The 143,495-nt window shown below is 48.5% G+C and overlaps 1 protein-coding gene across 2 annotated transcripts; it reads left to right on the top strand.

Annotated features, from left to right (window-relative positions):
- The first annotated feature begins 75,196 nt into the window (after nt 1–75,196).
- On the top strand, nt 75,197–141,356 carry NRTN (neurturin). Of its 2 annotated transcripts, none has more exons than XM_053372755.1 (3): nt 75,197–75,300; nt 134,141–134,280; nt 140,090–141,356. In XM_053372755.1, exons 1-3 carry the CDS (start codon nt 75,272–75,274, stop codon nt 140,536–140,538), a joined length of 618 nt encoding a protein of 205 aa, XP_053228730.1. In that variant the 5' UTR covers nt 75,197–75,271; the 3' UTR covers nt 140,539–141,356. The 2 variants fall into 2 exon arrangements, with proteins under 2 accessions (XP_053228730.1, XP_053228729.1); XM_053372754.1 differs by having other exon boundaries at nt 75,211–75,300; nt 134,043–134,280.
- Nucleotides 141,357–143,495: the final 2,139 nt, after the last annotated feature.

The following is a 143,495-nucleotide window of genomic DNA, read 5'->3' as shown; positions in this document are numbered from 1 at the left end:
CGTCTAAGCTCCCGCCGCTGTTTTTTCCCTTGCGAAGGGAGGGAAGGTTGGGAAGGAGGGAGAGGCGGGGCTTAGGGGAAAAGGCGGGTTGGGATTGGGGGAAAGCGGGAGGGCGGGGCCTCGGAGGGCGGGGCTTAATTGGAAGCCCAGCCAAATGGGCGGGGTATAAATAAATTATTATTATTATTATTATTATTATTATTATTATTATTATTATTATTAACGGGCGAGAGAATAAAAATGGCATTGATTTTGTGTTTGGGAAACAGCAATCCTCGAAGTGGTTTATGGGAAAAGATAAAAAACAACAAAATTCAATAAAAGTTTATTTTATTTTATTTTATTATTATATTCATACATTCATTCATACATTTAAAAAACCTCAATAAGACTACCACTAGCAAAATGTTGCAGCAGCAATTAAAAAAGGTACAAAATGTCAAAGCCGCAATGGGTTAGGCTAAAAGCTCAAATTAAAACTCGTGCAAAGCTCTATGGAGAAAGAGAAGAGTTGAATATAAATGAAAATTATGTCCTTAAAAAATTGCTTGCGTGCAATTTGGTATCACTACCTGAAGAGGGTAGCACATGCCTTTTCTGTTCCTATGCTTAGTTTGGGGAAAGAGATGAATGGGATTTTTGCAGCCGTTTGGTTCATCGTCTAACTAACCAGATCCTTACATAAGTCTGTGGGATGTCTCCCACGTCCAAAGTACCAGCTGCAATCTGTGCAAACGTCCTCGCTCCCCGCAAATCCTGCCTCAATGAAATTCAGGTTTCTGCATTTGGAATAAAATTGCACTCTTAAAAACAAACAAAAAACAATCAATTTTGTTCCAGGGGTTCATGAAGAACCCAGCTATACAGCTGAAGCAACCCTCCAACATTTCTCAGATGAAAATTTGTTGTTGTTTAGTTGTTTAGTCGTGTCCGCCTCTTCGTGACCCCCTGGACCAGAGCACGCCAGGCACTCCTGTCTTCCACTGCCTCCTGCAGTTTGGTCAAACTCATGCTGGTAGCTTCACGAACACTGACCCACCATCTTGTCCTCTGTCGTCCCCTTCTCCTTGCGCCCTCCATCTTTCCCAACATCAGGGTCTTTTCCAGGGAGTCTTCTCATCTCATGAGGTGGCCAAAGTCTTGGAGCCTCAGCTTCAGGATCTGTCCTTCCAGTGAGCACTCAGGGCTGATTTCCTTCAGAATGGATCGGTTTGATCTTCTTGCAGTCCATGGGACTCTCAAGAGTCTCCTCCAGCACCAGAATTCAAAAGCATCCATTCTTCGGCGATCAGCCTTCTTGATGGTCCAGCTCTCACTTCCATACATCACTACTGGGAAAACCATAGCTTTAACTATATGGACCTTTGTCGGCAAGGTGATGTCTCTGCTTTTTAAGATGCTGTCTAGGTTTGTCATTACTTTTCTCCCAAGAAGCAGGCGTCTTTTAATTTTATGACTGATGAAAATAGGGACGTCCTCTTCCATCCCCTCCAACATTTCCCTGATGCAAAAAGGGAGGTCCCATACATTAACAACAACAATAAAAAGAAAAAAAAAACCCTGGCTACACCCATGGCTCGAGGGATGTGTGGGATATCGAAGCACCTGACTTTTGCAACAACTGGAATGTAGAGGTTTGCAGAAACCACATCCATTGCTCCTCGCACTTTTGACTCTCTTCCTCCCCGCCTTTCCCCCCGGTCCGTCCCACCCACCACTGGGCAAACAGCCCCCCGGGAATGTTGCTTCAGAGGAAATGTGGTCCTCTGGACTGAAAACTTCCCTCACTCCTGAAGGATGGGAATGTTTAGAAAACCAGCTCAAACAGCAAACCTCTCCCGTGCTAAAAGGTTTTTGCGTTTTGTGTCGTTGAGAGCTCTCCATACAGTCAAGGAAGGGGGATTATTATCTGGACGTGGCTTCAAGTATGGGATATATGTTAAGAATATCAGTTACTCCCTTTGCTTGTGTGTGTTCAGGGGCCCAGATCTTTTGAAGCAAATTGGGGCTTGGACCCGCAGCCTTTAGCACATTGCGGGAGGGATATAATTTCAAGGAGCAGGAAAGCATCATTAGCGATGGCCTCTTAATCCCCTTTCGGCTTTGCCCTTGAACAAGAGCCCTGTGTAGTTTACGCAACTATTAGGCTCGGTTTGCCCAATTTGTTTTAACAAATGGCTCTCTTTTGCCTCTGCCTGTCAGAAAATCACACGCGCAAACCGCCTTAAGGCCAAGGCTATCGAAGCAATAACTGTGTTTAACTTAGGAAACAAAATAAAAAAGTGCAGTGAACAAGCCGTTTCAGCTGCCACCTTAGCTCAAGAACAGGATGCTAGACTAGATGGGTCTTTGGCCTGATCCTGCAAGTCTTCCTTCTATCCTTATGGATACTGTGGTTGTCAATTGGAGCGATCGCAGGCCAGTGTTTCCCAGTTGTCAGTGTTTACACTACATTTTAAAAGATTTGCCTTGCGACAGTCTTTCAACCTCTTTTGTTGGCCACCAGCATTATGCTTTCCATTTTTAAGTTCGGAATAGAGTAGTAGGGACGCGGGTGGCGCTGTGGGTAAAAGCCTCAGCGCCTAGGGCTTGCCGATCGAAAGGTCGGCGGTTCGAATCCCCGCGGCGGGGTGCGCTCCTGCTGCTCGGTCCCAGCGCCTGCCAACCTAGCAGTTCGAAAGCACCCCCGGGTGCAAGTAGATAAATAGGGACCGCTTACTGGCGGGAAGGTAAACGGCGTTTCCGTGTGCGGCTCTGGCTCGCCAGAGCAGCGATGTCACGCTGGCCACGTGACCCGGAAGTGTCTGCGGACAGCGCTGGCCCCCGGCCTCTTGAGTGAGATGGGCGCACAACCCTAGAGTCTGTCAAGACTGGCCCGTACGGGCAGGGGTACCTTTACCTTTACCTTTTTAGAGTAGTTGCTTTGGAAGACGATCATCAGACATCTGCACAACATGACCAGTCCAACAAAGTTGATGTTGAAGAATCATTGCTTCAACATCTTTGCTTCTCCCAGTACACTGACTTCTTCCAGTATACCTGTCTTCCCAGGTGACGTGTAGAATTTTTCGGAGACACCATTGATGGAAACTTTGAGGAGTTGGAGATGGCGTTTATAAGAAATTCGCCAAGAGGAAGGCAACCTTGGCAAACCCTCACCATGATCAACTCCCACCCAGAAACCTATGTCCCCACTGTGGAAGGACGTGTGGATCCAGAATTGGCCTCCACAGTCACTTACGGACTCACGGTATTGTATTGTATTGATCTTTATTACGGCCATAGGCCCATCACACGACAGTTTCCCATACCAACATAATGTACTTAAACCTCCAAATTTAAAACCGCCAAGACTTACAAAAAACAGACAAGAACCAAAGCAAAACAAAAACAAAAGACCAACATCATACATTACAATAAATTTGTAACATAAACATCGCCCTCTACTCATAAATTAGTAGAAGACATCAATGGTGATATCACCTAATTACATCCTAGAACATAGATCATAGTTTAAAGAGATTATCCGAGCCGCACAGGAGTCCGTTTCTCTTCTTTAGGGATAGAACGCTGATCAAGAATCTGGCAACCATGAGTGGTCTTAGGGGGTCATCATCATTTAATAGATATCTCAGTTTGGCTTCATTCGTATCATCGGCAATTCCCTTTAGATATTGAGCAAGACGGACTCACGGTTAAGACCATGTTTATGGAAGACAATCTTACTCAGCTATGAGGGATCACCAAAGAAGAAGAGGAAGAAGAGGAAGAAGAAGGCTGTCATTTTCCTGTGATAATCAGGGTCTAGGCTAGACAACATATAAGTCCCTTTCCAGCTCAATGAACCCAATATGGTTCTATGAATCTTTGGGGGTCATCAGAAAGTTACCAGGCATTTCCCGGTGAATTGTCTTGTCGTCCAACCCAGTGTGATGGCCTGGGACTCAGGTTCGGACTTGGAACCAGAGGAGTCTCAGTCTGCACTGGATCCTTTGCCTCAGGCATCATCTGAACCAAGCCTGGGGCCTGATCCTGAAGAGTCCCAGTCTGCACAGGTTCCCCTGCAACAAACACCAGCCGGGCTGAGTCAGGGGCCTGAGCCTGCCCTGGCTCCAGATGCGGGGATTCCCTCGTTGCCTTCAGCAGGGCCATCACTCACAGCTGCTCCACTACCGGTTGGGTCAGGGGAGGCTGAAGTGGCCTCTGGGTCTGGTAACCCACCGACGTCTCCCGAGCTGCAGAGACTGAGGTCTGAGAGAAGGAGAGACCTGAGTACTCGCAGGAGGAGTGCTCGCCTTTGGGTGAGACAGGGAGGTGAGTCGCCGGGAGATCAGGACCGGCTGTTACCCCAACAAAGATAAACGGCTGTCGGACCCCGCCTCAGGTTGCGGGAGCAACATTGCTGTATGCCAGACGCTGCCTGAGATCCTGTACATGTCCTTGCCTGGTTTCCTGCCTCATGACCTGTTCGACTGACTCCAAGCTGAACCTACAGATTCTGGACTGGACCTGGACTGTGGTTCTTGGGTTACCCCCGGGCCCAGCACAACCACCTTCTACCAAGCATTTGCACACCCCGGCTCCCTGCTTCCTCCTCCTGCATCCAAGCCCGAAAATGCCGTGGGGCTTGGAGCCGAAAGGGCAGGGGGATCAGATGCCGGGGTGCATGCAAAACCCAGGGTTTGCAGAAGTACAAAAATTATTTTGAAAGGGAAGCCTAAAAGAGCCTGTGCCCACAGACAGCAACCCAGTGAGAAATCTGCATGTTCAGTAGTCCAATACAGCGGTACCTTGGTTCTCAAACTTAATCCGTTCCAGAAGTCCGTTCCAAAACCAAAGCGTTCCAAAACCAAGGCGTGCTTTCCCATAGAAAGTAATGCAAAATGGATTAATCCGTTCCAGACTTTTTAAAAACAATCCCTAAAACAGCAATTTAACATGAATTTTACTATCTAAACTAGACCGTTGATCCATGAAATGAAAGCAATAAACAATGTACTGTGGTACCTCGGGTTACAGATGCTTCAGGTTACATACGCTTCAGGTTACAGACTCCGCTAACCCAGAAATAGTGCTTCAGGTTAAGAACTTTGCTTCAGGATGAGAACAGAAATCGCGGTGCAGCAGCAGCGGGAGGCCCCATTAGCTAAAGTGGTGCTTCAGGTTAAGAACAGTTTCAGGTTAAGAACAGACCTCCAGAATGAATGAAGTACGTAACCAGAGGTACCACTGTACTGCAGTCACACAATCAATCAACCAGTAGCTGAACTGAGTTCCACGCAGTCACAAAAAGGAAACGGAAAAGAGCCGCAGAAACAAAAACGCAAAATAAATAGCGAAAACAGACAGACCTCAGCGTAAGACTCAAAATGCAGCACGTTCGGCTTCCAAAAAAGGTTCGCAAACTGGAACACTTACTTCCAGGTTTGCAGTGTTTGTGTTATGTATTAAGATTAGTGGCAGTCCTCACTCAGGGCCATCAGTATGTAAATGAAGGATTGACAACTGTCGCCCCTGGTTGGTTAGCTAGTTGTGAGTTGTTACTGTTTCACGTTACTTAGTATTATATAAAGCAGCCAGCTAGGTTGCAATCAGTCTGATTCTAGGAGCAGTTCTGCAATAAAGAGCTGTGAATCCAACAGATATATGTCCTTTGTCCATCTTTTCCACTATTCAACAGTTTGGGTTCCATGTTGCTTGAGTACCAAGGCGTTTGAGAACCAAGGTAATAGGAGGGGGAATGTTATGTTGTGGGTGAACATATCAGACGACACAGCGATTCTTCAAAAAGCTCTTGTTTATTCACAGGCCAGAACAGAACTGAACTGAAGGGTTCAGTCAGCCTGCTTATATAGAGCTCCGGTACAACGTAACTGTAACAATTTTCTAAAACTGTCCAATCACTGAACGTCACTTTCGATCCCTTATTTGCATAACTATCTACAGTATCCTCCTGCTGGCCCAGGGTGAGAACTTCAGTACTGTTACGGAAGGGGGGGGGGCATGTCTTCTTCACCTTCTTCTTCGCTACAATATATCCATTTATTCCCAATTGTCAATGTCAAAAGGGACTAAAATCTATAAAATCCATAGAAAATCAACGTGCCAATTTGCTCAATTTCTCTAGGACTCCATCACACCTCCCCTGTCCTCCATAATCCCTCAAGCAAGGTGTCAAGACCCTAATCCTGTCAAATCACTCTGCCAAGCCTTTCCTCCAGGAAATGCCAGTACATGGACCATTGTCTTCTCATCAGGATGTGCTTATCTGCGCATATCTCCAGCTCTGCATATTCCCCCCCTCCCTCCTCCATATGTTAATCCGGTGTAACCCAACCTCTCCTTAATGTATTCATGATGTAACTGGGATGTATTTTGCACTGTATTCTGGGACATGGAGGGAGTTTCAAAAGTTCATGTCACCCCTTTCTCGCGGTTCAATCTTGCCTTGAACCTGTTGCGCAATAAACTTGGATCTTCTGCAGTTTGCTCCTGTCCGGCTGAGCTCATTTTCTTCCGCATGGACCCGCGGACTTACTTAGTTCGACGAGCTGGGTGGCAGAGCAGCCTCGCACCCAGATTTTACCATAACAGTACATAACAGAGAATGGGAAACCAGGGGACAGAAGGAATGGAGTACGTGGCTGGCTGACACTCTGAACAGAAACATGCCTTTTGGACCTCCCTTCTTGCCTCTGAAGAGAGGGGCTCCTGTCCACATTGCTTGTGCTACAGTCCATCAACTCTGCCTTCCCAGGGGCCAGGGGTTTTTGCTGCACAACATCCCAGCTGGTCCTCTGGGAGCTGTTACTCCCTTGTCGTGTCAACTCTTTGCCAGATTCATCCTTCTTCCTTAGCCAGGCCTGGCTTTGCAATTCCTGCTTTCCTAGAATGCACTTAAGGGCTTTCCCCTGTTTGGAACAGCCTACTTAATCTCCTCTTCCGCGGTCCTTTCTGCTGAAATGGCCTTCGCTTCTTTTCCCACACTTAGAGCTCATCGATGCCTCAAATTGTTTACAGTCTTAAAAGCCTGCTTCTGCTCGCTTGCGTACTCTATCCTTGGCCTCCCCGCCTGAGCCATCGTGGCCCCCATTGATCCATAGCTGTCAACGCCTCCTTTTTTTAAGGGAAATTCCCTTACTCCGAATAGGATTCCTCGCAAGAAAAGGGAAAAGTTGACAGCTACGCATTGATCATTGAATTCTGGTGCTGGAGGAGACTCTTGAGAGTCCCATGGACTGCAAGAAGATCCAACCTCTCCATTCTGAAGGAAATCAGCCCCGAGTGCTCACTGGAAGGACAGAATCAGAAGCTGAGGCTCCAAGACTTTGGCCACCTCATGAGAAGAGAAGACTCCCTGGAGAAGACCCTGATGTTGGGAAAGATGGAGGGCACAAGGAGAAGGGGACGACAGAGGACGAGATGGTGGGACAGTGTTCTCGAAGCTACCAGCATGAGTTTGACCAAACTGCGGGAGGCAGTGGAAGACAGGAGTGTCTGACGTGCTCTGGTCCAGGGGGTCATGAAGAGGCGGACCGACTAAACGACTAAACAACAACAACATGCATTGATCTCCCCTCTCTTCTGGCTCATCAGGTGCAAACCACGCCCCTCCTCACGAAGTTCCCAGCTGGTTTGGTCAGTGCTCCTCGCACTTTTTGTTGCGTGGCAAGTCCCCTCCCCCATGTGAAATGAAGACACTGGACACATTATTTAAGGTTAATGGGCATAAAAGGCCACAACTTTATTGATTACAGAAATGAAAGGTATTGGCTTTAGGCATTGGCTCCTATCGACTACCCGGCATGGGAACCGGGAAGGGTTGTCCACAAGCCGTGGGAGTCCTGTTGAAGTACGCCAACTAGGATCCCACGGGTGTCACCGCTTGGGGGCGTGCCAGAGGCCCTTACCTCCCTAGGTTTCGGACAAGGCCACGCCCCCCGGAGTCCTCTACCGGACTACCCCTTTCATTGGGGGGAAGGTGATGGCGCTTCCTTCCCCCCCATTCATTTGCATAACAATTAACCCCTGCCAATGCCTAACCGCCAATACCGCGGAAGTTGTGACATTTGCAACGAGGTAGGCGAAAAAACCAAAAGGCTCGAAATGCGCCAAGTTGGAAAAATTCCTACCAGGCCCCTTGCGGCGACCAACCGAAGTCCATAGCAAGGTCATTGCTAGCCTAGCCTCAGGGAGCCTAACCTCAGGGTGGGCGGGATGGGAAAACCTCATAGCTGGCAAGGGGAAAAGAGGGCAGTCCCCGGGCGTGCCTGGGCTTAAATAGGCTATGCCCCACTTCCCCGACCCGCTGATTGGCGGGCCGGGTCGGAGACACGCCCGGGGATTCCCTGTTCATGCGGGGGCAAAGGCCGGCCCCTGCGCGCGTGTGGGAGGGATTAGCCCGCAACCCCCTCTCCTCCCAGGTCGGAAATGGCTTTCCAGGACTTTGAAGCCACTGGTTCGAGTCCTACCCTCTGGCGGCAATTTTTCAGTGCGGACTCAGCAGCAGGGGCAGGAAGCTGCGAGCGAAATAAAGGAGCTGAAATACGGAGCCAGCTGTGTTCATCCTCCGAGTCTGGAGCTGATATTAATTAGCTGTTTTAATTTTAATGTTTTTACGCTGCTGCCTTCTGTGTTTGATTTTTGGGATATTATCGGAATTTATTGTTTTGGATTTTAGACTGGGTGTCTCATATGTTCGGGTTTTATCTGATGCCTCCAGCTGACATTTTTTGTGCTTAGAAGATCAGTAACTTGCCTTCTAGGACAATGTCCAATTTAGAAAGGAAAGCGGGGTGCGGATTATTATTAAAGTTCTTATCTCGGTTGAATCAGGATTCAGGCAGGGCTGAGATGCAGAGGCAAAAAACTAATTCTGTTTAACAAATTTCACTCGGTAAGTTCAAAAACCTCTGGAAAAACCCAGAAGCAGTTCCCACAAAGCCTTGACACAGTCGTTCATGTGTTGCTTGCTTTATGGATAGACTACTGCAATGCCCTTCATGTGGGGCTTCCTTTGCCGTTGATCCAGAACTGGCAGAATGCTGCAGCACAATTGCTGACAGAAGTGAGGCCTTGTTAGAATGCAGTGCCTGTGCTCAGAGATCTGCACTGCTTGCAGATTTGCTGCTGGACCAGGTTCGTGGTTTCGCTAGTAGTATATAAAGCCCTTAACAACTTGGGACCAGTTCACTTACGAGATCATAGAATCATAGAATTGTAGAGGGACCCCAAGAGCCATCTAGTCTAACCCTTGCAGACTGCTTTAAATATTAGGGATGCTACTGGAATACACCCCTAGAGGGCAGCATTTTTCAATCAGATTCAAAACAGGTGAGATCACTCCATCCCCTAAATGCACCTTTTAACAACAACAACAACGATTTTATTATTTATACCCCACCTTTTGCGTCTTTGTCTTTATCCCCTGGGGGAGAAAGAATAAGAATAAGAAGAGTTTGGATTTGATATCCCGCTTTATCACTACCCTAAGGAGTCTCAAAGCGGCTAACATTCTCCTTTCCCTTCCTCCCCCACAACAAACCCTCTGTGAGGTGAGTGGGGCTGAGAGACTTCAGAGAAGTGTGACTGGCCCAAGGTCACCCAGCAGCTGCAGGTGGAGGAGCGGAGACACGAACCCGGTTCACCAGATTACGAGTCCACCGCTCTTAACCACTACACCACACTGGCTCTCAGGAGGAGTCAGGGATAGTGGCGTTGGGGAATTGGTTAAATCTGCATTTAAATGACACGGGTGGCGCTGTGGGTTAAACCACAGAGCCTAGGACTTGCCGATCAGAAGGTCGGCGGTTCGAATCCCCACGACAGGGTGAGCTCCCGTTGCTCGGTCCCTGCTCCTGCCAATCCAGCAGTGCGAAAGCACGTCAAAGTGCAAGTAGATAAATAGGTACCGCTCCGGCGGCAAGGTAAACGGCGTTTCTATGCGCTGCTCTGGTTCACCAGAAGCGGCTTAGTCTTGCTGGCCACATGACCCGGAAGCTGTACGCCGGCTCCCTCGGCCAATAAAGCGAGATGAGCGCCGCAACCCCAGAGTCGGCCACGATTGGACCTAATGGTCAGGGGTCCCTTTACCTTTAACCTGTGCTTTCTGAAACAGCGTACATACTGAAACACAGAAACTTGCTCTTCTCTTGCAGCGCAGTTATCCAGCCAAACAACGAGTGCACAAATGCAGAAAAAAAATGCAAATAAATTTTGCATGCATCAAAAAATGTGCGCATTCGTGAAAATAGCATACAAAATGCATTGCGTTATTCATGTATGCGACTATAGCGGCAAAAATGTTACTTGCCCCAGAATGGAAAGAAGAAGTAGACCCAGCAAAGGAAGAATGGATACAAAAACTTGCGGAATATGCAGAAATGGCGAGACTTACCAGAAGAATAAGAAATAAAGATAACAATTTTTTTTATTTAAAAAATGTATCCTTTCAACTTGTCAGCTCCGGAAAGTTACCTAGCTTTAAAAATAGTATAAAATCATCTCCTTTCCCAGTTTCCTCCATTCCAAAGCTATTTTCCCCGTGAAAAAGGACTCCAGGAAGTTCCCAGAGGTGACAATTGCTGGGCTCATTGTTAGCCACGGGAAGCCAAATCTCATCACCTGACTCGCCTCAGGCTCCAGACACGCAAAGGAACTTCTATTGTACTTTTGGGTGGTGGGTACTTAAGACATATTTGTCTATGCTAATCTTATACCTGGGTCTTGCCCTGCCATGTCTGCTTATCCTTGTACCAAGGACTTGTCTGGACATAACAAAAAAATTTTTTTCTTTCCAGTAGCACCTTAAAGACCAACTAAGTTAGTTCTTGGGTATGAGCTTTTGTGTGCATGCACACTTCTTCAGATACTTCAGATTAAGTGTGCATGCACACAAAAGCTCATACCAAGAACTAACTTAGTTGGTCTTTAAGGTGCTACTGGAAATAATTTTTTTTTGTTTGTTTTGACTATGGCAGACCAACACGGCTACCTTCTTGTCTGGACATGTTTGCCAAGGTTAAACTAGTGTAACCCCTGTCTACCCCTCCCCTGCATAATATTTGTAACATTTAACAACTTTAAAAATGTGCCCCCCCCCATAATTTTCGTAACAGTTTATATAAGAAGACCTTAGAATTCCTATAACAGTTACCAACAGAGGCGTGACGGAAAGCACTTTTGTCCAAGAAACGGACGCTGGCCCATTCCTCACATTCTTGAGTCAAACCCTCCACAGCTGCCCTTTCCTTTCCGGCCGGCGTTGGGAGATAAGCGCTCGGCTTTGCTGAAGTGGAAGCTGGGTGGAACAAGCATCTGGCCTGGCTGTCTCTCGCCCGTCACCCGCCTGCTCCAGCTACCAGGCCTATCGCTTCATCACCTTGTAAATGTCAGCAACTCGCTCACGTGTGCTTTCATTATTTCTCTCTCTCTCTGTGTGGGGTTAACTTTCCAAAATAGGCCTTGCTGCTCTGAAAGCAGAGATAGATGTGCGAAAGCCCAGCCTGTGCCGGAATGTGGCAAAGAAATTCCGGCCGCATCGTGGGTCAAGGTTTGGATCCGAGCTTTGTTGCTCTTTGGTAGCTCCCGGGTGACCCAGGTGGAATCTACATGCCTACTGAAACAAACACTGTGAAAATGTTTTTTTTAAAAAAACGTTTTGAAAAATACATCAAATTTTGCGTAGCTCACTGCCGCCATCTAGTGCCAAATTTGTATATTGCACATCACATTTAGAACATTTTACTGGCTGCTGTATAGCTGAGTCCCCGTTTACTGAGCATGTGTCTCCACCTGTTTCATACCACCCAACGTTTCTCCAATGAAAATAGGGACATCCTATTCTATTAAAATATTAATAAATTAATATATCAATATATCAATATTAATATATTGATAGGTAAAGGTAAAGGGACCCCTGACCATTAGGTCCAGTCGTGACCGACTCTGGGGTTGTGGCGCTCATCTTGCTTTATTGGCCAAGGGAGCTGGCGTACAGCTTCCGGGTCATGTGGCCAGCATGACTAAGCCGCTTCTGGCGAACCAGAGCAGCGCACGGAAACACCATTTAACTTCCCGCTGGAGCGGTACCTATTTATCTACTTGCACTTTGACGTGCTTTCGAACTGCTAGGTTGGCAGGAGCAGGGACCGAGCAACGGGAGCTCACCCCGTCGCGGGGATTCGAACCGCCGACCTTCTGATCGGCAAGTCCTAGGCTCTGTGGTTTAACCCACAGCGCCACCTGCGTCCCGTGGAATATATTGATATATTGATATTAATATTATACCCCACCCATTTGACTGGGTTGGCCCAGCCACTCTGGGCAGCTTCCAACATAGATAAAAACATAATGAAACATAAAGCATTAAAAATACTTCTCTGTACCTGGCTGTCTCCAGGTTTCTTTTACAGGTTGTATAGTTACTTATCTCCTTGGCTTGGGGGGGTTGCAGAATTCAAGGGCTCTTTTTCAGCTGGAAGTCACCAGAACTCAGTTCCGGCACCTCTCTATGCCCTCCAACATTTATGTGATGAAAATCGGGGCGTCCTAAGGGAAAGCAGGACATTCCGGGATCAAATTGGAAACTGGGACGGCTTCTCTAAATCAGAGACGTCCCTGGGAAATAGGGATATTTGTGCTGGTCCCGGGGGGGGGGGGGTTACTGTGCGGCATGGTCTGAGTCCGGTCCTAGGTCAAGGGTAAGGAGGCTGTCCGTCCAGAGTGAAGCGCGGTCCAAAGCGAGGAGTCGGGTGTGGTCAGGAACTCAGAAGAGCAGGTCAGGGTGCCGGCAGGAACAGGTCACCGACGATGTTGCTCCCGCAACCTGGGACTGGGTGGGCTGGCCTTTATCTCCTCTGAGGCACAAGGCGGCCCCGGTCCACAGGTGACTCGCCTCTCCTGGCCTGGAGGCGAGCACTCCTCCTGCAGGAACTTAGTTCCCTCCGCCTCTCTGCCCTGAGCCTCTGCAGCTCAGGAGAGGCTGGAGGGTTGCTGGACCCAGAGGCAACCTCAGCTTCCCCTGACGGGGCTGAGAGTGGAGCACCTGCAGGCAATGGGTCCTCCATCACCTCCGGAGCCAGAGCAGACTCAGCTGATACCTGCACCTGCGGATCCAGAACAGGTGAGGACCCTTCAGGCTCAGGCCCCAGCCCAGGCTCAGCTGGTTCTGGAGGCGGGGACTCCTGTGCAGGCTGGGATTCCTCAGGTTCAGCCTCTGAATCAGATTCCCAGGCCATCACAGGAATCCATGGACAGGGCTCAGTTCTGAAGCTGAGCTAGATGGATACAACACACATATAATAATAATAATAATAATAATAATAATAATAATAATAATAATAAATTTTATTTATATCCCGCCCTCCCCAGCCGAAGCCGGGCTCAGGGCGGCTAACAACAATAAAACAATACAAAAGTACAACACAAACAACACTCTAAAATCATTCATTATAAAATTAATTAAATTCAAGCCACTGGCCACCATTGGGTGTCTGTTTGGCACTCCTTCCAGACAGATGTTGCGAAAAAGTGAAGTAAGAGAGTTTTCGGCCGCTGCCCTGCCATCAACACCCTGAATTATTAAATCGGCCCTTTTGAAATACGGAGTTTGAATTGCGATGGTTATTGCCTTAGAACCGGGCCACAACGGAAACATTTGCTCATTTGTACCGTTGACTCACACACTTCTGATGTCATAATTTTCTCTCTCTTTCTCTCTCCCCGCCGAACGACAAGATGGCAGCCAGAGCAGTTCTAAAAATAGACACATCTAATTTTAATGGAGGGTGTTACAAATGTCCTTCGTAGTGAGTGACGGGCCGACGACACCACACACATCTACCAAGTGTTTGGGGGCAGTGTTATTCCTTAAACATTAAAAAGAATCATACAATCTTAACTGGAAGGGATTGATGCTTTTGAATTCTGGTGCTGGAGGAGACTCTTGAGAGTCCCATGGACTGCAAGAAGATCAAACCTCTCCATTCGGAAGGAAATCAGCCCTGAGTGCTCACTGGAAGGACAGATCCTGAAGCTGAGGCTCCAAGACTTTGGCCACCTCATGAGAAGAGAAGACTCCCTGGAGAAGACCCTGATGTTGGGAAAGATGGAGGGCACAAGGAGAAGGGGACGACAGAGGACGAGATGGTGGGACAGTGTTCTCGAAGCTACCAGCATGAGTTTGACCAAACTGCGGGAGGCAGTGGAAGACAGGAGTGTCTGACGTGCTCTGGTCCAGGGGGTCATGAAGAGGCGGACCGACTAAACGACTAAACAACAACAACATGCATTGATCTCCCCTCTCTTCTGGCTCATCAGGTGCAAACCACGCCCCTCCTCACGAAGTTCCCAGCTGGTTTGGTCAGTGCTCCTCGCACTTTTTGTTGCGTGGCAAGTCCCCTCCCCCATGTGAAATGAAGACACTGGACACATTATTTAAGGTTAATGGGCATAAAAGGCCACAACTTTATTGATTACAGAAATGAAAGGTATTGGCTTTAGGCATTGGCTCCTATCGACTACCCGGCATGGGAACCGGGAAGGGTTGTCCACAAGCCGTGGGAGTCCTGTTGAAGTACGCCAACTAGGATCCCACGGGTGTCACCGCTTGGGGGCGTGCCAGAGGCCCTTACCTCCCTAGGTTTCGGACAAGGCCACGCCCCCCGGAGTCCTCTACCGGACTACCCCTTTCATTGGGGGGAAGGTGATGGCGCTTCCTTCCCCCCCATTCATTTGCATAACAATTAACCCCTGCCAATGCCTAACCGCCAATACCGCGGAAGTTGTGACATTTGCAACGAGGTAGGCGAAAAAACCAAAAGGCTCGAAATGCGCCAAGTTGGAAAAATTCCTACCAGGCCCCTTGCGGCGACCAACCGAAGTCCATAGCAAGGTCATTGCTAGCCTAGCCTCAGGGAGCCTAACCTCAGGGTGGGCGGGATGGGAAAACCTCACAGCTGGCAAGGGGAAAAGAGGGCAGTCCCCGGGCGTGCCTGGGCTTAAATAGGCTATGCCCCACTTCCCCGACCCGCTGATTGGCGGGCCGGGTCGGAGACACGCCCGGGGATTCCCTGTTCATGCGGGGGCAAAGGCCGGCCCCTGCGCGCGTGTGGGAGGGATTAGCCCGCAACCCCCTCTCCTCCCAGGTCGGAAATGGCTTTCCAGGACTTTGAAGCCACTGGTTCGAGTCCTACCCTCTGGCGGCAATTTTTCAGTGCGGACTCAGCAGCAGGGGCAGGAAGCTGCGAGCGAAATAAAGGAGCTGAAATACGGAGCCAGCTGTGTTCATCCTCCGAGTCTGGAGCTGATATTAATTAGCTGTTTTAATTTTAATGTTTTTACGCTGCTGCCTTCTGTGTTTGATTTTTGGGATATTATCGGAATTTATTGTTTTGGATTTTAGACTGGGTGTCTCATATGTTCGGGTTTTATCTGATGCCTCCAGCTGACATTTTTTGTGCTTAGAAGATCAGTAACTTGCCTTCTAGGACAATGTCCAATTTAGAAAGGAAAGCGGGGTGCGGATTATTATTAAAGTTCTTATCTCGGTTGAATCAGGATTCAGGCAGGGCTGAGATGCAGAGGCAAAAAACTAATTCTGTTTAACAAATTTCACTCGGTAAGTTCAAAAACCTCTGGAAAAACCCAGAAGCAGTTCCCACAAAGCCTTGACACAGTCGTTCATGTGTTGCTTGCTTTATGGATAGACTACTGCAATGCCCTTCATGTGGGGCTTCCTTTGCCGTTGATCCAGAACTGGCAGAATGCTGCAGCACAATTGCTGACAGAAGTGAGGCCTTGTTAGAATGCAGTGCCTGTGCTCAGAGATCTGCACTGCTTGCAGATTTGCTGCTGGACCAGGTTCGTGGTTTCGCTAGTAGTATATAAAGCCCTTAACAACTTGGGACCAGTTCACTTACGAGATCATAGAATCATAGAATTGTAGAGGGACCCCAAGAGCCATCTAGTCTAACCCTTGCAGACTGCTTTAAATATTAGGGATGCTACTGGAATACACCCCTAGAGGGCAGCATTTTTCAATCAGATTCAAAACAGGTGAGATCACTCCATCCCCTAAATGCACCTTTTAACAACAACAACAACGATTTTATTATTTATACCCCACCTTTTGCGTCTTTGTCTTTATCCCCTGGGGGAGAAAGAATAAGAATAAGAAGAGTTTGGATTTGATATCCCGCTTTATCACTACCCTAAGGAGTCTCAAAGCGGCTAACATTCTCCTTTCCCTTCCTCCCCCACAACAAACCCTCTGTGAGGTGAGTGGGGCTGAGAGACTTCAGAGAAGTGTGACTGGCCCAAGGTCACCCAGCAGCTGCAGGTGGAGGAGCGGAGACACGAACCCGGTTCACCAGATTACGAGTCCACCGCTCTTAACCACTACACCACACTGGCTCTCAGGAGGAGTCAGGGATAGTGGCGTTGGGGAATTGGTTAAATCTGCATTTAAATGACACGGGTGGCGCTGTGGGTTAAACCACAGAGCCTAGGACTTGCCGATCAGAAGGTCGGCGGTTCGAATCCCCACGACAGGGTGAGCTCCCGTTGCTCGGTCCCTGCTCCTGCCAATCCAGCAGTGCGAAAGCACGTCAAAGTGCAAGTAGATAAATAGGTACCGCTCCGGCGGCAAGGTAAACGGCGTTTCTATGCGCTGCTCTGGTTCACCAGAAGCGGCTTAGTCTTGCTGGCCACATGACCCGGAAGCTGTACGCCGGCTCCCTCGGCCAATAAAGCGAGATGAGCGCCGCAACCCCAGAGTCGGCCACGATTGGACCTAATGGTCAGGGGTCCCTTTACCTTTAACCTGTGCTTTCTGAAACAGCGTACATACTGAAACACAGAAACTTGCTCTTCTCTTGCAGCGCAGTTATCCAGCCAAACAACGAGTGCACAAATGCAGAAAAAAAATGCAAATAAATTTTGCATGCATCAAAAAATGTGCGCATTCGTGAAAATAGCATACAAAATGCATTGCGTTATTCATGTATGCGACTATAGCGGCAAAAATGTTACTTGCCCCAGAATGGAAAGAAGAAGTAGACCCAGCAAAGGAAGAATGGATACAAAAACTTGCGGAATATGCAGAAATGGCGAGACTTACCAGAAGAATAAGAAATAAAGATAACAATTTTTTTTATTTAAAAAATGTATCCTTTCAACTTGTCAGCTCCGGAAAGTTACCTAGCTTTAAAAATAGTATAAAATCATCTCCTTTCCCAGTTTCCTCCATTCCAAAGCTATTTTCCCCGTGAAAAAGGACTCCAGGAAGTTCCCAGAGGTGACAATTGCTGGGCTCATTGTTAGCCACGGGAAGCCAAATCTCATCACCTGACTCGCCTCAGGCTCCAGACACGCAAAGGAACTTCTATTGTACTTTTGGGTGGTGGGTACTTAAGACATATTTGTCTATGCTAATCTTATACCTGGGTCTTGCCCTGCCATGTCTGCTTATCCTTGTACCAAGGACTTGTCTGGACATAACAAAAAAATTTTTTTCTTTCCAGTAGCACCTTAAAGACCAACTAAGTTAGTTCTTGGGTATGAGCTTTTGTGTGCATGCACACTTCTTCAGATACTTCAGATTAAGTGTGCATGCACACAAAAGCTCATACCAAGAACTAACTTAGTTGGTCTTTAAGGTGCTACTGGAAATAATTTTTTTTTGTTTGTTTTGACTATGGCAGACCAACACGGCTACCTTCTTGTCTGGACATGTTTGCCAAGGTTAAACTAGTGTAACCCCTGTCTACCCCTCCCCTGCATAATATTTGTAACATTTAACAACTTTAAAAATGTGCCCCCCCCCATAATTTTCGTAACAGTTTATATAAGAAGACCTTAGAATTCCTATAACAGTTACCAACAGAGGCGTGACGGAAAGCACTTTTGTCCAAGAAACGGACGCTGGCCCATTCCTCACATTCTTGAGTCAAACCCTCCACAGCTGCCCTTTCCTTTCCGGCCGGCGTTGGGAGATAAGCGCTCGGCTTTGCTGAAGTGGAAGCTGGGTGGAACAAGCATCTGGCCTGGCTGTCTCTCGCCCGTCACCCGCCTGCTCCAGCTACCAGGCCTATCGCTTCATCACCTTGTAAATGTCAGCAACTCGCTCACGTGTGCTTTCATTATTTCTCTCTCTCTCTGTGTGGGGTTAACTTTCCAAAATAGGCCTTGCTGCTCTGAAAGCAGAGATAGATGTGCGAAAGCCCAGCCTGTGCCGGAATGTGGCAAAGAAATTCCGGCCGCATCGTGGGTCAAGGTTTGGATCCGAGCTTTGTTGCTCTTTGGTAGCTCCCGGGTGACCCAGGTGGAATCTACATGCCTACTGAAACAAACACTGTGAAAATGTTTTTTTTAAAAAAACGTTTTGAAAAATACATCAAATTTTGCGTAGCTCACTGCCGCCATCTAGTGCCAAATTTGTATATTGCACATCACATTTAGAACATTTTACTGGCTGCTGTATAGCTGAGTCCCCGTTTACTGAGCATGTGTCTCCACCTGTTTCATACCACCCAACGTTTCTCCAATGAAAATAGGGACATCCTATTCTATTAAAATATTAATAAATTAATATATCAATATATCAATATTAATATATTGATAGGTAAAGGTAAAGGGACCCCTGACCATTAGGTCCAGTCGTGACCGACTCTGGGGTTGTGGCGCTCATCTTGCTTTATTGGCCAAGGGAGCTGGCGTACAGCTTCCGGGTCATGTGGCCAGCATGACTAAGCCGCTTCTGGCGAACCAGAGCAGCGCACGGAAACACCATTTAACTTCCCGCTGGAGCGGTACCTATTTATCTACTTGCACTTTGACGTGCTTTCGAACTGCTAGGTTGGCAGGAGCAGGGACCGAGCAACGGGAGCTCACCCCGTCGCGGGGATTCGAACCGCCGACCTTCTGATCGGCAAGTCCTAGGCTCTGTGGTTTAACCCACAGCGCCACCTGCGTCCCGTGGAATATATTGATATATTGATATTAATATTATACCCCACCCATTTGACTGGGTTGGCCCAGCCACTCTGGGCAGCTTCCAACATAGATAAAAACATAATGAAACATAAAGCATTAAAAATACTTCTCTGTACCTGGCTGTCTCCAGGTTTCTTTTACAGGTTGTATAGTTACTTATCTCCTTGGCTTGGGGGGGTTGCAGAATTCAAGGGCTCTTTTTCAGCTGGAAGTCACCAGAACTCAGTTCCGGCACCTCTCTATGCCCTCCAACATTTATGTGATGAAAATCGGGGCGTCCTAAGGGAAAGCAGGACATTCCGGGATCAAATTGGAAACTGGGACGGCTTCTCTAAATCAGAGACGTCCCTGGGAAATAGGGATATTTGTGCTGGTCCCGGGGGGGGGGGGGTTACTGTGCGGCATGGTCTGAGTCCGGTCCTAGGTCAAGGGTAAGGAGGCTGTCCGTCCAGAGTGAAGCGCGGTCCAAAGCGAGGAGTCGGGTGTGGTCAGGAACTCAGAAGAGCAGGTCAGGGTGCCGGCAGGAACAGGTCACCGACGATGTTGCTCCCGCAACCTGGGACTGGGTGGGCTGGCCTTTATCTCCTCTGAGGCACAAGGCGGCCCCGGTCCACAGGTGACTCGCCTCTCCTGGCCTGGAGGCGAGCACTCCTCCTGCAGGAACTTAGTTCCCTCCGCCTCTCTGCCCTGAGCCTCTGCAGCTCAGGAGAGGCTGGAGGGTTGCTGGACCCAGAGGCAACCTCAGCTTCCCCTGACGGGGCTGAGAGTGGAGCACCTGCAGGCAATGGGTCCTCCATCACCTCCGGAGCCAGAGCAGACTCAGCTGATACCTGCACCTGCGGATCCAGAACAGGTGAGGACCCTTCAGGCTCAGGCCCCAGCCCAGGCTCAGCTGGTTCTGGAGGCGGGGACTCCTGTGCAGGCTGGGATTCCTCAGGTTCAGCCTCTGAATCAGATTCCCAGGCCATCACAGGAATCCATGGACAGGGCTCAGTTCTGAAGCTGAGCTAGATGGATACAACACACATATAATAATAATAATAATAATAATAATAATAATAATAATAATAATAAATTTTATTTATATCCCGCCCTCCCCAGCCGAAGCCGGGCTCAGGGCGGCTAACAACAATAAAACAATACAAAAGTACAACACAAACAACACTCTAAAATCATTCATTATAAAATTAATTAAATTCAAGCCACTGGCCACCATTGGGTGTCTGTTTGGCACTCCTTCCAGACAGATGTTGCGAAAAAGTGAAGTAAGAGAGTTTTCGGCCGCTGCCCTGCCATCAACACCCTGAATTATTAAATCGGCCCTTTTGAAATACGGAGTTTGAATTGCGATGGTTATTGCCTTAGAACCGGGCCACAACGGAAACATTTGCTCATTTGTACCGTTGACTCACACACTTCTGATGTCATAATTTTCTCTCTCTTTCTCTCTCCCCGCCGAACGACAAGATGGCAGCCAGAGCAGTTCTAAAAATAGACACATCTAATTTTAATGGAGGGTGTTACAAATGTCCTTCGTAGTGAGTGACGGGCCGACGACACCACACACATCTACCAAGTGTTTGGGGGCAGTGTTATTCCTTAAACATTAAAAAGAATCATACAATCTTAACTGGAAGGGATTGATGCTTTTGAATTCTGGTGCTGGAGGAGACTCTTGAGAGTCCCATGGACTGCAAGAAGATCAAACCTCTCCATTCGGAAGGAAATCAGCCCTGAGTGCTCACTGGAAGGACAGATCCTGAAGCTGAGGCTCCAATACTTTGGCCACCTCATGAGAAGAGAAGACTCCCTGGAAAAGACCCTGATGTTGGGAAAGATGGAGGGCACAAGGAGAAGGGGACGACAGAGGACGAGATGGTGGGACAGTGTTCTCGAAGCTACCAGCATGAGTTTGACCAAACTGCGGGAGGCAGTGGAAGACAGGAGTGCCTGGCGTGCTCTGGTCCAGGGGTTCATGAAGAGTCGGACACGACTAAGCGACTAAACAACAACAACAATTGGAAGGGACCCAACTGGAATCTAGTCCAACCCCTTGCAATGCAGGAATCTCAGCTAAAGCATGCAAGACAGATGGCCATCCAACCTCTGCTTAAAAACCTCCAAGGAAGGCGTCTTCTTCTATTTGTCCCCGTGTCAGTTTCAGATTATTGGTTAATTTTTCTAGTAGGGCTGTTTCCTATACTATTTGGTATCATTGGTCCATGCTTACTCCTGACAGGTCTCTCCAGTGTCTGGCTATGATGCTTCTGGCTCCGCTAACCCAGAAATAGTGCTTCAGGTTAAGAACTTTGCTTCAGGGTGAGAACAGAAATTGTGCTCTGGTGGCGCGGCGGCAGCAGGAGGCCCCATTAACTAAAGTGGTGCTTCAGGTTAAGAACAGTTTCAGGTTAAGTACGGACCTCTGGAACGAATTAAGTACTTAACCCAAGGTACCACTGTCGATTTATTAGTCCCTTGATTTATTATCAAGAGAGATACTCCAAAGGTTATCTAAGGATCAACGAGGACATAAGGTCATGTATTAGATCCTTCCAACTCTACGATTCTAATAGTAATAGTAATAACTGCTTTCAACATTTTCAGCCACCACCGCCCTTGTTCCTGCCCTGTCTCCACGCTGGTCAAAGCAAGCATGGCTTTGCTCCGATGTTGACGTTATCTAATCAGGCCTTGTGTTGAACATGGGCGCTGGTGCTTGGGGGGCCACACACGGTGTGGTTTCGATGTACCGGGGAAGCCTCCCTCCATCCCCAGCCAGACTTCAGTCATCACCTTGTCAAGATAAGCCTTGGAGGTCAGTCAAGGAGAAAAGCTCATTGCAGCAGCCGTTGGGACGGAAGTTCTCAGAGACGCTTCTAATGGAAATCTTTGACCGCCACCCCATTAAGGGTCACATGACTTCTTCCCCATTCGCCCCTCTACGTGCTGATGGAGATAAGCATTGATGAATGAAGCTTCTTTGATTCTCAAGTGCCCTGCCTGCTTTCTGTCTTCTCCTGTCACTGAGACCCAGGACACAATAACGCGGCCTTTCCCAGCTGTCTTCAACCAGCGCTGACCCCTAGCTGAAACCGACGTGGGTGGAGAGTTTTGCTTTGTGGTCTTCTAATCTGGAAAGCGAAACCTTAGTTCTGAGCCTTGAAACGGGGAAATCCATTAACCAGAGCGAGATGATGAAGGGGCCAGCACGTCTGCCAAGGGGCAGCAGTTGTTTAGGGCGCTGTGGGAGGCCTGGACACCAGAGTCCGCTCCCAGGGGAAAGTGGCTGGACTTGCCATCTCCTAATAGGAAACCATAACATAATAGGAACATTTGGGAACACGGGCAGCTGTGCTCTTCTTGTTGGAAATCCTGGAAGCCAAGGCCCAAGTTTGGGGCAAGTTTGAATCCCTAGCCGGAATTAAGATTGCCGGAAGAAATATCAACAACCTCAGATATGCAGATGACACAACCTTGATGGCAGAAAGTGAGGAGGAATTAAAGAACCTTTTAATGAGGGTGAAAGAGGAGAGCGCAAAATATGGTCTGAAGCTCAACATCAAAAAAACGAAGATCATGGCTACTGGGCCCATCACCTCCTGGCAAATAGAAGGGGAAGAAATGGAGGCAGTGAGAGATTTTACTTTCTTGGGCTCCATGATCACTGCAGATGGTGACAGCAGTCATGAAATTAAAAGACGCCTGCTTCTTGGGAGAAATGCAATGACAAACCTAGACAGCATCTTAAAAAGCAGAGACATCACCTTGCCAACAAAGGTCCATATAGTTCAAGCTATGGTTTTCCCAGTAGTGATGTATGGAAGTGAGAGCTGGACCATAAAGAAGGCTGATCGCTGAAGAATGGATGCTTTTGAATTCTGGTGCTGGAGGAGACTCTTGAGAGTCCCATGGACTGCAAGAAGATCAAACCTCTCCATTCTGAAGGAAATCAGCCCTGAGTGCTCACTGGAAGGACAGATCCTGAAGCTGAGGCTCCAAGACTTTGGCCACCTCATGAGAAGAGAAGACTCCCTGGAAAAGACCCTGATGCTGGGAAAGATGGAGGGCACAAGGAGAAGGGGACAACAGAGGACGAGATGGTGGGACAGTGTTCTCGAAGCTACCAGCATGAGTTTGACCATGCGCCTTCTTTATGGTCCAGCTCTCACTTCCATACATCACTACTGGGAAGACCATAGCTTTTACTATACGGACCTTTGTTGGCAAGGTGATGTCTCTGCTTTTTAAGATGCTGTAGACATTAAGTAGACTCAAACATGCTGGTTATATGAGGCTGGTTACCCTATACTTCTAAGTCTGACCATTAATCTGCCTAGCTCAGTACTGTCTACTTTTACTGTCAGTGACTCTTTCTGACAGGGAGTCTTTCCCCAGTCCTCTTATGTGATTGTAATTGTGGGGCACCGGAATCGTTGCATCACATAATTTTTGATTGTGCTTTTCACTCATCGGCCAGGAGCAAGTTTCTTGCTCAATATCTAAAGGGAATTGCCGATGATACGAATGAAGCCAAACTGAGATATCTATTAAATGATGATGACCCCCTAAGATCACTCATGGTTGCCAGATTCTTGATCAGCGTCCTATCCCTAAAGAAGAGAAACGGACTCCTGTGCGGCTCGGATAATCTCTTTAAACTATGATCTATGTTTTAGGATGTAATTAGGTGATTTCACCATTGATGTCTTCTACTAATTTATGAGTAGAGGGCGATGTTTATGTTACAAAATTACTGTAATGTATGATGTTGGTCTTCTGTTTTTGTTTTGCTTTGGTTCTTGTCTGTTTTTTGTAAGTCTTGGCGGTTTTAAATTTGGAGGTTTAAGTACATTATGTTGGTATGGGAAACTGTCGTGTGATGGGCCAATGGCCGTAATAAAGATCAATACAATACAATTTCCCCAGTCCTACCTGGAGATGCCTCGACTTGAACCAGAGATATTCTTCAGGCAAGACTGATTCTCTGCGATTGAGCGATAGCCCTCCCTCAATAGTAAGGCGAACCAGAAGCTGCCTCGCACTATGGGGCTACACTGTTCAGTACTGCTCCCAGTGAGGATTCCATTGAAAACGGAATTGCCTGGCAGAGAAACTGCGTGCCTTACGCCCCTCCTGGACAACGGCTGCCCGTCCATGATTCCCCGAATCACTCAAAACAAAGGGGTAACGTGGCAGGAGATCAGAGAATTCTTGGGAGTCATGGACGGCTGGCACGCCATTGCCCAGTTTTTTTAAAAACTGCACATTTATGTTTCACAGGGTGCGAAAGAAGGGCATTGCATCTTTATACAATATACATGTGCGCTTGGGCCCAGGGCCTTTTGCCTCACCACCCCCACTACTGACTCCCTGTTGCTAGATAAAGGTAAAGGGGCCCCTGACCATTAGGTCCAGTTGTGGCCGACTCTGGGGTTGCGGCACTCATCTCGCTTTACTGGCCGAGGGAGCCGGCGTACAGCTTCCAGGTCATGTGGCCAGCAGGACTAAGCCGCTTCTGGCGAACCAGAGCAGCGTACAGAAACGCCGTTTACCTTCCCGCCTGAGCGGTACCTATTTATCTACTTGCACTTTGACGTGCTTTCTAACTGCTAGGTTGGCAGGAGCAGGGACTGAGCAATGGGAGCTCACCCCGTCACGGGGATTCGAACCGCCGACCTTCTGATCAGCAAGTCCTAGGCTCTGTGTTTTAACCCACAGCATCCCTGTTGCTACTCAGCTTCCCTGGATTCATTGAAGAAAATCTGGTAACCATAGGCTACACAGCTTTGAGCCACCAGATATCTTCAACACCCTCCAAGTGTCCCTATTTCCCTGGGACGTCTCTGATTTAGAGAAGCCGTCCCGGTTTCTGATTTGATCCCGGAAGATTTGATCCTTAGGACGTCCCTATTTTCATCGGAGAAACGTTGGAAGGGAGTTATCTGACCCCCAAGCCGTCTCAAGGCAATCTTGTGTAGGGAAACTGCTTAATGTTTTGTTACGTTGTACTGTGGAGAGTGTATTAACTTATGGTCTGTGCGTGTGGTTTGGGAGCTGCATGGCCAGGGAAAAAACAATGCTGTCCAGGGTTGTAAAGACTGCAGAGAGAATAATTGGGTGCACTCTTCCCACCTTGGATCAAATCTACCCTTCCAGGTGCCGTAAGAAATCTGCAGAGATAGCGCAGGATAGTGCGCACCCCGGAAATGATCTCTTTCAGCTTCTGGAAGAAGGTAAAGGTAAAGGTACCACTGCCTGTACGGGCCAGTCGTGACCGACTCTAGGGTTGCGCGCTCATCTCACTCAAGAGGCCGGGAGCCGGAGCCGTCCGAAGACACTTCCGGGTCACGTGGCCAGCGTGACGAAGCTGCACTGGTGAGCCAGCACCAGAGCAGCACACGGAAACGCCGTTTAACTTCCCGCTATAAAGCGGTACCTATTTATCTACTTGCACTTTGACGTGCTTTCAAACTGCTAGGTGGGCAGGAGCAGGGACCGAGCAACGGGAGCTCACCCCGTCGCGGGGATTCGAACCGCCGACCTTCTGATCAGCAAGTCCTAGGCACTGAGGTTTTACCCACAGCGCCACCCGCGTCCCAGTACAGGGTACTGGAAGAAGGTACAGGGTTATAAAGATCAAGACTAACCGCCTGAGAAACAGTTTCTACCCAAATGCAATTCTGGTTCTAAAAGCAGCATAAGGAGTCTCTATAGTATATTGCATTTTAAAATGGGGTTTCAGAGTTTTTAGGGGTTTTTGAATGTCTTATGTAGATTTTTTAATTTCATTGTTCTGTATGGGACAATGACAATAAAGATATCATATTGTATTGTATATATGTTGGAAGCTGCTCAGAGTGGCTGGGACAACCCAGTCAGATGGGCATAAATAGTAAAATAATCCTTATGGAATGGGGCATCCCTGTTTTCATAGGAGAAATGTCGGAGGGTACAATCTCCTGGTGTTATTTACGGGCCTTGCAGGGTTGGGGGTGGGGGAAGCAGCAGGAGTAATGACGTGGCGGTGGGGTGGGGATGTTACACTCCCAGTTGCGAGTCTTGACATCTGCCGTCCAGATGGGCGAGGGACCAGCTGAGCCGAGAGGCATTTTGCAAAAAGCGAAGGCCACTCAGCCTTCTGGGTGAAGGCAGTGATGCCCTGGTCATCTGTTCAGCTCAGTGCATGCCAGTGGCATTGAGCAGTAGCACAGAGGTGGGGGTTGGGGGGTGGGCTGTCTCAACCGGCAGGCCAGTTTTGGCCCAACAGGGCTATTGGCAAAACCTATTTGGAGTTTCGCAACCTTCTGACTAGTTGCAGGACCTTAGCCGGACCTAGCAGAGTAAACGCAGAATCCACGGAAGCAATTGTCGACTTGGCTGCAGACAGGATAGACGAAGCAGGAACCAGGAACTTGTAGATAGGTGTTTATATTATATATAGTGGACTATCTACAGGAACAGAACACAGATCTTTTGCTAGCTCTCTCTGACACGACTCACAACTCCTACACTGACACACAGAACTCTGAACATCTGAACACTGAACTAACACATTCCACTTAGTAGACCATTAATTATCACTCCCTTGAGAGAGCTTGACCAATCAGGGAGTTGTCTCCATGTCCCTGTTATCACCAGGCAGACTTACTCCTTCATATGACCTTCTGGCTGGCTGCCAAACCTTAATTGACTCTGTGTGAGTAGGGTGAGCCTGAAGGGACACGGGTGGCGCTGTGGGTTAAACCACAGAGCGTAGGACTTGCCAATCAGAAGGTCGGCAGTTTGAATCCCTGCGACAGGGTGAGCACCCGTTGCTCGGTCCCTGCTCCTGCCAACCTAGCAGTTCGAAAGCACGTCAAAGTGCAAGTAGTTAAATAGGTACCACTCCAGCAGGAAGGTAAACGGCATTTCCGTGCACTGCTCTGGTTCGTCAGAAGCGGCTTAGTCATGCTGACCACATGACCCGGAAGCTGTCGGCCAATAAAGCGAGATGAGCACTGCAACTCCAGAGTCGGGCATGACTGGACCTAATGGTCAGGGGTCCCTTTACCTTTACTAGGGTGAGCCTGTGACTTGGACTCAGGAACTAAAGGATTAACCATCACAGAAGACTGGCCAGACTTCTTTTGGCTTCACGCTGGATAGGATGACTGGGCGCCGTGGCAACGGTAGCACCTGAAAGGCCCTCGGTCAACATCCCTGATGGTGAGTTACGACTTCTTAAGACACGTTTCTCAATTGTTATGGGAATTTTAAGGTCTCAAATATAGAACAGATATTCATAAATGCACACGTATCTAAGTATATGAACCATGTGTCTGAAATAGTTTGGGAGAGCAATCCTGAACCCATCTTATCAATGACCTCAAATATTTCTCTGCAAGGAGGAAGGAAATGGGAAAAGCCTTTCCATTGTCTGTTGCTTACCTGTCTTAGGTGCATATTTGTGTATGAACAGGGTGAGCCTGGACTCAGGAACTAAAGTATTAACCATCACAGAAGAATGGCCAGGATGCCCAGGCAATGCAATCAGTGACCATTATCAGGTATCCTGGCCGGCAGGATTTCTGCTGTAGACCACCTCCTCTGTTGTAGACCGCCTCCTTCTGTGATGTATGTATGATGTTTTGGGGGGTGGTTTTGGGCGACAGGGTGGGCAATTTCAAAAGTCTATATAAGGGCTTGCTCGCCATTGTTCAGGGTTCTCCTCCCTCCTGCATGGGGTGAGTGGAGACCCTGTTGCAACAGTTAATAAAGATCAGGTTTACTAGCTGCTTTGCTTCTCAATATTCTCTAGTTGGCCTCTGTTATTTTCTCCTGCTGATAAGGAACCAACTTAAGGACTCTGTACAGGCTCCGGAATACCCCATAAGGGAAAAGGAGCAATTTTTTTCTTATAATAGTTGAATCCTGCTTGCTGTTTTCCCGCAGGCAACAAGAGGATGCTGGACTAAGTGGACCTGATCCGACAGGCTTTTTCTCATGTTTTTAAGGGATCTCCATTGTCATTCCAGACTGCGGATCTCTGCTGCCTTACCGCGAGATCAGTTTTGCATGGAAGATCCCTATTGCAGAGACGCCAGGGCAGATGGTTGCTTGAAAGAGAAGACCTGTCGTTCAGTTGCTGGGGACTTTTCTTCCACCCCTGCCCTCCCCTCCTGACTCTTTTCCTCTTCAGCCGCAGATTCATCCAATTACCAAAAAATAAACACCCCATTATAGCTGCTTCGTGCTCGCTCGCAGCTGGCTTTCATCTACGTAATCTAAACAGTTGCTGGAGCGTAAGCACACAGATAGAGCAGGGCTTATTTTGAGAACCCACATTGAGAGCCAACCCTCTGGCCTCCGCAGCCTTCGGGTCCCATCTTAAGCCTCCAATGTCTAAATTGCTAAACAGTCTGAGCAGGGAAGCTCACCATCTAAGTTTCTCCCTGGATTTCGGTTGATTTCTCCTCTCCGCTGCTCATTCTGAGTGAAGGTGTGTTTAGTTGCTAGCTAGCAGCCACCAGCCATCAAGGGCCGTCGATGCCCATTGGTTGCACTGTTGGGCATTGCCCTAAAGTGGAGCCGAGGAACTGCGATCCCTCTGTTGTTCTGCGAAAAGCAGAAAAGGAGGTCACGCGGAAGGCTCTCCTCTGTTTTCGCAACAACTGGCTGCTTGCGAGCAGCTGTTGCGAAGCGGAAAAACAACGGCCCTTCCAGAATGTTCCAGCAGGGCCTCCCCAAGAAAATGCCATCGTGTTGCTTGCGGGGAAAACAACTGTTTGGAGCTGTTCTTTTGCTGTTCCAAAACCAGGAGAAATCAGACATGTGCTGGGCGGAGGAAAGGATCAGCGTAGGAAAAGGGCTACTGAGGCTGGTCAGAGCCAGTGTGGGGTAGTGGTTAAGAGCAGTAGACTCGTAATCTGGTGAACCAGGTTCGCTTCCCTGCTCCTCCACATGCAGCTGCTGGGTGACCTTGGGCCAGTCACACTTCTTTGAAGTCTCTCAGCCCCACTCACCTCACAGAGTGTTTGTTGTGGGGCAGGAAGGAAAAGGAGAACGTTAGCCGCTTTGAGACTCCCTCGGGTAGTGATAAAGCGGGATATCAAATCCAAACTCTTCTTCTTCTTCTTGGCAGAGATGTGCCCCACATCCGGTGGCAATCCCGGTTCTGGGGTCCTCTTGATCGACGTGGGTCCTTTGGCTCAAGGATAAGAAGCCTTTTCACCTTCTCTTCCTTTGCAGCGTGTCACACCCTTCGATTTGCGGCCTGCCTCAGAGCCAGTGTGGTGTAGTGGTTAAGAGCGGTGGACTTGTAATCTGGTGAACCGGGTTCGCTCCTCCGCTCCTCCGCATGCAGCTGCTGGGTGACCTTGGGCCAGTCACACTTCTCTGAAGTCTCTCAGCCCCACTCACCTCACAGAGTGTTTGTTGTGGGGGAGGAAGGGAAAGGAGAATGTTAGCCGCTTTGGGACTCCTTAGGGTAGTGATAAAACGGGATATCAAATCCAAACTCCTCCTCCTCCTCCTCCTCCTCCTCCTCTTCTTCTTCTTCTTCTTCTTCTTCTTCTTCTTCTTCTTCTTCTTCTTCTTCTTCTTAACTCCTTGGCGTTGATTTGGTAAGCAAATCAAAGGTTCTTTTATGACAAGTGTTAGTGACAACACAACCATCTTTGCATTGCCCCACAGCAGGGCAAGAACCTATTGCCTCTATTCAGACCCTAATGAACAGTACGGAATAAATAGTAAAGGTAAAGGGACCCCTGATCTTAGGTCCAGTCACAGACGACTCTGGGGTTGCGGCGCTCATCTCGCTTTATTGGCCGAGGGAGCCGGCGTACAGCTTCCGGGTCATGTGGCCAGCAGGACTAAGCCACTTCTGGCAAACCAGAGCAGCGCACGGAAATGCTGTTTACCTTCCCGCCGGAGTGGTACCTATTTATCTACTTGCACTTGGACGTGCTTTTGAACTGCTAGGTTGGCAGGAGCAGGGACCAAACAATGGGAGCTCACCCTGTCACAGGGATTCGAACCGCTGACCTTCTGATCGGGAAGTCCTAGGCTCTGTGGTTTAGACCACAGCGCCACCCACGTCCCTACCGCATAAATAGTGTCCAATAAATGTATAAAAAGCTCTGAACAACTTGGAACCTGGTTACATGGATGACCACCTGGCCCTGCACAGTCTTGTACGATCACTTAGGTCATTTGGGGAAAACCTAACCTACAGCACTGAACACTACAGAATTTCATAGGGCCCGGCCCCCAAAACAGACATTTTCTGCTGCTGCTCCTATATGTACCACAGAATGCCCTCACCTCTGTCACATAATATACGGTAATCACTGTTTTGTGTGTTTACATCCCGTTTTGTGTGCTTGAAGTTTTGTTTTACAGTGGTACCTCGGGTTACATACGCTTCAGGTTACATACACTTCAGGTTACAGACTCCGCTAACCCAGAAATATTACCTCGGGTTAAGAACTTTGCTTCAGGATGAGAACAGATATCGTGCAGCGGCAGCAGGAGGCCCCATTAGCTAAAGTGGTGCTTCAGGTTAAGAACAGTTTCAGGTTAAGAATGGACCTCCGGAACGAATTAAGTACTGTATTTTTTGCTCTATAAGACTCACTTTTTCCCTCCTAAAAAGTAAGGGGAAATGTGTGTGCGTCCTATGGAGCGAATGCAGGCTGCACAGCTATCCCAGAAGCCAGAACAGCAAGAGGACCTCCGGAACAAACTAAGTACTTAACCTGAGGTACCACTGTATATGTTTTCACACGTTATTATGCTTTTGTTTTATTTTTCTTGGGTTGTATTTTTGTTTTAATTAAACTGTGTGATTGTGTGTCTGTGTGTGATATACTACTTGGAAGGTATATTTATTTTTAAATGGTTTAATATTTTAGTATTCTAAGAAAAGACCTGCAACTCATTGATTTCTTAGTACCTGTTGCCCACAAATAAATTCTCATCTGAGTCTAAAAAGAAAAAAGAAAGAGAGAGTTTTGCTTACCATCATGGGTCCTTTACCTTTTTTAAAGCATGGAAATCCAGCATCGCCTGAGCTCTGCAAGTGCAGCTTTCTTCCGATTGAAGCACAGAGTGTTTGAGGACTGGGACATTCACTACAATTTTAGGATTCTATGATTCACCCTCATTTTAACCTCACAGCAACCCTGTGAGGTAGGCCAGGCTGAGAGTCAGCGACTGAGTGAGGATTTGAACCTTAGTCTTCAACGTTCTTCTTCTTCCTTGGTGATCCATTGTAGCCGAGTAAGATTGTCTTCCACAAACATGGTTTCAACAATGAGTCTGTAAGTGACTGTGGAGGCCAAGTCTGGATCCACACGTCCTTCCACAGTGGGGACATGGGTTTCCGGGCAGGAGTTGATAATGGTGAAGGTTTGCCAAGCGTGCCTTCCTCCTAGCACGTTTCTCCCTTTCGTCCTGAGTTCGAGTGTCTTCAAAGCCTTTGGTAAAGGCTGTTCTCCAACTGGAGCGCTCGCAGGCCAGTGTTTCCCAGTTGTCGGTGTTTATACTACATTTTTTAAGATTTGCCTTGAGAGAGTCTTTGAACCTCTTTTGTTGACCACCAGCATTACGCTTTCCATTTTTAAGTTCGGAATAGAGGAGTTGCTTTGAAAGACGACAATCAGGCATCCGCACAACATGGCCAGTCCAACGAAGTTGATGTTGAAGAATCATTGCTTCAACACTGGTGATCTTTGCTTCTTCCAGTACACTGGCATTAGTTCACCTGTCTTCCCAAGTGATGTGTAAAGATTTTCGGAGACACCGCTGATGGAATCTTTCAAGAAGTTGGAGATGGCGTTTATAAGTGGTCCATGTTTCAGAAGCATACAGTAAGGTTGGTAGTACCATAGCTTTGTAAACAAGCATTTTGGTTTCCCTGTGGATGCCCTGGTCCTCAAACACTCTGCACTTCAATCGGGAGAAAGCTGCACTCTCAGGTAAAGGAAAAGGTAAAGGGACCCCTGACCATTAGGTCCAGTTGTGACCGACTCTGGGGTTGCGGCGCTCATCTCGCTTTACTGGCCGAGGGAGCCGGCGTACAGCTTCCGGGTCATGTGGCCAGCAGGACTAAGCCGCTTCTGGCGAACCAGAGCAGCGCACGGAAATGCCGTTTACCTTCCCGCCGGAGCGGTACCTATTTATCTACTTGCACTCTGACGTGCTTTCGAACTGCTAGGTTGGCAGGAGCTGGGACCGAACAACGGGAGCTCACCCCGTCGCGGGGATTCGAACCTCCGACCTTCTGATCGGCAAGTCCTAGGCTCTGTGGTTTAACCCACAGTGCCACCCACGTCCCTTTGCACTCGCAGAGCTCAGGCAATACTGGATTTCGGCGTCAGTGTCGGCCCTTGTGGAAAGTAACTGCCCAGGTAAAAGAAGTGATCGACATTTTCCAACGTTGCACCATTGAGTTGGATTTGTGGCGCTGCAGAGGGGTTGTTTTGTGCTTGTTGGTGCAGCACTTTGCATGCTCTAACCATTGCACCACCCCACTTCTAGGCACCTGCCCTCCCAGCCCCTCCTCCCTTTATTGGAGAGCAACTCCTCCAGCCCAAACGCTTCGACTTCATTCCTCCGTTTGTGCACTTCTCTCCGAAAATAAATACAAGGGACTGTTATCCGAGACCCTTCGAGTTGCTTTTGGCAGCAGATCTGCGCGTGAGAGAGAGCATGTGAGCCAAAGCAAGCGTTTCTCTGCGTAATTATATCTTATTACCGCTGTGCAAATAAACAATCAAAGTTTGCGGCGGGTTGAATGACACGTGGGGTTTTTCTGGAGCGCTTGTGTGTGTTTTGCCGTCTCTGGAGATCTGTCAGCCTGAGTCTCAGAGTGGGGCAGACTGGCTGGTGTCCGGGAAAATACCCTACTGGCCGAGGGAGCCGGTGTACAGCTTCTGGGTCATGTGGCCAGCATGACTAAGCCGCTTCTGGCGAACCAGAGCAGCGCACGGAAATGCCGTTTACCTTCCTGCCGGAGCGTTACCTATTTATCTACTTGCACTTTCACGTGCTTTCGAACTGCTAGCTTGGCAGAAGCAAGGACCGAGCAACAGGAGCTCACCCCGTCGCGGGGATTTGAACCACCAACCTTCTGATCGGCAAGTCCTAGGCTCTGTGGTTTAACCCACAGCGCCACCCGCGTCCCTGTTTGGGTGGCTACCAACGTACAGTGGTACCTCAGGTTAAGTACTTAATTCGTTCCGGAGGTCCGTGCTTAACCTGAAACTGTTCTTAACCTGAAGCACCACTTTAGCTAATGGGGCCTCCTGCTGCCGCCGTGCCGCCGGAGCACAATTTCTGTTCTCATCCTGAAGCAAAGTTCTTAACCTGAAGCACTATTTCTGGGTTAGCGGAGTCTGTAACCTGAAGCGTATGTAACCTGAGGTACCACTGTACATAAAAACATAATAAAACATTAAACATTTAAAACTTCCCTATACAGGGCTGTCTTCTGAAGGTTGTATAATTCTTTATCTCCTTGACCCGGGGAGGGTTGTTTTTTTTGCATAAATCTTTGCTTTATGATTTTCAACTTTATACATTTCAATAGTTTTGACATTTCAAAACTCCACTTCCTCCCCCCCTTTCTGCAGTTCCTTAAATTTATTTTTAACATTTTCTGCCTAGACAAATTAACTTAATTTGCTCATATATTCATCTGCTTTAAATAAATGCTCTTATAAAACTGCAGGTTGTTACAATAACCCTGCCAATGTTCTTATCTGTTTACAGTTTGTTTGCAAATATTCCATAAACCCTTTCCGTTCTTTTATTTTAAAAGTTTGCTATCTTGATTTCTTATCTTTCCGGTGAGTTTTTCGCCATTTCTGCGTATTCCATGAGTTTCTTTTAATCTATTCTTCTTTCGCTGGGACTTCTTCTTCTTTCCATTTTTGGGCAAGTAACATTCGGGGGGGGGGTCGTCGTCACATAACTCCGTACCCTCCAACATTTCTCCAATGAAAATATGGACATCCTAAGCTCCATATTGTTAAAGCTATGGTTTTCCCAGTGATGTATGGAAGTGAGAGCTGGACCATAAAGAAGGCTGATCGCCGAAGAATGGATGCTTTTGAATTCTGGTGCTGGAGGAGACTCTTGAGAGTCCCATGGACTGCAAGAAGATCAAACCTCTCCATTCTGAAGGAAATCAGCCCTGAGTGCTCACTGGATGGACAGATGGTGAAGCTGAGGCTCCAAGACTTTGGCCACCTCATGAGAAGAGAAGACTCTGGAAAAGACCCTGATGTTGGGAAAGATGGAGGGCACAAGGAGAAGGGGACGACAGAGGACGAGATGGTGGGACAGTGTTCTCGAAGCTACCAGCATGAGTTTGACCATGAGCCTTCTTTATGGTCCAGCTCTCACTTCCATACATCACTACTGGGAAGACCATAGCTTTTACTATACAGACCTTTGTTGGCAAGGTGATGTCTCTGCTTTTTAAGATGCTGTAGACATTAAGTAGACTCAAACATGCTGGTTATATGAGGCTGGTTACCCTATACTTCTAAGTCTGACCATTAATCTGCCTGGCTCAGTACTGTTTACTTTTACTTTCAGTGACTCTTTCTGAGGCGCAAGATGGAGGGCGCAAGGAGAAGGGGATGAGAGAGGATGAGATGGTGGGACAGTGTTCTCGAAGCTACCAGCATGAGTTTGACCAAACTGCGGGAGGCAGTGGAAGACAGGAGGGCCTGGCGTGCTCTGGTCCAGGGGGTCACAAAGAGTCGGACACGACTAAATGACTAAACAACAACAAAGGACATTTTAAAGAAAAGCGGGACATTCCATGATCAAATCAGAAACTGGGATGGCTTCTGTAAATCCAGGACTGTCCCTGTGATGGCTTGGGATTCCGACTCGGAGGCTGAACCTGAGGGATTCCAGCCTGCACAGGAGTCCCCGCCTCCAGAACCAGCTGAGCCGGGGCTGGGGCCTGAGCCTGAAGGGTCCTCACCCGTGCTGGATCCTCAGGAGCAGACACCAGATGAATCCACTCTGGCTCCTGAGGTGATGGAGGACCCATTGCCTGCAGGTGCTCCACTCTCAGCCCCGTCAGAGGAAGCTGAGGTTGCCTCTGGGTCCAGGAACCCTCCAGCCTCTCCTGAGCTGCAGAGGCTGAGGGCAGAGAGGCGGAGGGAACTAAGTTCCTGCAGGAGGAGGGCTCACCTCCAGGCCAGGAGAGGCGAGTCACCTGTGGACCGGGGCCGCCCTATGCCTTGGGGCAGATAAAAGCCAGCCAGCCCCAGTCCCAGGTTGCGGGAGCAACATCGTTGGTAACCTGTTCCTGCCTGCACCCTGTCCTGCTCTTCTGACCCCACCAGACTCCCTGCCTTGGACCCAGCTATAGCTTTGACAGACAGCCTTCATACCGCACCATTGACCTCGGACTGGACTTGGACCTTGCTTCTCGGTTAGCCCCCGGGACCAGCACAGTCCCTGGAAAATAGAGAAGTTTGGAGGGTCTGGGCTCCTAACCACAGCAGCTATGCTCTGCTTCCACACTGATGCTTCTGAATACGAGTTGTTGGAAACCACAAGAAAGGACAGGGCTTTTATGTTCTGCTTCTGGGTTTCCTACAGGTTGACATCTGGAGGTAAAGGTAAGAAGGTAAAAGACCCCGGTGAAGTCCAGTCAAGGGCGACTCTGGGGTTGCGGCACTCATCTCGCTTTCAGGCCAAGGGACCCGGTGTTTGTCCGCAGAGAGCTTTCCAGGTCATGTGGCCAGCAGGACTAAATCCAGGCATGTCCAAAGTCCATTTTGGGGGGCCTAATCCGGCCCGCTGGTCGGTTTAATCCGGCCCCTGTGGCAGTTTAGTTCCTGAGGTAAAATCATAAAAAAACCTCAACAACTTCAGTCCTGAAAAAACGCTCAATAACTTTGGGTTGGGGTAAAATCATAAAAGCTCAACAACTTCAATCCTAAAAAAAGGTTAACAACTTCTTTGGTCGGCCCTCACGGCCCTTTACTTCATCCGATCTGGCCATCTTTGAAAAAAGTTTGGACGCCACTGACTAAATCACTTCTGGTGCAATGGGACACCGTGATGGAAACCAGAGTGCACTGAAACGCTGTTTACCTTCCTGCCATAGGGGTACCTATTTATCTGCTTGCACTGGTGTGCTTTCGAACTGCTAAGTTGGCAGGAGCTGGGACAGAGCAACGGGAGCTCGCTCCGTCATGGGGATTCGAACCGTGACCTTCCAATCGGCAAGCCCAAGAGGCTCAGTTGTTTAGACGACAGCGCCACTCGCGTACCTAACATCTGGAGGACGGGATGCTGATCTCAGTGGTCCACTGGCCTGATCCTTCGTGGCTGTTTTGATGTTTCGAAGCCACGTCCTCCTGGAGGTTCCCAACCAAAGTTACGACAGCGTTGCATAAAATCATCCTGGTTCCTAAGTCCCCTTCGTAGGAGAATGCCTGTACTTGTTGCGACACTCGGGACCTGCCGTCGGCTCTGAGCAGTCTTAGCTGGCTTGCTTGCAACGCTTTGCAGAAACACCTAGGAGCATTCATCGCAAGCCAAAAAGTTTCCAGGAAACGTTTTTTTTTAATTGCTTGGCGATTAAGGGATGCTTAATTTCTTCCTGTCAAATTTAATCCTATTTGTGATGGGTGATGTGTTCTCTCGCCCCCTCCAGACATTCTCCTGCTCTTGCCCATCTCTGCCTCCCAATATTTAATTACTCACCTTTTCCTACAGTTATCCATGGGGAATACAGGCTCCCAGTTAACATATTACCTTCTTTTGGCTTCACACTGGATAGGATGAATGGGCGCCGTGGCAACGGTAGCATCCGAAAGGCCCTCAGTCAACATCCCTGATGGTGGGTTATGCCTTCTTAAGACACGTTACTCAATTGCTATGGGAATTTTAAGGTCTCAAATATAGAATAAATATTCACAAATGCACACATATCTAAGTATATGAACCATGTGTCTGAAATAGTTTGGGAGAGCAATCCTGAAGCCATTTTGACTCTCCCAATGACCTAAAATATTCCTCTGCAGTCAGGGAAGCAAATGGGAAAAGCCTTTCCATTGTCTTTTTGCTTTTTGCAAGGGTGTATTTGTGAATGGATAGGGTGAGCCTGTGACCTGGACTCAGGAACTAAAAGTATTTACCATGACAAAAGAATGGCCAGGCTGCCCAGGCAATGCAATCAGTGACCATCATCAGGTATCCTGGCAGGCAGGATTTCTGCTATAGACCGCCTCCTTCTGTGATGTATGTATGATGCTTTGGGGGGGGTGGTGGTCTTGGGTTAAACCACAGAGCCTAGGACTTGCCGATCAGAAGGTCGGCGGTTCAAATCCCCGTGACGGGGTGAGCTCCCGTTGCTCGGTCCCTGCTCCTGCCAACCTAGCAGTTCAAAAGCACGTCAAAGTGCAAGTAGATAATTAGGTACTGCTCCCGCAGGAAGGTAAACGGCGTTTCCGTGCGCTGCTCTGGTTCGCCTGAAGCGGTTTAGTCCTGCTGCCCACATGACCCGGAAGCTGTACGCCGGCTTCCTCGGCCAGTAAAGCGAGATGAGCGCCGCAACCCCAGAGTCGGCCACAACTGGACCTAATGGTCAGGGGTCCCTTTACCTTTACTTGGGCTACAGGGTGGGCAATTTCAAAAGTCTATTATAAGGGCTTGCGCACCATTGTTCAGGGTTCTCCTTCCTCCTGCGTGTGGGGACCCTGTTGCAACAGTTAATAAAGATCAGGCTTACTAGCTGCTTTGCTTCTCAATATTCTCTGGTTGGCCTCTGTTATTTTCTCCTACCGATAGGGAACCCACTTAAGGACTCCGGAATACCCCACAAGGGAAAGGAAGCAGTTTCTCTTATAGCACAATTATCTTTCCTGGCGCAGAAGGCAGACAAGTCGGAATAGCCCGGGGCGCTGAATCCTGCCACCGTGGCTTGGAAGTTGGCACAGCTTCTGTGACCTCTCTGCTCAGCTGCTTTCGCTTCCAGGGGTGGCATTTCTTGACACTGCTATCTTCATAGATCATTCTCCCATATCCCCAGTATTCAGACTGTGAGTGTTGTTGATTATTATTATTATTATTATTAGGTACTGTCTTTTCCCCTGACAGGAAGTCAAGGTGGCTTACAGGTAAAAACAAAAACAACTAAAAACATGGGGGCGGAGGAAACCATCATTAAAAACAATTAAATATTGCTAGAATTAAAACTATATTCACATACATACAGTGGTGCCTTTCAAGACGAAATTAATTCGTTCCGCAAGTTTTTTTCTTCTTGCGAGTTTTTCGTCTTGCGAAGCACGGTTTCCCATAGGAATGCATTGAAAATCAATCAATGCGTTCCTATGGAAACCGCCTTCAGACCAGGTCCGGGGACAGTCTGTCCCCCGACCTCTTCTGAAGGCTGGGGGGGGGGGACAAGGGCTTTTCTTCCCACCGCCAGCCTTCAGAAGGCTGTTCTGAAGGCTGGCGGTGGGAAGAAAAGCCCTTCTCCCCACCTCCCACCCCGCAAGCTCCGGGGACAGGAGGGCTTTCCTCCCTACTGCCAGCATTTTAAAAGCCCCCAGGACAGCGGAGACTTCTCCGCTGTCCCAGGGAGATTTTAAAATGCTGGCGGGCGGCAGCAAAGGCTTCGCTGCCGCCCGCCAGCATTTTCAGATCGCCCCGGGACAGTGGAGAAGTCTCCGCTGTCCCGGGAAGGCAGGCGGGGGGAGCAAAGACTTTTGCCCCCCTCCGGCCTTCAGAAGAGGTCCAGGACCTCTTCTGAAGGCCGGCGGAGATTTCCCTATGGGCTTTCTTCTTGCGAAGCAAGCCCATAGGGAAATTCGTCTTGCGGAACGACTCAAAAATGGAAACTCTTTCGTCTTGCGAGTTTTTCGTTTTGCGAGGTGTTCGTCTTGCGAGGCACCACTGTATATGTGTATGGGCCCAGCCCTACTGGGGGACATTGCTATCCCTGACAACAAATCCTAATTATTGGATTATTTTGCCTCATCTTTTTATGCCTGCCAAACAGCCGTGTCACGCTTATGATAATATTTTATTCTCTTGTTAATTATGCTGTTTTAAATGTGCATTTTATATTTGACTTCACTTAGCAATGGTGCTGCTGTTTTTTGAAATGTTTAAGTTTTTTAAAACTTTCTTTGTATTCAGCAGTTGACCTTTGCAATATTTTATTTTGAAATCTTTAAGATAATATTTTAGTTTTCTGTCAATTATGTTGCTTTGACTGTATACAGTGGTACCTCGGGTTAAGTACTTAATTCATTCCGGAGGTCTGTTCTTAACCTGAAACTGTTCTTAACCTGAAGCACCACTTTAGCTAATGGGGCCTCCTGCTGCTGCACGATTTCTGGACTCATCCTGAAGCAAAGTTCTTAATCTGAAGCACTATTTCTGGGTTAGCGGAGTCTGTAACCTGAAGCGTATGTAACCTGAGGTACCACTGTACTCTATACAGAAATGTTTGGTTCTGAATTGTTTTATTGATGTTTTAATATGCTGTGAAGCGCTCTGAGATGTTTCCTAAAAATATTAAGTGGTATAAAAATGAAATATAATAATAATAATACATATATACAGAGCTTTTTTCAGCCAGAAGTCACCAGAAATCAGTTCCGGCGCCTCTCAGGTGGACGCCGTTGCCATTCTAAGACAACGAGGGACACGTTCATGGTGATTTCTGGCGCCTCTTTTTCCAGAAAAACAGCTCTGCATCTATATACAGATACACACGCATAAAATCTATTAAAGCCATGCAGAGAATTGCAATGAAAAGAACATGTCGCCAGGCCTTTAATTGGAAGCAGTAAGTTCCCAGAAGCCCACCGGAACGAAAAAGCCGTAGAATCGTAGAATTGGGGGGCTGGGACCCCTAGATTCATCTAGTCCAGCCCCCTGCAATGAAGGAGTCTCAGCTCAAGCATCCATGACAGATGGCAAATATATATATATGGCCCGAAACTGCCTCAGCCCCTAGGAGACGGTGCCTATGGTTCCTATCCTCTCGGCGTTGGTTGAGAGAGCTGCGGAATCTCTGTTTCATGTGACTCTCATCCAAGAATTTTTATTACTCCTCGCTGTGTTGTCCCGGAATGGGCAGGGATTAATCATGACATCCTGTTAGTTCTCCGGGATTTTCTTAATGCCTTTGCTTTGATTCATCTGTTTGTGTCGCGATGTGGAGCCCGTGCACTTCTGGACATTTCAGATGACTCAATTGCTTCATCTCTCACTCCCCTTTTCAATGCTTGTGGACATTTGTTCCCTCCCCGTTTTGGGCGTGATAAAATGCCCTGAGCTTTTCTGACCCCCCCTTCCACCTGTTTACACACACACACACACACACACACACACACACCCCTTTACTTGTATGCGGCCTTAGGTAAAAAGGTAAAGGTAAAGGATCCCTGGACGGTTAAGTCCAGTCAAAGGTGACTATGGAGTTGCAACGTTCATCTCACTTTCAGACTGAGGGAGCCGGCGTTCAGAATGTCAGAAGGTCGGTGGTTCGAATCCTCGCAACGGAGTGAGCTCCTGTTGCTCTGTCCCTGCTCCTGCCAACCTAGCAGTTCGAAAGCATGCCAGCGCAAGTAGATAAATAGGTACCACTGCGGGAGGAAGGTAAACGGCGTTTCCGTGTGTTTTGGTTTCTGTCACAGTGTCCTGTTGCGCCAGAAGTGGTTTAGTCCTGCTGGCCACATGACCTGGGAAGCTGTCTGCAGACAAACTCTGGCTCCCTTGGCCTGAAAGCGAGATGAGCGCCGCAACCCCATAGTCACCTTTGGCTGGACTTAAACGTCCAGGGGTCTTTTCAAAGGTAAAGGGACCCCTGACCCTTAGGTCCAGTCGTTGCCGACTCTGGGGTTGCGGCGCTCATCTCGCTTTATTGGCCGAGGGAGCCGGTGGCCAGCATGGCTATGCTGCTTCTGGCGAACCGGAGCAGTGTACGGAAACACCGTTTACCTTCCCGCCGGAGCGGTACCTATTTATCTACTTGCACTTTGACGTGCTTTCGAACTGCTAGGTGGGCAGGAGCAGGGACTGAGGAACAGGAGCTCACCCTGTTGCAGGGATTCGAACCGCTGACCTTCTGATCGGCAAGTCCTAGGCTCTGTGGTTTAACCCACAGCGCCACCCGCGTCCCTCCCAGGGGTCCTTTGCCATATTGGGGCAGATGGGAAACAGAAGGGGACACAGCTCGATTCTGGCCCATGCTGTTGACACGCCAGTAAATGGGAAAGTTGGCCTCAGTTTGGTATTTTCCATATTCCACACGATTCTCCCTCTCCCGTCTGCATCTGAGCGACATCCTCCAGGGGGTAGAAAAACGTGATGTTTGGGCATCTCCTCCTTGGCCCATGCCAAAGTCTCAAAGATGCTGGCAGAGAGATGCCCCCAATTGGCAGGGGTGTGCGCATGGAGGGCGGAGCGCATGTTCCACTCGAGGCCTGTCACTTGCGCTTGCGAAAATCCGCCCTGACAATGTGTGGGAAAAGGGGCCTCCGGTTTCTTCCAGGCTCTGTGAGGAGATCAGAAATACGTCAAGGTCAGCCGTGCGCTTCTCAGGCTCCCAGTTGGTTCTGGAAGATGCGAAGGAGACGAAATTAGACGAGGAGGCAGCGTGATTTGGGGATCTGTCACGACCAGAGTGGGAGGAAGGGAAGGTCACGGCTGCTGCCACCGGGAGATCAGACTGATAAGGGCTGTGGGGCTTTCAATCTTCCGAGCTCTCTCTCACAAGATAGGAGTTGGGCTGCTCCGCCGAGCCAGGCAAGGGCCATGAGAAAGAAAACCAAAGATTTCTAAACGTTCCTGCGAACCAAAGGGAGTGGGAAAGGCTGCAGTTCAGTGGGAAGGGCACATGATCCTGTTGAAATCTGTTCAGAATCACGAGGACTGCAATCTTAGGGCTCATTCACACTTCCTTTTGTACTGTGTTCCTACATGCAGGCCTGCGCTTTCAGACCCTCCAAGTGTCCTTGTTTTCCAGGGATGGTCCTGGATCTACAGGAGTCATCACGGTTTTTGATTTGATCCCGGGATGCCTTGCTTTTCCTTAGGTAAAGGTAAAGGGACCCCTGACCATTAGGTCCAGTCGTGGCCAACTCATGTCGCTTTATTGGCTGACGGAGCCGGCATACAGCTTCCGGGTCATGTGGCCAGCAGGACTAAGCCGCTTCTGGCGAACCAGAGCAGCGCACGGAAACGCCGTTTACCTTCCCGCCAGAGTGGTACCTATTTATCTACTTGCACTTGGACATGCTTTCAAACTGCTAGGTTGGCAGGAGCAGGGACCGAGCAACGGGAGCTCACCCCATCGCAGGGATTCGAACCGCCAACCTTCTGATAGGCAAACCCTTGGCTCTGTGGTTTAACAACAGCACCACCCGCATCCCCTTGCTTTTCCTTAGGATGTCTCAATTTGCATCGGAAAAATGTTGGAGAGGATGGAGTTATGCGACCCTCAAGCCTAGGAGATAAGGAACTATACGACCTTCAGAAGACATCTGAAGGCAGCGCTGTATAGGGAAGGGTTTTTAATGTTCAATGTTCATTATTTTATTATGGGTGGGGAATCAATCAATCAATCAATCTGGCAGTACAATTGACTTTTGAAGATGATTATATGAATTCCGCTCCTTTAGAAGAACTTCCAAGTGTCCCTATTTTCCAGGGACAGTCCCGGATTTACAGAAGCCATCCCGGTTTCTGATTTGATCCCAGAATGTCCCGCTTTCTCTTAGGCCATCTCTATTTTCACTGGAGAAATGTTGGAGGGCATGGAGTTATCCGAGGCCTGAGCCATCTGAAGGCAGCCCTGCATAGGGAAGTTTTTCAAAGTTATAATAATAAAGTTGTTGTTGTTGAATAGGACCTCCCTATTTTAATCAGAGAAATGTCGGAGGGTATGCACTTTAAAGCTGCATCAGAGCAAATGGTAAAACACCGGAAGACCAAATTGCTGTTTGTTCCAATTGAGCATTAGAGAGCAGGTTTTCCTAGGGAAAAAAGGCAGCGGGGGGCGGGAAAGCACTCAGACACGGGGCTTTAAAGCACTGACCTATGCCAAAAAAATGCAGGGCAAAAGGTTAAGTGTGGATGAGCCCTTTATTTTATTTTATTTTTTGCTTGGGAGAGGGCTGCAGCTCAGTAATGCAGAAAAAAGAAATGATTCAAAGGCAAGAAGCCCTGTGCCAAACCGAGCACGCTTCAATTTTGGAAATGGATTTTCGAAATTCTTGTGGCTGAATTCAAATCTGGGAGGCGCGGAATGCAGGACAGATGCAGAGGAGCCAAAGCAATGGATTTGTCGTGGAGCAACAGGGCCTGTTGGTCAACCCTCTCTTGACCACGTTGCATAGCAGGGCCAGTGTGCTGGTCCCAGGGGGCGGGGGTTACCGTGCGGCGTGGTCCGTGTCCAGTCCGAGGCTGAAGCGGGGTCCAAGGCAGGGAGTCGGGCTGGGTCAGGAACTCTGGCAGAAAGCAGGATGAGTGCCGCAACCCCAGAGTCGCCCTTGACTGGACTTCACCAGGGTCTTTTACCTTCTTACCTTTACCTCCAGATGTCAACCTGTAGGAAACCCAGAAGCAGAACATAAAAGCCCTGTCCTTTCTTGTGGTTTCCAACAACTCGTATTCAGAAGCATCAGTGTGGAAGCAGAGCATAGCTGCTGTGGTTAGGAGCCCAGACCCTCCAAACTTCTCTATTTTCCAGGGACTGTGCTGGTCCCGGGGGCTAACCGAGAAGCAAGGTCCAAGTCCAGTCCGAGGTCAATGGTGCGGTATGAAGGCTGTCCGTCAAAGCTATAGCTGGGTCCAAGTCAGGGAGGCGGGTGAGGTCAGGAACTCAGGCAGAAGAGCAGGACAGGGTGCAGGCAGGAACAGGTTACCAAGGATGTTGCTCCCGCAACCTGGGGCTGGGGCTGGCTGGCTTTTATCTGCCCCGAGGCATAGGGCGGCCCCGGTCCACAGGTGACTCGCCTCTCCTGGCCTGGAGGCGAGCACTCCTCCTGCGGGAACTTAGTTCCCTCCGCCTCTCTGCCCTGAGCCTCTGCAGCTCAGGAGAGGCTGGAGGGTTACTGGACCCAGAGGCAACCTCAGCTTCCTTTGACGGGGCTGAGAGTGGAGCACCTGCAGGCAACGGGTCCTCCATCACCTCCGGAGCCAGAGCGGATTCAGCTGGTGTCTGCTCCTGAGGATCTGGCACAGGTGAGGGCCCTTCAGGCTCATGCCCCAGCCCTGGCTCAGCCGGCCCTGGAGGCGGGGACTCCTGTGCAGGCTGGGATTCCTCAGGTTCAGCCTCTGAATCAGATTCCCAGGCCATCACTGCCAGACCGTTACGTGCCTCATGCGCACAGAACGAAAGCGGCACGGGGCTAGCTTACGGGTTTCTCCTCGGTGCGGCATGTTCTCCTGCAGCTCAGTTTGGAGTTAGCACTCGTGGCCCCTCTGACTTTAAACATCTGCACCGAAAACATCTGGGAGTTGGTGTAGCAACTGTGGCAACACGTGTCGACACGGCTCCGATTTCCTGGCTGCGACCAGCGGCACTATAAGGGCGGGTGCGGACAGAAATCCATTGTTAACTCCCGACTTGTGGTCACACTGCACATCATCAGGTAGCTTCTACAGGTGCTTGAGTTTGGAATCTGCAGCTCGGATGCTTGGCTGAACTAGGGGGACAATATTAACTCCGGTCCCCGAGCTTTTATCAGGAACAGGAAGGTATGGGAGTGGGGGGCCGCCCGCAGCTACTGCTGAAAGTTGTGGGTATAAATACCAGCCGGCCCAAATCTTCCTTCACCTGGTCAGCAAAAATGGACTTAGGTATTCAAGGATGCACAATGTTTTCTGTGCCACATCTCACTGAAAGAGTTGAGCAAAGAGGATCCTCTCTCCCTTTAGGGAGAGAGCAGGGAGACCGAGAGAGAGAGAGAGAGAGAGAGAGAGAGAGAGAGAGAGAGAGAGTGTCCCATCTTGCATTGCCAAGACTCCAGTTAATTTGTGATCATGTTCCATTTAACAAGACAGCCTAAATATTTAAAATAGATTTGCGAGCGCGGAGGACGCGAGATCTGAGCGAAAGCGCGCTTTGCGAGGTCCCCCGGCTGATCGGGTTACAGCGTGCTGCAGATGGAAATTATTACGGCTCCAAGCCGGGAAAGGAGGAGAGGCACGTAGGTTTTATACACTGGTGTGACAACAACAACAACAACAACAGCATCTGGACCATCAGGGCCCAGGCAGCTGTTTTGAAGCCTGATAATTTAATTCTGCTTCTAAAACAAAACTAATTCTGAGCAGGTGTGGTGAGTTGAGGATCATATCTCCATTGGCAAAACAACGGTCTTGGGTGCTGGGAATGCCCAGAGCGCTCCCAGGCAACTGTTCCACTGAGCATCCATCCTGATTTGTTCGCAGGAATGTTAGACGACATTGGCTATTTATTGTCGGAATACGTTTCTCCAGTATTCAGCTGCTAGTCCTGGGGCAACGTGGTGTCAGAAGTGGGATCCCTCTCTGGCCAGGCATTCCCCCCTGGTAATCTGGAGGACAGCATCTTAAAAAGTAGAGACATCACTTTGCCAACAAAGGTCCGTATAGTAAAAGCTATGGTTTTCCCAGTAGTGATGTATGGAAGTGAGAGCTGGACCATAAAGAAGGCTGGTCGCCGAAGAATGGATGCTTTTGAATTATGGTGCTGGAGGAGACTCTTGAGAGTCCCATGGACTGCAAGAAGATCAAACCTCTCCATTGTGAAGGAAATCAGCCCTGAGTGCTCACTTGAAGGACAGATCGTGAAGCTGAGGCTCCAAGACTTTGGCCACCTCATGAGAAGAGAAGACTCCCTGGAAAAGACTCTGATGCTGGGAAAGATGGAGGGCACAAGGAGAAGGGGACAACAGAGGATGAGATGCTTGGACAGTGTTCTCTAAGCTACCAGCATGAGTTTGACCAAACTGCGGGAGGCAGTGGAAGACAGGAGTGCCTGGCGTGCTCTGGTCCAGGGGGTCACGAAGAGTCGGACATGACTAAATGACTAAACAACAACACAATCTGGAGGAGCCAAACAGCAGACTCAATAAACAAATGTAACCCCCAGTTCTCCCTGTGGACGACCTCTTGTTATTAGTTATGGTTGCTGTCTGGGATCTCCCTGTACAGGAGCAGTCTACCTGTAAATGCCAAACAACGGGGGAAAGGCCAGTAGCTCAGCAGTGGAACATCTGCTTTGTGTGCAGAAGTCCTCAGGTTCAATCCTTTGCATTTCTGGGTAGGACCAGAAAAGACTCCCTAGCAAGATGTTGCAAGTTGGTGCAGACCACACTGGGCTACATGAGCAACTTCCTAGGTTAGTAAGAAGACTGTTGCCTTGATATTCTGGCAATGGGCTTCCCAAAAGGCATTTGATAAGCTACTGTGGTAAGCAAGGTGATAGGGTGGATCACTTGCTCTGAGTCCTACCCTCCAGAGCAGGATAAAACAAGCTTGTTCCCTCTGACAGCCCTTGAGATATTTGAAGATGGCTCTTATATCTCCTCTCAGTCTCCTCTTTTCCAGGCTGAACATACCCAGCTCCTTCGACCGTTCCTCATCAGGCTTGGTTTCCAGACCCTTGATCATCTTGGTCACCCTCCTCTGCACACCTTCCAGCTTGTCAACATCTTCAGGGATGTTGCTGTAACACTCATAAGAGCCAAGGAGTCTTTGCCCCCCAATAAAATATTTTAGGGGGCCAGGACCCCCCTCCCAAGTTAATGGGCATTGCCATCCAAATGGTGCCTGTGCACGGCCTAGGACCCTTGTACCTACGGGACCGCCTCTCCTGGTATGTCCCACAGAGGAACTTACGGTCTTCAAACAAAAACATCCTGAAAGTCCCAGGCCACAGAGAGGTTAGGCTGGCCTCAACTAGAGCCAGGGCTTTTTCGGCTGTGGCCCCGATCTGGTGGAACGCTCTGTCACAAGAGACTAGGGCCCTGCGGGACTTGACATCTTTCCGCAGGGCCTGCAAGACAGAGCTGTTCCACCAGGCCTTTGGCCAGGGCACAGCCTGACTCCCTCCATTGGCAATCTTCGCAGATCTCTGACCCAGTCGTTGCCATCAGTTTGATTTGAGTTAATTTTATAATGAATGATTTTGGTATGTTGTACTATTTTATTGTTAGCCGCCCTGAGCCCGGCTTCGGCTGGGGAGGGCGGGATATAAATAAAATTATTATTATTATCACATCATGTGATTGATTATGCAAGACAGGGCTTAAAAGGTAAAGGTAAAGGTACCCCTGCCCGTACGGGCCAGTCTTGACAGACTCTAGGGTTGTGTGCCCATCTCACTCAAGAGGCCGGGGGCCAGCGCTGTCCGGAGACACTTCCGGGTCATGTGGCCAGCGTGACAAAGCTGCATCTGGCGAGCCAGAGCCGCACACGGAACGCCGTTTACCTTCCCGCTGGTAAGCGGTCCCTATTTATCTACTTGCACCCGGGGGTGCTTTCGAACTGCTAGGTTGGCAGGTGCTGGGACCGAGCAGCGGGAGCGCACCCCGCCACGGGGATTCGAACCGCCGACCTTTCGATCGGCAAGCCCTAGGCACTGAGGCTTTTACCCACAGTGCCACCTGCGTCCCCTAAGACAGGGCTTACTTGCCCCCAAAATATTTTATTCAAGTTGGCACCCCTGGTAACACTGAACAGCTTTCAGTTCCCAGTTGAAGGGACGGGACTCCTTCTCTATGGGGAAAAGCAACAGATTTGGCTTGGTAATAATTTAGAAAACTTTAGATACAGAAGAACTTGGAAAACTTCCATGTTCTGAAGCAGTCTACCTCCAAACATTGGTTGTTAGGGACAAACAGCAGGGGAGAGTTGTTGCTTTCATGCTTTCCCCAGAAAGACCTGCTTGGTTGCTGTGACAAACAGGAGGCTGGGACTTAGGGTAATTTTTCAGTCAGGTCCAATAAGGGTCTTCTTCTGTGCTTAAGCTTGGTGGGCCATTTTTGTGGCACAGAGAACTTGTAACTGCCTACTGTGGCATGTTGTGGTGGCCTGGGATTCGGACTCGGAGGCTGAACCTGAGGAATCCCAGCCTGCACAGGAGTCCCCGCCTCCAGAACCAACTGAGCCGGGGCTGGGGCATGAGCCTGAAGGGTCCTCACCTGTGCTGGATCCTCAGGTGCAGACACCAGCTGAATCTGCTCTGGCTCCGGAGGTGATGGAGGACCCATTGCCTGCAGGTGCTCCACTCTCAGCCCCGTCAAAGGAAGCTGAGGTTGCCTCTCGGTCCAGGAACCCTCCAGCCTCTCCTGAGCTGCAGAGGCTCAGGGCAGAGAGGCGGAGGGAACTAAGTTCCCACAGGAGGAGGGCTCGCCTCCAGGCCAGGAGAGGCGAGTCACCTGGGGACCGGGGCCGCCCTATTCCTCGGGGCAGATAAAAGCCGGCCAGCCCCAGTCCCAAGTTGTGGGAGCAACACTGCTGGTTGCTAGTTCCTGCCTGAACCCTGTCCTGTTTTCCTGCCAGAGCTCCTGACCCGCCCTGATTCCCTGCTTGCAAGCCTGTTCCTGACTTCACCCGACTCCCTGCCCTGCACCCAGCTTCCGCTACTATGGACTGCCTCCACGTTGCATCTTTGACCTCGGACTAGACTCGGACCTTGCTTCACGGAAACCCACAGGACCAGCACACATGTAATACTTGGTCCTAATCAGTCAGTCCTTTGAAATTCAGAATTCTCTGAATTTTGCATTTCTGCCATTCGCAGGATAATGGAATTGTAGAGGGGATCCTGAGGGTCATCTAGTCCAACCCCGCAATGCAGGAAGCTTTTATTTAACATGGGACTGGAACCCACAATCCTAAGATTCAGAGCATCATGCTCTACCAACCGAACCCTTAAGAGACTGTTAAGCAGTGTGTACAGAAACAAGGGACGCGGGTGGCACTGTGGGTAAAACCTCAGCACCTAGGACTTGCTGATCGCATGGTCGGCGGTTCGAATCCCCGCGGCGGGGTGAGCTCCAGTCTTTCGGTCCCAGCTCCTGCCCACCTAGCAGTTCGAAAGCACCCCTAAGTGCAAGTAGATAAATAGGGACCGCTTTATAGCGGGAAGGTAAACGGTGTTTCCATGTGCTGGCTCGCCAGAGCAGCTTCGTCACGCTGGCCACGTGACCCGGAAGTGTCTTCGGACGGCGCTGGCTCCCGGCCTCTAGAGTGAGATGAGCGCACAACCCTAGAGTCGGACACGACTGGCCCTTTACGTTTACCTTTTTACAGAAACACTTATTTTTTATTTTATTTTATTTTATTTTATTTTATTTATATTTTATTTAAAGAAAAGAAGGATCTTTTTATCACATGTGGTGGGAATGTAAGAAAGTGAAAAGCTTCTGGGAAATGATATATAATGGGATGAAAAAGATGTTGAAATATACATTTATTAAACAAAACCAGAAGCATTTCTCCTTGGCATGGTAGGGGAGGACATTAATACACAGGATAACAAACTGTTTTTATATGCAATAATGGCAGCAAGAGTACTATCGGCACAGAAATGGAAACAAGAAGAACTACCAACGAAAGAGGAACGGCAGATGAAATTAATGGACTACGCAGAATTAGACAAGGTGACAGGAAGGATCCGAAACCTGCAGGATCAAAGATTCTCAGAGGACTGGAGTAAATATGTGAACTATTTGAAAAGCAATTGTAATCAGCAGATTACGCTAGTAGGATTGCAATAAGTTTTGTAAGGACGACTATGTGAAATATTGCAGAGAAAAGTATGAAGAGAATTATTAAAAGTAATAGTGAAATTAATGAAACGCAGATTAAGTGATAAAGATTGAAAAATCTTCAGATGTGGTTGATGGAACTCTAAAACACTGAATAAGATGAGAAAATATGTTGTATGTTTTTTTTTGATATTTCATGCAAAAATTAATAAAATTATATTTAAAAAAGAGAAAGAAACACATATTTTAAGTGTTCACAAAATGCATACGCATTCTTGTGAAAACAGCATGCCGTTTGGGGAGATTGCATGCGAAAATACATACGGCAGGACAAATCTCCACTAAAATGTTGGGGAATTTCCGAAAGGACTTGGGTGTGTGTGTATGAATTGCAAATGCGGAGAACCAAATTTCAGATCAGAAAAACGAGAAAACGGTATCATTCATATGCATGGGATGTTTGTTGGAGGTTTATTATATGCATTTTGAATTCTGGTGCTGGAGGAGACTCTTGAGAGTCCCCTGGACTGCAAGAAGATCAAACCTCTCCATTCTGAAGGAAATCAGCCCTGAGTGCTCACTGGAAGGACAGATCGTGAAGCTGAGGCTCCAAGACTTTGGCCACCTCATGGGAAGAGAAGACTCCCTGGAAAAGACCCTGATGTTGGGAAAGATGGAGGGCACAAGGATAAGGGGATGGCAGAGGACCTGACGGTGGGACAGTGTTCTCGAAGCTACGAACATGAGTTTGACCAAACTACAGGAGGCAGTGGAAGACAGGAGTGCCTGGCATGCTCTGGTCCAGGGGGTCACAAAGAGTCGGACACGACTAAACGACTCAACAACAACAACATTATATGCATTTTCTGAAACTTGAAAAATAAGTTTTAGAAAGGGAAAAAAACCAATAAAATAAAATAAAAATAATGAGCATGCGCCCATTTCCTTTGCCCGTCCGTCAACTCTGGAGGCGCCGCAACAAAGACTTGCGAAATCTGTTTGCCAGAGGCAATATGGTGTGTCCACAGCCCATGATGTCTCTATCATAGTCCTTTCAGCGCTAGGAATATAAACCCGTCATCTCCCTCCAGCCGTACAGATCACTCCCATGGCAGCGGACCCCATCCTCTTGCTCTCTCACGCATGCACTCCCCTCCCCTGAAAATTTATTGTCCGGCACAACCCACCCCACCCCATGCTAAGCCATCGCTTCCCAGACTGGATCCCCCCCCCCGCTTTCTTCGTACCAATAACTCAGAGGAAATAGCAAAAAGCTTTCAAGTTTCTGTTGCTAAGGGCAACTGTTTTTATTGGGGTAGCCACATGTTGGGCACATGTGTCCAAAGCCGTGACGGCTCTCTTTGCAAAAGGAGGAAAGGAAAAGGCTTGCCTTCCAGCCAAGGCCCTGTTCCCCCAGCAAAACGCCGCGGAATCGCAGGAATCTTGAGTGGTGAGGCACCTAGTGGTTCATCTAGTCCACCCCATGCAAGATGACAAGAGAGGAACCCTGACAGAGTCAAGAGTGTTGATGCAACAGGAAAAAAGGCTAATGCTATTCCACGAAGATCATGGCCCCTAGTCCCATCACCTCCTGGCAAATAGAAGGGGAAGAAATGGAGGCAGTGAGAGATTTCACTTTCTTAATGAGGTGAAAGAGGAGAGCGCAAAATATGGTCTGAAGCTCAACAGCAAAAAAACGAAGATCATGGCCACTGGGCCCATCACCTCCTGGCAAATAGAAGGGGAAGAAATGGAGGCAGTGAGAGATTTCACTTTCTTGGGCTCCATGATCACTGCAGATGGTGACAGCAGCCACAAAATTAAAAGATGCCTGCTTCTTGGGAGAAAGGCGATGGCAAACCTAGACAGCATCTTAAAAAGCAGAGATGTCACATTGCCAACAAAGGTCCGTTTAGTTCAAGCTATGGTTTTCCCAGTAGTGATGTATGGAAGTGAGAGCTGGACCATAAAGAAGGCTGATCGCCAAAGAATGGATGCTTTTGAATTATGGTGCTGGAGGAGACTCTTGAGAGTCCCATGGACTGCAAGAAGATCAAACCTCTCCATTCTGAAGGAAATCAGCCCTGAGAGCTCACTGGAAGGACAGATCGTGAAGCTGAGGCTCCAATACTTTGGCCACCTCATGAGAAGAGAAGACTCCCTGGAAAAGACCCTGATGTTGGGAAAGATGGAGGGCACAAGGAGAAGGGGATGACGGAGGACGAGATGGTTGGATAGTATTCTCGAAGCTACCAGCATGAGTCTGACCAAACTGCGGGAGGCAGAGGAAGACAGGAGTGCCTGGCGTGCTCTGGTCCATGGGGTCACGAAGAGGCGGACACGACTAAACAACTAAACAACAACATTCCAGTGTTTGGATCAAGGGAAGTCATAGTCCCGTTCTGTTCTGCCTTCGTTAGATCACATCTGGAATACTGTGTCCAATTCTGGGCACCACAATTTAAGAAGGATGTTGACAAGCTGAAAGGTGTGCAGAGGATCAAGACCAAGATTATCAAAGGTCTGGAAGCCAAGCCTGATGAGGAACGGTTGAAGGAGCTGGGTATGTTTAGCCTGTAAAAGAGGAGACATGATAGCCTTCTTCAAATATCCGAAGGGCTGCCACATGGAAGATGGAGCAAGCTTGTTTTCTCCTGCTCTGGAGGGTAGGATTTGAACTTATGGCTTCAAGAAAGAAGATTCGGACTCAACATCAGGAAGAACTTTCTGATTGTGAGAGCCGTTTGACAGTGGAACGATCTCCCCCGGGGGGTGAAGGACTCTCCTTCTCTGGAGGTTTTTAAGCAGAGGTTGGACGGCCATCTGTCATGGATGCTTTAGCTGAGATCGCTGCATTGCAGGGGTTGCAATGCCCTTGGGGTCCCTCTACAATTCTATGATTCTATGATCTCGTAAGTGAACTGGTCCCAAGTTGTTAAGGGGTTTAGATACTACTAGCGAAACCACAAAACTGGTCCAGCAGCAAATCGGCAAGCAGTGAACATCTCTGAGCACAGGCATTGCATTCTAACAAGGCCTCACTTCTGTCAGCAATTGTGCTGCAGCATTCTGCCAGTTCTGGATCAACGGCGAGGGGAGCCCCACATGAAGGGGATTGCAGTAGTCTATCCATAAAGCAAGCAACACATGAACGACTGTGTCAAGGCTTTGTGGGAACTGCTTCTGGGTTTTTCCAGAGGTTTTTGAACTTACCGAGTGAAATTTGTTAAACAGAATTAGTTTTTTGCCTCTGCATCTCAGCCCTGCCTGAATCCTGATTCAACCGAGATAAGAACTTTAATAATAATCCGCACCCCGCTTTCCTTTCTAAATTGGACATTGTCCTAGAAGGCAAGTTACTGATCTTCTAAGCACAAAAAATGTCAGCTGGAGGTAGCCTGCATCAGATAAAACCCGAACATATGAAACACCCAGTCTAAAATCCTAAACAATAAATTCCGATAATATCCCAAAAATCAAACACAGAAGGCAGCAGCGTAAAAACATTAAAATTAAAACAGCTAATTAATATCAGTTCCAGACTCGGAGGATGAACACAGCTGGCTCCATATTTCAGCTCCTTTATTTCGCTCGCAGCTTCCTGCCCCTGCTGCTGAGTCCGCACTAAAAAATTGCCACCAGAGGGTAGGACTCGAACCAGTGGCTTCAAAGTCCTAGAACGAAGAGTGCGGGGAGCACTGGCCAAACCAGCTGGGAACTTCGTGAGGAGGGGTGTGGTTTGTACCTGATGAGCAGATCTTTCTGTCCATGCTGCTGAGTCCACACTGATAAACTGCTGCGAGAAAGCAATGTTCTTGTGACCGTATGAGATGGTGGTGTCAAAATCTTTTCAGGAGAGATTGGGGACTCTCAGGTCTGGGGGCCAAATGTGGTCTTCTAGACTTTTCTGTCTAGCCAGCCCTCAAGTCACCCATCTTCTCCAGCACCCTGCTGCTGACCCTCCAAGTATCCTGATTTTCCAGGGACAGTCCCAAATTTACAGAAGCCGTCCCGTTTGATCTTGGAATGTCTCGCTTTTCCTTAAAGGTAAAGGTAAAGGGACGCCCTGACCATTAGGTCCAGTCGTGGCCGACTCTGGGGTTGTGGCGCTCATTTTGCTTTATTGGCCGAGGGAGCCGGCGTACAGCTTCCGGGTCATGTGGCCAGCAGAACTAAGCCGCTTCTGGCGAACCAGAGCAGCGCACGGAAATGCCGTTTACCTTCCCGCCGGAGCGGTACCTATTTATCTACTTGCACTTTGACGTGCTTTCGAACTGCTAGGTTGGCAGGAGCAGGGACTGAGCAACGGGAGCTCACCCCGTCGCGGGGATTCGAACCGCCAACCTTCTGATCGGCAATTTGCATCAGAAAAATCTTGGAGGGTATGGAGTTGTGCGACCCCCAAGCCCAGGAGATAAGGAACTATACAACCTTTAGAAGACATCTGAAGGCAGCCTTGTATAGGGAAGTTTTTAAACGTTCAGTGTTTTATAATGTCTTTATGTATGTTGGAAGCTGCCCAGAGTGGCTGCGGCAACCCAATCAGATGAGCAGAGTATAAAATTCTTACAGTTGTACCTTGGTTCGCAAACTTAATCCGTTCCGGAAGTCTGTTCAAAAACAGAAGCGTTCCAAAACTAAGGCGCACTTTCCCATAGAAAGTAATGCAAAACGGATTAATCCCTTCCAGACTTTAAAAACAACCCCTAAAACAGCAATTTAACATGAATTTTACTATCTAACGAGACCATTGATCCATAAAAGGAAAGCAATAAACAATGTACTGCAGCCACACAATCAATCCATCAGTAGCTGAACTGGGTTCCACACAGTCACACACACACAAAAAGAGCCGCAAAAACAAAAACGCAAAATAAATAGCAAAAACAGACAGACCTCAGTCTAACACTTAAAATGGAAGTTTGGCACGCAAATTGGAAGCGTAACACTCAAAACGGCGCATGTTCAGCTTCCAAAAAAACTTTGCAAACCGGAACACTTACTTCCGGGTTTGCAGTGTTTGGGTTCCAAGTTGTTTGAGCACCAAGGCGTTTGAGAACCAAGGTACCACTGTATTGTTATTGCTGTTGTTGATAGTATTAAATAGGACATTCCTATGTTCTTCAGATAAGGGATGTGGGTGGCACTGTGGGTTAAACCACAGAGCCTAGGACTTGCCAATCAGAAGGTCGGCGGTTCGAATCCCCGCGATGGAGTGAGCTCCTGTTGCTCGGTCCCAGCTCCTGCCAACCTAGCAGTTCGAAAGTACGTCAAAGTGCAAGTAGATAAATAGGTACCACTCCGGCGGGAAGGTAAACGGCGTTTCCGTGCGCTGCTCTGGTTCGCCAGAAGCGGCTTAGTCCTGCTGGCCACATGACCCGGAAGCTGTACGCCGGCTCCCTCGGCCAATAAAGCGAGATGAGTGCCGCAACCCCAGAGTCGGCCACGACTGGACCTAATGGTCAAGGGTCCCTTTACCTTTACGACTCTTAAAGTGGTATAAGAGAGCTTTACATGTATGGTATTGGATGTGACCAGATGTGATCTGGAAAGACGGAGAAGCGAATTTAAGACTGGAGACAGGAGGGGAATGCGATGGGCAGAATTTCACCCTCTCCCTCCCTCGCCTGGCCTAGCAAAGTCCAGAGGGTGAGAGAGAAGGAGCAGGAAGCCCACCCCACCCCTTCCCTAAGTAATGATACCTCGTTTGAGGTTCAGGGTGACTTTGTGGAGAAAAGAAATAAAATGACTTGGAGCATCAAAAGAGCAACAACAAACTGTAAAATGCAGACGTCCTGGTCAGAGTCAGTAGCTGCTAAAGCAAACATCTTAATCTGAACCAGACTCGCTGCAGAAGAGGGAACATAGAAGCAGAGAAGGGGGGGGGAAAGACTTTGGAAAGCTCTTTTCACACAAAAATGGTTCTAGTTCAGGCATAGGCAAATTCAGCCCTCCAGATGTTTTGAGACTACTTCTCCCATCATCCCTGACCACTTGGCCCTGTTAGCTAGGGATGATGGGAGTTGTAGTCCCAGAACATCTGGAGGGCCGAGTTTGCCTGTTCTAGTTCAGCCTTTCTCCAAAGGAACTGTTACGGAAATTACCGGGGGGGGGGCACATCTTTAAAGTTAAATATTACAAATATTATGCCTGAATGTATCCTTTCAACTTGACAGCTCAGGGAAGTTACCTAGCTTTAAAAAATAAAATAAAATCATCTCCTTTGCCAGTTTCCTCCATTCCAAAGCTATTTTCCCCTTGAAAAGGGACTCCAGGAAGTTCCCAGAGGTGACAATTTCTGGGCTCATTGTTAGCCAAAGGAAGCCAAATCTCATCCCCTGACTCGCCTCAGGCTCCAGACATGCAAAGGAACTTCTATTGTACTTTTGGGTGGTGGGTACTTAAGACATATTTGTCTATGCTAATCTTATACCTGAGTCTTGCCCTGCCATGTCTGCTTATGCTAATCTTGTACCAAGGACTTGTCTGAACAAGTTTGCCAAGGTTAACCCCTCCCCTTTTGTGACATGTCAGTGATGTAGCAATGACGTTGTACGAACTGTGTTCTGGGATATGGTGGGAAAGTTTTGAAAGTCTTTGTCACCCCATCCTCGGGGTTCAAATTTGCTCTTTGAAACTATTGCACAATAAACTTTGGTCTACAGCTATTTGCTCCGGTTGGCTGGACTCCTTCCTTTATTCCGCAGGGACCCGCGGGCTCTGCCCGACCAGCTGGGTGACTGAGCAGCCTCGCACCTAGATTTTTTCCTTAACAGAACTAATTCCAGTTCACGTTCATCCCTTTACAAAAGAAACCAGTTTGGTTCTGATTCGGTTTGCAGTTCAGTTCAAAGTTCCTCAATCCAGATTGCTACAAGCTGCTGTGCTCAACTCTAAAATGTACTTACGGTGTCTAAGAAAACATCACATACATGCAGCGAATGGTTTAATTTATTCCCCCCCCCCAACAATTATGGTGTTCAAAGAATCTAAAAACTCAAAGGCATGTAGAAGAGAAACTTTCTTTTTGTTTGCTATTTATTTATTAAACTTGTGAGTTGCTTTACCTTGTCCAGCCAAGCAGCCAACCAGAGAAAAAACCAGACCTGCATACCAGACCCCCCAATTTTTTATTGGTTTTCACAACATTATAAACAAACGCATAAGACAAACAAACATAGCCTTGTTAAAAATTACACTTATTAACATTGTTAAGTGACTTCCTCGCTTCCCCTTTGTTGAATTTCATTGCACGTCCTTTTAACGGTTTTCCATATCACAGTTCTTATAAAATTTAACTTAAACATTAACATCCTTAGATCTTCACCTTATGAAATTAAACGTATTAATTCATCACTTAACTTAAATAAAATCCTAAGCCAATTAAGTATCTGCAAGCTGTTTTCAGTTAATTTAACTAACTTTAACTAATTTAACTTTAACTAAATTTAACTAATTTAACTAAATTTAACCTATTTAACTAAGTAATCATTAAATTTAATCCAATCTTCCTGATACTCCTCTTCCTTCTGGTCACGGACTCTTCCGGTTAGGTCAGTTAGCTCCAAAAAATCCATCATCTTCATTGCATACATTTACAGTATTTTTCGCTCTATAGGACGCACCGGACCATAGGACGCACCTTGTTTTAGAGGGGGAGAAAAAGAAAAAAAAATTCTCCCCCTCTCTGCTCCCGCTTGGTTGAAGGGGCACTGCGCAGCTCTCCCTTTCTGCTGAAGCCAGAAGAGTCTTGCTCTCCCAGCTTCAGCAAAAGGAACCCGAAGCCTTCGGAGCGCAGCGCGAGTTCCCGCTGCACTCCGAAGGCTTCAGGGATAGCCGCCTGAAGCCTTTGGAGTGCAGCGGGAATTCGCGCTGTGCTCCGAAGGCTTCGGGTTCCTTTCGCTAAAGCCAGGAGAGCCTTGCTCTCCCCTGCACGCCGGAGGCTTCAGGCGGCTATCCCTGAAGCCTGGAGAGCGAGAAGGGTTGGTGTGCATCGACCCCTCTCGCTCTCCAGGCTTCAGCAAAAGCAACGCGTAGCCTCTGGAACATGGAGGGAGCGCTCCCTCTGCGCTTCGGAGGCTTTGCGTTGCTATCGCTGAAGCCAAGGAGCCTGCATTCGCTCCATAGGATGCACACACATTTCCCCTTAATTTTTGGAGGGGAAAAAGTGCGTCCTATAGAGCGAAAAACACGGTATTTGTTTGTTACATTTATGTGCCAACTTGATCTTGGGTCTCAAGATGGTGCCCACGGTTCTCTGCCTCCGCATTTCATCCTCTCAGCAACCCAGCGAGGTAGTTTAGGAGATGCTGCGACGGACTCCAAGGTCCAGACAGATCAAGCACCATAATGTGAAATGGTTTGTTACTTACATTTCTCCACCTCCTTTTCTCTTCAAAGGTCCTATTTCGGTTTTCTTTTGCAGAAAAGGCACCCTTAACGTCTCTCCAGCGGGTACCACAAGCCCCTCCCCCTCCCCATCTGGAAACCTTATTTTCTGGGGACAGCTGGAAAGGCTTAACTCTCAACATCTGCATTGGCGGGGCTGGCAGAGCAAAGGGATGGGTCTTGTTGACGTTTCCTTCTCGCCCCTTTGGAAATGAAGAGACAAGTCAATGCAAAAGAGGTGGCTGGGAATTGCAGTACTTTTCTAACTCCACAGGGAGAGATGAAGGCAAGGAGAATCACAGACTCAAGGCCAGTTGCAGGCTCAGTATTTGAATGTGGCAAGGGGTGAAGTGAGGCATGGAGTAAAGTTCAGTTTTTGGATCTGCCCGGTAAGTATCTTTATACAGCGATGTTAAGTAAAACAGTGTTTGCCTCCTGTTGCTCATGAATTACATTACATATATTTCAATATACATTGGTACCTTGGGTTACATACGCTTCAGGTTACAGACGCTTCAGGTTACAGACTCTGCTAACCCAGAAATAGTACTTCGGGTTAAGAACTTTGCTTCAGGATGAGCACAGAAATCGTGCAGCGGCAGCAGGAGGCCTCATTAGCTAAAGTGGTGCTTCAGGTTAAGAACAGTTTCAGGTTAAGAACGGACCTTCAGAACGAATTAAGTAATTAACCTGAGGTACCACTGTATATATATTTCAATATACTTTAAAAAGGTAAAAGTAAAGGACCCCTGACAGTTAAGTCCAGTTGTGGACGACTCTGGGGTTGCGGCACTCATCTCACTTTACAGGCCGAGGGAGCCGGTGTTTGTCCGTAGACAGTTTTTCCGGGTCACATGGCCAGCATGACTAAGCTGCTTCTGGCAAAACCAGAGCAGCGCACGGAAACGCCGTTTACCTTCCCGCCAGAGTGGTACCTATTTATCTACTTGTACTTTGACGTGCTTTCGAACTGCTAGGTTGGCAAGAGCTGGGACAGAGCAACGGGAGCTCACCCCGTCATTGCGGGGATTTGAACTGCCGACCTTCTGATCGGCAAGCCCAAGAGGCTCAGTGGTTTAGACCACAGTGCCACCCACATCCCTTTCAATATACTTTAGTGCTGCCCAATTAGCATTAATGCCTTTTAAAAAGAAAGACACAGATGTGGAGAGAAGTGTTCTGTCTATTCTCAAAAGTGAGAATGGGCTATTCTCCTACTGAAGGAATCTGGAAACCAAGTCTCTTTCTAGGCTGAAGATTCCATTTTTTTATAAGATATTTATTAAAGTTTTAAGGATTTATATAAAATAGAAAAAACAAAAGAACAAACAGAAACAACAAAAATACATACAAGACACTTACAACAACAAGTATAATTTCAATCCCCTATATTCATAAAACTGACTTTCCCGACCTTCTCATACCTCCCCCTTCTGTATTCCAATCTCTAATTAGTTCAATTCAGCAAATCCTTCCCCTAATTTCTATATAGTTTTTGACCTTTCTTTTCTTAATTACATAATCATTACAGCTTAAAACCCCTTAATTTCAAAATCAACATCGTTCTAACATTCAATAATTTTACAATGTTTCTTAAGATAGTCCTTAAATTTCTTCCAATCTTCTTCCGCCGTCTCTTTTCCCTGGTCTCGGATTCTGCCGGTCATTTCTGCCAGTCCCATATAATCTATTACCTTCATCTGCCATTCTTCCAAGGTGGGTAGGTCTTGTGTCTTCCAATACTTTGCGATGAGTATTCTTGCTGCTGTTGTAGCATACATGAAAAATGTTCTGTCCTTCTTTGACACCAATTGGCCGACCATGCCCAAGAGAAAGGCCTCTGGTTTCTTCAAAAAGGTATATTTAAATACCTTTTTCATTTCATTATAAATCATTTCCCAGAAAGCCTTAATCCTTGGGCATGTCCACCAAAGGTGAAAGAATGTACCTTCGGTCTCTTTACATTTCCAACACTTATTATCAGGCAAGTGGTAAATTTTTGCGAGCTTGACTGGGGTCATGTACCACCTATAAATCATTTTCATAATATTTTCTTTTAAGGCATTACATGCCGTAAATTTTATACCAGTGGTCCACAACCGTTCCCAGTCCTCAAACATAATGTTATGACCAATATCTTGTGCCCACTTGATCATAGCTGATTTAACTGTTTCATCCTGTGTATTCCATTTCAACAGCAAGTTATACATTTTTGACAAGTTCTTAGTTTTGGATTCTAACAATTCTGTCTCCAATTTTGATTTTTCCACCTGGAAACCAATTTTCCTGTTCTAGGCTGAAGATTCCAAGCTCCTTCAACCATTCCTCATCAGGCTTGGTTTCCAGACCCTTGATCATCTCAGTCACCCTCCTCTGAACACCTTCCAGCTTGTCAACATCCTTCCTAAATTGTGGTGCCCAGAACTGGACACAATATTCCAGGTGTGGTCTGACCAAGGCAGAACAGAGTGGAACTATGACTTCTCTTGATCTCCGGCTTGGCGGCTTCCCATTCGGGTATCTGAATGGCCACTGGGCTGAGGCAGTTGCCTCAGGCAGCAGAACCTCAAGAGTTGGCACCCTGCCTGAACCACCGCCTTTGCTGTTGGTGGAGAAACGGCAGTGGCAACTTCTGGCAAGCTGTTGTTGAGATCTCACGAGATCTCATGAGCTTTGTGAGATTGCGTGAGAGTTCCACAAGATCTCGCTCATCGCCACCGCTTCTTGGGTACCACCACACATTTCTCATGGGAGAAATGTTGGAGGGGATGTAATAGGATGTCCCTATTTTCATCGGGGAAATGTGGGAGGGGATGGAAGAGCACGTTCCTTTTTTCATCAGAGAAATGTTGGAGAGGATGGAATAAGGTGCCCTTATTTTCTTGGAAGAAATGTTGGAGGGGATGGAATAGGATGTCCCTATTTTCATCGGGGAAATGTGGGAGGGGATGGAAGAGGACGTTCCTTTTTTCATCGGAGAAATGTTGGAGAGGATGGAATAAGGTGCCCTTATTTTCTTGGAAGAAATGTTGGAGGGGATGGAATAGAACATCCCTATTTTCATCAGGGAAATGTTGGAAGGGATGGAATAGGACGTCCTTATTTTCATCAGGGAAATGTTGGAGGGGATGGAATAGGACGTCCCTATTTTCAAAAGAGAAATGTTGGAGGGGATAGAATAGGACGTCTCTATTTTCATCAGGGCAATGTTGGAGGGGATAGAATAGGACGTCCTTATTTTCATCAGGGAAATGTTGGAGGGGATAGAATAGGACGTCTCTATTTTCATGGGAGAAACGTTGGAAAATATGAAATAGGATGTCCCTATTTTCAATGGCAGGACCGTACCTTCCCATTTTACCTCAGGCGGCAAAATGGAATGGGCCACACCCTACTTCGTGGGCCACTGGCCTGATTCACCAAGCTGGCCTTACGATCTCAAGTCTAAAAATTTGTCAGACCCGACTGGGGAGCCTATGTAGAACTGTGTGCCTTCCCTTTGTGATGAAATACACTTTCCTGGAGCCACAGCCCTGGGGCGAAATCCTGCCCCTTGCTCTCACCCCTGCCCTGCCCCAGGAGAAAGCAAGTTGGGGAGCCCAGCCAGAACAAACCTTCTCCTGACCCCACACCTTTCCAAAGCCAGAAGATGCTTTAAATGGTCAAAACTGTACCACGGGGAAACATGCCATATTAATCATAATAATCCTAAATCCAGGTCAGCTATATAAAGGCTGGTGTCAAGGAATTTAAATCCTATGAAAAATATACACAGCGCCGGTGTTTCAAACCAGAGTCGCAAAAAAGCATTGAGATTTCACTTCTTCGTACAACTCTTAGATTTACAGGGAGGTCACGTGGTATGGGCTATTTTGGGGGGCAAATAGTGGCCGGACTCCAGGGAGGACTTAACGCTTTCGGGAACAATACTTGTTGCCCCTGTTTCAATGCAGTGGTACCTTGGTTCTCAAACTTAATCCGTTCCGGAAGTCTGTTCCAAAACCAAAGCGTTCCAAAACCAAGGTGCTCTTTCCCATAGAAAGTGATGCAAAATGGAAGAACCTGCTCCAGACTTTTAAAAACAACCCCTAAAACAACAATTTAACATGATTTTTACTATCTAATGAGACCTTTGATCCATAAAATGAAAGCAATGAACAATGTAAAGGTAAAGGTACCCCATACCATTAGGTCCAGTCGTGGCCGACTCTGGGGTTGCGGCGCTCATCTCGCTTTATTGGCCGAGGGAGCCGGGGTACAGCTTCCGGGTCATGTGTCCAGCATGACTAAGCCGCTTCTGGCGAACCAGAGCAGCGCACGGAAATGCCGTTTCCCTTCCCGCCGGAGCAGTACCTATTTATCTACTTGCACTTTGAGGTGCTTTCGAACTGCTAGGTTGGCAGGAGCAGGGACTGAGCAACAGGAGCTCACCCCGTCGTGGGGATTCGAACCGCTGACCTTCTGATTGGCAAGTCCTAGGTTCTGTGGGTTAACCCACAGCGCCACCAGCGTCGGTGTAAAATCAATAAAACAGTATTGTTAAAAATGAAAATGTATTTTTTTCCCTACCTGCACTGTCTAAAGTGGCTTTGCAGCTTTTATCCGCTTCCGCAGGGACACAATCGAATCAATCAGTAGCTGAACTGGGTTCTACACAGTCACAAAAACAAATGAACCCAAAAAGCCTCAAAAACAAAATGCAAAATAAATAGCAAAAACAGACAGACCTTAGTATAGCACTCAATATGGAAGTGTGCCACTCAGAAAGGAAGAGAGGCACTCAGATCGGAAGCGTAACACTCAAATCGTGTCAGGTGTGCGTGCAGGAGCCAGGCCCTGTGACCAATAGGACTGCAGGACTGGGGCCTTCCTAAGTTTGTTCTGAAGAGGCTGCACAGGTGAGGCCGCTTGGTAACTCGCTGGACCTGGTGGCAAGAGCCGGGAAGGGATAGAAGGTCAGCATTTCCCTTTGGCTCCTTGCCACAGCAACAGGTTCCCTGCCTTGCTGCGTTTGGCTCCTTGACTCCTTGCTTCTTGATCCTCGGACCTCTGACTTTGTGACTCTTTGCTTCTTGCTCCTCGGACCCCTGACTTTGTGACTCCTTGCCTCCTGACCCTCGGACCCCTGACTTCGTGACTCCTTGCTTCTTGCTCCTCGGACTCCTGACTTTGTGACTCTTTGCTTCTTGCTCCTCGGACCCCTGACTTTGTGACTCCTTGCCTCCTGACCCTCGGACCCCTGACTTTGTGACTCCTTGCTTCTTGCTCCTCGGACCTCTGACTTTGTGACTCCTTGCTTCTTGATCCTTGGACTCCTGACTTTGTGACTCCTTGCTTCTTGATCCTTGGACCCCTGACTTCGTGACTCCTTGCTTCTTGATCCTCTGACCCCTGACTTCGTGACTCCTTGCTTCTTGATCCTTGGACCCCTGACTTCGTGACTCCTTGCTTCTTGATCCTCTGACCCCTGACTTCGTGACTCCTTGCTTCTTGATCCTTGGACTCCTGACTTTGTGACTCCTTGCTTCTTGATCCTCTGACCCCTGACTTCGTGACTCCTTGCTTCTTGATCCTTGGACCCCTGACTTCGTGACTCCTTGCCTCCTGACCCTCGGACCCCTGACTTCGTGACTCCTTGCTTCTTGCTCCTCGGACCCCTGACTTTGTGACTCTTTGCTTCTTGATTCTCAGACCCCTGACTTTGTGACTCTTTGCTTCTTGATTCTCAGACCCCTGACTTTGTGACTCCTTCCTTCTTGCTCCTCGGACCCCTGACTCTGTGACTCCTTGCTTCTTGCTCCTCGGACCCCTGACTTTGTGACTCCTTGCTTCTTGCTCCTCGGACCTCTGACTTTGTGACTCCTTGCTTCTTGACCCTCGGACTCCTGACTTTGTGACTCCTTGCTTCTTGCTCCTCGGACCCCTGACTTCGTGACTCCTTGCTTCTTGACCCTCGGACTCCTGACTTTGTGACTCCTTGCCTCCTGACCCTCGGACCCCTGACTTCGTGACTCCTTGCCTCCTGACCCTCGGACCCCTGACTTCGTGACTCCTTGCTTCTTGCTCCTCGGACCCCTGACCTCGTGACTCCTTGCTTCTTGACCCTCGGACCCCTGACTTCGTGACTCCTTGCCTCCTGACCCTCGGACCCCTGACTTCGTGACTCCTTGCTTCTTGATCCTTGGACCCCTGACTTTGTGACTCCTTGCTTCTTGATCCTCGGACTCCTGACTTTGTGACTCCTTGCTTCTTGCTCTTCGGACCCCTGACTTTGTGACTCCTTGCTTCTTGATCCTCGGACTCCTGACTTTGTGACTCCTTGCTTCTTGATCCTCGGACTCCTGACTTTGTGACTCCTTGCTTCTTGATCCTCGGACCCCTGACTTTGTGACTCTTTGCTTCTTGATTCTCAGACCCCTGACTTTGTGACTCTTTGCTTCTTGCTCCTCGGACCTCTGACTTTGTGACTCCTTGCTTCTTGATCCTTGGACTCCTGACTTTGTGACTCCTTGCTTCTTGCTCCTCGGACCTCTGACTTTGTGACTCCTTGCTTCTTGCTCCTTGGACCTCTGACTTTGTGACTCCTTGCTTCTTGATTCTCAGACCCCTGACTTTGTGTCTCCTTGCTTCTTGATCCTCGGACCCCTGACTTCGTGACTCCTTGCTTCCTGACCCTCGGACCCTTGGCTTCTTGACTCCTGACTCTTTGACCCTTGGACTCTTGGCTTCCTGGCTTCTGGACCCCCCGTTCCTGCTCCCACCCCGCCACCTTGCCCCTGGTCCTGACATCCCCTGCTGGGACTTCGATCGCCCATGAACTGGACCGTGACAGCACAGTTTGTACCCAGTTTGGACTGGGTGAAGTCACCTCAAACTGTTGTTGTTGTTTAGTCGTTTAGTCGTGTCCGACTCTTCGTGACCCCATGGACCAGAGAACGCCAGGCACTCCTGTCCTCCACTGCCTCCCGCAGTTTGGTCAAACTCATGCTGGTAACCTCGAAAACACTATCCAACCATCTCGTCCTCTGTCGTCCCCTTCTCCTTGTGCCCTCCATCTTTCCCAACATCAGAGTCTTCTCCAGGGAGTCTTCTCTTCTCATGAGGTGGCCAAAGTCTTGGAGCCTCAGCTTCAGGATCTGTCCTTCCAGTGAGCACTCAGGGCTGATTTCCTTCAGAATGGAGAGGTTTGATCTTCTTGCAGTCCATGGGACTCTCAAGAGTCTCCTCCAGCACCAGAATTCAAAAGCATCAATTCTTCGGCGATCAGCCTTCTTTATGGTCCAGCTCTCACTTCCATCCCCTTCATGGATCCCCTTCATGGATCACTTCATGGATCCCTTCATGGATCCCCTTCATGGATTACTGCCTTGCCGTGGCGAAGGGGCTTGAAGAACTCAGAGAAGCTATGAACTATGCCGAGCAGGGCACCCAAGATGGACAGGTCATAGAGGAGATTTTTGACCAAACGTGATCCACCTGGAGGAGGAACCAGCAAGCCACTCCAGTATCCCTGCCAAGAAAACTCCATGGACAAAGACAACACCTCAAACTGGGCGGTGGTTATCTCCAGAAGTGCCCTCATTGGCACAGCTTGGGCTCATCGTACCCAACCGGTCAGAATCATGCCAAAGTCACGCTTCGGTCTGCCACCTTGATTCCAAATGGCCCCCCAGAGTCCAAACGTTGAATTGTCACCCCCATCTTGGGACCCCCAGTGCGGGTTTTGGCGACGGCATCTTGAGAGGCAGCCAAACAAAGGCCAAAAAACTGGGCAAAGTCACACCACAGCCGTGGTTCAGTTCAGCGTCTCGATTCAAAATGGCAGCTGGCACCCAAAGGTTGGTAAAATGGCCGCTGCCACCTCAGGAAATCGTGCGCCAAGTTTGGTGATAGTATGTCAACAGGCGTCTCAAACGATACCCCCAAAGCCAGGCAAAGTTACATTTTCGTCTGCTTTCTTGACTCTAAATGGTGCCCGGTATACAAGCAGGGATATTGTCCACCTCCTGCGCCTCAGAAACCCTCATGGCAATTTTTGTGACGATATCTCAGGAGGCACCCAACTTTACAATTCTACGATTTCTGGTTGAGCACGATATCCCTAGTGCAGTTATACTATAGATTTTTTATAATGGCATTATGATATTGTCAGAAAGATACTGACCCCTTTCTTAATGTTGTCTCCTATGGAAATACCTAATTTTCGCAAGTTCCAAACAGGGTTCTTCATGCAGGAAGATGTCACCCTGAGGCAAGGCCTGCCTTCTATTTTTATTCGTCCCCCAGCCCCCGCCTCCCTTGCCACCATTTTCTCTGAAAAGGGAACAGCTGGGGTGAAATACTTGCTTACGGAAAACAAATGTCGCATTAAATTTTAATTTTAACCATCTGGCTGAACTCGTTTCGGAACAAGTAGATGAGCGAATGTCGTGTTTGGCCCACATAACTGACCAAGAACTGGGAATTGTATCTAATGCCAGCCCTACGCATCACAAACCCACTGAATTAATGGATGGACAAGGCTATGGTAGGTTTGTTAATTTCAGTGGGTTTCTCCTGAGCAGAATTTAACTCGATGGAAAGATGGCAGAACATCCTGGCGAAAACAGAAAGGGGAGTGGAAATAGTTGATATTTGCTTCTTTGTCCCATGTTCAGAACAGATGGATAGAAGATAGAATCTTTATTTGCATCAGCCACTGTTGTTGCTGTTTAGTCGTTTAGTCGTGTCCGCCTCTTCGTGACCCCCTGGACCAGAGCACACCAGGCACTCCTGTCTTCCACTGCCGCCCGCAGTTTGGTCAAACTCATGCTGGTAGCTTCGAGAACACTGTCCCATCATCTCGTCCTCTGTCGTCCCCTTCTCCTTGCGCCCTCCATCTTTCCCAACATCAGGGTCTTTTCCAGGGAGTCTTCTCTTCTCCTGAGGTGGCCAAAGTCTTGGAGCCTCAGCTTCAGGATCTGTCCTTCCAGTGAGCACTCAGGGCTGATTTCCTTCAGAATGGAGAGGTTTGATCTTCTTGCAGTCCATGGGACTCTCAAGAGTCTCCTCCAACACCAGAATTCAAAAGCATCAATTCTTCGGCGATCAGCCTTCTTTATGGTCCAGCTCTCACTTCCATACATCACTACTGGGAAAACCATGGCTTTAACTATACAGGCCTTTGTTGGCAAGGTGATGTCTCTACTTTTTAAGATGCTGTCTAGGTTTGCCATTGCCTTTCTCCCAAGGAGCAGGCGTCTTTTAGTTTTGTGACTGCTGTCACCATCTGCAGTGATCCCACTAGCCATAGCCATAGCAATAAAATAAAATGAAATAAAATGCACTGAAGATAGTTAAAAACTTAACTATTGGAAATACATTCTGGGGGTTTACATCAATAATCAAATAATAGATCTTCTACTAATTGCCTCCGCTAAAAAACTTGCAGTTTTTGCTGTCACCTGATCATCTTGTTCTGCAAAGTAGCAAAGGTTGAGCGACCCAGCATGGGTAATAACATCACTCCTCAAATCTTTATAAAGCGTTCAAGCCAGAAACATACGAGCTACTGACTCAATACTGCCATCTCCACGGGGACATAACCGTTTTTCCAGTGGAATTTTCTGAAATCGACCCTCAAGTCCAGCTGAAGGCAGTCTTTTCAATCTTGCGAGAGTGAAATCAGACCTGTATTTTGGAGTTGCTAAATTTCGCAGATAGGGTGCCCAAAGTGTCAAAATGACTAGGTGGGAAATATTCACACCATGGATACCTATTAAAGGTAAAGGGACCCCTGACAATTAAGTCCAGTCGCGAATGACTCTGGGTTTGCAGCGCTCATCTCGCTTTATAGGCTGAGGGAGCCGGCGTTTGTCCACTTCCACAGACAGTTTTTCCAGGTCATGTGGCCAGCATGACTAAGCTGCTTCTGGCGAAACCAGAGCAGCGCACGGAAACGCTGTTTGCCTTCCCGCCACAGCGGTACCTATTTATCTACTTGCACTTTGACGTGCTTTCGAACTGCTAGGTTGACAGGAGCAGGGACTGAACATCGGGAGCTCACCCCATCTCAGGGATTCGAACCGCCGACCTTCTGATTGGCAAGCCCTAGGCTCAGTGGTTTTGACCACAGTGCCACCCGCATCCCACAGATACAGTCATACCTCGGGTTGTGAACATGATCCATGCGGGAGGCACATTTGCAACCCACAGCATTCACAGTTTGAAGCGCCGTATCGATTTGGCGCTTCTGCGCATGAGTGTGACGTCATTTTGCACTTCTGCGCATGCCCGAGTGCCAAAACCTGGAAGTAACCCGTTCTGGTACTTCGGGTTTGGTGCGGTTTGGAACCCAAAAACGCTCAACCTGCAGCGAGGTATGACTGTACCTATTCGGTCCATAAGTTAACACATAAAAGGTAAAGGTAAAGGGACCCCTGACCATTAGGTCTAGTCGTGACTGACTCTGGGGTTGCGGCGCTCATCTCGCTTTACTGGCCGAGGGAGCTGGCGTACAGCTTCTGGGTCATGTGGCCAGCTTGACTAAGCCGCTTCTGGCGAACCAGAGCAGCACACGGAAACACCGTTTCCCTTCCCGCTGGAGCGGTACCTATTTATCTACTTGCACTTTGACGTGCTTTCGAACTGCTAGGTTGGCAGGAGCAGGGACCGAGCAACGGGAGCTCACCCCGTCTCGGGGATTCGAACCGCCGACCTTCTGATCAGCAAGTCCTAGGCTCTGTGGTTTAACCCACAGCGCCACCCGTGTCCCTAAATTACCACATAGCTTATATTAAACACAAAAAACAGCGACAATTTGTTGTTGACAGCTGGACATATAAAGGGCCCCATTACCTTCAGTAGCTCAGGGCCAGATTTAGGTTTGATGAGGCCGTAATGGACATGACTCCATCAGCCATCGGCATGTGAGTCGCACCCTGACCTCTCTGCGCCTCGCAACCCCCGCCCCACGCACCCGGGTCCCCACCTTTGCCTTGGGGGCTGATGGCTGATGGATGGCCTCTCCTCTTTCCCTGACATCTGGTTTGCAAGCCGGAATTTGTTTTACTGCTGATGACTCAGGGCTCGGGCTGGGCGTCCCCCGAGGTGATGCTGAGGTATTAAAGGGGCCTTAGGTAGAATCCGCGGAAAAGCCGGGATGATCCAAGAACCCTCCTCTGAGAGGAGGCTGACAGGATGTGAGGGCAGTGGGGAGATAACCAGACACAGCTTGCTGGTTCGGAATCTGCTGTCGTGCTATTCCGAACACCCCTCCACCTTCCTGTTGCAGAAGGGAAGGCTGCCTGCATGCCAAAATGCACCAGAGCTCTGTTGCTTTGAGCAAAGCACTGGATTTATGAAGTGGAGTCCTTCCACAGTAGGAAGGGAGGGATAAATTTAGCCACTGAGCCTCTTGGGCTTGCCGATCGGAAGGTTGGCGGTTCGAACCCGTACAACACGGTGAGCTCCCGTTGCTCTGTCCCAGCTCCCGCCAACCTAGCAGTTCAAAAGCACACCAGCGCAAGTAGATAAATAGGTACAGCTGTGGCGGGAAGGTAAACAGAGTCTCCGTGTGCTCTGGTTTCCGTCACGGTGTCCCCCGGAGGCCAATTCTGGATCCACACGTCCTTCCACAGTGTGGACATAGGTTTCTGGGCGGGAGTTGATCCTGGTGAGGGTTTGCCAAGCGTGCCTTCCTCTTAGCGCGTTCCCCCTTTTCGCCCTGAGTTCGTGCTTCTTCAAAGCCCAGGATTAAAAAAACGAAAAAGAAGTTTGGAAAAAGAGAAACTGAGGAAAACCAAAACTGGTAGGTCCCTCTTCCACAGTCAGCCGTGCGACTTTCTGGCATGGAAGCCCGCTATCCTCTGGGTTCCCTGCCATTTCGTTTTGTAGTCGTGGCTTCTTGTCTAAATTTATGTGAAACGGGCCTCCGTTAAGGTTAAAAAGCTCTCCAGCTAAAATGTCATAAAACACAATTACAACCATAAAACCCATAATAACAGCCAGACATAAAAAAATGATGTTAACATCCAGCACAAGCCGCACCCGCTCGATATATGTAAAGCACATTGAATGCACATGGCTCGCCTCTAAAGGATTCTGGGAACTGTAGTTTTCTTCTTCTTCTTCACAGAACTACCCTCGCAGCACCCTTGGCAAACAGTTCCTACGGCCTTTGGAGCAAAGCCACATGTTTCACATCGGCTTTAACTGTCTGGTGTGGGTGTGCCGAATGGGTTACGTGACTACGATCCAACCTTTCAGCAGCACAAGAAAGACACAACTTGGGAGCATTCAGACTAAAGCAGAGGAACCCAGAATGCCGAAACATTCAGTGGATGGGGGCTCTTGGGGCATGGCTGGTCCAGTGCTCCAGGGATACATGCTGCTGCAGATACGAATGCGGGTCTCGCTGTGGTCTAAACCTCTGAACCTCTTGGGCTTGCCGATCGGAAGGTCGGCGGTTCGAATCCCCACGACAGAGTGAGCTCCCGTTGCTCCGTCCCAGCTCCTGCCAACCTAGCAGTTCGAAAGCACACCAGTGCAAGTAGATAAATAGGTACTGCTGCGGCGGGAAGGTAAACGGCGTTTCTGTGCGCTCTGGTTTCCGTCACGGTGTCCCGTTGCGCCAGAAGTCATTTGGTTCTGCTGGCCACATGACCCGGAAAGCTGTCTGTGGACAAACGCCGGCTCCCTCAGCCTGAAAGTGAGATGAGCACCGCAACCCCATAGTCACCTTTGGCTGGACTTAACCGTCCAGGGGTCCTTTACCTTTTTACCATTACCTGCAGATATGGACCTCCTCCATTGTACTTGCCTTCCAATCTAGCTGTTTTCAGAGGCAGGGAATCCATCACATACAGATTAGTGGACCGCCATATATATATATTCCTATATATAGATATATAAAAGTAAAGGTAAAGGGACCCCTGACCATTAGGTCCAGTCGTGGACGACTCTGGGGTTGCGGCGCTCATCTCGCTTTATTGGCCAAGGGAACCGGCGTACAGCTTCCGGGTCATGTGGCCAGCAGGACTAAGCCGCTTCTGGCAAACCAGAGCAGCGCACGGAAACACTGTTTACCTTCCCGCTGGAGCGGTACCTATTTATCTACTTGCACTTTGACGTGCTTTCGAACTGCTAGGTGGGCAGGAGCAGGGACAGAGCGACGGGAGCTCACCCCATCGCGGGGATTCGAACTGCGACCATCTGTGCTTTAACCCACAGCGTCACCCACATTCCAGGATATAGATATATAGATAACCCCAAAATGAAGTCCTCAAATTCAAAGCTTTGAAAAGCACAGTGGTCAGAGCCTGGCAGGCAACTGTTTCTTCTTCTTCTTCTTCTTCTTCTTCTTCTTCTTCTTCTTCTTCTTCTTCTTCATCTTCTTCTTCTTCTTCTTCCCCCATCCAAACAATGACTATCATCAGTGCAGGTAAGATTTTTTTAAAATTCATAATAAAATTCATGGTAAATTGCTGTTTTAGGGGTTGTTTTTAAAAGTCTGGAACCGATTAATCCATTTTGCATTACTTTCTATGGGAAAGCGCACCTCGGTTTTGGAACGCTTTGGTTTTGGAACGGACTTCCGGAACGGATTAAGCTTGAGAACCAAGGTACCCCCCCTCTCTCTGTGTGTGTATAATTTTTTAAATTAAATTTTCTAATTTACATTTCAAAATAAGAAGTCTTCCCCTGCTATAATCTTTAGGTTCCCTTTAACCCTGGGCACCTGCATGTCTCCACAGTTTTCTCAGAGAACTCGATTGCAAAAGTCAGAGAAGTGTGAATGTCAAAGGATGGCTGTTTTTCGGTCCACGTATTGCAAGGATGAATGCAAACTGTGCAACTATCGCCATTTCCCTCGCGAGAATTGCTCAGGCGTGAAGGAAAGGCACTCTGCACGCGCCCAGGAATATTGCATTTTTGGTTGTTGGTTTTTACTACATAATGTTGCATTTCCAAATATTGGCCGTGTGAGAAAGCCACTTCTGTCTTTAGGAGGAGTTGGGGTTGTGGGCTTCACGGCCCCTCCACGCACATGGTGTCACCCCCTAGCCGGCCAATTGGCTGGTTGAGGGGCGTGGCCTGCCCTGTATAGGCAGGCCACGGCCAGAGATCTCCCTCTTTGCTGCCCACAGCTGTTCCTGCTTTCCCACCCTATAAGGTTTTCATTCTTTGACCTTGCTATGGACCTCGGTTGGTCGCCGTCGAGGGGCCTGGTAGGAATTTTCCCACTTGGCAAATTGGCACCAGCCGCTTGGCTTTCACCTTGTTGTTGTTGTTTAGTCGTTTAGTCGTGTCCGACTCTTCGTGACCCCATGGACCAGAGCACGCCAGGCACTCCTGTCCTCCACTGCCTCCCACAGTTTGATCAAACTCATGCTGGTAGCTTCAAGAACACCATCTAACCATCTCATCCTCTGTCGTCCCCTTCTCCTTGTGCCCTCCATCTTCCCCAACATCAGGGTCTTTTCCAGGGAGTCTTCTCTTCTCATGAGGTGGCCAAAGTATTGGAGCCTCAGCTTCACGATCTGTCCTTCCAGTGAGCACTCAGGGCTGATTTCCTTAAGAATGGATACGTTTGATCTTCTTGCAGTCCATGGGACTCTCAAGAGTCTCCTCCAGCACCATAATTCAAAAGCATCCATTCTTCGGCGATCAGCCTTCTTTATGGTCCAGCTCTCACTTCCATACATCACTACTGGGAAAACCATGGCTTGAACTATACGGACCTTTGTTGGCAAGGTGATGTCTCTGCTTTTTAAGATGCTGTCTAGGTTTGTCATTGCTTTTCTCCCAAGAAGCAGGCATCTTTTAATTTCGTGTCTGCTGTCACCATCTGCAGTGATCTGGCTTTCACCTACCTTGTAGCAAATCGCCACGACTTTCTGTGTATTGGCGGTTAGGCATTGGAATAGTTCTGTAGATGAAAGAGGGGAGGTAACGCCATCACCTGCCCCACATATTGAAGGGTAGTCCGATAAAGGATTCTGGGGGGCGTGGCCCTGTCTGAAGCCTAAGGAGGTTAGGGCCTAAGGCACACCCCCTATCGGTGACCCCGGGGGAGTTTCTAGTTGATGTGCATCAGCAGAACTCCCCCTACTGGTGGTTAACCCTTCCCAGACTTCAAGCGGACGGGCTGAAGTCGGATATAGTCGGTTAGGACCAATGCCTAAGCCAATACCGCTCATCACCTGTAATCAATAAAGTTGTGGCCTTTTTTTTTTAGCCCATTAACCTTAATAATTGCATATTGTGTCATTATTTCCACCTGGGGAACTCTCCATGCAATGCTGGGGTCAAATCACTTGTGGCTTCCTGGGACAGCTCGGCAGGCAGAGCTGCAAGACACTGAATCTCAGGGCTGTGGGTTCCAGCCCCACATTGGGCAAAATATTCCTGCATCACAGGGGGTTGGTCTGGATGACCCTTGGGTCCCTTTCTACAGTTCTATGAAAGAAAAGTGGAGCAGAACAAGCAGGTCCTGTACAACACTTTCGTCCTTTCTGCCTTCCTTCAAATCACTCTTCAATTTGCAGACTTCTCTGCGCGGCCTTCCTTTCTGAAAATCACCGCTCCAAATTTTGACTGCCCTCCTCAGTATCCATCCACTCCCTGGTTTCCCCCCCAATGCCCTCCCCCGCAGTCTCGTTTGTTTATTTTACTTTGTAAGCTCCTAGGAGGCGGAGAGCTGTCTTCCACATTTTTGCCTCCGCGAGGAAGACAGCATGCGAATCGATGATGTCTACAAAAAGTGCCTCTTAAACGGCAAACGCCCGCATGACATCCTCGCTGAGCTATTTCAAATAAAATGTCCTCACCTGGTACTTAAAATAAAATCTCTCCTCTCGTCTCTCCACACCCCCAACCCCCCCTGACATCTAGATTTTCCAGCCCTCTCATCCTTCTCTCTTCCCATGGTTTGGGAGAAGCAGCACTGATCGTCTCAGGAAAGACACGCTTAATCTTTTGGGCACTGGGGGGAAATTTGACACCCTCAGCCTTGGTGTGGAGGGCGGGGCTTGGTGAAACCCCTCCCCTCGTGCATTTGGCTCTGTGGACTGCACCTTCTCCGCCCCCTCCTTTCAACCCCCCCCAGAAAAAGAGTTGGAAGGCAGGAACAGATCCACCAAACCCTTTCACTGTTCCCCCTAGAGCAGAGAAGCTCCAAGGTGAATGTGAAAAATGCAAAGCAGGGGAGAAGGAAAATAGCTGCTGAGGAAGGAAATAACTTCTTGAAAAGTGACAGAACCAGAAGTCTTGGGGTTTTGGTTTTTTTGGTGTGTGGGGTTTTCCCCCCCTTACATGTGTGCTTCTCGCTTGCTTTCTCTCCCCCCACTGCAACCCTGCTGTTCCGTCTCCAAAGGATTGCTGAGTTGAGGCTGGCAGCTGGCTAGGAAGAGGAGGAAAAGTCGGCGTTTATGCACACCAGACGCACCAGCGCAAAGAGACTCCAGCTGCGGCCGGGAGAAGCGCTTCGGAAAGGGCATCTGAGTGACCTTTGGAGGCCTGAAGACCGCCACCTTCCTCGCAGGGGGAGGCAAGAAGAAGTGGCAGGGAATTAGCCAGCTGGGGGAGACTGATTCACCAGGTGCCCACAGGGAGGCTCCGCGGGCGAGGATCGCACCTGGCCCAGGGGCAGAGGTGGGCGGCAAGAGCCACGTGCAGAAGTCCACCTGCTTGACCTCCCCCCAGAGGACCTCTTCTCCCTCGGGGCGAGGCGAAGGAGGGAGGCCCAGGTCAGCAGAGGGAGCGCCCTCCGCCGCCGAGAGCCACAAAAACTTCTGGAATCTGCATCTGGGTGTTGTCCCCAGACCGTTTCCGATGTCCTTCAAAGTCTGGATCCCCAGGGAGCGACAAGATGGGTTTTGGTAGCAGAGCTGCCCTGGTTTGGCAGAAGGCAGAAAGCGGAATGAGGTTTTGCAGGGCGGTTGGTGGTCAGAAGGAGGATTAACCCAAAGTCGGGTGTGGAGGTTTTCTGGAGTTGCCGCTGAATTATTTTTGGACTTTCCTGGATGAGATGGGCCCTTTGAGGTGATTTGTGCTCCCACCCCCACCCCACCCCCTTATGTTTTTGTGGGTTGTTTGTTTTTGCAAGGATGACTGGCCTTGCGGGTTTTAATTCTTTTGGAGATCTCTGCTTTTTCGGGGACGCTTTTTGACGGATGATTTTTGGAGAGACTGGACTGCGAAGGTAAGAGGACGGGGGCTCTTCCCATTGTTTTCTGGGCTGTTAAGGAAGGGCAAAATCCTGCTTTCCAGGGGAGGTGGAAGTTTGAGGACATGCAGAGTTTGAGGGCAACTTGCTGAGATCATTTTAACAACCAGATCAAGAGGAGAAGTGCCTTAAATGTGGGAGGGTGACGAAAGATGTGTACATTTCCTTCTTTGCCCCCATGCCATCTCAAATCAGATCTGTCCCTGCAGCAGAATGAGGTGGTCGGATCCTGATGAAGTAGAATGGATTTATACCCCTTCAGACTGCATGGAGTGGCGGGGGACATAGGAAATTATACATTGGTTTATTTACTCTCCAGTGTTTCACACAGGGGGGTCATTTGCAGTCCCCCCTAGAGATTACAAGGATTGAATCCTGGCATCCAAAACAGTTTCCCTACCCTTGGGCTCCATCCCTTCACCAGCCACAGTTTTGAGCATTCCCCCATATTAAAATGAAAGCCAAGCAAAATGCCCCGCAAGCAGAAATCTAGCACAGCACGCAGAGGGCAAGGTTTTTCTCCTTGCGGTCAAGCAAGGAGCTTTCTTCTTCTTCTTTTCCATTTTACAAGGCAGGAAGCATTGGAGAATTTCCCCTCCGCTTGCAACCTTGAAAGCAGCATAGTCAGTGGCGTAGCGTGGGGGGTGCAGGGGGGCCCGGCCGCACCGGGCGCAACATCTGGGGGTTAGGGTTAGGGGGCGCAAATCCACGGGTTAGGGGGCGCAAATCCACGGGTTAGGGGGCGCAAATTACTTGCCTTGCCCCGGGTGCTGACAACCCACGCTACGCCACTGAACATAGTCCACTACTCTTTTCCTCCTTAGGGCCATGCTTTTGGGCAAAGTGGAAATTCTACTTTTTGAACACAGGACCGGAATCGGTAATTTATTTCTGGGCGGCTTAATGTAGCCTACGGTGAACAAACTTTACAAATTTGGGTGGCTCTCAGATGCTGGATAGAGAATAGTTTTCATATCTCTTGTTAGAGGGGGTAGGGCAGTGCCAAATACTCAACTAATTGGGACTAAGAATTATCCCTAGATTTAAATATTTGGTTTTTTTTAAAGGGGTTAGGGGGATACCAAGAACACTGATATACCAACTGCTTCATTCACTAATTAATGAATAGCATATCTCCCCAGTGTTGACAGGGATGTGCAAAGTTAAAATCCCCAGGGAAGAATTTTGCACGTGAAATAACGGCTCGACGCACATGTTTCAACAGTGCCTAAACCAGAAAACTCTGCTTTCTCCCTGTACAGTTAGTGCAGAGGAGGGAAATGAGGGCATAAGATATTCCTCCGTTTTCACGAATACACAAATGAGTATCAGATCAGCCGCTCGCATCAACTATGAACTTGTTTCCAGAACTGCCCAACTTCTACTTACGGGAGCAAAACCACATAGCCGACTATAGCAAACTTGGAATTTATTTATTTAGCGAAATCTAGCTTTGGCATACAGGGTGATTTCCTCACTTGCTGGCAACAAGAGCATGAAGCTTGCACATTGTAATCGGTATGCCTAGGTGCACATTTAGAAATACCGTATTTTTTGCTCTATAAGACTCACTTTTCCCCTCCTAAAAAGTAAGGGGAAATGTGTGTGCGTCTTATGGAGCGAATGCAGGCTGCGCAGCTATCCCAGAAGCCAGAACAGCAAGAGGGATTGCTGCTTTCACTGCGCAGCGATCCCTCTTGCTGTTTTGGCTTCTGAGATTCAGAATACTTTTTTCCTTGTTTTCCTCCTCCAAAAACTAGGTGCGTCTTGTGGTCTGGTGCGTCTTATAGAGCGAAAAATACGGGTAATTGCAAAGGTTTATATAGAGATGCGTTTCATCTCCTGGGAATGGGGAAGACTGACAAGGCGACTTGTGTTCTGCATCTGTAAACTGCTTTGAGTCTTTGTCTGGGAAAAAGACAAGGAATAAATATACCATCATCATCATCAATATCACACTCTGTTGTTGATGTGCTCACTGTGGATGAGAAGCGTGGAAGTATTTTCAGATCTGCCTTCTTGGCGTTCTTTGGCAATGTTCAGACCAGTGCCGGATTTACGTATAAGCTAAATAAGCTATAGCTTAGGGCCCCACTCTCTTGGGCCCCCCCAAAAATTTAAAGGGATGTACATTTCCAAAATATAAAATAAAAAACAAATACAGTGGTACCTTGGGTTAAGTACTTATTTCGTTCCGGAGGTCCGTTCTTAACCTGAAACTGTTCTTAACCTGAAGCACTATTTCTGGGTATGCGGAGTCTGTAACCTGAAGCGTATGCAACCTGAAGCGTATGTAACCCGAGGTACCACTGTAAAATAAAGCCTACATACAGCAACAGTGTTTTGTGTTGTGTAGGCTTCTGTGATGTAAGTCATGGGCCCAGCCTGCTAGCCTGCTCCATAAAATATCACTGGTTTGCTCCTTTCTATATATAGGGTGCCTACATTCTGCATGGATTGGTCGCAACATGGGCAAGTGGCTTGTGATACCTATGAGGTCCATAAATGACCGTATAGCATATATTCAACACAAAAAAACAGCGACAATTTGTTGTGGACAAAGGACAGCTGGACGTAGAAAGGGCCCCATTACCTTCAGTAGCTTAGGGCCTCATCAAACCTAAACCCAGCCCTGGTTCAGACTATACATTTAAATACATATGATTGGATCCTGACGTTTACCCACTAGAGAGCTACATTTCCCAGCACCCATAGCAAACTACAGTTCCCAGGATTCCTTGGGAGGCAAGTCACGTGTCCTTATGTGTGTCTGCAGACTTTTGTCTCTAAACTAGGCTTGGGCTGGACAGCCCCCCAGACACAAAGCAGACCCTCCAAGCCTCTCTGTTTTCCAGGGACAGTCCCGGATTTACAGGAGCCATCCCAGTTTCTGATGTGATCCCGGAACGTCCTGCTTTTCCTTAGGGCATCCCTATTTTCATTGGAAAAACGTTGGAGGGCATGGAGTTATGTGACTGCTCCCCGCAAGCCAAGGAGATAAGTCACAATGCAACCTTTAGAAGACATCTGGATAGGGAGGTTTCTTAATGTTCTATGTTTTATTATGTTTTCAGCTGCCCAGAGTGGCTGGGGAAACCCATAAATAACGAAGTTGTTGTTGTTGTTGTTGTTGTTGTTCTTCTTCTTCTTCTTCTTCTTCTTCTTCTTCTTCTTCTTCTTATTATTATTATTATTATTATTATTATTATTATTATTATTGGTGTTCCAGTCAGACAACTGCTAGGTTGGCAGGAGCTGGGACTGAGCAATGGGAGCTCACCCCGTCACGGGGATTTGAACCTCTGACCTTCTGATTGGCAAGCCCTAGGCTCAGTGGTTTAAACCACAGTGCCACCCACATCCCTAAAGGTAAAGGGACCCCTGACCGTTAGTTCCGGTCACAGACGACTCTGGGGTTGCGGCGCTCATCTCGCTTTATTGGCCGAGGGAGCCGGCCTACAGCTTCCGGGTCATAGAATCATAGAATCATAGAGTTGGAAGAGACCACAAGGGCCATCGAGTCCAACCCCCTGCCAAGCAGGAAACACCATCAGAGCACTCCTGACATATGGTTGTCAAGCCTCTGCTTAAAGACCTCCAAAGAAGGAGACTCCACCACACTCCTTGGCAGCAAATTCCACTGTCAAACAGCTCTTACTGTCAAGAAGTTCTTCCTAATGTTTAGGTGGAATCTTCTTTCCTGCAGTTTGGATCCATTGCTCCGTGTCTGCTTCTCTGGAGCAGCAGAAAACAACCTTTCTCCCTCCTCTATGTGACATCCTTTTATATATTTGAACATGGCTATCATATCACCCCTTAACCTCCTCTTCTCCAGGCTAAACATGCCCAGCTCCCTTAGCCGTTCCTCATAAGGCATCGTTTCCAGGCCTTTGACCATTTTGGTTGCCCTCCTCTGGACACATTCCAGTTTGTCAGTGTCCTTCTTGAACTGTGGTGCCCAGAACTGGACACAGTACTCCAGGTGAGGTCTGACCAGAGCAGAATACAGTGGCACTATTACTTCCCTTGATCTAGATGCTATACTCCTATTGATGCAGCCCAGAATTGCATTGGCTTTTTTAGCTGCCGCGTCGCACTGTTGGCTCATGTCAAGTTTGTGGTCAACCAAGACTCCTAGATCCTTTTCACATGTACTGCTCTCAAGCCAGGTGTCACCCATCTTGTATTTGTGCCTCTCATTTTTTTTGCCCATGTGGCCAGCATGACTAAGCCGCTTTTGGCGAACCAGAGCAGCGCACGGAAACGCCGTTTACCTTCCCGCCGGAGTGGTACCTATTTATCTACTTGCACTTTGAGGTGCTTTCGAACTGCTAGGTTGGCAGGAGCTGGGACCGAGCAACGGGAGCTCACGCCGTCGCCGGGATTCGAACCGCCGACCTTCTGATCGGCAAGCGCTAGGCTCTGTGATTCTGTGATCCTGAACTCAGCTTCAAGGTTCCATCTCTCTCTCTCTCTCTAGATCACTCTCTTGTTTAGGCTTCCTCAAATACCTCTGGCCGCTTGCTCTTTCGAGACGCTGCCAGGCGCCGTGGAGTGTCTTAAGTCATATAAATTTTTACTGTATTGCAATCTCAAGTGCCTTCTGGAGAAGCGAAGGACCGCTGCCAAGCCGCTTCACGAGAAAACTTTGTTTAGGGAAGCATGTTATTCCAAGGCCCTGCTCCTCCCCTCCCGGTTCTGCAGGCTGTGGCCGCATTTCCCCCCAAGCGCGCATGCTTTCCTTGACTAAGATGGTTGTTCCTGAACCATGCGCTGAGTGGTGGCTGGTGCTCCTTGCGACTGGACCCAGAGCCAAGGTGTTATGTACTGAGTTGAATAGGATCCAAAAGGCAGCAGTCTGATTGGTCCTAGAACAATAGGATCCAAAAGGCAGCAGTCTGATTGGTCCTAGAACAATAGGATTCAGAATGCAGCAGTCTGATTGGTCCTAGAACAATAGAATCCAGAATGCAGCAGTCTGATTGGTCCTAGAACAATGCAGCAGTATGATTGGTTGGCAGGAACTACCCAATCATGCTCCAGATAGAAGTGAATCCACAACCTGATTGGCTTACAGTAGAATTCCGGAATTAGCCAATCATGTGCAGCCCATTGTGTAAATAATGTATATAAAGCAGATACTTTGAGGGGACATTCATTCATTCCTTCTCACCACTATGAGCTGAATAAAGAGCATGAAATCACTTTGCAACTCTGAGTATATTTCACAAGGACAAAGCAGGGCCAAGCCATTCTACTTTGGTCTCGCTCCTCTTCCCTCCTGAGTTCTACAGGAGCAGCCTTGGGTCTTGAGGAGCAGGAGGAAGGTGGAAGGAAGCATCTCCCTCTAGTTTGGCTGAAAGTAACAAAGGTCCGTATAGTTAAAGCTTTGGTTTCCCCAGTAGTGATGTATGGAAGTGAGAGCTGGACCATCAAGAAGGCCGAAGAATGGCTGCTTTTGAATTCTGGTGCTGGAGGAGACTCTTGAGAGTCCCATGGACTGCAAGAAGATCAAACCTCTCCATTCTGAAGGAAATCAGCCCTGAGTGCTCACTAGAAGGACAGATCCTGAAGCTGAGGCTCCAAGACTTTGGCCACCTCAGGACAAGAGAAGACTCCCTGGAAAAGACCCTGATGTTGGGAAAGATAGAGGGCACAAGGAGAAGGGGACGACAGAGGACGAGATGGTTGGACAGTGTTCTCGAAGCTACCAGCATGAGTTTGACCAAACTGCGGGAGGCAGTGGAAGACAGGAGTGCCTGGCGTGCTCTGGTCCAGGGGGTCACGAAGAGTTGGAAACGACTAAACAACAACAACAAAGGATCTAGTGGCTGGGTGAGGGCATACATAGAACACCGGTCCTGAAAGACCTCCATTGGCTCTCAGGACGTTTCCGAGCACAATTCAAAGTGTTGGTGCTGACCTTGAAAGCCCTAAACGGCCTCAGTCCGGTATACCTGAAGGAGCGTCTCCACCCCTATCGTTCAGCCCAGACACTGAGGTCCAGCTCCGAGGGCCTTCTGGCGGTTTCCTCCCTGCGAGAAGTGAGGTTACAGGGAACCAGGCAGAGGGCCTTCTCGGTGGTGGCGCCCTCCCATCAGATGTCAAGGAAATAAACAACTATCTGAGTTTCAGAAGACATCTGAAGGCGGACCTGTTTAGGGAAGTTTCTAATGTTTGATGTGTTTTTAATATCCTGTTGGAAGCCGCCCAGAGTGACTGGGGAGACCCGGCCAGATGAGCGGGGTATAAGTAATAAATTATTATTATTATTGAGTGTTTGGGGCACACTGACCCAATTCTGTTTCATGGACTAAGTACCAGTTGTCAACTTGTGGGGCAATGTCTGGAGAATCGAGAAGTTGTCTACCTTGGCCTTGTCGAAAAGTGATCCCTGAGCTACCTGTTCAATGAATACTCCTTCCTGCTGTGGCTACCTTCTGTGGGAGGTGTTTAAACAGCGTCTGGTTGTTCGTCTGTCGGGGATGCTGTGCATTCATGAAGGGATTTCTGCTTGACCCGTCTTCCTCACAGCTGTTTCTGTTCTGCTGCAATTCGGTTCCGCCAAATGCCACATTCCTCTGTCTCCCTGCCTGCTATTTAATGCAACCTCGGCAATTGTTTGCATATGTTACCATAAGCTGTGAATTCCATGGAACCAAGGGCATAATTATTTCTACCCCCTCCGCTGAAATGCAAAGGAAGCACAATTTAAATGGGGAAAAGTACAGTGGTACCTCGGGTTAAGTACTTAATTTGTTCCAGAGGTCCGTACTTAACCTGAAACTGTTCTTAACCTGAAGCACCACTTTAGCTAATGGGGCCTCCTGCTGCTGCCGCACCGCCGGAGCACGATTTCTGTTCTCATCCTGAAGCAAAGTTCTTAACCTGAAGCACTATTTCTGGGTTAGTCTGTAACCTGAAGCGTATGTAACCTGAAGCGTATGTAACCCGAGGTACCACTGTAAACAGTTACAGGCAGAAAACAACAGCAGCGAACCTCTAAATGTCTCCAGCACTGCACCTCTTTCTTGTAGGGCTCCACCCCTTGATTGTTTTCCTGCCCCTTTTCCAAATTCTTCAATGTCCTATTTGAGCGATGGCGACCAGAACCCATACTCCAAACGTGGTCACATCATGCATTTGCACGAGGGCATTGTGATACGGACAGTTTTGTTTTCAATTCCTTTCCTAATGATCCCTAGCGTGGAATTTGCCTTTTGCAAGACTACTACACTCCTGATCTATCTAGCTCAGTTGTTGTCTCCACAGACAGGCAGCGAGTCTCTAGAGATCTGGTCATTTAGGGCTTCCTGGCCCTGCGGGTTAAACCACAGAGCCTAGGGCTTGCCGATCAGAAGGTCGGCGGTTCGAATCCCCGCAACGACGGGGTGAGCTCCCGTTGCTCGGTCACTGCTCCTGCCAACCTAGCAGTTCGAAAGCATGTCAAAATGCAAGTAGATAAATAGGTACCGCTCCGGCGGGAAGGTAAACAGCGTTTCCGTGCGCTGCTCTGGTTTGCCAGAAGCGGCTTAGTCCTGCTGGCCACATGACCCGGAAGCTGTACGCCGGCTCCCTCGGCCAATAAAGCGAGATGAGCACCGGAACCCCAGAGTCGGCCATAACTGGACCTAATGGTCAGGGGTACCTTTACCTTTACCTTTACCACCAGCAAGACCTTAAACTTGCCCCTGCAGCATACTGGCAGCCTTTTCAGATTTTTCAGCTGCAGCTCCCCAAACATAATCATCATCATCATCATTTAATTTCATTTTTATAAATGGAGCAGAACTTTTTCTTTTTTTATTCTTTCTTTCTTTCTTTCTTTCTTTCTTTCTTTCTTTCTTTCTTTCTTTCTTTCCTCCCTCTATTCTTTTTATAAATGAAAGATGGAGGGGAAAAATAAAGAAAAGTGAGTGAGAATGAATCAAAAAAGGAAAAAAAAATCTGCTCCATTACCATACAGTATACAGATGTGTACAGTGGTACCTTGGTTCTCAAACGCCTTGGTTCCCAAACACCGAAAACCCGCAGTAAGTGTTCTGGTTTTCAAACATTTTTCGGAAGCCGAACATCCAAAGCGGCTGTCGGCTATTGTTTCTGGGGTGCCTGCACCAATCAGAAGCCGCGCCTTGGTTTCCGAACATTTCAGAAGTCAAACAGACTTCCGGAATGGATTAAGTTCGAGAACCAAGGTACCACTGTATTTGGCACTTTTGGTTTTGTCATTTATTTTGCGTTTTTGTTTTTGAGGCTTTTTCGGTTCATTTGTTTTTGTGACGGTGTGGAACCCAGTTCAGCTACTGACTGATTGATTGTGTGACTGCAGAAATGGATAAAAGCCCCCTCCCCTATCATCAGAGCAAGTAAGAATTATTAATTTTTTAATTTTCATCATCTAGAACAGTCTTATTCATTTCATAGTACAGTACATTGATTATTGTTTTCATTTTATGGTGTTGTTAGAGAGTAAAATTCATGTTAAATTGATGCTTTAGGGGTTGTTTTTAAAAGTCTGGAACGGATTAATCCATTTTGCATTACTTTCTATGGGAAAGCACGCCTTGGTTTTGGAACGCTTTGGTTTTGGAACAGACTTCTGGAATGGATTAAGTTTGAGAACCAAGGTACCACTGTATATTCTTGTTATCCAAATACACATAACCGAACATATTCTGGGTAAATTCCTCCAAATATCATTTTATTTATCCAAAGAAAGTCCCTGTCCATTCATATGTTGTCAAGTGTTGTCATGATAACAAAGCCATTGATTAAGGGGAATTGTATCTCTAATCTTCCCACTTGTCCATATCGGTCTCTTGGCCACCATAAGAGGGTGAAGAATCCATTTCCGCTTTCCTGTTGTCAATTTCCATACAATGGGTATATCGTTCAAGAGCCTATGCACTTTTGAAAATCTTTAATTTTTTTCTCCGTAGAGTCTTGTTTCTATAGTCCAGCACTTTCCCCCAAAACTTAGTAAAAGCATATGTTTCAGAGAAGCTAAAGGTAAAGGACCCCTGGACGGTTAAGTCCAGTCAAAGGCGACTATGGGGTTGCGACGCTCATCTCACTTTCAGTCCAAGGGAGCCGGTGTTTGTCCACAGACAGCTTTCTGGGTCATGTGGCCAGCAGGACTTAACCGTTTCTGGTGCAATGGGACACCGTGACAGAAACCAGAGCGCATGGAAACGCCGTTTACCTTCCTGCCGCAGCAGTACCTATTTATTTACATGCACTGGCGTGCTTTCGAACTGCTAGGTTGGCAGGAGCTGGGACAGAGCAACAGGAGCTCGCCCCACCATGGGGATTCGAACCGCCGACCTTCCGATCGGCAAGCCCAAGAGGCTCAGTGGTTTAGACCACAGCGCCACCCATGTGCATTGCTCCATATTACATCTCCAGTGAAGAGCTACATTGGATAGTCCTTTCTTCTACAAACATAAGGCAGTCCAGTAGATTCTAAATAGCATCAAGGGTGGATCCACTCAGAAACACGTTGCAGAAATCCATTTTTGACTTGGGCTTCTGCAGCCTGCATCTGAACTGCCCTCACATCCTCTTGCATCGAAGCACACAAAGGCTATTTACCATTTTTTTTTTGCTCTATAAGACTCCCTTTTTCCCTCCTAAAAAGTAAGGGGAAATGTGTGTGCGTCTTATGGAGCGAATGCAGGCTGCGCAGCTATCCCAGAAGCCAGAACAGCAAGAGGGATTGCTGCTTTCACTGCACAGCGATCCCTCTTGCTGTTCTGGCTTCTGAGATTCAGAATTTTTTTTCCCTTGTTTTCCTCCTCCAAAAACTAGGTGTGTCTTGTGGTCTGGTGCGTCTTATAGAGCGAAAAATACGGTATGAGCTCTCTCTGGCGCAAGGATTCATATCCTAAACCTGTGCCAAAATCAGCATCCCTCCCCCATAATGCAAATTGAGGAAATGTGCGCAGCGCTTCTTCTTTTGCATAATTCTGGTTTTCCTAGTTGTGGCAGGTGGGAGAGCCAATCTCTTTTTTTAAAAAAAAGATATTTATTGAAATTTTCAACTTTAATACATTAAAAAAGAATCAAAAAAGGAAAAACAAAAAGGTTTAAAAACACATAAAGTTCACAATCCTTATTTTTCTATAACATATTTCCCTGACTTCCCCACACCTCCCCTTCTTATATTCCAATTCAAAATGTTAGTTCAGCAAGTTCTTATCCCTAATTTTAACCTTTTTCTATTTAGTTCATTTTAAAAAAGCAATTTTGCCTTATCCAAACTTAAACACAATACTTATGCATCAATACTTGTTCTTAAAACATTTTTCTAACGTCGACCCAATTTCCCTTCCACGAATTCCCCAATTTTCATACAAATAACAAAATAAAATAAAAATAAAACAAAAAAAACTTTCCCATCCCCGCCCCGGTTGCTGGAAATCTGCAGCCGATTTTTGCACCCACTCTTAAAACGGCTATTGAACCTCTCTCCTGCTTCTGGAAATCCCAGTCTAGCGACAAGGCAGTACGGGTCGCCATTGAGGCAGACGGGCTGTGGGACGCCTTCTTCTCCCTTGTTAACTGGGAGAGGCAAGCGGTGATATATAAAGCGTTATATGCACATCCTCTGAATGGCTCTCACGCACATGGACTGAATATTTCCCAGAACCTCTCTCTCTCTCTCCTTAAGTAATGCAAGCTGAGATTCTCAGGAAGTTGAGTTCTGGGGTCAAAGCTGCCTTCTGTGGTTTTTACGGCGCTCCTGGAGAATCGCAGCATCTAAACGCAGCCCTGAATTAGACCGATTTCCTGCTCTGTTGAAGTAAGGTGGAACTCAGGAGGCTGGTGGTGAATGGAAGGAGGTCAGTTCCTGAAATAACCTGCTTCCTTTGGGTTCTCCCTCACACCTCTATTTTACTGCCCTCCCAGTGCTCATAAAGACTTCACGATTCTCTCTCTCTCACTCACTCTCTCCCTATTCAAGTTGGAAGAGGATTTCACATATAATGTTCAACTGTCCCCTACATAGCATAGCCAGGACTAAATTCCTGGGTCCTGCTTTACTGCGCTTGGTTGGCAGGCCTGTTGAGTTACACGCCGCACTGCTTTTGCAGGATACAGATCCTTCTGTAACTCTGCAGGTGGCGAGATTCCTGAATGCGGTTATCTCACACTCAAAAACCACCAAAAAACAACAACAACATCAAAACTAATCGGACTGTTATGATGAGAGTGCATGTCGGATTTCGTCTTCAGTTTTCCTTTCTCTGTGATCCGTCCCTTGGAGCTCTCCTGGCCCCAAGCTGTCATTTGGCTCTGCTCACTGACCCACCCTTGCATCGTGGTGTTCACCTTCTGTTGTCGGATATGTCGGTCTTTATGTCTCTGTGTTTTTATGTTTGTACATATTTTATGGGCTAATAGCCGTAAATAAATAAATAAATAAAAATAAAGGATTTTGGAGGGGCACTCACACTCCGCAATTTGCTTTTGCATTTTGTTTCGGGAATATTTTATTTCTTCCTCCCAACTAGTCAGTCAGTCAGTTTTATTGCACATAGCCAAAGGCTGCCGCAAAGTAGGCAGAATTATTTGAAAATTAAAAGAAAATATACTGAAAGACTTAAAACATTTATATTATCAAAACATTATGTACTCTAAACAGAGCTACAAAAGTACCCCAATGTACAAATCAAGACATGAAACAATAAAATTCGTAAGCTGAAATCATCACATGGCCACTAATGTTAAAAGCAATGTCAATTAATACAGGGTGCAATTTATACTCAGAGTTTGGTGACAAAGATAGAGCATAGCCTGAGGTAGGTAGATAAGATCAAATAAATTCATCACAGTTGATGGCTACCTTGGCTATATAATTTGCTCTAATTTTCCTAGCAGCAGTTGCAAAAAGTGCTACACGTTATTAGGAAGCTATTAGGAAGAACTTACATGATGACATGAGGTTTTTGACCGCGTGGACGGACTCTCCTTAGAATCATAGAACCACAGAGTTGGAAGGGACCGGGGGGTCATCTAGCCCAACCCCATGCAACGCAGGAAAATATGCAGCTGTCACATGCGGGGATCGAACCTGCAACCTTGGCATCTTCAGCACCATGCTCTAACCCACTGAGCTATCCGGACTGTGCTCAACTTCCTCAGAGACTTTTAAAACTAGGCTGGGTGCCTACCTGTTGGGGGGAGGAATTTGGTTTGGCTGATATTTTAATGCAAACCCACCTGATTCACAATTTCTGAAACAATTTGTTGTTGTTGTTTAGTCGCTTAGTCCTGTCCGACTCTTTGTGACCTCCTGGACCAGAGCACGCCAAGCACTCCTGTCTTCCACTGCCTCCCGCAGTTTGGTCAAACTCATGCTGGTAGCTTCGAGAGCACTGTCCCACCATCTCGTCCTGTCGTCCCCTTCTCCTTGTGCCCTCCATCTTTCCCACCATCAGGGTCTTTTCCAGGGAGTCTTCTCTTCTCATGAGGTGGCCAAAGTGTTGGAGCCTCAGCTTCACGATCTGTCCTTCCAGTGAGCACTCAGGGCTGGTTTCCTTCAGAATGGAGAGGTTTGATCTTCTTGCAGTCCATGGGACTCTCAAGAGTCTCCTCCAGCACCATAATTCAAAAGCATCCATTCTTCAGTGATCAGCCTTCTTTATGGTCCAGCTCTCACTTCCATACATCACTACTGGGAAAACCATAGCTTGAACTATATGGACCTTTGTTGGCAAGGTGATGTCTCTGCTTTTTAAGATGCTTTCTAGGTTTGTCATCACTTTTCTCCCAAGAAGCAGATGTCTATTAATTTCGTGACTGCTGTCACTATCTGCAGTGATCATGGAGCCCAAAAAAGTCAAATCTCTCACTGCCTCCATTTCTTCCCCTTCTATTTGCCAGGAGGTGATGGGACCAGTGGCCATGATCTTAGTTTTTTTGCTGTTGAGCTTCAGACCATATTTTGCGCTCTCCTCTTTCACCCTCATTAAAAGGTTCTTTAATTCCTCCTCACTTTCTGCCATCAAAGTTGTGTCATCTGTATATCTGAGCTTGTTGATATTTCTTCTGGCAATCTTAATTCCAGTTTGGGATTTATCCAGTCCAGCCTTTGAAATGCAGCCGTCTTTCTGAATTCTCGGCCGTCCCTGAATTTTGTAATACAGCTCTACAGCCAAGAGCCGTGTACAAAAAACGGCACATACTAAGGGGGCGTGTACATAAAAATATTGGTGAAAAAGGACCAATAGTGCATTGCATTGGGGGGGAATGGCTTTGTAAATAATGTGTAGCTTGGGAGAATTTCGCACTAAACCGTTGTTGTATTTTAACGACTTTACGATACTGAAAATTGCTGCAGAAATGTGGAGAACTGAATTTAATTGGGGGGGGGGGGTGAGAAACTGAAAGAAACCAAAATTGTCAGATTCCCCCCTTAGTCTAAGGAGATCCCTTTCACTTCTGCGGTTCTGTGATAAATCTCCACCACCCCAGCCCCATTTATGTGTAGGATCTGAAACACAGGTAAACACAGATTCATAGCAGGGCAAGGTTACTCAGAAGCAAGCGCTGTTGGGTCCAATAAGGGCTACTTTCTAGTCTAGTAAGTAGTGATTGGGGATAAATTTGGTTCCCGCAATACTTCAAAATCTTCACCTACCTCCCGTCCAAAAATAACCCCCAAAGTGTCATACCGCAATAAAATAACAACTCACAGGGAGACAGCAAACTAAGTCATACTGAATTTAATGGGCTAGGGACGCGGGTGGTGCTGTGGGTTAAACCACAGAGCCTAGGGCTTGCCGATCAGAAGGTCGGTGGTTTGAATCCCCGCGACGGGGTGAGCTCCCGTTGCTCGGTCCCTGCTCCTGCCAACCTAGCAGTTCGAAAGCACAGCAAAGTGCAAGTAGATAAATAGGTACCACTCTGGCGGGAAGGTAAACGGCGTTTCCGTGCGCTGCTCTGGTTCGCCAGAAGCGGCTTAGTCCTGCTGGCCACATGACCTGGAAGCTGTACGCCGGCTCCCTCGGCCAGTAAAGCAAGATGAACGCCGCAACCCCAGAGTCGGCCACGACTGGACCTAATGGTCAGGGGTCCCTTTACCTTTTAACTTTAATTCCATTGATTTCAATAGGTCATCTCTATGACTAACATTCAATGGTACCCACATTGGGGTTTTTAAAAAATAATAATAAGACAGCTTTAGGGCTTGTTTGGTTTCTTAAACCACTTAATACAACCGACTAAAACAAACAGAGGCAGAAGGATTTATTTATTCAAAGAGCAGTGCCTTGAAGAAGGAATGGTTGTCAGTATATTCTTATAAGCACTTCTCTGAATGGGGAGATATCCTAAAATAAGCGCTGCTGCAGCCCTTAAGAACCCAGAGAGCTCCTTATATGGGCTGCTTATATGGAATCAGACCATTGGCCCATTTAGTCCAGTATTGGCTGCACGGGTTTGCAGCAGCTCTCCAGGATTCCAGACAGCGTGGTGTAGTGGTTAAGAGCAGTGGACTCGTAATCTGGGGAACTGGGTTCACTTCTCCTCTCCTCCACATGCAGCTGCTGGGTGACCTTGGGCTAGTCACACTTCTCTGAAGTCTCTCAGCCCCACTCACCTCACAGAGTGTTTGTTGTGGGGGAGGAAGGGAAAGGAGAATGTTAGCCGCTTTGAGATTCATTCGGGTAGTGATAAAGCGGGATATCAAATCCAAACTCTTTTTCTTCTTCTACCTGAACACAAGGTGTTCTCAGGAATCGTTTGTCAGGCGAGTGTTCACATAACAAGTTGACGATTTCCATTGATTCCTATGGGGAAATTTCTAATGCGTTCCCAGCCATGGAATTTTGACACCCCCCCAAAAAAAATGCCTCAGGCATCATCTGAACCAAGCCTGGGGCCTGATCCTGAAGAGCCCCAATCTGCACAGGTTCCCCTGCAACAACAGCAACAACAACAATTTATTATTTATACCCTGCCCATCTGGCTGGGCTTCCCCAGCCACTCTGGGCGGCTTCCAAAAAAATATTAAAATACTGTAATACATCAAACATTAAAAGCTTCCCTAAACAGGGCTGCCTTCAGATGTCTTCTAAAAGTCTGGTAGTTGTTGTTCTCTTTGACATCTGGTGGGAGGGCATTCCACAGGGAGGGCGCCACAACTGAGAAGGCCCTCTGCCTGGTTCCCTATAACTTGGCTTCTCGCAGGGAGGGAACTGCCAGAAGGCCCTTGGTGCTAGACCTCAGTGTCTGGGCAGAACGATGGGGGTGGAGACGCTCCTTCAGATATACTGGACTGAGGCCGTTTAGGGCTTTAAAGGTCAGCACCAACACTTTGAATTGTGCTCGGAAACGTACTGGGAGCCAATGTAGCACCAGCTGGGCCGAGTCAGGAGCCTGAGCCTGCCCTGGCTCCAGATGCGGGGATTCCCTCGTTGCCTCCAGCTGGGCCATCGCTTACAGCTGCTCCACTACCGGTTGGGTCAGGAGAGGCTGAGGCGGTCCCTGGGTCTAGTAACCCGCCAATGTCTCCCGAGCTGCAGAGACTGAGGTCTGAGAGAAGGAGAGACCTGAGTTCTCGCAGGAGGAGTGCTCGCCTTTGGGCGAGACAGGGAGGGGAGTCGCTGGGGGATCAGGACTGGCCGTAACCCCAACAAAGATAAAAGGCTGTCGGACCCCGCCCCAGGTTGCGGGAGCAACATTGCTGTATGCTAGATCCTACCTGAGATCCTGTACCTGTCCTTGCCTGGTTTCCTGTCTTGGCCCTATTGGACTGACTCCTAGAGGAAGCTTCAGATTCGGGACAGCACCTGGACCGCGTTACTCGGGTTACCCCTAGGGCCAGCATAAAAGGTAAAGAGACCCCTGACCATTAGGTCCAGTCGTGACTGACTCTGGGGTTGCGGCGCTCATCTCGCTTTACTGGCCAAGGGAGCCGGCGTACAGCTTCCGGGTCATGTGGCCAGCAGGACTAAGCCGCTTCCGGCGAACCAGAGCAGCTCACGGAAACGCCATTTACCTTCCCGCCAGAGTGGTACCTATTTATCTACTTGCACTTTGACGTGCTTTCGAACTGCTAGGTTGGCAGGAGCAGGGACCGAGCAACGGTCCCCGTCGCGGGGATTCGAACCGCCGACCTTCTGATCGGCAAGTCCTAGGCTCTGTGGCTTAACCCACAGCGCCATCCGTGTCCCAGGGCCAGCATACTTACGCCCTTATTTGTGACTGTCCCGTGATGTGCCTGCGGTTGCGGGCATCCGGAGCGAGAGGCCCTCCGCTTGAACCTGCGTTCTGCTGCTTCAGAACTGGACCCAGTCCAGAGCAGTGGAATCTTCCACGGGATAAAGGAAAGTATGCGAAGCATCCTTTTTCCCTTCCTCTGACTAGCTCCAGCTGGGTTTAGTGCGGCCCCGTTCCCTTTCACGGCTGTTTTCAGCGCCGGAGAGAGAGAGCAAAGAAATGTGTTTCGTTTCACCTCTGCGTTTGGGAAGCGAGAAGAGTTGACCCTCTCCCCACTTGCATTTTCTTCTTTAGAAAAAGAACACACACGCTGCCCCGTTGTGTTCTTGTGACTTTTATGAAGTGTTTCGCTCTGCTGTGCAGGCGGTCCCATTCCTGCAGAAAGAGGAGGATGGAAAGTCTTGGTGGGGGGGCGCTTGTGGGCCCTGGGGGGGCCAGCACTGCCCCCATTGTAGGGGCGAGGGCACAAAGCTTGTTAAATGTTCCATGTGTGACTTTTTGTACATATATGGTAGCTTGGAAGGAAGAGAGAAAGAGGAAGGAGTGACAGGGGAAACTCATTAGCACGCCCTGTCTTCAGCCAAAACCGGGAACTGCTTTGAAGATAATAATACCTTGTTGTCCATGTACAACCTGTGTACAATGAAATTAACTTAGCCTCCACCCCTCCACAAACACTCAATTTCATTGCTCTCTGTGTGCTTGTCGCACAACACACCAACCCCGAAAGTCAGTTGCACTATATTATTTTCCGTTCAGCAGCCTAACGGCCCATGGACAGAAACTGTTTTTTAGCCTGTTGGTACGACTGATTATGGGACGCTGTGGGTTAAACCACAGAGCCTAGGACTTACCAATCAGAAGGTCAGCGGTTCGAATCCCCGCGATGGGGTGAGCTCCCGTTACTCGGTCTCTGCTCCTGCCAACCTAGCAGTTCGAAAGCACGTCAAAGTGCAAGTAGATAAATAGGTACCGCTCTGGCGGGAAGGTAAACGGCGCTTCTGTGCGCTGCTCTGGTTCGCCAGAAGTGGCTTAGTCATGCTGGCTATATGACCCGGAAGCTGTACGCCGGCTCCCTCGGCCAGTAAAGCGAGATGAGCGCCGCAACCCCAGAGTCGGCCACGACTGGACCTAATGGTCAGGGGTCCCTTTACCTTACGACTGATTATACTTCTATATCTCCTGTCCGAGGGTAGAAGATTAAAGAGGTGCTGGCCGGGGTGTGAATCGTCCCTGAGATGGATCGTCCGGCAGCCGGCTTGAGGGCTATGATGGACTTTGCCTCCCTGGCAGTATCCCAACACGTACCACACTGTGATACAATATGAGAGGACATTTTCTATTGTGGACCGGTTGAAGGAGGTCATCAGTTGTTGTTTAACACTGTTCTCTCGCAAGACCCTGAGGAAATGGAGTCTCTGTTAGGCCTTCCTAGCCACCTGAGTTATATTGTTTTTCCTGTCCCCACCCCCAATTTTTTATTCATTTTATAACACAACTAAACAACACAAACAGAAAAACAATACAAACACATTCTTGTCTTATCCTTATTTTTTCTAAACATTGTTAGGTGGGCTTCCCCAAGTCCCCCCTATCTGATTTTCATTTTACCTCATCTTTAGCAGTTTACATATATAATAATTTTTATCATGCTTACTTTTACCATAAAAATCTTCACAGTTTATCACTTACAAACAATACTATTTTAAAATACACTATCTTCTACTTCTAACTTCTACTTGACATGAGCCAACAGTGTGACGCGGCAGCTAAAAAAGCCAATGCAATTCTGGGCTGCATCAATAGGAGTATAGCATCTAGATCAAGGGAAGTAATAGTGCCACTGTGTTCTGCTCTGGTCAGACCTCACCTGGAGTACTGTGCCCAGTTCTGGGCACCACAGTTCAAGAAGGACACTGACAAACTAGAACGTGTCCAGAGGAGGGCAACCAAAATGGTCAAAGGCCTGGAAACGATGCCTTATGAGGAACGGCTAAGGGAGCTGGGCATGTTTAGCCTGGAGAAGAGGAGGCTAAGGGGTGATATGATAGCCATGTTCAAATATATAAAAGGATGTCATATAGAGGAGGGAGAAAGGTTGTTTTCTGCTGCTCCAGAGAAGCGGACACGGAGCAATGGATCCAAACTGCAGGAAAGAAGATTCCACCTAAACATTAGGATGAACTTCCTGACAGTAAGAGCTGTTTGACAGTGGAATTTGCTGCCAAGGAGTGTGGTGGAGTCTCCTTCTTTGGAGGTCTTTAAGCAAAGGCTTGACAACCATATGTCAGGAGTGCTCTGATGGTGTTTCCTGCTTGGCAGGGGGTTGGACTCGATGGCCCTTGTGGTCTCTTCCAACTCTATGATTCCATGATAACCCTACAGCCTATATTGTTTGTCCAAGTGAGGTCTTCACTAAGGTAAACTCCCAGAAATTTAAAGGAAGAGACTCTCTCCACACAACCCCCCTGATATACAACGGGGCTAGTTCCCCTCTCTTCCTCTGAAAGTCCAACACCATCTCCTTTGTCTTGCTAATATTTAGGTGCAAGTTATTTTCTAGGCACCATGTAGATCCTTTTTGAACCTCCCCCGTACGCTGATTCATCTCCACCCATTATGCTAGTATCATCTACAAACTTAAGAATTGCAGGAGATGGGTCAGGTGAAATACAGTCATATGTGTACAACGTATACAGGTAGGGACTCAGCATATGTCCCTGTGGGGTGCCAGTGCTGAGCTTCAGGGACGTAGATGTAACGGGCCCAATCCTCACTGTTTTTGTGGTGGAGGCTAGCATGGTGGTGCAATCAAACAATTTTAGGCTCTGGTCTTAGAGGAGCTCCATTCAATACATGGTCCATGCTCATTGCCTCGCTTGCATCAGAAGTGCAGTGACCATTGTTGTAAATAATAATTGCCCTTTTCCCTTATGGGGTATCCAAGAGCCCATATAGAGTCCTTACATAGGTTCCCTATTGGTAGAAGAAGATAGCAGAGGCCAACCAGAGAATATTGAGAAGCAAAGCAGCTAGTAAGCCTGATCTTTATTGATCTGTTGCAACAGGGTGCTCCCCTCACACGCAGGAGAAGGAGGAGGAAGGACCCAGAAAAATGGCGTGCAAGGCCTTCTAAAGACTTTTGAAATTGCCACCGTGTAGATCAAGACCAGCCCCACATACCACATACATCACAGAAGGGGTGTAACCTAAGACCACCCCTCAGATACATCACACCTACATCACAGAAAAGGCGGTCTAAAACAGAAATTTGAATGTTGTTTTTCTCCTGTCATTGTTTATCTCCTTTCTGGCAGGTTACTTGATTGGATTGCCTGGGGAGCCTGGCCAGTCTTTTGTAGTGATAAATACTAAGTTCCTGGGCCAGGTCACAGGCTCACACCCTATTCATATCTTAAATGTGTCCTTAAGACAGGATTTGTGAGGAAAAAGACAATGGGGAGGTTTCCCACTTTGACCTTGTAGAGAAAACGTTTGCTCAGTTTAGGAATCAAAATGGTTCCAGGTCGGCCTTCCTGTGCTGATCTATGTACGTGCTTGGTTGGTATGCTTGTGAACATCACCATATATCTAAGACCATAAAATTCCTATCACAATATACACCCCTGCACACATGGAGGGGGCATGAGAGCGCGCAACCCCACCTCCTCCTTAAGGCAGAAGTGGCTTTCTCGGCCAGCAGCCAGCAAGGTCCGTTGCTGAGCGCCTGATCTCAAATCTCTCTGGGGATCTGCAGCAGGAGGTCGGATTAGCTGCTTGCTTTGGGGAACCCACCCTGGAGAAGAACCGGCCTCGCCTGTGACTCACTGGTCTCCGCTCCTCAGACCACCTGCGCAGCGGGCAGGATCCAGGGAGTGTGCAAAAGCAGGCGAAAGGAGGATTTGCCCAGCGGGGTTGGTTAATGAACCAGCCGCTCTGCTCTCGTTGACTCATTCGTCAAAAAAGAACGGGTCAGAAGACAAGAGAGCAGACAGAGGGTTGGCTTGTCTGAAAGCATCTATATATGCCTCATGAAACTTCTTGCTTGAACGCTCTTCTCGTTTGTTTCGCTCCCTGTTTGTTCTGGGGAGGCTGTTTTCGGTCCTCACATCTGGGGTTACCCAACTACAGTGGTACCTTGGGTTACATACGCTTCAGGTTCCATATGCTTCAGGTTACAGACTCTGCTAACCCAGAAATAGTACCTCGGGTTAAGAACTTTGCTTCAGGATGAGAACAGAAATCGTGTTCCGGCAGAGCGGCAGCAGTGGGAAGCCCCAAAGTGGTGCTTCAGGTTAAGAACGGACCTCCGGAATGAATTAAGTACAGTGGTACCTCAGGTTAAGTACTTAATTCATTCTGGAGGTCCGTACTTAACCTGAAACTGTTCTTAACCTGAAGCACCACTTTAGCTAATGGGGCCTCCTGCTGCCGTCGTGCTGCCGGAGCCTGATTTCTGTTCTCATCCTGAAGCAAAGTTCTTAACCTGAAGCACTATTTCTGGGTTAGCGGAGTCTGTAACCTGAAGCGTATGTAACCTGAAGCATATGTAACCTGAGGTACCACTGTACTTAACCCGAGGTACCACTGTACTCGAGAGGTACACGGGTAGACAAAACTGTGGAAACCTTTTGGAAAATTTCTGAGGTTTGATGGCTCATAACACCGCTTTTTTTGGAGCAATACCATAAAATTACATTATCAGTGGAAAGATAATTTAATGAAGAATGTAACGCAATGAAGTTTGTTCAGTTATCTGTATTCTATCAAAAGGTATAGCCAAATAACCAGAAAAAGGAAGCACAACTTGCTTAGGCTGATATGAGGTAGATTTCCTTCATTTGAATGTAGCCAATGAGCACGAGTGTTTAGAGAGCCAATCAGGTGTTATGAGCCATCAAACCTTGGAAATGCACTTTCCCCAAAAGGTTTCCGTCTTGTCATCTTGTTTTGGCAATGAGCCAATCAGGTCGCAGTAGGATTCGGCTATTGCTGTTATGTACTGGAGATGAGGGGATGCGGGTGACGCTGTGGGTTAAACCACAGAGCCTAGGACTTGCCGATCAGAAGGTCGGCGGTTCGAATCCCCGCGATGACGGGGTGAGCTCCCGTTGCTCGGTCCCTGCTCCTGCCAACCTAGCAGTTTGAAAGCACATCAAAGTGCAAGTAGATAAATAGGTACCGCTCCGGCGGGAAGGTAAACAGCGTTTCCGTGCGCTGCTCTGGTTCACCAGAAGCGGCTTAGTCCTGCTGGCCACATGACCCGGAAGCTGTACGCCGGCTCCCTTGGCCAATAAAGCGAGATGAGCGCCGCAACCCCAGAGTTGGCCACGACTGGACCTAATGGTCAGGGGTCCCTTTACCTTTACTGGAGCTGAGAGGAGGGCATTTGTCAGAGTGTTAGGTGATTGCTATCAAGTGGGTTGTTGTTTTTTGTTCTTTCATTTAGTGAGCTTGTAAAACATAATACAAATTAAAGAAATGGCGCAAAGAGCTGACTGGTCACTCAGAAAGCGATGTGATTACTTCTGCATTGGCTGTGCATGCCAGTTCTGCATCAGCTGATGGGCAGGCGGTTAAATCCTGCTCAGTTTGGCAGGATTCAGTGCAATCCGGAAGGGGGTCACGTTAAAATGCCTGATAAAAAATGAGGGCTCTTGCTTTAGCAAGGTGCTTTGACGTCCCGACTTTGGGACGTCAAAGTGCCGAAACACCTGATGTCATTGTCGCTTCCAGCCCCACCCACATATCCAGTTTGGTCCACGAGGCCAGTCCTGATAAAGATCTGGTACGTGGAGCCAAAGAAGCCCCCCACCCATGAGATAGAAAGTTCCCAAGCAAAGCTGAGCCCCTGTACCTTTCTCTTGCAATCTGTGGGACCATTGAGCTCTCATTCCCAAAGCAAGCTTCTGTGCAAAGCTTGGTGGCTTCATTGCCCTTTTAACAATGTTGGTTTTGGCACAGGATCCTAGGACGACTCTTGGACAGTTTATTGCAAACTCTTGTTGACTTCTGACCCAGTCCTATAAATGAGGGAAGTCGTTTGGAAACAGAGGGACGGACTGAAGACGATCTCTGCTCTATTTTGCATCAGTCCATGGTTCTGGGAGAAAAGTCCACTTTCTGGAGAGTCATGCCTTTGTGTGTGTGATTGGTGGGTTATGTTGGAAAGTACGGATGCGGGTGGCGCTGTGGGTTAAACCACAGAGCCTAGGACTTGCCGATCAGAAGGTCGGCGGTTCGAATCCCCACGACGGGGTGAGTCCCATTGCTCGGTCCCTGCTCCTGCCAGCCTAGCAGTTCGAAAGCACACCAGCGCAAGTAGATAAATAGGTACCGCTCCGGCAGGAAGGTAAAGGCGTTTCCGTGCGCTGCTCTGGTTCGCCAGAAGCGGCTTAGTCATGCTGGCCACATGACCTGGAAGCTGTATGCCGGCTCCCTCGGCGAGTAGAAGAAGAAGAAGAAGAGTTTGGATTTGATATCCCGCTTTATCACTACCCGAAGGAGTCTCAAAGCGGCTAACATTCTCCTTTCCCTTCTTCTCCCACAACAAACACTCTGTGAGGTGAGTGGGGCTGAGAGACTTCAGAGAAGTGTGACTGGCCCAAGGTCACCCAGCAGCTGCAGGTGGAGGAGCAGAGACGTGAACCCGGTTCCCCAGATTACGAGACTACCGCTCTTAACCACTACACCACACTGGTTGCGAGGTGAGCGCCGCAACCCCAGAGTCGGTCACGACTGGACCTAATGGTCAGGGGTCCCTTTACCCTTTACCTTAGGGCTCATTCCATGCCCACCCCAACCCTGGTATTTCATTTATTTACGTGCACAAAGCGAAAAATGAATAGATGTTGATAGTAATAACAATAATAATAATAGTAATAATAATAATAATAATAATAATAATAATAATAATAATAATACAGTCGTACCTCAGCTTCCGAGTGCCTTGGGAGTCAAACGTTTTCAAAGGTTCTTTTGCAACTCCCACCTACCCCCCTTGCAACTGACCCTTCTTGACCCCGGCGTTTCTTGCTGTCTCCCCACCACAGAGAATTTCCTATCAGAAGAAAGGTGAGTGCCAACACCATGAGTAGGCAAACTAAGGCCCAGGGGCCGGATCCGGCCCAATCGCCTTCTAAATCCGGCCCACAGATGGTCCGGGAATCAGCGTGTTTTTACATGAGTAGAATGTGTCCTTTTATTTAAAATGCATCTCTGGGTTTTTTGTGGGGCATAGGAATTCGTTCATTATTTTTTTCAATATATAGTCCGGCCCCTCACAAGGTCTGAGGGACAGTGGACCGGTCCCCTGCTGAAAAAGTTTGCTGACCCCTGCTGTAGAGGACCTCGCCGGTCCAGGTTTCCCTTTCTCTCTCTGCCTGAGATCTTGGGGAGCTAAGAATTGATGCTTTTGAATTCTGGTGCTGGAGGAGACTCTTGAGAGTCCCATGGACTGCAAGAAGATCAAACCTCTCCATTGTGAAGGAAATCAGCCCTGAGTGCTCACGGGAAGGACAGATCCTGAAGCTGAGGCTCCAATACTTTGGCCACCTCATGAGAAGAGAAGACTCCCTGGAAAAGACCCTGATGTTGGGAAAGATGGAGGGCACAAGGAGAAGGGGACGACGGAGGACGAGATGGCTGGACAGTGTTCTGGAAGCTACCAGCATGAGTTTGACCAAACTGCGGGAGGCAGTGGAAGACAGGAGTGCCTGGTGTGCTCTGGTCCAGGGGGTCACGAAGAGTCGGACACCACTAAACGACTAAACAACAACAATTCTGAGCAGGCAATTTCCAATGCTTGGCTTCTACTCGACTGGGTTGTATAATCTCCCAAAGGGCACCCATCTCAGGCCTCTCCTTGCAGGCCCCTGCTTGCACACCTCTCCGGCAAGCTTTTCATGAGCGTGGAAACTTGCCAGAAAGATAATGAGCTGGCGTTAATTAAGATGAACCCTCGCCCTTTTTAACATCTCCATCAACATCCCAGGAAGGTGAATGTGAACCTGGATTGACAAACCATCGTGTCTTGGAAACCGAGGTGGATAAAAAAGATAGCCGAGGGCCCTTTGGAATAGTTTTGAAAGCATCTGAGACTCTCCTCTTTTGCAGCAATGGGAGCAGAGGTGTTTTGCTCCCTTGGGTTAACCGAATACTTTGATTTTGCCATCTCCCTTTGTGCCAAAGAGCCTGGAGGAATAATTCTCTGAACCATTGACATAATCATTACTATCTCGCTAATGTTCATTTTATTTTTATTTATACCCAGTGGTGGGAGAGAGATCAAATTCGGTTTGCAGCTACAGGAAAACCTGTCATATCTGCCCTTTCCGAAACAGCACGAGAAGCGAAACACAGAACCATCTTTCGAAATGCATGCTTCTCCGAAATTTACAGCCGTGCAACGTGTAGAGAAATAGGCGCCTTTCAGGGCCGAGTGCGCACAGAAATACTTATGTTAGTAAATACAAAAATGTATTTATTTGTGGAATCTGCTTTGCAAAAGTACACACACACACACAGAGAGAGTGGTACCTCGGTTTAAGAACAGCCCTGTTTACAAACGATTCATTTTGCAAACTCTGCAAAATGGTAGTGTCCTGGTTTGCGAACTTTACCTCGGTCTAAGAACGGAATCCAAATGGTGGTAGCCGCTTCTGATGAACCAGAGCAGTGCACAGAAACGCCGTTTACCTTCCCGCCAAAGCAGTACCTATTTATCTACTTGCCCTGGCGTCCTTTCAAACTGCTAGGTTGGCAGGAGCAGGGACCGAGCAACGGGAGCTCACCCCGTCATTGCGGGGATTTGAACTGCCGACCTTCTGATCAGCAACCCAAAGAGGCTCAGTGGTTTAGACCACAGTGCCACCCGCGTCTCTTACCCTATACAGTGGTACATATGCTTCAGGTTACAGACTCCGCTAACCCAGAAATAGTGCTTCAGGTTAAGAACTTTAAGAACAGAAATCGTGCTCCGGCAGCGCGGCAGCAGCAGGAGGCCCCATTAGCTAAAGTGGTGCTTCAGGTTACGAACAGTTTCAGGTTAAGAACGGACCTCCGGAACGAGTTAAGTACTTAACCCGAGGTACCACTGTATATAGAAAGGAGCAAACCAGTGATATTTTAGGGAGCAGGCTAGCAGGTGACTAACATCATAGGAGCCTACACAACACAAAACACTGTTGCTGGATGTAGGTTTTATTTTATTTGTTGCTTTTTATCTTATATTTTGGAAATGTACATGCAGTTTTTTCCCCTTTAATTTTTTTGGGGGCCCCAAGAGAGTGGGGCCGTAAGCTGTAGCTTGTTTAGCTTATACGTAAATCTGGCACTGCTCTGGTGTTGCGTGGTAAATGGCCACCTGTTGCCCATTGGGGTGCAAGTGTCCTGGCAGCTCCCCAGGGACATTGGCTGTTCCCTCGCATTCTGGATCTTCCTGGTAACATCTAGTTTAAAAATTGGTCTGGGCCCAGTATACCTGAAGGAGCGTCTCCACCCCCATCGTTCAGCCCGGACACTGAGGTCCAGCGCCGAGGGCCTTCTGGCAGTTCCCTCATTGCGAGAAGTGAGGTTACAGGGAACCAGGCAGAGGACCTTCTCGGTGGTGGTGCCTGCCCTGTGGAACGCCCTCCCTTCAGATGTGAAGGAAATAAGTAGCTATCCTATCTTTAAAAGACATCTGAAGGCAGCCCTGTTCAAGGAAGTTTTTAATATTTAAAACTGTATTGTTTTTAATACTTGATTGGGAGCCGCCCAGAGTGGCTGGGGAAACTCAGCCAGATGGGCAGGGTATAAATAATAAATTATTATTAGGACACAGGTGGAGGACCCGAATCCCGACTGCCCCACCCATTTGACACGTGGGCCGTGCTGATATTATGACATCAGATGATGACATCAGAAGGGTTTCGTTGGCAGTGCAAAGCAGCACCGACAGCAAGTCCTGATTTGCGTGTTTGCAGCTGCAGCAAGATGCTGTGGAGTTTTCTGGTCGCAAGACAGGAACAGAGAGAGGGAGGGAGGGAGGGAGGGAGATGCACCAGTGGAAAACTGGCAGGTGGCTATCATTTCGCAGAGCGCTTTGTGGTACCCAAAGGATGTTGACTTGTTCTCTTGGGCTAGACCGAGGCCTTGGAACAGAGTAGAAGTTGGGTTTTGCATGACTTTCCACGCATATATATACACTCACAAAGGATACTTCTGTTGCGATCAGGGCTTTTGCCAAACTTCGGACTAATGTCCCCTTGGGCATTTGAAGTGCTGAAAGTAATGTCATTCTAATTTTTTACAGTTGTGCCCTTCCCTCAGTTTAATTAACTTTTCCTCCTTCGGAATGACATTTCTGCAGCGGCGTTCGTTCATTTGGCTGGCGTTGTATTTGTGTGTGTTGAAAGGCTTTCTGTGACCAGTGACATAGCGTGAGTTGCTGGTGCCCGGGGCAAAGCAAGGGTTGCTCCCTCCTGGTAGACTGGGCAGTTGGGTTGGAGTCATGCATGTCCCAGCCTGGGCATGGCTTGCCTTGTTGCAGTTTAAGAAGATGGCGGGAGTTCAGCCATGCAGTCTCAATAAGGGAACCTGTCGTGGGGGCACCTGGTTTTGCCCCTCTCAGAATTTTGCACCTGAGACCACCACCCCCTCTGTCCCTCCACGCTATGCCACTGCCGTGAACATAATGCAGACTGCACACTCAAACCAATCAGCTTTATTTACATCTTATTCTTACATATCGTATTTTTCACTCTATAAGATGCACCAGACCACAAGATGCACCTAGTTTTCGGAGGAGGAAAACAAGAAAAAAGATATTCTGAATCTCAGAAGCCAGAACAGCAAGAGGGATCGCTGCGCAGCGAAAGCAGCAATCCCTCTTGCTGTTCTGGCTTCTGGGATAGCTGCGCAGCCTGCATTCGCTCCATGAGACGCACACACATTTCCCCTTACTTTTTAGGAGGGAAAAAGTGAGTCTTACAGAGCAAAAAATACGGTACTCTTAGTCTTACATGTTCTCTTACACTTAACCTGCTCTGTGAAGAAGGACTTTGTCTGTCCTGAATCTTCCGGTGTCCAGCTTCACTGGATTTCCATGGGTTCTAGTGTTAGGACATAGAAAATCATAGAACTGTAGAGTTGGAGGGTCCCCTTGCGGTCATCTAGTCCAACCCTTTGCAATGCAGGAATCTAAGCTCAAACATCCAGGACAGATGGCCATCCAATCTCTGCTTTAAAAACCTCCAAGGAAGGAGAGTCCACAACCTCCCAAGGGAGAGCGTTCCACTGAGAAAAACATAATTTTGATTACCTCTGTCATGTCTCTATTTACACACTTTCCCTCCAAATTCTGGGCACAATTCAAAGTACCCCTGAAGGAGCATCTCCACCCCCATCGTTCTGCCCGAACACTGAGGTCCAGCTCCGAGGGCCTTCTGGCGGTTTCCTCCCTGAGAGAAGTGAGGTTACAGGGAACCAGGCAGAGGGCCTTCTCGGTAGTGGCACCCACCCTGTGGAACACCCTCCTGTCAGATGTCAAGGAAATAAACAATCTGGTTTTTGGAAGACATCTGAAGGCAGCCCTGTTTTTTAATGTGTAGTGTTTTATTATGCTTTTTTAGTTTGGAAGCCGACCAGAGCAACTGAGGCAACACGGTCAGATGGGCAGGGTACAAATAAAATGAAATATAAAATAAGCCCCAAATGTTTCAGCCTTTCCTCAGAAGGGTTTGCTCCACCTGCTTGATCCCCAGCAAACAACAGGATCTCTTCCCTCCTTGCTAGATCATCCTTCACAGCCCCTCTTTCCCACGGATCAGGTTGAGTTTCAGCAGTTCCAGGCTGGAGGCACAGTGGTACCTCGGGTTAAGTACCGTATTTTTTGCTGTGTAAGACTCACTTTTTCCCTCCTAAAAAGTAAGGGGAAATGTGTGTGCGTCTTATGAAGCGAATGCAGGCTGCGCAGCTATCCCAGAAGCCAGAACAGCAAGAGGGATTGCTGCTTTCACTGCGCAGCGATCCCTCTTGCTGTTCTGGCTTCTGAGATTCAGAATATTTTCTTTCTTGTTTTCCTCCTCCAAAAACTAGGTGCGTCTTGTGGTCTGGTGCGTCTTATAGAGTGGAAAATACGGTACTTAATTCGTTCCGGAGGTCCGTTCTTAACCTGAAACTGTTCTTAACCTGAGGTACCACTCTAGCTAATGGGGCCTCCTGCTGCGCCACCAGAGCACGCTTTCTGTTCTCATCCTGAAGCAAAGTTCTTAACCTGAAGCACTATTTCTGGGTTAGTGGAGTCTGTAACCTGAAGCGTATGTAACCCGAGGTACCACTGTATAGACAACCCTCAGTTAGATGGACTTCTTACGTTCCTTTGGTAGCCCACAGACTCAGGGCCCCCTCTGGGCAAAAACAGCAGAGTCCAAGATACGCCAGAGGGCTGGGGTCACATCCTCTTGCCCCAGAGCTGTGCTGAGCGCCTCGCTCTCCCCCCCTAAAGAGAAGGACTTTGTGCCTCCGCAGGGGAGATTTAGTAGCAGAGGCTCTGACGGCAGAAAAACAGCTGCCGAGCGGGGAGGGGGCGACTCTCGAGTCCCCAGCGCCTGCATATTTCTGCCTCATTAGCGAAATCAGAAACAGTTCTGAACCCCCGAGGAAGGAGCAGGGGAGAGGAGTTAATATGGCCTCTTCCCGGAGAGCAGCGCTCAGTCCCTGATCTTTCCTGCCAACTGCACATTTGGGAAAGATGCTGAGTGACAGGCCCTCAGCTCCTCGCCATGGGCGGCTCTGCCTCGGCAGACCTCGGATTCCCCGCTCCGGCCTTCGCCGCTCTTCGGGACACAATTGCGTCGGGCAGTGGGAAGCAATGGGGCACCAGCCATCGGACACAGCATTTCATCAGCGCTAGGAGAGGCTGGTGGGACACGGGTGGCGCTGTGGGTTAAACCACAGAGCCTAGGGCTTGCCGATCAGAAGGTTGGCGGTTCGAATCCCTGCGACGGGGTGAGCTCCCATTGCTCGGTCCCTGCTCCTGCCATCCTAGCAGTTCGAAAGCACGTCAAAGTGCAAGTAGATAAATAGGTACCGCTCCAGCGGGAAGGTAAACGGCATTTCCGTGTGCTGCTCTGGTTCGCCAGAAGCGGCTTAGTCATGCTGGCCACATGACCCGGAAGCTGTACGCCGGCTCCCTTGGCCAATAAAGCGAGATGAGCGCCGCAACCCCAGAGTCGGCCATGACTGGACCTAATGGTCAGGGGTCCCTTTACCTTTATGAAAGGCTGGTCCGATGTTCAGACAGGAGCCTTCCACCAAGGATCCATCCGGCCTGTAATTCTGTTTCACACGGTGACCAAAAACACCTACAAATACGTCAGTGTATCCTGGCCCAGCCCTAGGGCGAGGCCGAGTGAGGAGGGAGCTGGTTCTGATGTGTGGGGGGGTGTCCAGTGTTTGAGTGCCATGTGACCTGCCCTACACCTGCTAAGCTAAAGGGACGCAGGTGGCGCTGTGGTCTAAACCGCTGAGCCTCTTGGGCTTGCTGATCGGATGGTCAGCAGTTCAAATCCCCAAGACGGAGCGAGCTCCCATTGCTCTGTCCCAGCTCCTGCCAACCTAGCAGTTCGAAAGCACACCAGTGCAAGTAGATAAATAGGTACTGCTGCAGCGGGAAGGTAAATGGTAAATGGGAAGGTAAAAGGCACTCTTGTTTCCATCACGGTTGCACCAGAAGCGGTTTAGTCTTGCTGGCCACATGACCCAGAAAGCTGTCTGCAGACAAACGCCAGCTCCCTCGGCCTGAAGGCGAGATGAGCGCTGCAACCCCATAGTTGCCTTTGATTGGACTTAACCATTCAGGGGTCCTTTACCTTTTTACCTGCTAAGTTAGCCTGTTGCCCTTCATCATCATCATCATCATCATCATCATCATCATCAAATAAGTCGCTATCCTTTCACCAGAATTGGAGTAAGATTCGACTACCAGTCCAATTGACTTCTGTATGTGCCTTTTTAATTTCTGAGATGAATTTTGACAACCGGTTGGCATGTAAAGGGCAAAATACCTGCCATATTAGTCACTGCAGGCTGGGATATTATGAAGGTTGAGGATAATAGTTTGTGAAGTTAGAAATGGTTCGCAGTAGTAAATAGACTCTGCTATAACAAGTACATCTGTTTGCTGGCTCAGTTTTGAGTTTCAGGTTTGCATGGGTCATGGCACAAGAGAGGATTGTATTGTCATGAATTAAATTTGGATACTGCCCTTCGTCTGAAGATCACAGGGTGACTCACAACCTGAAAATGCGCAGAGAGAACACAAAATACAAAATGAAAACAAAACAAAAAACCCAATAACCCTTCTGACAGAAACACATTTTAAAAAATGGCTCAGGACTGCAAAGACTGCCTCTCTCCATATGACCCTACCCAGACCCTGAGATCATCCTCTGAGACCCTTCTTTGTGTGCCTCCTTCACGAGAGGTCTGGAGGGTGACAACACGAGAACAGGGCCTTTTCTGTGGTGGCTCCCCGTTTGTGGAATACTCGCCCCAGAGAGGCCCGCTTGGCTACTTCATAGGCACTAGGCGAAAACGTTCCTCTTTAACCAGGCCTTTTTAAATGCGTTGTGAGATTGGAGATTATTGGGTTGTCTTTGCTTCTATTTTTATTATGTATTTTGTGTTCTTTATGTTGTGATTTTATGTTGTGAAACCTCCCTGAGATCTACAGGTCTAGGGAAATAATAATAATGATAACTGGGAGATTGCAGCATCTTGCCCTTTGCCTCAGGTAGCAAAATGTCTTGAGCAGGCCCTGATACAGTGGTTCCTTGGTTCTCAAACGCCTCCATACTCAAACAGCTTGGAACCTAAACACTGCAAACCCAGAAGTAAGTGTTCCGGTTTGCGAACTTTTTTCGGAAGCCGAACGTGCTCCATTTCTAGTGTTACACTTCTGATTTGAATGTTACTCTCAGGCCTGTCTGTTTTGCTATTTATTTTTGCGTTTTTGTTTTTGCGGCTTTTTTTTGTTTTGTTTTTGTGACTGTGTGGAACCCAGTTCAGCTACTGACTGACTGACTGACTGATTGATTGATTGATTTCATGACTGCAGTACAGTGGTACCTCAGGTTACAGAATCCACTAACCCAGAAATAGTACCTCGGGTAAAGAAATTTGCTTCAGGATGAGAACAGAAATTGCTTGGTGGCGGCACGGCGGCAGCAGGAGGCCCCATTAGCTAAAGTGGCACCTCAGGTTAAGAGCAGTTTCAGGTTAAGAACAGACCTCCGGAACGAATTAAGTTCTTAACCCGAGGTACCACTGTACATTGTTTATTGCTTTCATTTTATGGATCAATGGTCTTGTTAGATAGCAAAATTCAAGTTGCTGTTTTAGGGGTTGTTTTTAAAAGTCTGGAACGGATTAATCCGTTTTGCATTACTTTCTATGGGAAAGCGCGCCTCGGTTTTGGAACGCTTTGGTTTTGGAACGGATTAAGTTTGAGAACCAAGGTGCCACTGTATGTACTTTGTACTCCAAAGAACAAACAGATAAAAACAGAATCCTGTTCGTGCTTTGCACCCTTCCATGCTTGCAATGCATCCACAGGTTCCCCTCACCCTCCCGCCCGGCCCTTTGCTGGTAATGAGCTTGCAGTTGAATAAAACCAATTTCAGGACTGAGCAGCAGCAGGGGCAGGAGCAGACTGGGAGCAAAGCACATCTTTGCTTCAGAACCCAGACGCAGCTGTTTGCTGTGTGTCACTTCCCTTGCCATATCTTCCCCGTCTCAAGCAGAGATAATCCCGGCAAGGAACTCTCCCCTTTGCTTTCCTGGGACGGAGGGGGCTGGGGGGGTGGCCTTTCCTCCTCCCAAACTGTAAACCAGACCTACTGTGATCCTCCAGCGCATGCGAAATTTTGTGGCAGCTGTGCTCTTCCCTCTTTGTTCCCCGAACGGCGTTCCCACTTGGAATGCCAGAAATCTTGCTTGCATAGCTGTGGTTCCTCTGCCCCCTAAGCATGTAGGGAGTTTGTCCACAAAGACGAATGGTACCTGAAACAGACAGACGGACGGTCCCTGCTCCGGCCGGCCATTCCGTTTCCTCCCTCCCTGACACCCGTTTACCGTTTTTCTCCTCCAACCGACTCACAACGTTCTGTGTAAGGATGCTAGAGAAAATGAGGAGTTGCCAACAATTGCTTATACTCAGAACGGAAATCAACCCGGCGATCGATTATTGCAATTGTTGCTTTCGATTTGCAAATGGCACGTAATTTATTACTCCCTGCCCCACCACAATTTATGTTGCGTTGGCTTTGAACAAACTGTGGAATCGTGTAGCAATGGTGTACCGTATTTTTCACTCTATAAGACGCACCAGACCACAAGATGCACCTATTTTTTGGAGGAGGAAAACAAGAAAAAAAATATTCTGAATCTCAGAAGCCAGAACAGCAAGAGGGATCGCTGCGCAGTGAAAGCAGCAATCCCTCTTGCTGTTCTGGCTTCTGGGATAGATGCGCAGCCTGCATTCGCTCCATAAGACGCACACACATTTCCCCTTACTTTTCAGGAGGGAAAAAGTGAGTCTTATAGAGCAAAAAATACGGTAAATAGCCTTTGCGTGCTTTGATGCAAGAGGATGTGAGGGCAGTTCAGATGCAGGCTGCAGAGGCCCAAGTCAAAATCATGTAAAATTCTATTGCAGTAGACAGGAGAATGACACAGCATTTGACAGAAGCCCAACTGCAGCAGAATGGAAACATCGCTGCGTGGGAAGGGAAAGAGATCAGAGCAGAAACTTTTGCCTTCTTCCATTCCTAACTCTCTGGCTACTAACCATACTTAATTCTCCATGAGTGCTCTGTGTGTGTGTGTATTTCCCACCCAACCCCTATTTATTTTTTTAAAAAATATTTGGCTTCCTCTATAGATGCTGCTAGGGATGCGGGTGGCACTGTGGGTTAAACCACAGAGCCTAGGGCTTGCCGATCAGAAGGTCGGTGGTTTGAATCCCCGCGACAGGCTGAGCGCCTGTTGCTCTGTCCCTGCTCCTGCCCACCTAGCAGTTTGAAAGCACATCAAAGTGTAAGTAGATAAATAGCTACTGCTCTGGCGGGAAGGTAAATGGTGTTTCCTTGCGCTGCTCTGGTTTGCCAGAAGCGGCTTAGTCATGCTGGCCACATGACCCGGAAGCTGTACGCCGGCTCCCTCGGCTAATAATAATAATAATAATAATAATAATAATAATAATAAATAATAATAAATTTTATTTATATCCCGCCCTCCCCAGCCAAAGCCGGGCTCAGGGCAGCTAACAACAATAAAACAGTACAACAGTACAACACAATAAAGTGAGATGAGCGCAGCAACCCCAGAGTCGGTCACGACTGGACCTAATGGTCAGGGGTCCCTTTACCTTAACCTTATAGATGCTGCTACAATATTCTCATTTCCGTTTCTTATTTCTCACTGGCATTGTTTGGTTTAATTCCTGTTGGCCCTCACTACCTGAGTTTGTCATTAGAAGGAGTGGTGATTCGCCACCCCTCCTGAAGAACTGAAGAAGGAAAAGTGTGTTTATGGTTGTGTGTGTTTGTGTGTTTCTTTGCCTGTGAAACTGAAGAGAGCTAGGAAAAAGTGGACCTGCGTTCTGGTGGGAATTGGGTTATGCATGAGGATATTTTTTTTTTGACAGCAAAGCAGAACCATCTGGAGGCAAAGAGAATAGCTCTGGTTTTGCTTACAGCTTGGATGGAGGTGCATGAGAAGGAAAATAAGAAACAGAAGCAGCCTGTTAATAATAATAATGTTAATTGGATGCTGCGCCAACGATGTCCAGAAAATCTTGTCTCCTGGCAAAGAGTCGCTGGCTCTTTCGGGCCGTTAGAGAAATCTCCTGGTGATCTGACAAGAAAGTGTTGCAAATGTCGGATCCCTCCTGGGCACGTTTGTTGTGCCTGGAAAAGAAAGGATGTGGTTGACAGCTTTGCAGAGCACGGATCTGGTTTATAAGGCCGAAAGTGTACTGGCGAGAAGTGTGTAAGAGTTGGACTCTGGCACTCAATTCAGTGTGTCTGGTTGTCAGATAGCACTGGAGAATCGCCCGGCGAAATGGCCAGTTCAGCAGATTCACAGAGGTTCAGGCTATTAACCTCGGGGTTTAACTTGCTTATTTTGAGGCAGTCTATAAGGTAAAGGTAAAGGTAAAGGGACCCCTGACCGTTAGGTCCAGTCGTGACCGACTCTGGGGTTGTGGCGCTCATCTCGCTTTACTGGCTGAGGGATCCGGCATACAGCTTCCGGGTCATGTGGCCAGCAGGTCTAAGCCGCTTCTGGCGAGCCAGAGCAGCGCATGGAAACGCCGTTTACCTTCCCGCTGGAGTGGTACCTATATATCTACTTGCACTTTGATGTGCTTTCGAACTGCTAGGTTGGCAGGAGCAGGGACCGGGCAACGGGAGCTCACCCTGTCGTGGGGATTCGAACTGCCAACCTTTTGATCGGCAAGTCCTAGGCTCTGTGGTTTAAGCAACAGCAGTGCCCCCCAAAGTAGTCATGCAGTTGAACCAATGAGATTCATTGCAACAGATTATATGGGTACACATAACTAACACACCACTAAGTGGCGGTCGGATTTTGGGCGGACCGATGAAAGGATTATTTGCGAATGATGACAGCGAACTTGAGTCAAGAACAACGAAAGTTGATTCCGCAGCAGGCTACCTCCTTTTGAGCCACCTTGCAAATCCTATTTTGTGTTACTGGGTGGCCAATCGCGTGAATACATGTGTGCTTCATCTCTTAATCGTAGGCCTCCCATAGCCTCAGCGCTCTTCTTCCTTCCTCAGGGAGAACAGGCCCACCAATGTTAGCTGCCAGCCATGGCAGATGAATGGAACTTCCATGTTCCAGAGCAGTCTACCACTGAATGGTAAAAGGACGTGGGTGGCACTGTGGTCTAAACCGCTGAGCTTCTTGGTCTTGCCGTTTGGAAGGTCAGCGGTTTGCGACGGGGTGAGCTCCCGTTGCTCCGTCCCAGCTCCTGCCAACCTAGCAGTTCGAAAGCACACCAGTGCAAGTAGATAAATAGGTACCACTGTGGCGGGAAGGTAAACGGTGTTTCCGTGTGCTCTGGTTTCCATCACGGTGTCCCATTGCGGCAGAAGCAGTTTAGTCCTGCTGGCCACATGATCTGGAAAGCTGTCTGTGGACAAACGCTGGCTCCCTCGCCTGAAAGCGAGATGAGCGCTGCAACCCCATAGTCACCTTTGACTGGACTTAACCGTCCAGGGGTCCTTTGCCTCTTACCACTAAATGCAAGATATCGTGGGCAAACCAGCAAGAAAGGGCTGTTATTGTCCTGCTTGTTAGTGTACCTTTGGAGCATGTGGACGGTCTCGGCTGCAAAAAATAAAAGAGAAATGGATGCTGGCACAGATTGGCTTTTGGTTCCATCGTTGGTGAGAGTGTCCATTTTGGGCAGCAGCTACTCGTGTGTAGGCAGGGAGGGGGTGGCAGTTTGATAACAGAGCCGTAGGTGCTATGCTCTCATACCTGTTCAGAGAGAGGTTGCTTTCAAACAGAGGACAGTCCAGTTCGGTTCTTCACAATTTGCAAATTTGCAAAATTTTGCAAAATCTTCACGAAATTTGCAATTTGCAAAATCTTCACGAAAATTCACCTGCGTTGTAATGCGAATTTCTTCTGAGAATTACATTTTTGTATGCGACTAACACACACGCTTCTGCAAGTTGTTGTTGTTTAGTCATTTAGTCGTGTCCGACTCTTCGTGACCCCCTGGACCAGAGCACGCCAGGCACTCCTGTCTTCCACTGCCTCCCGCAGTTTGGTCAAACTCATGCTGGTAGCTTCGAGAACCCTGTCCCACCATCTCGTCCTCTGTCGTCCCCTTCTCCTGGTGCCCTCCATCTTTCCCAATATCAGGGTCTTTTCCAGGGAGTCTTCTCTTCTCATGAGGTGGCCAAAGTCTTGGAGCCTCAGCTTCAGGATCTGTCCTTCCAGTGAGCACTCAGGGCTGATTTCCTCCAGAATGGAGAGCTTTGATCTGCAAGTGGTTTTCCCTAATAGGATGCTTTTGCATGTACTGTTGTCATATTGTGTGCATTTGCATGGGAACTCTCTGTATGCACGCTTTACTTGCAGTCCTTGGTTGGAGAACTGACCCTTGCAGAATTTGGAGACATGTGATTCTTAACTCATGGCTGTGTCGCATTCCTCCTATTGTTCTGGAAAGTGTGAATTGGGGAGATTCTCCCTTAAATGCTAACGGATCTGGATTTCTGCCCCTGCTCCCGACTTTGGTCACCCTGAGAACAAATGAAGATCCCATTTAGCTGAGCGTCCTGTTGTCACGCTGATCAGCTAGTTGCCTCTGGGTGACCCAAACTCAGCACTTGAACGGGACTTAAATTACAAGAAAGGAGAGTCTGACTAAACATAAGAAAAAAACTTTCTGACAGTAAGAGCTGCTCAACTAATAATAATAATAATAAATTTTATTTATACCCTGCCCTCCCCAGCCAAGACCGGGCTCAGGGCGGCTAACACCAGGTATAATAATAATAATAATAATAATAATAATAATAATATATTATTTATACCCCGCCCATCTGGCTGAGTTTCCCCAGCCACTCTGGGCGGCTTCCAATCGAGTGTTAAAAACAATACAGCATTAAATATTAAAAACTTCCCTGAACAGGGCTGCCTTCAGATGTCTTTTAAAGAGAAGATAGCTGCTTATTTCCTTCACACCTGATGGGAGGGCGTTCCACAGGGAGGGCGCCACTACCGAGAAGGCCCTCTGCCTGGTTCCCTGTAACCTCGCTTCTCGCAATGAGGGAACCGCCAGAAGGCTCTAGGCACTGGATCTTTAATCAAACAATTGATTAAAATACAACTTAAAAACAAGATTAAGATACAACATTAAAATGCAGCCTCATTTCAGTAGGAACTCAGATCAAAAACTTTTTGGGGATGAAAACATTAAATCTTCACCAAGGCCAACTATCCAGACTGGTCCTACATGGGCCAGAAAAAAGCCAGGGAAGTCCCCAAAAAGGAGTTCCATCACAGAAAGAGAAAGGAAAGAGGAAAGAGTGGGAGGGGATCAAGTTGATTCCAAGCCAAAAGCCAGGTGGAACAGCTCTGTCTTACAGGCCCTGCGGAAAGAAATCAGATCCTGCAGGGCCCTGGTCTCATGAGGCAGAGCGTTCCACCAGGCTGGAGCCATCACTGAGAAGGCCCTGGCTCTGGTTGAAGCTAATCTGACTTCCTTAGGGCCCGGGACCACTAGGGTGTTGCTATTTATGGACCTTGAGGCTCTTCGTGGGGCAGACCGGAGACGCGGTTCCGTAGGTACGAGGGTCCTAGGCCGTGAAGGGCTTTAAAGGTCAAAAGCAGCACCTTAAATCTGACCCTGTACTTCACCGGAAAAACTGGAAAAGCACTGGGTGAATATGCTCCCATGGCAGAGACCCCGTGAGGAGCCCCGCTGCAGCATTCTGCACCCGCTGGAGTTTCTGGGACAGCTTCAAGGGCAGCCCCGCATAGAGTGAATTACAGTAGTCAAGCAATTACAAGTAGTCAATTTGTGTTGCATTTGCTTTGAACAAATTGTGGAATCGTGTAGAAAAAAAAGAGAAAGAAAGAAACAGAAAGAGAAAGGAAAGAGGAAAGAGTGGGAGGGGATCAAGTTGATTCCAAGCCAAAAGCCAGGCGGAACAGCTCTGTCTTACAGGCCCTGCGGAAAGAAATCAGATCCTGCAGGGCCCTGGTCTCATGAGGCAGAGCGTTCCACCAGGCTGGAGCCATCACTGAGAAGGCCCTGGCTCTGGTTGAAGCTAATCTGACTTCCTTAGGGCCCGGGACCACTAGGGTGTTGCTATTTATGGACCTTGAGGCTCTCCGTGGGGCAGACCGGGAGAGGCATTCCTGTACGTACGAGGGTCCTAGACCGTGGACTCCCTTGGAGGCTTTTAAGCAGAGGTTGCGTGGCTATCCGCTTTATCTGCGATTCCTGCAGGGGGTTGGACTAGATGACCTTTGGGGGGTCCCTTCCAGCTCTACGATTCTAGTCGGGTCTCTTGGTTTGCACTCCAGAAGCTTTTGCACCTCGTAGTATAACAGCAGCGGCGATAAGAGAAGGGCAGAGGGAAACACGGAAGCGTTTTTGGCAGTGACACCCTCCTCCTTTTTCGCGAGGGCCGCCAAGAACACTTCACCAATTATTGGCCGGCGGATTGAAGATAAATCTTCATTTCCTGGTGGCTTCCATCCCCTCTGCTTTGCCAAGACAAACTTGGGAGTGGGGATCTTTCGCTCTCTCCGATTCCCCCCTCACCCCTGGCCCCCAACTGGGTCTATTCGGAGAATCATCCTCTCTACGTTTGCCCCCCAACCCAAGTTTGTCGACGGAGAGAAATGTCACCACATGACCCGCCGACAAAACAAGTGGCGCTTTTTTCTGTTGTCTCATTTTTGAGAGCTGGATATGATTCAGAGCAGTACCAGGGGGGAAGGGGGAAACAGCCATAATAATCTCTGTGTCAGGACAAAGACCAGCATGTGTTTTCGAAGCTGCACAAAGATGCGAGTGTCTCTTTTGACGGTGTACACAGTGGAAGTTGAGCCCGAGGCGTGTTGGGACCGGGGACAGAAATTCTGGCCATGTTAAGAGTCTCTGAATTGCTTCACGGGATCAAAGCAAAGGCTAGTTTGTCCCATCCTCCTGCCTCTTGCCAGATACCCCTAGGAAGTTTGCAAGTGTGACCTACTCTTGTTTATAAGTCCTTGTTGATTCCCCAGCTTCTGGTATTAGAAGCCGATTATTTTTAGACAGCAGAGGCTCAACAAGGCTGTTGTAGTTCAACTAGGCATGGGAGCGAAGTTCAATTTGGTTTGCATTCAAAGCAGAACTTACCTTCCTGCTTTCCAAAACACATCGCAAACGGAAACCCAACCCATTCTTCAAAATTCACACTTCTGCAGATGCCATAGTTAAGTTCCCCAGGCAGGTAAAGGTAAACGGACCCCTGACCATTAGGTCCAGCCGTGGATGACTCTGGGGTTGCGGCGCTCATCTCGCTTTATTGGCCGAGGGATCTGGAGTACAGCTTCTGGGTTATGTGGCCAGCAGAACTAAGCCGGTTCTGGCGAAGCAGAGCAGCGCACGGAAACGCCGTTTACCTTCCCCCTGGTGTGGTACTTATTTATCTACTTGCACTCTGATGTGCTTTTGAATTGCTAGGTTGGCAGGAGCAGGGACCGAGGAACGGGAGCTCACCCCGTCGCAGGGATTCGAACTGCCGACCTTCTGATCTGCAAGTCCTAGGCTCTGTGGTTTAACCCACAGCACCACCTGCGTCCCATCCCCAGGCAGGTAATATGTACCAAAAAGAGGGGTACAGTGGTACCTCAGCTTAAGAATGTAATTCGTTCCGGAAGCCTGTTCTTAACCTGAAACTGTTCTTAACCTGAGGTACCACTTTAGCTAATGGGACCTCCTGCTGCCGCCACCGCTGCACGATTTCTGTTCTCATCCTGAAGCAAAGTTCTTAACCCGAGGTACTATTTCTGGGTTAGCGGAGTCTGTAACCAGAAGTGTATGTAACCTGAAGTGTCTGTAACCTGAGGTACCACTATATATCAGTGCAGATTGATATGAAAACTGTCCGATTCACCGATCCCTAAGTTAAGTTTTTAAAAAGGTAAAGGACCCCTGAATGGTTCAGTCCAGTCAAAGGCGACTATGGGGTTGTGGCGCTCATCTTGCCTTCAGGCCGAGGGAGCCGGCGTTTGTCTGCAGACAGCTTTCGGGTCATGTGGCCAGCAGGACTAAACTGCTTCTGGTGCAATGGGACACTGTGACGGAAACCACAGTGCACGGAAACGCCGTTTACCTTCCCACCACAGTGGTACCTATTTATCTACTTGCACTGGTGTGCTCCCTGGGAACCTTCTGGGGGCTGCATGCCAATGGCGGGCGGGGCCAAATCAGTGGGTGGAGCCAAACCAACACCTGCCCACCCTCACTGGCTGCCAACGGTAGGGCAGGTTAGTCCCACCGGAGGCCCTCTGAGCATGTACAGAGGGCTTTCCTTTTCTCTGATCAGGGGAAATTCCGTTGCTCTGGATTGGGGCGGGGGCTGCAGAATTCTAGATCAGACAATTTGGCTCCTATATCGGGCCTGCTTGAGTCTTTTTAGAAGAATGCAGCATCTCTTCTCCCCCCCCCCGCTCAAAGATCCTGAGAACCGTCACGGGGGGGGGGCGGCGGCGGCGGCTCTGAAACCCCTCCAATAGCAACTGGTTCCACTTACATTCTCTGTGTATGTTGAAATTGAAAGAATAAGCTTGTTTTGCTTTCATGCAAGAGATCCTCTCTTCTCCCTGCCCCCCCCCGAAAGCACGGCTTGTTTTTGCAAAACCTCCTTTAAGCTTCCTAATCCAGGCCTTCCCTAAACATCTTGACAATGTCTCTTTAACAGACAGCCCTGCGCTGTGTCGGAGGGGGCAAATTGCAAAAACAGACCCTCGCTCCATCCGCCAGCCTCCTCCGCCGCCAGAGGCAGGCTGCTGTTTGGCTGGAAGAGCCCTCCTAAAGTTTTATGGGTTTTAAATAAAAAAGTGGTTTTTGTGGGGGGGGAGTGAGTGAGAGAGAGAGGCCTAAGCCCCCCCCTCACAATCGCCGCTCATGCCCAATCTGTCTGGTTGCATAGTTGCACATGCAAGCAAACTGCGGGGGAAACCCGTAAGGATTTGACATCTGCAGCCCACGTTGGGCAAGGATCTGGCAGTGGCAAGGTGCAATCCTGCTGCCGCATGGATTCCTTCAGCGCCTAGGCATTTGCAGAGAGCAGCTCTTCGCTGCAAGGGCTGTCAGAGCACACATCTCTATCTGATAGGGCTGGGGTGGGAAATCCGATCCCCTATGTGTTCAAAGGCTGATGTGGGTTAAACCACAGAGCCTAGGACTTGCCAATCAGAAGGTCGGCGGTTCGAATCCCTGCGACGGGGTGAGCTCCCGCCGCTCGGTCCCTGCTCCTGCCAACCTAGCAGTTCGAAAGCATGAAGTGCAAGTAGATAAATAGGTACCACTCCGGCGGGAAGGTAAACGGCGTTTCCGTGTGCTGCTCTGGTTAGCCAGAAGCGGCTTAGTCCTGCTGGCCACATGACCCGGAAGCTGTACGCCGGCTCCCTCGGCCAATAAAGCGAGATGAGCACTGCAACCCCAGAGTCGGTCACGACTGGACCTAATGGTCAGGGGTCCCTTTATCTAAACAGCATGCGAGTGGGAATAGCAGCCATTCTCCGAATCGTAGAATTGTAGACTGGGAAGGTACCCCGCGGGTCATCTAGTCCAACCCCCTCAGGTAAAGTATCCAAGACAGATGGCCGCCCAACCTCTGCTTTAAAAACTTCTAAGGTAGGAGAGGCCTCCACTTCTCTTGCGAGTCTGTTGCGCCGTCAAAGAGCTCCTACTGTCAGAAAGTCAGAATCTGCTTTCTTGCAATGCCGTTCGCTGCCCAAATGATCTCTGTAAATATTGTTAGTATTGTTAATAATAACATTTATTAAATTTATAAAACAACAAGAACAACAACTTTATTGCAGTCGAACAGAATCCCTACCGGAAGTCTGCTTGACCTCCAAAATGTCCGGAAACCAAAGCACAGCTTCTGATTGGCTGCAGGAAGCCCCTGCAGCCAATCGGAAGCCGCGGAAGCTACGCCGGATGTTCGGGTTCCAAAGAATGCTCGCAAACCAAAACACTCATTTCCGGGTTTGCGGCGTTCGGGAGCCAAAACGTTCGGTTCACAAGTCGTTCATCAACCAAGATACAGTGGTACCTCGGGTTAAGTACTCAATTTGTTCCGGAGGTCTGTTTTCAACCTGAAACTGTTCTTAGCCTGAAGCACCACTTTAGCTAATGGGGCCTCCCGCTGCCGCCGCACCGCTGGAGCACAATTTCTGTTCTCATCGTGAAGCAAAGTTCTTAACCCAAGGTACTATTTCCGGGTTAGCGAAGTCTGTAACCTGAAGTGTATGTAGCCTGAAGCGTATGTAACCCGAGGTATCACTGTACAGCTGTATTTATACTCCGCCCATCGGACTGGGTTTCCCCAGGCACCCTGGGCGGCTCACAGCACATAAAAAAATGGTAAAACATTGGACATTACAAAATTTCCCAATATAGGGTTGCCTCCAGATCCCACCTTCGCCCGTAGATCTCAGGGCAGTTCGCAAATTAAAAATACAATACTGTATATATAAAACAACACAAAATAGATGTGGGTGGCACTGTGGGTTAAACCACAGAGCCTATGGCTTGCCAATCAGAAGGTCGGCGGTTCGAATCCCCGCAACGGGGTGAGCTCCCGTTGCTCGGTCCCTGCTCCTGCCCACCTAGCAGTTCGAAAGCACGTCAAAGTGCAAGTAGATAAATAGGTACCGCTCCGGCGGGAAGGTAAACGGTGTTTCCGTGCGCTGCTCTGGTTCGACAGAAGCGGCTTAGTCCTGCTGGCCACATGACCCGGAAGCTGTACGCCGGCTCCCTCGGCCAATAAAGCGAGATGAGTGCCGCAACCCCAGAGTCGGTCACGACTGGACCTAATGGTCAGGGGTCCCTTTACCTTTAGGCACATGTGAGTCTAAGTAACAGGCAAACGTTGGGGGAAATTGCTTTGAAAACCTGTGTACATTAGGCAGTCAGCCTACAGGGGAAGTCCCTCGTAGAGAGGATTGCAGCAGTCTAGTCAATCAAGGAGTGACTGTAGCTGTAGCAGCTGGTGCTCCTAGCCTCTGAAGATGCCTGGGCCTTGGGGGACAAAGATGGATCTGGAAGTATTCCCAAGCCATGCACTTGCTCTGTCAGAAAAGTGTGCGGTCCACGACACAGAAGAATTGGCTGGCCAGTTTCCCGGACCGGGAAAATGCTCCCCTCCCTGCAAGCCTCTGTCCCGCCATAAACTTCAGGGTCACATCTGATTCAGAGGTTGTTTTGGTTTTGTAACATTCACATTCCACATTGTTGCAATAAAACTTCAAAGCAGTTCGCATGAAAGGACGAAAATGATAACATTATGATAACATTATCAGTAAAAAGAAAAGTTAAAACCTTTTTTAAAAACCCCAATTAAAATAAACTGTAAGCTACAGACCAAACACATGCCAACATCCGGCATTCGAACACATGTCTGGATCGACTTTCCTGAGCAATAATGTTTTTAGCAAGCACCGAAAAGGATACAGTGAAAAGGCTGGCTTGCTTTCAATACGCAGGGAGTTCCACGCTTCCCAGAAGTATTATGTGGTGCCCATAACAGGGCCGGTTCCACAGGCTGAAGCCGTCGCGTGGGCAAGTATGGGTTCAGGTGATTTTGCAGGTGATCCGTTGTGATTCAAGGACCTGCCACCCGCTTGGGACGCAGGGACACAGTATATTAGGTTAATGGGCTAAAAAAGGCCACAACTTTATTGATTACAGCATGTGAGAGGTATTGGCTTAGGCACTGGATAAAACAACAAAGCGTGACTCCACCCCCTCAGGGAGGGGTGCGTCTAACAAGGGTTAACCACCAGTGGGAGGAGCCTGTTGATGCAAATACAACTGAAAGCTCCCCTTAAGTCACCGGGGGTCTTGCCATGGCCCTGGCCACCAGCAAGGGTGTCGGACAGGATCCACAACCGCCGGATTCCTTTACCGGAATACCCATAAAGTAGAGGGGTAGCTGTTGGCCACACCCTGCCCTCCAATACACAAACATATTCCCATGCCTAACCGCCAATACCTAAAAGTTGTGACAATTTGCTACGAGGTAGGCAAAAAAACCAAGGGACGCGGGTGGCGCTGTGGGTTAAACCACAGAGCCTAGGACTTGCCGATCAGAAGGTCGGCGGTTCGAATCCCCGCGATGGGGTGAGCGCCCGTTGCTCGGTCCCTGCTCCTGCCAGCCTAGCAGTTCGAAAGCATGTCAAAATGCAAGTAGATAAATAGGTCCCGCTCCGGCGGGAAGGTAAACGGCGTTTCCGTGCGCTGCTCTGGATCGCCAGAAGCGGCTTAGTCCTGCTGGCCACATGACCCGGAAGCTGTACGCTGGCTCCCTCGGCCAATAAAGCGAGATGAGCACTGGAACCCCAGAGTCGGCCATAACTGGACCTAATGGTCAGGGGTACCTTTACCTTTACCTTTACCACCAGCAAGACCTTAAACTTGCCCCTGCAGCATACTGGCAGCCTGTTCAGATTTCCGTGTGCTGCTCTGGTTCGCCAGAAGCGGCTTAGTCATGCTGGCCACATGACCCAGAATCTGCACCGCCAGCTCCCTCGGCCAATAAAGCGAGATGAGCACTGGAACCCCAGAGTCGGCCATAACTGGACCGAATGGTCAGGGGTACCTTTACCTTTACCACCAGCAAGACCTTAAACTTGCCCCTGCAGCATACTGGCAGCCTGTTCAGATTTCCGTGCGCTGCTCTGGTTCGCCAGAAGCGGCTTAGTCCTGCTGGCCACATGACCCAGAATTTGCACCGCCAGCTCCCTCGGCCAATAAAGCGAGATGAGCGCCGCAACCCCAGAGTCGGTCACGACTGGACCTAATGGTCAGGGGTCCCTTTACCTTTACCTTAGGCAAAAAAAACCAAGTGTCCAGTGCCAATTTGCCAGTTGGATAAAAATTCCTACGCAATCCGACGAAAACCAGCAGCGGAATGAAAGGGAAGTGCTGCCGTGGCCACGTTTGAGCGGCAAAACCCCGCCCCCAAGCCTCCACCTGGTTGGTTGGCTACCTGGGAGCGCAGCACCCTGGGGAAACGGCCCCTGCTCACAACTCCTCCCCTCTGTAAGGACGAGAGGCTCTTTCAAACAGAGCAGCAGAAAACACGCTTGCTCCATCTTTCAGCCCTTGGGATACTTGAAGATACTCTCAAGATACTCTCGTATCTCCTCTCAGTCTCCTCTTTTCCAGGCTAAACATACTCAGCTTGGATCCTCTTTCAAATCCATCCGACTGCTGGCCATCACTGCCTCCTGGGGGGGGGGGAGCAAATTCCATCCCTTAACTACGTGCTGAATGAAGTCCTGACTTTTATCCACCCTGAATCTTCCAGCCCTTTGCAGGATTAGCCTTTGCACACTCAACACTGCCTTGACCAAATTGGGTAGCACTTATCAGCCCCAGAATCGCCTTGCGAAAAGGCTCAAAGTCGAAGGAGCCCATATTTGGCTGTTTCGCTCTGTCCCCAATTCCTGTCACCTCTCGGGAGATTTTGCACAATAACAAACTCCGCTGCGTCGTGTTTTGGCACCTGCGGTTTGCTAGGCGGGCACTGAGTCTTGCGGCAGCGCTGGGAGAGAGTCACACAATGCCTAACATGTTTTAAAAGGCCATTAAAATAGGAAAAGGACTGGATTTCCTAGAAGTGTCTGTTTCTGCCAGAAAAAGCTTGATTTGGGACCGCTCTCCTGTTCTGTGCGGTTCATTCCACCAAATTGCAAACAGATCCTGCAAAACAAAGTGCTGCGTTTAAAGCTCTGTTTGTGATAGGTTTCATTCAGGGATGAAAGGAGACGGCGAATTCCTTGGCGTTCGTCACAATCTGCGCCTCTTCCTTTCCACTGCGGTTCGGGTTCTGCTAAGACTTACTCTGTTTGTCTCGCTATCCGCTATTGCCGAAACGGACGCAACGAATTACGCTGCGTTTTGCTGAAAGGGAAATGTCAAAAGCGATGCAGAAAATGATGTAATCATTTACATAATATTTGTGGACAACAGCGAATGCCGCTTGTGAATGCTTGCCAGGGATTCCATTCCTGACATTGGATGAGCAGGCGAACCGCAGCAAATTTCTGCTCCCAATTCCATTTGTGACTGAGTGATCTGACATCTCTAAATAGTACAGTGGTACCTCTAGTTGTGTTCCGCTCTGGTTACGGACTTTCAGCTTACGAACGCAGCAAACCCGGAAGTGTTTACTTCTGGGTTCGCCATGCATGCATGTGCAGAAGTGATCTGCGCACTTTGCACATGCGCAAAAGCGATCTGCGTGCTTCTCGCATGTGCAAAAGCAATCTGCGCACTTCTCGCATGCACAAAAGCGATCTGTATGCTTATCTCATGCACAAAAGCAATCTGTCCACATGGCGCTTGCGCAGAAGCACTCGATCAAACCGTGCACATGCGCAGAAGAGGCGCTTTCGTTGCGGACTTTTCAAGGTACGAACGGCACCCCAAAACGAATTAAGTCCGCAGCTAGAGGTACCACTGTGCCTCTGTTTTGCATGTCACAAGATTCCTTTGCTGGTTCATACCTGGCAACCGGTCTTCCACAGTCATGCTCCATTGCGAAGCTCCTAAGCAGGGCAGGAGGGATGACCAGGGGTGGGAATTCATGCAGCCCACAATTTTAATATAAACTGACTTAATTCGCATTTCCTGAACACAAATGTGAGCCAAAACCCAGCTCTCCTGCACATGAACATTCTCCAATCTGGAAATGGGGGAACAGAGTCGCATTTGGGAAGCGAGAGGAAGGCATTCTGAACTCCAGAACTCAGGAGAGAGATTTCATAGAATCAGAGAATTCTGGAGTTGGAAGGGACCAAGCCCCTGCAATGCAGGAATTTCAGCTAAAGCATCAATGACAGATGGCCATCCAACCATAGCTGCCAACTTTCCCCTTTTCTTGAGAGGAATCCTATTGGGAATAAGGGAAATTCCCTTAAAAAAAGGGAAACGTTGACAGCTATGGATCCAACCTCTGCTTAAAAACCTCCAAGGATGGAGAGTTCGTGATCTGAGCACTAGTGGCTCAAAGGCAATGAATCATCGCGCAACAGCCCTTTGAACTTCGGGCACCAATTCTGTTCCTCCCAACTTTTTGATGTCTCCATCCTTGCGAGCTGTTGGCACCTGCACCCTCCCATCGCCCACCGCGACGTCACAATTTCAACAGCTGGGGATGGATGATTTAGTCTGCGTCTAGACATGAAGGAAGGAAGGTGCATCTCAAAAGTTCGCAAATATCCATCAGCGCTTGCTGTAAGAAATGTCTGCTTTGGATTCCATGAGACAGTTTGGCCTGCGGGCAAGTCTTCTTTTGTTGTTGTCGTTTAGTCGTTTAGTCGTGTCCGCCTCTTCGTGACCCCATGGACCAGAGCACGCCAGGCACTTCTGTCCTCCACTGCCTACCGCAGTTTGATCAAACTCATGCTGGTAGCTTCAAGAACACTGTCCCACCATCTCGTCCTCTGTCGTCCCCTTCTCCTTGTGCCCTCCATCTTTCCCAGCATCAGGGTCTTTTCCAGGGAGTCTTCTCTTCTCATGAGGTGGCCAAAGTATTGGAGCCTCAGCTTCAGGATCTGTCCTTCCAGTGAGCACTCAGGGCTGTTTTCCTTTTGAATGGTTTGATCTTCTTGCAGTCCATGGGAGTCTCAAGAGTCTCCTCCAGCACCAGAATTCAAAAGCATCAATTCTTCGGCGATCAGCCTTCTTCATGGTCCAGCTCTCACTTCCATACATCACTACTGGGAACACCATAGCTTTTACTATACGGACCTTCTTTTGGTCCTTTTACTATACGGACCTTCTTTTGGTCCTTTTACTATACGGACCTTCTTTTGGTCCTTTTACTACACGGACCTTCTTTTGGTCCTCCTCAAATCTATAAGGAAAGCCCAGGAGGGACACATTAAAATGGGTACATCGGATGGCATGCAGCTTGCTTGCTTCCCCCTAGCCCAGCAAATGGTGTTCAAAGATAAACCATTTTTTAAAAAAAAATATATACAGTGGTACCTCGGGTTACATACGCCTCAGGTTACAGACTCTGCTAACCCAGAAATATTACCTCGGGTTAAGAACTTTGCTTCAGGATGAGAACAGAAATCGTTCTCCGGCGGCGTGGCAGCAGCAGGAGGCCCCATTAGCTAAAATGGTTCTTCAGGTTAAGAACACTTTCAGGTTAAGAATGGACCTCCGGAACGAATTAAGTACTGTATTTTTTGCTCTATAAGACTCACTTTTCCCCTCCTAAAAAGTAAGGGGAAATGTGTGTGCGTCCTATGGAGCGAATGCAGGCTGCGCAGCTATCCCAGAAGCCAGAACAGCAAGAGGGATTGCTGCTTTCGCTGCGCAGCGATCCCTCTTGCTGTTCTGGCTTCTGAGATTCAGAATATTTTTGTTCTTGTTTTCCTCCTCCAAAAACTAGGTGCGTCTTGTGGTCTGGTGCGTCTTATAGAGCGAAAAATACGGTACTTAACCCAAGGTACCACTGTGAAGACTTTTATCATAAGATAAACCATTCTTGAAGCCATTGAGAGACCTTGCCTCCTCCTCTTCCTCCTTCCTCCACAAGTTTGTGGTTGGTTATTTCCAGGCAATTTCCCCTGACAAGGACTCAAGGCACACTAGAGCTACAAGTTTCATTCATTCCCTCTATCTGTCGAAGGTTTTGTACAATATCCCTTCCCTCACACATTTTTTTCTTTACAATGATCCTGCAAGATAGGTGAGTCAGAGAGGTTGCAACTGGCTCAAGGGGACCAATGTTGATGTACAGACGATGCCTATGCGGGGAGAGATCAAACGCAGGAGAAGTTTCCGGATGGAGAATAGGGCATCCCTATTTTCATGGGAGAAATGTTGGAGGGGATGGAATAGGATGTCCCTGTTTTCATGGGGAAAATTTTGGAGGGGATGGAATAGAACGTCCCTATTTTCATCAGGGAAATGTTGGAGGGGATGGAATAGGACGTCCCTATTTTCATCAGGGAAATGTTGGAGGGTATGGAATAGGACGTCCCTATTTTCATCAGGGAAATGTTGGAGGGGATGGAATAGGACGTCCCTATTTTCATCAGGGAAATGTTGGAGGGGATGGAATAGAACGTCCCTATTTTCATCAGGGAAATGTTGGAGGGTATGGAATAGGACGTCCCTATTTTCATCAGGGAAATGTTGGCGGGGATGGAATAGGACGTCCCTATTTTCATCAGGGAAATGTTGGAGGGGATGGAATAGGACGTCCCTATTTTCATCAGGGAAATGTTGGAGGGTATGGAATAGGACGTCCCTATTTTCATCAGGGAAATGTTGGAGGGTATGGAATAGGACGTCCCTATTTTCATCAGGGAAATGTTGGCGGGGATGGAATAGGACGTCCCTATTTTCATCAGGGAAATGTTGGAGGGGATGGAATAGGACGTCCCTATTTTCATCAGGGAAATGTTGGAGGGTATGGAATAGGACGTCCCTATTTTCATCAGGGAAATGTTGGAGGGTATGGAATAGGACGTCCCTATTTTCATCAGGGAAATGTTGGAGGGGATGGAATAGAACGTCCCTATTTTCATCAGGGAAATGTTGGAGGGTATGGAATAGGACGTCCCTATTTTCATCAGGGAAATGTTGGCGGGGATGGAATAGGACGTCCCTATTTTCATCAGGGAAATGTTGGAGGGGATGGAATAGGACGTCCCTATTTTCATCAGGGAAATGTTGGAGGGTATGGAATAGGACGTCCCTATTTTCATCAGGGAAATGTTGGAGGGTATGGAATAGGACGTCCCTATTTTCATGGGGGAAACGTTGGAGGGGATGGAATAGAACATCCCTATTTTCATGGGAGAAATGTTGGAGGGGATGGAATAGGATGTCCCTATTTTCATGGGAGAAATGTTGGAGGGGATGGAATAGGACGTCCCTATTTTCAGGGGAGAAATGTTGGAGGGGATGGAATAGGACGTCCCTATTTTCATCAGGGAAATGTTGTAGGGTATGGAATAGGACGTCCCTATTTTCATGGGGGAAACGTTGGAGGGGATGGAATAGAACATCCCTATTTTCATGGGAGAAATGTTGGAGGGGATGGAATAGGACGTCCCTATTTTCATGGGAGAAATGTTGGAGGGGATGGAATAGGACGTCCCTATTTTCATGGGTGAAATGTTGGAGGGGATGGAATAGGATGTCCCTATTCTCATGGGGGAATTGTTGGAGGGGATGGAATAGGATGTCCCTATTTTCATGGGTGAAATGTTGGAGGGGATGGAATAGGACGTCCCTATTTTCATGGGAGAAATGTTGGAGGGTATGGAATAGGACGTCCCTATTTTCATGGGAGAAATGTTGGAGGGTATGGAATAGGACGTCCCTATTTTCATCAGGGAAATGTTGGAGGGTATGGAATAGGACGTCCCTATTTTCATCAGGGAAATGTTGGCGGGGATGGAATAGGACGTCCCTATTTTCCTCCGAGTAATGCTGGTGGGAGATTTTACTTTCTTGGGCTCCATGATCACTGCAGATGGTGACAGCAGGCACGAAATTAAAAGATGCCTGCTTCTTGGGAGAAAAGCAATGACAAACCTAGACAGCATCTTAAAAAGCAGAGACATCACCTTGCCAACAAAGGTCCGTATAGTTAAAGCTATGGTTTTCCCAGTGGCGATGTATGGAAGTGAGAGCTGGACCATAAAGAAGGCTGATTGCTGAAGAATGGATGCTTTTGAATTATGGTGTTGGAGGAGACTCTTGAGAGTCCCATGGACTGCAAGAAGATCAAACCTATCCATTCTGAAGGAAATCAGCCCTGAGTGCTCACTGGAAGGACAGATCCTGAAGCTGACCTCATACTTTGGCCGCCTCATGAGGAGAGAAGACTCCCTTGAAAAGACCCTGATGTTGGGAAAGATGGAGGGCGCAAGGAGAAGGGGAGTACAGAGGACGAGATGGTTGGATAGTGTTCTCAAAGCTACCAGCATGAGTTTGACCCAACTGCGGGAGGCAGTGGAAGACAGGAGTGCCTGGCGTGCTCTGGTCCATGGGGTCACAAAGAGTCGGACACGACTAAACAACTAAACAACAAGAATGCTGGTGGATATGTAGAAAATAAGAAACAGATTCACCCGCAGCTACTCAAGCCTTTGAGATGGCTCCACCAATTTTCCAGGCTACTGGTGGAGAACTCCCCCCCAAAAAAAAATCTGGGGAGCCCTGGAAAGAGCAGAAACAGAGTCACCCTATCCAGCAAGTCAGCACAAGGGCTGGGTGCCTATTTAATTTGGAGTCGAGTCACGAGATGCTGCCATAGGGTGCAAGCTGGGCGTGCCACGCCGAACGGGCTCACCGTGGGGTGGGGGGAAACGACGTCACTTGGGGAGTGGCATGTGTCAGAGGCATGCGGAACACTGCCTCCTTTCTCCTTTCAGTTCCCAAATGCCTTCGTGTCTTTCATTTCGGTTTTCCCCCCTCCAGGGCAATAATTAAGTTGGCACACGGAGATCCTTGCCCGCCTTGTCTTTGGGGCATGTCTTAATCATCAGAATAATTGCTGCTTATCATTTGATGGGAGAGATTGACGGGCCTCGGGCAAATGGCGTGTGTGCATGTGTGTGTGCGAGCGCATGCAATGTTTGGATGGCAGCACGAAGGGCCTCATCGTCGGCAACAAGAACATTAATTTCTGGCAGGGATATCTCCCCAGCAGAGAAATCCGTGCTTTTGCCAGTTTCTCCCTAAATCTCTGGCTGTTTTTTCTCAAGATCATTTACCGTATTTTTCGCTCTATAACACGCACCTGACCATAACACGCACGTAGTTTTTAGAGGAGGAAAACAAGAAAAAAAATATTCTGAATCAAACGTTGTACAGTGGTACCTCGCAAGACGAATGCCTCGCAAGATGAAAAACTCGCAAGACAAAAGAGTTTTTCGTTTTTTGAGTTGCTTCGCAAGACGAATTACCCTATGGGCTTGCTGCGCAAGATGACAACATCTTGCAAGAGCAACTCATAGCGCGTGGTGTGGCAGCCTTTTTTGAGGTTTTCGGGAAACCGTGCTTCGCAAGACGAAAAAATCGCAAGGCGAAGAAACTCGCAGAACGAATTAATTTCGTCTTGCGAGGCACCACTGTACTAAATTATTTAATAAACAACCGGTATATCAGAATCATATTACAACCATGTAAAGTGAACAGCCTAGGTGCCTTCACCCCCCCATTAAATATTTGAGGGAGTCATCCCCCACCCCCATTGTGGTGTGGAAGGTGGGGCTTACCTGGTCCCCCCCAAAAAAATTTTGAAGTTGGAAGAGGGAGGGAAGAGGGGGGGGGAGCTCACATTTGGGCAGCTGCCTTGCCTTGCTGGAACCGGAGCAAAAAGAAGAGGAGGAGATGTAGGGGCTGGAGCCTTGTAAGCCGCTTTGCTTGAATTTACTGGTGAGGTGCTGGGGGAGGGACGGAAGGGGATGCCCTCTTTGTCCCTCCTTCTGGCTCATTGTAAAGAAAGCATGCGTGTAAGCGGCTCTCCCTTCGCTTGAATTACAGTCAGCCCATCAGGCTGCAAAGTCACCTCGCCAAAAAGCCATAGAGCAGGCAGACACGCTATGCGCAACTCTTGCCGGCTTCCCAGCCAGCCGGAGGAAGGGAGGTTGCTTCCCTTCTTCCACCTCGCTGAAAAGCCAGCAAGAGCGGCTCCTCCCGCCTGCATTCGCTCCATAAGGCGCACACACATTTCCCTTTACCTTTTTTTTGGGGGGGGGGAAATGCGTGTTATGGAGCGAAAAATACGGTACCTTTAGACTGTGTGAAAGGAGGCAGTAAGCACTGCCCGTTTCCATGTCTCCGTGGGACAGGGTCTGGGGACCTGGGACCGTCCAGGTGTTGGTGAAATTCAGCTCCCATCAATCTCAGCCAGCCTGTTGTCAGGGCAGGACCATAGCTGTCAACTTACAGATTTGAAACTAAGGGACCAGCAGCCTCGAAAATAAGGAATCAGCAGCCAAAATAAGGGATTTTCCAAGCACAGGCATGTTCGACTTCTGAGCCCCTCCGAGCCAAAGGCAGAAAGCCCAGCCAGCAGCCAAACGAAGCCTCAAGCGGTGGTTCCCACAGCACAGCAACCCGGCAAAGGGGATGCAGCAAGGAAAACCACCGTCACCTCTCCGCTGGGAAGCGCTGAGCAAAGGCGAGTCCCCAGGCAACGCGGCTGATTTGATTGGCACAAGGCATGCAAGCTCCACCCCCCAGTCGTTCTTAGACTCCTTATTGGGTGAGCAACTCAGCCAAGCAACACAGTTGGAGCCTCCCTCCTCCCTGGCCGGCAGGGAGGGAGGGAGAGGAGCTGCTTCCTTTGAAACCGGGAAATTTAAGGGACATCATCAATAAGGGACAGCAGCGGGACACAGCGCTGGGATAAGGGACTTTCCCGCCAAATAAGGGACGGTTGACAGCTATGGGCAGGACAGCAATAACTCATAAGGTGCCAGCAAAGTTAACTATTCGCCGAAACAAAAACAGAGGAAGCCTAGCGAGCACAGCAACTCTTCCCAGTGGGTCTTGGCCCAATGAGGCAGTTGCAAGGATTGGAAGCCTTCCCTCAGCTCCCCGAGTCTCCTCCTCCGCCAGGTCCTTCCCAAGCAATCTGAGACTCTGGCGTCTTGTCTGTCTCTGCACCGCCCTCTTCGTACCCCTGTGGGAGACCAGGGCCGAGGGAGCAGGTTGCAGCAGGAGGGCAAGATTCCCTGGCTTCTTCAGCAGCCAGCCTCCTCTCTGGACACAGCTGCAAATAAAACATTTTAAATGTGTTGTAAGGTGCAATATACCAATGCGACACTAGATGGCGAAAGTGAGCTGCGCAGAATTCAGCGTATTTTTCAAAACTTTTTTTAAAAAAGCATTATATGTGTGTAGATTCCGCCTCTGTCTCTTGGCCTCCCTTCTCTCCAGCCTCTGCTTCTGCCTCTGAACCTGCACTGCTCTCTGGCACAGAATCTCCCTGCTCATTAAACCCTGTTGCCTCTTAAGCTTCCGACACCACCTCCTCCCATTTTATATATATTCTGTTTTACAATTTAAAATACTCATGTAAACATCCTTAAAATATCAATGACTTCCCTTCCTCTCTTTCCATGGTTCATTTTGCGTATCATAAATCCCTGCATATTTTACATATTTTAAAAGGCTCCCTGTCCCTATATATGAGTCATCCTCTGCATTTATTTCAGTATACAGACCCTGCAGATGGACAGCTAGACACACAGCTGGTTTAATCGTAATTGTGCTGGATGGAGGGACATATGGATTGGTTATAATCCTGTCCTGATGTATCAGGATGTGTGGGTTGCTTTTATGTAATGCATAGTAAAGGTAAAGGTACCCCTGCCCGTACGGGCAGGTCTTGACAGACTCTAGGGTTGTGCGCCCATCTCACTCTATAGGCCGGGGGCCAGCGCTGTCCAGAGACACTTCCGGGTCACGTGGCCAGCGTGACAAGCTGCAGCTGGCGAGCCAGCGCAGCACACGGAAACGCCGTTTACCTTCCCGCCAGTAAGCGGTCCCTATTTATCTACTTGCACCCAGAGGTGCTTTCAAACTGCTAGGTTGGCAGGCGCTGGGACCGAGCAACGGGAGCGCACCCCGCCGCGGGGATTTGAACCGCCGACCTTTCGATCGGCAAGCCCTAGGCGCTGAGGCTTTTGCCCACAGCGCCACCCGCGTCCCATATGTAATGCATACCTTTCCCCTAAAGACAATGTACGTGAATTAGGTAGAAACACCTTTAAATGAGATCTGGAAATACTGTATTTTTCGCTCTATAAGACAAACTTTTCCCCTCCTAAAAAGTAAGGGGAAATGTGTGTGCGTCTTATGGAGGGAATGCAGGCGGGAGGCTCTGCTCAGCGCTCCCTTTAAAGAGCCGTGTGGAGTGTGTGCGCGGCACCTGGGGGCTGCCCTTCTCCCTCCTTGGGGAAAAGCCCCCAAGAGCCGCACACACACTCCACACGCTCTTTAAAGGGAGCACGGCTCTTGGGGGAGCCTTCATCCCGCTGTCCTGAAGAGGCTTCACGCGGCTATCCCAGAAGCCAGAACAGCAAGAGGGATTGCTGCTTTCGCTGCGCAGCGATCCCTCTTGCTGTTCTGGCTTCTGGGATTCAGAATATATATTTTTTCTTGTTTTCCTCCTCCAAAAACTAGGTGCGTCTTATGCTCTTATAGAGCGAAAAATATGGTAATTTCTGCCCCTTCCCTAAAGTAGGAAGGACTGCCCAACCTGGTAGGTTGATAACAGACTTTAGGCGGTAAGATTTGGTGGGTAGCAAACTCCGCTTGCCAAAACGAACCAGTTTCGTAACTCTCAGTCTCAGAGTCTCTGCTTAAGATCAGGAGTTGCTTTTCGAGCCCAAGCGAATGTAACGAGGGATCTGTTGTGCTGACATTTTTATTAGCGAATTTTAACCGAGAGCAAGCATGGTTATGAGTTACTGGTCTGGAACCTGGCACCAAGCCTAAGACAGTGAATCATACAGAGAAACAACGGTCAGCGTTCTCCGTCGCTTAGAGCTCACACAAGATCCATTCATTGTTTTTAACTGACTGGTTTCTTGTGGGACACCATTTGGGCAGCTACTGCTTTCAGAAATTGCTGCAGTTTGACAGGTTGGCTGCTAGGATCAGCTAATTTTTTGTTGCTTCCCCTATTTATAACGTTCCTGCGTTTGACAGTATAGCAATTGCAAAGTTTGTTCGCTTCTAATAAAGGTAAAGGGAAGCCTGACCATTAGGTCCAGTCGTGGCCGACTCTGGGGTTGCGGCGCTCATCTCGCTTTATTGGCCGAGGGAGCCGGCGTACAGCTTCCGGGTCATGTGGCCAGCAGGACTAAGCTGCTTCTGGCGAACCAGAGCAGCGCACGGAAACGCCGTTACCTTCCTGCCGGAGCGGTACCTATTTATCTACTTGCACTTGGATATGCTTTCGAACTGCTAGGTTGGCAGGAGCAGGGACCGAGCAACAGGAGCTCACCCCATCGCGGGGATTCGAACCGCCAACCTTCCGATCGGCATGCCCAAGAGGCTCAGTGTTTGCTGTCGCAAAAGTGGAATAGAAGTATTAAATCAAATCGAAAGAAGCCTTGTGAGACCGAAGTTGTCAAATGAAAAGCAGAGGCCCTTGCAAGACTGTGCAAAACTGGGGATGGGGCTTGCTATAAGAAAAAACTGCTCCTTTTCCCTTATGGGGTACCCAAGAGCCCATATAGAGTCCTTACGTGGGTTCCCTATTGGTAGGAGAAAATAACAGAGGCCAACCAGAGAATATTGAGAAGCAAAGCAGCTAGTAAGCCTGATCTTTATTGAAGTGTTGCAACAGGGTCTCCACTCACCCCATGCAGGAGGGAGGAGAGGAACCCAGAACATTGGTGTGCAAGCTATTACATAGACTTTTGAAACTGCCTACACTGTAGCTCGAAGGGACATGGGTGGCGCTGTGGGTTAAACCACAGAGCCTAGGGCTTGCTGATCAGAAGGTCAGCGGTTCAAATCCCCGCGATGGGGTGAGCTCCTGTTGCTGGGTCCCTGCTCCTGCCAACCTAGCAGTTCGAAAGCAAGACAAAGTCAAGTAGATAAATAGGTACCACTCTGGCGGGAAGGTAAACGGTGTTTCCATGTGCTGCTCTGGTCCGCCAGAAGCGGCTTAGTCCTGCTGGCCACATGACCCGGCTCCCTTGGCCAGTAAAGTGAGATGAGTGCTGCAACCCCAGAGTCGGACACGACTGGACCTAATGGTCAGGGTCCTTACACTGTACGTCAAGACACCCCCCCCCCCGAAACATCACACATACATCACAAAAGAGGCTGTCTACAGCAGAATCCTGTCTGGCAGGAAACCTGTTAACGGTCACTGATTGCTTTTACCTGGGCACCCTGGCCATTCTTTAGTGCTGGTAAACACACAGTTCCTGAATCCAGGTCACAGGCTCACCATATTCATACACAAATACGCCCTTGAGCCAGGATTTGCAAGCAAAAAGACAATGGGGAGGCTTTTCCCATTTCCTTCCTCCTTGCAGAGAAACATTTGGGAGAGTCGAAATGGTTTCAGGATTGCTCTCCCGTACTATTTCAGACACATAGTTTATATGCTTATGTATGTGTTTGCCTTGTACATTTATGAACATATGATTTATATATATGTGAGACCTTAGAATTCCTATAACAGGCGGCAAAAGTGTTTTGGAAATACATTGCTCTCTGCAGAGGGATTGGGACGCAAAAAGCCAGGGGAGCCGTGCAAAGAGGACCTAAATACCTTTGCTTTTCGTCTCTGGAGACAGGTCCATTAGATTAGATGGGCACTGCCCCACCAACCACAGCTAGATTCCTCCATGCCCATCCGCCTTCTTCCTTAACAATGAATCCAGTGGGTGGCTTTGCCTGTCATTTTCCTACTCAGTAGCAGGTTAAACCACAGAGCCTAGGACTTGCCAATCAGAAGGTCGGCCGTTCGAATCCCCACCACGGGGTGAGCTCCCATTGCTCGGTCCCTGCTCCTGCCAACCCAGCAGTTCGAAAGCATGTCAAAGTGCAAGTAGATCAATAGGTACCGCTCTGGCGGGAAGGTAAACGGCGTTTCCGTGCGCTGCTCTGGTTCGCCAGAAGCGGCTTAGTCCTGCTGGCCACATGACCTTTACCTTTACCTTTACCAGGACTTAGCTGTACTTAAGTTTTAGCTCTGCTCTTTCTAGGAACAGGGAAGCACTTGAAAGCTCTGCGAAAGCCTGTTCTTTAGCGCTCCATCGGAGCAAATGGCATTCTGGGGTTTTGGTGGATTGATGTTTACTCTGATTCAGCTTTAAGGAGTGGGTTTTTCCAGGGAAAGCTATGAAGTAAAAAAAAGGGAGGTAGCTTGGACACGGAGGTTTAGAGTGTGGACCATACTGTGGTACCTCAGGTTACAGACATTTCAGGTTACAGACTCCGCAGTCTGTAGTACCCGGAAGTAGTACCTCGGGTTAAGAACTTTTCTTCAGGAAGAGAACAGAAATTGGGTGGCGACAGCGGGAGGCCCCATTAGCTAAAGTGGTCTCCAGGTTAAGAACAGTTTCAGGTTAAGAACGGACCTCCAGAACGAATTAAGTTTTTAACCCGAGGTACCACTGTATCTAGAAAGAGTGAAGGAAAGGTAAATATGGATAGTTCGTTGCTTTAAATGTGCGTTAAACATATGGTACTCTGTCTTGCTCGTCTCGCTACAGTGGTACCTCAGTTTTCAAACTTAATCCATTCCGGAAGTCCGTTCCAAAGCCAAAGCGTTCCAAAACCAAGGCGCACTTTCCCATAGAAAGCAATGCAAAACGGATTAATCCGTTCCAGACTTTTTAAACTAACCCCTAAAACAGGAATTTTGCTGTCTAACGAGACCATTGATCCCTAGAATGAAGGCAATAATCAACGTATCATACTATAAGATGAATAAGACAGTATTGTAGATGATAAAAATTAAAATGAATCTTTTTCCCTTACCTGCGCTGATGATAGTCATTCTTTGGAAAGGAGGCTTTTATCCATTTCTGCATTTTTCAGAGGAGGAGAAGCCCCCCCAATGCCACATGCGCCTCTTTCGAATGCTATTGCAGGGGGTCTGGGTGGGGTAGGGATAGCAGGGCCCAGGCCAGTGTAATAAAGACTGTCGTTTTTGCCTGTTTTGCAGAGTTTCAATGTTCTGACTTGGTCTAAGATGAAGGTATGGAAGCTGGCAGCTATAGCCTCGATGCTCTTCAGTTCCATGTTGTCCGTTTTGGTTTGTAGAGACTTGTTCACCAGGAGCCAGGAGCACACCCTCTTCTCCTCGTCGCTGTTTTCGAGAACCTCGTCGTCTTCCTCGCTCGCTGACGGCCACAGGAGGCACCCAAGGGCTCTGGGACGCCGCGGGTCGCTGATCTCCCAGTGTAAGCTTGCGTGCTCAGCCCTTCCTTCTCCCGGTAGAAAATGTGTAGGCTTGTTTGGGAGAGTGCACTAGAGCTTATGAGATAGAGCTGGGTGTGAACCTAAGGTGTGGCCACCCAGGCCTCTTTAGGTGGTTCCTCAAGGGTGGCGCTGTGGGTTAAACCACAGAGCCTAGGGCTTGCCGATCAGAAGGTTGGCAGTTCGAATCCCCACGACGGGGTGAGCTCCCGTTGCTCAGTCCCTGCTCCTGCCCACCTAGCAGTTTGAAAGCACACCGGTGCAAGTAGATAAATAGGTACCGCTCTGGCGGGAAGGTAAACGGCGTTTACGTGCGCTGCTCTGGTTCGCCAGAAGCGGCTTAGTCCTGCTGGCCACATGACCCGGAAGCTGTACGCCGGCTCCCTCGGCCAGTAAAGCGAGATGAGCGCCGCAACCCCAGAGTCGGCCATGACTGGACCTAATGGTCAGGGACCCCTTTACCTTTACCTTGATCATTATAAACTTGGGCTTCTATGCAGCATATCCCGGTGAAAAACTCTCTCCCGAACAGAGATCCTAAACTCGAGGCTATATCGACTCATCACACATGCACGCAAAATTTATGCGATTGCACACAAGCGCGCAAAATTGATGTAATTGTATCTGCAAATCCCCGCTTAGAAAATGGTGTATGGTAGCATGAGATTTCCTAAGACAGCATACAATCAAATACAGACCCGTCCTCCCAAGCTGGGATGAGATGGGGAGATTAGATGAATTTTGGGGACTGTTTGACTGGAACATGGTTGCTTCTGAGATTGGTTACATTTGGCTACCCCCCCCCATGAAAAAATGGATTTAATTGCACGTTTGTCTATGCATTAGAATTCTTTCAAAGGCAGTTGATTGGGGTGGGTTTGTGTATACGATTAGATCAGGCTTTTTGCGGTTATCGGATGCCTCCAAATTCCAGCTGCGAAGGAGAGAGGGCGACGTTGACGGGGGGCGCCAGGCTGATTACAGTCAGAAGCACGATACTAAGGGGAGACAGAGTGCTGCCAGCCCAGTTCTGGGTCCCTCATTTTAAGAAGGGCATGGACATGCAGGAGGAAGAAACCAAATTTCAGCCCACAAGGCGCTCCCTCTTAGGGATGGGTGAAGAAGGGCTTGGTCTAGCTCTATCTAGGCATTCCTGTGAAGGGACGCGGGTGGCGCTGTGGTCTAAACCACAGAGCCTAGGACTTGCTGATCAGAAGGTTGGCAGTTCGAATCCCCGCGACGGGGTGAGCTCCCGTTGCTCAGTCCCTGCTCCTGCCCACCTAGCAGTTTGAAAGCACACCGGTGCAAGTAGATAAATAGGTACCGCTCTGGCAGGAAGGTAAACGGCGTTTCCGTGCGCTGCTCTGGTTCGCCAGAAGCGGCTTCGTCATGCTGGCCACATGACCCGGAAGCTGTACGCCGGCTCCCTCGGCCAATAAAGCGAGATGAGCGCCGCAACCCCAGAGTCGGCCATGACTGGACCTAACCGTCAGGGGTTCCTTTACCTTTACCTTTAGGCATTCCTGTAAGCTACCAATTGCACACACCTGGAGAAGAGTGAAGGGCTCCAACCCCCACCTCCATCCCATCGCCCTCCAGGAATTTTTATATACAGTAGACTCTCAGGTTGCGAACGTGATACGTGCGGGAGGCACGTTCACAGCCTGCAGCGCCGCGTCTGCACATGCTCGGGTTGCGATTCAGCGCTTCTGCGCATGTGCAAGCGCAATGTAGCGCTTCTCTGCATGCGCTACCGCCGAAACCCGGAAGTAACCTGTTCTTTTTTTTAAAAAAAAAAGATATTTATTAAGGTTTTCAATTTTTTATACAAACAAAAAAAAATTTAAAAAGCATATAGTTCATAATAGATAATTTTCAATAACATATTTCTCTGACCTCCTCATACCTCCCCTTCTTGTATTCCATTTTAAATTATTTGTTCAGCAAATCCTTAACTTAAAGCATTACAGCTTATAATAACACCTTATTTTCTATCCAATCCTTCCCCCCCCCCATATTCCTTTATATCATTACAGCTGGAAACCACTCAATTTCAATCCAGCATCATTCAGCATTCCTTAATTTTACAATATTTCTGTAAATAGTCCTTAATTTTTTTCCAATCTTCTTCTGCCGACTCTTCTCCCTGGTCACAGATTCTGCCAGTCATTTCTGCCAATCCCATACAGTCAATCAGTTTCATCTGCCATTCTTTCAGAGTGGGTAAATCTTGCGTCTTCCAATACTTTGCGATGAGTATTCTTGCTGCTGTTGTGGCATACATAAAAAACGTTCTGTCCTTCTTTGGCACCACTTGGCCAACCATACCCAGGAGAAAGGCCTCTGGTTTCTTCAAGAAGGTATACTTAAATACCTTTTTCAACTCATTGTATATCATTTCCCAGAAAGCCTTAATCCTGGGGCACGTCCACCAAAGGTGAAAGAATGTACCTTCATTTTCCTTACATTTCCAACATTTGTTGTCGGGCAAATGATAGATTTTTGCAAGCTTGACTGGGGTCATGTACCACCTATACATCATTTTCATAATATTCTCTCTTAAGGCATTACATGCCGTAAATTTAATCCCGGTGGTCCACAACTGTTCCCAGTCAGCAAACATAATATTATGTCCAACGTCTTGTGCCCACGGAAGTAACCTGTTCTGTTACTTCTGGGTTTCGGTGCGTCCGTAACCCAAAAAAACGCAACCTGAAGCGTCTGTAACCTGAAGTATGACTGTATGTTGGAAGCTGTCCAGAGTCACTTGGGGCAACCCAGTCAGATAGGATGGGGAATAATAATAATAATAATAATAATAATAATAATAATAATAATAATACAGTTGTACCTTGGATACTGAACGCCTTGGGAGTTGAACGTTTTGGCTTCCGAATGCTGCAAACCCAGAAGTGAGTGTTCTGGTGTGCGAACTATTTTTGGAACCCAAATGTCAGACGAAGCTTCCGATCGAGTGCAGGAGTTTTGGCAAGGGGAGGGAGGGAGAACAACAACAAAAAGGGAGGTCAAATAGGGTCAGTTAGCTGGGGGGGGAGCAAGTGAGAAAAGTCCCTATTTTCATCTGAGGAGTGTTGGAGGGTATGTAAGGAGGAGAAGGAAGCAGGTGGGGGCTCTGGCTGGCTGAACAAACTTGGAGGGGCAGTGCTAACTTTGCCCTAATGGAGCCTCCTTCCCCAATGTGAAGGGGAAACCCAGCCAGATGGGCGGGGTATAAATAATAAATTGTTGTTGAGTCGTTTAGTCATGTCCAACTCTTCCTGACCCCCTGGACCAGAGCACGCCAGGCACTCCCGTCTTCCACTGCCTCCCGCAGTTTGGTCAAACTCATGTTAGCAGCTTCGAGAACACTGTCCCACCATCTCGTCCTCTGTCGTCCCCTTCTCCTTGTGCCCTCCATCTTTCCCAACATCAGGGTCTTTTCCAGGGAGTCTTCTCTTCTCATGAGGTGGCCAAAGGATTGGAGCCTCAACTTCAGGATCTGTCCTTCCAGTGAGCACTCTGGCTGATTTCCTTCAGAATGGAGAGGTTTGATCTTCTTGCAGTCCATGGGACTCTCAAGAGTCTCCTCCAGCACCAGAATTCAAAAGCATCCATTCTTCAGCGATCAGCCTTCTTGATGGTCCAGCTCTCACTTCCATACATCACTACTGGGAAACCATAGCTTCAAGTATACGGACCTTTGTCAGCAAAATAAATTATTATTATTATTATTATTATTATTATTATTATTATTATTATTATTAACAGGATGATGTGCCAAACAAGCAAGCAAGCAAACCCCAACTGTTTCAAACCGAGCTTTCTGGGCTCTTCCCCAAATTGGCGCCAGCGAATTACTGGCGGCGAATGGTCATTGAAATCAGATGCTGCTGTCCCTTTTGTTCTTTCCTGCCTGGGAACGGAATAAAAGCCTCCGGCCGCTGGGTCCTTTAAAGGCCCTCAAAGCCTTCGTGGAGGCTGTTAAATCCAGGTTGCGAGCGGAGGCCAAGTTGCCTTCGTGGAAAAACGCTGGATGCTCCGAGTGTGCTAAATAGCACACTGGCTTGGGTTGGGGAGGGTATTTCATGCAAAAATAAAAATAGAGGGCTGCGCCCCATGTTTGTGGCGGTGGATGGGAGAGTTTTGGATTCATTTAAAGAAAACTTTTACCATATCCATAGATGAGATTCTCTGAATCTCACAATTTCCCCTCGTGTCCCCTGCATGGGTCCTTAACATAATTATTCTAGATACAGGTAGGTAGCCGTGTTGGTCTGCCGTAGTCGAAACAAAATTAAAAAAAATTCCTTCCAGTAGCACCTTAAAGACCAACTAAGTTTGTTATTGGTATGAGCTTTCGTGTGCATGCAGACTTCTTCACGAAAGCTCATACCAATACGAAACTTAGCTGGTCTCTAAGGTGCTACTGGAAGGAATAATTATTCTAAAACTACATATCATTGCGTTCTCCACAGTTTTCGTCTCTCTGAATTATCCATCCTGCCCCCCGTTTCTTTACAAGTTGGCTTTAAAGTCCAGCTCACGTTTTTATTTGTTTAACAATGGTCTCCTAAATAAGTTATAAATTCTTCCCATTCTTTTTTTAAAGTCATTATCTTCTTGATTCCTGAGTCGCCCGGTCAGTTTTGCCATTTCAGTATAGTCCTTATGGTCTTCAAACAAAAACATCTTGGAGGTCCTGGGCCGCAGGGAGGTTAGGCTGGCCTCAACAAGAGCCAGGGCCTTTTCAGTATTGGCCCCAACTTGGTGGAACGCTCTGTCACAAGAGACTAGGGCCCTGCGGGACTTGACATCTTTCCGCAGGGCCTGCAAGACAGAGCTGTTCAACGAGGCCTTTGGCCAAGGTGCAGTCTGACCCCCTCCTTCGGTAATCCTCACAGAACTCTAGCCCAATGGTTGCCATTAATCTGATTTTGAATTGATTTTAAAATGAATTGATTTTAGAATGCTGTGTTACTTTTATTGTTGTTGGCTGCTCTGAGCCCGGCTTCGGCTGGGGAGGGCAGGATATAAATAAAATGTTATTATTATATTATTATTAAGATAAAGGGACCCCTGACCATTAGGTCCAGTCGTGACTGACTCTGGGGTTGCGGCGCTCATCTCGCTTTATGGACGAGGGAGCCGGCGTACAGCTTCCGGGTCATGTGGCCAGCATGACTAAGCCGCTTCTGGCGAACCAGAGCAGCGCACGGAAACGCCGTTTACCTTCCCGCCAGAGCGGTACCTATTTATCTACTTGCACCGGTGTGCTTTCGAACTGCTAGGTTGGCAGGAGCAGGGACCAAGCAACGGGAGCTCACCCCGTCACGGGGATTCGAACCGCCAACCTTCTGATCGGCAAGTCCTAGGCTCTGTGGTTTAACCCACAGTGTCCCATAATCAGTCGTACCAACAGGCTAAAAAACAGATTCTGTCCATGGGCTGTTAGGCTGCTGAACGGAAAATAATATAGTGCAAGTCCTAGGCTCTGTGCAATATAGGCAAGTCCTAGGCTCTGAAAGTTTGGTAGAAATATTGTTTAAATAACATGGTAAGATAAGATATACATAGTGCAATATAAATGAAGAAATGTGAAGATATGTAATAACTACGGAAAATTATCAGACGTGTTGATGGAAGTCTAAAAGAAAAAAGACGTGTGATGAATTCCTAATGTTTAATTGTGTTATAAATTTGTTTTTATTGGGAAATTAATAAAAATTGTATACAAAAAAATATATTATTATTATAATTATTCTAATTTTCTGTCGTTTCTTTAAAAAATTCCAGACAGCACGTTGTTCGAGAGCTACACGGAGGGAGAAATCCGCCACCTCATCTCCACGCTGATCGAGAGGTACAGCCAGTCCATGAATTCGGGGGGCCACGAACTGCCGCTCTTTGCCAAAGGCGGCAACCGGATGAAACGCGCGAAGGCCCGCCACAAGCCCTGCTCCCTCAAGGAGTTGGAGGTGACTGTCAGCGAGTTGGGCCTCGGGTACAAGTCGGACGAGACGGTCCTCTTCCGCTACTGCAGCGGCACCTGCGACTCGGCCGTGCGCAACTACGACCTGTCCCTCAAGAACGTGAGGAGCATGCGGAAGATCAAGAAGGAGAAGGTGAGGGCCCGGCCGTGCTGCCGCCCCCTGTCGTACGACGACGACGTCTCCTTCTTGGACGCTGGGAACCGCTACTACACGGTGAATGAGGTGTCGGCCAAAGAGTGCGGCTGCGTGTGATGGAGCAACGGTTGGAGGAGGAAGAGGGGCCTGGCTGCGCACCCAGCGGTGCCCAGACGCTGCTGGTGTGTGGGTGGTTGTCCAAAGGTGGAAGAGGACGCGAGGAGAAGACCGCCAGGGCATCCCCGCTTGGAGCAGCCAAGGAGACAACTGGATTTTAAGTCTACCTCAGGGCCATCAACGGAGGCTAAGGGAAGCCAGCGTCTGGTTGGGGGCCTCCTCAACTGGTTGGGAGCCGGGGAAGCTCTTGATTCCAGCGGTGCAAGGAATCCTGTCAAGGGCCTCGCCGGAACAGCCCGTCGCGCTGCCGCGATGGAGGAACCGGCGCACTCTTGACGCAGCCGGCTGGAGGAACGTCGTTCCAAGCTTCACAGCGGATCGAAAACAAAAGAGATCTCTTGCTCAGTGGTCTTTTGGAAGAACAGCCCTCTGGGCAATGCCCGCTTTGCCCAAGCTGGAGATCTTTACGGGGATGGTTCCACATGGGGCCCGGGTGTCAGGGGCTGTTCCTGCCCATGCCGCGCCTTCTGAATCCTGCAGGCGAAGAAGGGTTGAGAGATTGTGGAGCGCTCCTCCCATACTTGCAGGGGAGCCATCCTGCCGCCATCTTAAAGTACACGCACAGTTATAAGAGTGCTGTGTAAAATGTATGTTTGTATATACATGTAGACATAGGTTTAAAGTATTGACAAATGTGTACAAAAAAAGGCTGCCGTTCCTTTCCAGGCATTGCATCAAATTCTTAACGGAATCGGCGGCGTCCGGGGGATTCTGAAATCGAAGAGCTCAAATATTCCACGTTAAACATTGGAGGGACATTGGAGAAGACGGCGGTTTGGTGGCAAGAGTTTTGCAGGTTTCAATTCCTGGCGCTTCCAGTTATGTCTGAAATCATGGAGAGCCTCTGCCACCAGCTTGGGCCAACGTGGAGCGCTGTGGACCTGACTCAGTTTTAAGGCACCTGCGCTGCTGTTTCAATCTGTTCAGAACCATGAGGACTAGGTGCTTAAATGGATTTTACGGGAAAGAGGCGTCGTTGCATGCAGGCGGTCCAAAGTTCGATCTCTGGAATCTTGAGGTAGTTCGGGGAAGGGCGCCCCTGCCTGTGGAGAACTGTTGATGGTTTAGTGTTGAGAGAATCATAGAATGGTCGAGTTGGAAGGGACCCCGGGGTCATCCAGTCCAACCCCCTGAAATGCAAGAACCTCAACACGCAGTCGTCCCCCCCCCCCCCCCCGTTTGAAAGCACACCGGACCCTGCTCATGTGCTAGCTGTTTTATTAGAACACAATCCTCACATCGCCTACTCCTGAGAAATGGAGCAGGCCAGTGTTTCCCAAACTTGGGTCTCCAGCTGTCTTTGGACTACGACTCCCATCATCCCTCGCTAGCAGGACCAGTGGTCAGGGATGATGGGAACTGTAGTCCACAAACAGCTGGAAAGAGACCCAAGTTTGGGAAATCCTGCACAAGGGCAATGTGTGAGCTCCTAAAGCTCTGGCCAAGGCAACTTCCTAATTGTCTCCAGACTTTGTGAGGGACCATAATTTTGGAAGCAGAACGTCCGGAGTTCGAATCTCTGGAATTGCCTGCTTTCCAAAGGTGTCAGGTTCCAGGTTCCATCTTTGCCTCAGGGAGAACTGCAGGAGCCACAGCCAATCAGAGCAGCCAAGCAGCCAATCAGAGCAGCCAATCAGAGCAGCCTCCCCCAAACTGGTGCCCTCTGGACATCACAGAACTAGAACTCCCAACTGTCCCCGCCATCTTAGCCAAGGGTTAGGGATGGTGGGCATTGCAATCCTATAACATCTGGAGATGGTTACAGTACATAAGAATCCACTAGATGAATCAATGAACTGACCTGGCATTTAGGCAACTCTCTCTTTGTTCCGTCACATAATGGAAATCGTGACAGTCAAAACAAGTTTTAATTTGCAGTGTCGCTGGGCTCCCCAAAGCGAGGTTGATGGCTTCTCTACTGAAGAAGGAATAATAAAAATAATAATAAATTTTATTTATATCCCGCCCTCCCCAGCCGAAGCCGGGCTCAGGGCGGCTAACAACACTAAAGTAGTGCAACATTATAAAAACATTATAAAAATTAATTAAAATCGAAATTGCTGGCAACCATAAACTAAAGTTTTGTAAAGATTGCCAAAGGAGGGAGTCAGGCTGTGCCCTGACCAAAGGGCTGGTGGAACAGCTGTGTCTTGCAGGCCCTGCGGAAAGATGTCAAGTCCCGCAGGGCCCTGGTCTCTTGTGACAGAGCGTTCCACCAGGTCGGAGCCACAGCCGAAAAAACCCTGGCTCTAGTTGAGGCCAGCCTAACTTCCCTGTGGCCTGGGACCTTCAAGATGTTTTTATTTGAAGACCGTAAGTTCCTCTGTGGGGCATACCAGGAGAGGCGGTCCCGTAGGTACGAGAGTCCTAGGCCGTATAGGGCTTTGAAAGTTAAAACCAGCACCTTAAACCTGATCCTGTACTCCACCGGGAGCCAGTGCAGCTGGTATAGCACCGGGTGAATGTGATCTCGCAGCGAGGACCCCGTAAGGAGTCTCGCCGCAGCATTCTGCACCCGCTGGAGTTTCTGGGTCAGTCTCAAGGGCAGCCCCACGTAGAGCGAGTTACAATAATCCAGTCTGGAGGTGACTGTCGTGTGGATCACAGTGGCTAGGTCAGGGTGAGAGAGGTAAGGAGCCAACTGCTTAGCTTGGCGGAGATGAAAAAATGCCGCCTTTGTTATAGCTGCAATCTGCGCCTCCATGGAGAGGGAGGTATCGAAGATTACACCCAAACTCTTAACGGACGGTGCTGGCACTAATTGCACCCCCGCAAGAGATGGGAGTTGCCCCCTCAATCCCATATCGTCCCGTCCCAGCCAGAGGACCTCTGTCTTCGAAGGATTTAACTTCAACCGGCTCCCACGTAACCATCCAGCCACAGCTTCCAAGCATCTG

This window comes from Podarcis raffonei, chromosome 18, assembly GCF_027172205.1.
Source record: "Podarcis raffonei isolate rPodRaf1 chromosome 18, rPodRaf1.pri, whole genome shotgun sequence".
In the NCBI taxonomy this organism is placed as follows: Eukaryota; Metazoa; Chordata; class Lepidosauria; order Squamata; family Lacertidae; genus Podarcis; species Podarcis raffonei.
This window is presented reverse-complemented; position numbering and strand designations above follow the sequence as displayed.

Bases quoted from the DNA above. Each gene is read 5' to 3' on its own strand.
- NRTN (XM_053372754.1), top strand. From the start codon at position 134,070: ATGAAGGTATGGAAGCTGGCAGCTATAGCCTCGATGCTCTTCAGTTCC. The intron at 134,281-140,089 runs GTAAGCTTGCGT...AAAAAATTCCAG, and splicing joins CGGGTCGCTGATCTCCCAGT to ACAGCACGTTGTTCGAGAGC.